General features: G+C 40.1%; 2 protein-coding genes across 2 annotated transcripts; both read right to left on the bottom strand.

Moving 5' to 3' along the window:
- Positions 1 to 14,527: 14,527 nt before the first annotated feature.
- On the bottom strand, positions 14,528 to 51,780 carry LOC119773719 (CD81 antigen-like). Its single transcript, XM_038270839.1, has 8 exons — positions 51,599 to 51,780; positions 35,691 to 35,805; positions 22,165 to 22,262; positions 22,003 to 22,077; positions 20,139 to 20,258; positions 19,959 to 20,057; positions 17,685 to 17,768; positions 14,528 to 15,983 (listed from the first exon to the last, which is right to left on the bottom strand). Exons 1-8 carry the CDS (start codon positions 51,662 to 51,664, stop codon positions 15,921 to 15,923), a joined length of 720 nt encoding a protein of 239 aa, XP_038126767.1. The 5' UTR covers positions 51,665 to 51,780; the 3' UTR covers positions 14,528 to 15,920.
- Positions 51,781 to 71,231: 19,451 nt separating this feature from the next.
- Positions 71,232 to 93,655, bottom strand: LOC119773716 (tryptophan 5-hydroxylase 1-like). Its single transcript, XM_038270836.1, has 11 exons — positions 93,467 to 93,655; positions 90,031 to 90,183; positions 89,712 to 89,895; positions 86,604 to 86,704; positions 86,402 to 86,469; positions 82,393 to 82,589; positions 80,411 to 80,546; positions 79,775 to 79,901; positions 76,747 to 76,842; positions 76,457 to 76,590; positions 71,232 to 71,821 (listed from the first exon to the last, which is right to left on the bottom strand). The coding sequence occupies exons 1-11, from the start codon at positions 93,566 to 93,568 to the stop codon at positions 71,647 to 71,649; spliced, it is 1,473 nt and encodes a 490-aa protein (XP_038126764.1). The 5' UTR covers positions 93,569 to 93,655; the 3' UTR covers positions 71,232 to 71,646.
- Between the last annotated feature and the right edge of the window lie 8,382 nt (positions 93,656 to 102,037).

The raw sequence follows: 102,037 nt of genomic DNA, 5'->3' as shown, positions 1-102,037 counted from the left end.
CTGTATTACTGCAGCAATGCGGCGTGGCATGGAGTCGATCAGTCTGTGGCACTGCTCAGGTGTTATGATAGCCCAGGTTGCTCTAATAGTGGCTTTTAGCTCTTCTGAATTGTTGGGTCTGGTGTATTGCATCTTCTTCTTCACAATACCCCATAGATTTTCTATGGGGTTAAGGTCAGGAGAGTTTGCTGGCCAATTAAGAACAGGGATACCATGGTCCTTCAACCAGGTACTGGTAGCTTTGGCACTGTGTGCAGGTGCCAAGTCCTGTTGGAAAATGAAATCTGCATCTCCAAAAAGTTGGTCAGCTGCAGGAAGCATGAAGTGCTCTAAAACTTCCTGGTATGTGGCTGCGTTGACCCTGGACCTCAGAAAACACAATGGACCAACACCAGCAGATGACATGGCACCCCAAACCATCACTGACTGTGGAAACTTTACACTGGACTTCAAGCAACGTGGATGAAGTGCCTCTCTTCTTTTCCTCCAGACTCTGGGACCTTGATTTCCAAAGGAAATGCAAAATTTACTTTCATCAGAGAACATGACTTTGGACCACTCACCAGCAGTCCAGTCCTGTTTCTCTTTAGCCCAGGCAAGACGCTTCTGATGCTGTCTGTGGTTCAAGAGTGGCTTGACACAAGGAATGCGACAGCAGAAACCCATGTCTTTCATACGTCTGTGTGTGGTGGTTCTTGAAGCACTCACTCCAGCTGCAGTCCACTCTTTGTGAATCTCCCCCACATTTTTGAAGGGGTTTTGTTTCACAATCCTCTCCAGGGTGCGGTTATCTCTCTTGCTTGTACACTTTTTTCGACCACATCTTTTCCTTCCCTTCGCCTCTCTATTAATGTGCTTGGACACTGAGCTCTGTGAACAGCCAGCCTCTTTAGCGATGACCTTTTGTGTCTTGCCCTCCTTGTGCAAGGTGTCGATGGTCGTCTTTTGGACAACTGTCAAGTCAGCAGTCTTCCCCATGATTGTGTAGCCTATAGAACTAGACTGAAAGACCATTTAAAGGCTTTTGCAGGTGGTTTGAGTTAATTAGCTGATTAGAGTGTGGCACCAGGGGCCATCAATTTTGAACCTTTTCACAATATTCTAATTTTCTGATATGATGAATTTGAGATTTTCATTTGTTGTCATTTGTAATCATCAAAATTAAACAAAATAAACATCTGAAATATATGAGTTTGTATGTAATGTATGAATATAATATACAAGTTTCACTTTTTAAATGGAATTACTGAAATCAATCTACTTTTTCATGATATTCTAATTTTATGACCAGCACCTGTATATGATCTGTTTTTAATTTTCATCAGAACTCTGGCTGCAGCATTTTGGATCAGCTGAAGGCTTTTAATTACAGTTTGTGGACTTCCTGATAGTAAAGAATTGTCCAGTCGGAGTAGAGGAGATCCAGACACCCGGCCTTAGTCTCCATTAACATTCCTTTCAGATGCTCCCACTGAGGTGGAAAATCCAGTTTTTATTGCTTTAGCTCTTTTCTTTCTCCGATTCCCACTTAATAACACCTGTTTGAACTGGTATACTGCTCCAGTCATCTCCAGTTATAAGCCTTAGCTGCACTTTCCTCAGGGGTCCCCCAGGGGTCCAATCTTGGTCCTCTCCTGTTCACCCTCTATTTGTTGCTAATTGGGGCTATTTTAAGGAAACAATATGTAATTTCATTGGCCTCCTAATGACTGCCAAATCTACTTTCCTCTGAAACACAATGGTTCTGTTCAACATCTAACCTGAAAAAGGAATGTCCACACCTTTCTTGCAGCGCCCCCCTTTGGTTCACCAGAAATATTTCTGTCCCCCAACCTTTTTTAACTTTGACCACAGAAAAGTCATGCAGCTCCTCAATTTAGCTACATGTCTCTTCACCTGTTTGTTTCTCATTTACCTAAAAACTCTTGTATGGAGGGCGAAAGGGGACAAAATTAAAAATAACATATTTTATAAAAAAGTGTTTGATGCATAATGAAATAAATAAATGTACCAAAAGATGATGAAATATAAAAATAAATAACATGTACAATTAAATAGTTAAATGTACTATTAATTTATTTGAAACATCATTAAACAATTAAAAATGTCAATTAGAATATTACAGACTCCTCCATAGAGGGCTGGTGAAGCTTTAGCATTTTATTAATGTTTTACACTTGATTTACAGCTCTGTCTGGTTACAACATATTTCTGTAAGTCATAATATTATGATACGTATGTGATGCAAAGCATTTCCAAATCTAAACTGGATTTGGAGCCAAGAGAGGAAGCGTGGGTGGAAAATAGAACCAGGGGTGGGGCTGATAAGCTACGCTCACAGCTCTGTTAATGTATTAAAAAAAAGACTTGACATCCTATCAAAAGGACTAAAGTATCATGTTTATTGAAGACCTGATGAGAGAAGATGGACACACATATATATATATATATATATATATATATATATATATATATATATATATATATATATATATATATATATATATATATATATATATAAATGTGTGTATAAACACATATCTTTGGTCTTTATACAAACACAAGGTGACATCAGAGCGGTTTTCCCCATCTTGTCGTTTTCTCTTTTGCTTTCTAACCAAGCATTTTGCAGAATCCTAAATAAGAAAGGAGGGATGATTTCGACATCAGCAGTCTTTCCTGTTCGCTGACCGATTGTTTCAGGGTCCAGGAATGTGGAAATAACTTCACCCGAAGCTGACATGTGAGGAGGAGGAGGGGAGGTCTGGGAAAATGAGTCTGAGGAGAGCTAATATGTCAGGAGCAGGGAGGCCTCGGGGAGGGGACCCTGCAGCCTGTCTCAGAAATGGCACTGAAGCCAAGACGGTTTCACACAAAACCCCACTCAGGGTTTTCTGGTGTAATGTGGAGAGAGTTAAACTGACAATCCTCTTCCCTCACAGAGGTCATGGCCTCTTTTCTTTATAAACTTAGTGTTGAATATCTATAATTTTCTTCTCCTACTCATTCATTTCTGTGCCCTTCTAATCCCCCTCAGAGCTGTGCTGGGAGGGAGCCTAACCCAGAAGAAAACTAACTCCACCCTGAGGAGCTCACAGACCCATCACTGGGCCAACACAATGACACAAAACACAAATAACTATGTGAGTTCACTCTCTAATCTAAGGAAAATATCCAGTCTCTGAGTAGAAACGAATGTTTCTGGACCGGAGGAGGGATTTAAAGACTGTTAATGAATAGTTTGATTTCACACTCTAATGTCAGATTAAGAAAACCTGAAGGATTACAAATGATTTAACTCTGGAACACCAGCAGAACCAACTGGTCCAACGAGACGCAGTCCTTTCCCCTAACCCTAATAACTGCTTACTGCAGCAACGACTGGCATGAAGTCGTTATGATAACCAGCAATCAGTTCATTACATCACTGTGAAACGTTTTTGGCTCCTCTGTTGTTCTAAAGTCACTTTAATTTATCAACATCGGAAGCTTTTTTCAAACATCATCACCTTGTTTAAGGTCTAAATCTGGGGTGTTCAACATTTTCCAGGCTAAGGACCTTCAAACTGATGGCAAGATGGAGCAGGGACCCCCTAATATATATATTGTATGAAATCGTGTTCTATCAAACTGGTCCTATAGTCACTCTATTACAGATGGAGTACTGTAATGAAAGTAATTTCTCCCTGGGATTATTAAAGTATTTCTGATTCTGATTCCTGATTGATGGGAAAGGTGTTATGAATTAGTTTTAGGTATAAATAATGATCTGTTGATATTCCTTGCTGAGCGGACTTGTCCTTTAACAGAGGTATTGAAACAGTGCCATGTGAGAAATCTTGGGCCAAAGGGAAGGCAGGCATGGGGCCCCCTGAAATGAGAATGAAACACATTAAACAGGTCAGTTGTAGACATCTTCAAGGATTATTTGTCTGACTGTTTATCCAGCTCTCTCTGTCCCTTTTTCATGTTTTCTGTCTACCTTTTTTTTTTATTTCTGGTGCTTTGCATTGTCTTCCTCTCCTGTGTTTTCTTCCTGTCTTTTTTTTTTTACTTTCCCCTTTTTTCTCCCTTCCACACATCTTCCTGCCCCTTTTCTTGTTTTCTTCCTCCATGCTTTCTCATATTCCTTTTATCTTCTCCATTTTTCCCTGAAATTGTACTTTGCGAGTCTTTCTCTCAGCTAATTTTATAATGAGAAAATCCATATTGACTGACCTAAGACTTTCCTTAGAGAGAAAACTTTTAATTAATCTGACTGTATGATCTGGTGTGAACTGTAAAGTGCCTTGTGATGAATGTGTTGTGAATTGGCATTATAGAAATAAACGGAATTGAATTGAATCCAAAACACCCCCAATGCCCAATGTCCTTCTGGATACCCCCGACCCCCCCAAAAAAACTCATAGATGATTGATTTCTTGCCATCTGCAGCAAAAATAAATGCAATTTTGAGCTTACTTCATGATTTTCTGTCTTCAATAGGATAAAGAAATAATAAAAAAATACTGGGTAAGAATGTCCTGCAGTAAAGAAGCTGGTCACTCGTAGGAAGCATCTTCCTCTCTTCCTCTTCTTCTTCTTTGCTCTCCTCTGGTCTTGTTTCTTTGCTCCGTTTGTTTTCATTCATTGTTCTGCTGCCTTCCTGGATCCTTCTTGCGATGCTCAGTAGGATGGACCGATCCAGCGCAGTGCCAGAGACGCACATAATACAGCAAGCATTAGGACATTTCAATGAAGGAGTGCTATCAAAGTCATAACCAATGTATGGGGCCCTTGTGGAAACAAGGGCAGAAATGGTTATTCAGGGCGTGTTTTGGTGGCGCAGAGGTTAGTGCTTACAACCCATGTATGGAGGCTTTAGTCCTCTCAGAATCCTAAGCTTAATTCCAAATTCTGAGATTAAAGTCCAGATTCTGAGGTTAATGTCAGAATTCTGAGAAAAAAAAATCTGAATTCTGACTTTTTCCCCACATTAAACTGAAATAAAAATTATATATCAGTTAACTTTTTATTTTTTCAGAGGCCCTAATCCTCTTCCATAGTCCAGGGCTTGTTGTGTGCAGTTTTAGCTTTCTCTGGTCTAAACCACACTCATACATAGAGGATGTGCAGGTAAATTCTGCCGAACGCTCATGGAGTTACTTGAAGCAGTCTCTCCCTCTAACATACCCCCATTCCTGTCAGCCTAATGTCCATAAAACAAGCCACTAGAGCTGTAAAAACTAAAAAAAGAAATCGATTATTAAAATAATCAACTGATTTGGTCATAATAATAATAATTTGATTTCCTCGAGTACACAGACTCTAAAACAGGCTAATTGCTGAAAAGCAACCTGCAATTAGCTTTTATTCAAACTTTTTAAATTTGTATTATTTTGGCTGTTAAAAAAGTCACTATTTTTCCATTTAGGATTGTAAATCTTCATTTTGAAGATATCAATACATATATATGTACGTGTATTTAAATGTGCAATAAATTTGTTTCCTTCATTTCAAATATTTATAAATGTTGATTTGGTAAATGTGTTTCTATTTTATTAGTTAATAAAAAAATAATCAACAGATTAATTGATTCTTAAAAGAATTGTAGGAAAAAGTGGGAAACCCGCCATTAAGGCGAACCTGGGCGCAGAGGACCCTCCCTAACCTAACGACTGTCGCTAAGTTAGCAGCCGTCCTGCTTCTGTTTGATGAAGGATCCACAGCTGAACTGTTAGCTTCTATGAACAGAGGAGTAAGGCAGCTCCTTTTAACCAACATTTACTGGACAGATTGTTGTGAAAAGACGATATTATAGGTTCAATAAACTGAAACATTTCTGATGAAGCAGTTAAAATGTAACACAGCACTGTGTTTGTCCTCTTCACTGCTGCGTGAGCAGGAACGGTTTTCATTAGGAAGGAAGGGAGGAATTTGGAGCATCTGGGTCCAATACAGTCAGCTATTAATCACACAAGCAGACAGCGAGAAACTCTAGGTGGAGATAAAGCAGCAGAACACAGAGGGAGGGGGGCAAACAGATTGACTCGTTGGTTCTGAGACCAAAATTCAATGACCCAGCGGAAGTTTACTCTTCCCAGAACAGACCCGGTCTGGACCCTGGTCTGGTCTGACCCTGAGCCGGAGGCTGATAGGAGGATCGTCCCAGAGAGGCCAGAAGCTCGTCTTCACATACTGAAAGTATCATCCTGCGGTTTCTCTGAGTGATAAGAGTTGCACAACGTGGTGAGAAGTTCAGAAGCTGTTTCAGTTTTTGCATTACGGCCTTGGAGTTTAGAAAGTGTTGCATACGATGATTTTCTGCTGACACTGACTTCAGGAGCTCCCTGAGGAACAGAAATATGTTTGATAGAAGGACGTTTGACACCATCATAACAAGTTAAAAGTCAGCCTTCCATGGGTTTCAAGCTGCCTTCTGCAGAGATCCTGGTTTCCATCAAATATCAGTCAAAATATCCACTGATTCTGAACCAAACATGCAGATAAAAACAGAAGTTCCTCCATGTTTTGGCGCTTAGAATGAACACAAACAAGAGCAGAAGTTCAGAGTCCTGATCTAAAGGTTTGCAGGGTGTGTAGCTTCAAAGGCATTCCTGACACAGGATGCATCTCTGAAGCCTCAGAGAAAAAAAAAAACGGTTTATTTATCAGATCAGGCCAGAAGCTGTAGCATTAAAACCAGCTGGAAGCTGCAGGTGCAAGAATGTGCATAAGTCCTTGGCCAGACTTTATGTATGTTGGGACTAGTTATACATATTCTGCATCATTTCTTTATGCTTTCAGGCGATGTTTTTTTTCTCTTTATTTCCCGTTTTCTTCTATGCCTTTTGTTTCCCTTTGGCTGGTAACAAGCCTCCAGCAGAAGGCGGCGGACACGCATCCTGGTTTGTGCTAAAAGGGAAGCAGGGTCATTGAGAACTCATGTATATCAATTGAATTCAGTTTTTTTCTATTGCGCCAATTCACAACACATGTCATTTCAAGGCACTTTACTGTTCACCAGATCATCCAGTCAATTTGATTCCATGTTTTATATAAAACGAAAACCAGTTGATTGCATCGACTCATTGACTTGAATGCAATCTCTCACATTAAGCATGTTTGAAGCAACAGTGGAGAGGAAAAACTCCCTTTTAACAGGAAGAAACCTCAAGCAGAACCAGGCTCAGTGTGAGCGGCCATCTGCTGAGGCCGACTGGGGTTCAAGGAGACAAAAGCAGAGATAGATAAGGCAACTGCATTCTTCTTCGTCTCTACTTTAGGGGATATGTGTAGAGCGCCCCCTACATGTTTGGTGGGAGACAGTTCAAAAACGTGGCCCCATCCAGGAAACACACAGCCAGGCAAACAAGCTCTGAGCCAGCTCCCATGTCGGAGGATGAAGAGAGCACATCCAGCCCGTCACAGTCAGAGAAACAGGACTACACTGAAAAACAGGCTGATCTCCAACATCTATAAACAAAGGTGTTGATGGCAGCAGCACAGCTGATATTTCTCTCCAGGATGGAGTCACAGCCAAACAGGAACAGACCAGATGAAGCTACTATGAGGAAAAGCAGAGAGAGCAGAACGTTAGAGATTGAACTAACAGATTCTGCAGAGCGGGAGAATAGAGATAGAATGAAGCATTATGAGAAAAAGGGGTCCCATATCCTCCAGCAGTCTAAGCCTATAGCAGCATAACTATAGAGATAGCTTAGGATAACCTGAGCCACTCTAACTATAAGCTTTATCAAAAAGGAAAGTTTTAAGCCTAGCCTTAAAAGTAGACAGGGTGTCTGCCTCACGGACTAAAACTGGTAGTTGGTTCCACAGGAGAGGAGCCTGATAACTAAAAGATCTGCCTCCCATACCATATTTTATGCATTTTACATTTTGTATTTTATTTTTCAGGTTTTATTTAATCAAAAAAATATATATATTTTACAGATTCAATATTTTCTTTTTTTTTTTTGCATTTTGTGTTTGGAGTTTATTTAACTCAGATGGAGTTTTATGAATTTCATTCTTTGCTATTTGTGTTTTCCTGATGACCTTTTAACTTCTGGGGGCGGGAGCAAAGACATGTTTCTATTGATCTGCATGGATGCTATTCTATTGCTCAATGTGTGCTTTTGTCTTATTTCATTTTCAAATCTCTGTTATGTATGTAATTAACATAATAACTGTATATCCTGACAGAGGAACTGTCCTAATTAGATAAACTGCTTGGGAAAACATTAGTTTTGACACATAACAGGCAGCTATCACAAGGGTTTAACAGACTTTCATTATCAATAAAAATAGTCCTAACACATTCAAAGCCAGATAAAGCTAACAGATGAAGTTAGCTAAACCCTTTATAGGGCACTCAGTGAAATACTTTAAAAATCCAACCTTCAAGCCAACAGTACTATTGGAATCCAGGACAAGATCTTATTACCTTTGTAACATAAAAAAATATGGATATTTTGATGGCAAACATTTATGTCAATGCAATTACAAGAAACGCCAACTTGCCCGAATATTTTAAGAAAAACAACAAAAGTGATTCTTTAAGAAATTCATTAAAAACACCCTGAGAGTGAAAAACACACTTTTTCGGTCCAACATAACCTTAGAGGCATTGATGCTGATACTGGTCTTGACATTTTTTTAGTTTATAAACGTAAATATAATTGTTAACTAGGCTTATTAACTTTGACTTTACTTTTTGACTTTTCAATTAGCTTTTTTCTTGACTTGTAACTTTTTTCCCCAATTTAATTAAGTAGGTAATATATCATTCAATCTTTGCTGAATGCTGGATATAGATCAATTGCTTGTAGACCTCACTGAGGGAGGGGGGAGACTCCATTTGTAAGGGGTATGCAAGTGATCAAACACAGTAACTTGCCCTATAAGGGGCTAACCAAGCTAACCTACTACACCCTGAGAATTGTTGACGAGGAGTGATTCCAGAAATAGTACCTACTGAAAATGGCGCTGATTCACCCTCTCTGGTAATGTATGAATCAGTGAATGATTCTTTATGGGCTGTGATGGTTTACTCACTCAGTGTATGAATCAGTGGGTGATTCGCTCACAGTGTGACAGTTAGGAGGGATTCATTGCGTTAAATCCCTTGTTCGCCCAAAGTAGCTATTGTGGCACCCGAGAGGTGCGATCATCTTAAAAAAAAACATAAAACCAAACAGACTGCGGCGATTGTGAGCAGAGCTTTAAAAAGTTTAATCGATTAAAGTCCAATAAAAAAAAAAATAAGATAAGTTAAAAGGAAAAACATTAAAAAGAAAGATAAAAATACAGACGATGAAAAGCAGCAGAGTCAATGGGCCAGTCTGTTAAAAGATGAGCACTTGGCGGGTATAATGGAGGGCACCGTCCACCCCAGCGCTGGATCCTCGTTCCGGCACGCTGTGCGTGTGGGCCTCTCCAGCATAGCTGGCCTGCGAGGTCAGCTTCAACACGCGCCTCTCGCCAGCGTGCCTCTGCGCCTCGCTCCATGACGGGCCTCTGCACCTCGCTCCGGCGTGCGTCTCTGCGCCTCGCTCCATGACGGGCCTCTGCACCTCGCTCCGGCGTGCGTCTCTGCACCTCGCTCCGGCGTGCGTCTCTGCACCTCGCTCCGGCGTGCGTCTCTGCACCTCGCTCCGGCCTGCGTCTCTGCACCTCGCTCCGGCGTGCGTCTCTGCACCTCGCTCCAGCGGGCCTCCGGCCGTCAGTCCCCAAACCTCTCCTGCTGCTTCTCTCTCACCCGCTCCGTCCGGCTCCCTCCAAGATCGGCCTTCCCACGTCCGGTCTGTCTCTCCAACCAAACAGCTGCCTTTTTAATCAGCGTCCCAGTCGCACGCTGTTTGGTTGATGGGGAACACCTGTGCCGTTGCTGTGGGCGTGTCCAGGTGTGAGTGGTAATGTGGCCTCCAAACAAAATCCAAAAAAAAAAACATGCAACACACAAAATTGAAAACAAGCAAACAAGTTCAAAAATAAACATCAAAAATTAGAAAACATGCAACAACTTAACAAAAAGGCCACATTACCACACTATCAGAAGCTGATTGAGTCCCACTCCCACAGACTGCCACTCTGGGTCTCTGAGCAAAGACCCTTAACTCCACACTGCCCCACGATGGCAGCCCACCGCTCCCCAAGAGGATGGGTTCAATTCAGTTTATTTCTATAGCACCAATTCACAACACATGTCATCTCAAGGCACTTTACAGTTCATCCAGATCATACAGTCAGATTGATTAAACTTTTTATCTGCTGGAGGTTTATTCCTGTTAAAAGGGAGTTTTTCCTCTCCCCTGTCACTACAAGCATGCCTAGTGTGATGGATTCCCTTTGAGGCAATGAGTCAATGCAATAAACTGGTTCCCTAAGATATAAAACTTTGAATCAATTTGACTGGATGATCTGGTTAAATTGTAACATGTTTTGAGGTGACGTGTTGTGAATTGGCGCTATGTAAATAATATGATAATAAAATGACTTTGTAAACAAATCGTTCTAATGTTCTGGTTCTAGTGATTCAATTCAGTCAAAGTAATAGTTTTTTTTTCATCATTATCTCAGGTTTCTTTCTTTTTTTAAGTTATACTTATTCAACCTGGTTATAAGCAGTAGCATGAAATGCATATAGTTTTAGTTTCCTTCCTGGTCTGAAACAAAAAGCTGCAGCATTAATGAAGCCTGGCTGTATATCAGGGTAATGGTGTCACTTAGCTAAGAAAACATCAAGAGTTTCCTGGACTTCTGGAGAATTTGGGGAGAGTGGTTTTCCTGCTAAAGAACAGGAGGTTTCCATCTGGGAAGGTCCATTAATGGTCAGAACTGTAACAATCCAAAGGTTGGAAAACTGGACAAAATCCCTGTTGGTTGGGTTTATTTTCTCCTCTGCTCAGCAAAAATAAACATGCCTTGCATGTTTACTCTCAGCTCTAGAGGAGCAGATTAATGGAGCTGTGATATGCTCAGGGGACAGAAAAACTCTGGGATTCAGACATGACGTCTGCTGTATAATAAAATGTTTGTATGTTGCACCTCCTAGTGGAAATGCTTGGTACTGCTTCTCTGACTGAAGGGTGCACATTTTAACTAAACCTTTGAACAATAGTACCAGTTCAGTCCTACAGTATGGAAGAGGATTAGGGCCACTGAAAAAAATAAATAAAAGTTATGATGTTTCTTAAAAAGGATTTCAATTTGATATGGGAAAAAGTCAGAATTCTGACTTTAATCTCAGAATTCAGACATCTAACAAACATGTTAGCATCAAGCTGTAGCCATGTCTGTATTAGAGACTAAACTAGCTCTCCTGTTTTAATCACCTTCTGCTCTTCCATTAAAGAAATAGCATCACCAGGGACCCCTCTGTCATTTTCCACCAATGTATTCCTGACCCTCCCAAACAACTCACACCTTTGTCAGTGAAGCTGAGTTCTTAATGTAGATGGTGCCCATCTACATTAAGATCCACAATTCTGAGATTGAAGTCAGAAATCTGAGGGGAAAAAAGTCTGAATTCTGAGAATAAAGTCAGAATTCTGAGATTAGAGTCAGAATTCTGACTTTTTCCCATATTAAACTGAAACAAAGTTTAAAATTCATTTATTTTTTTTATTTTTTCAGTGGCCCTAATCATCTTCCGTACTCCAGGGCTTGTTATCTACTGTTTTAGATGTGTCTCTGATCCAAAACACTCATATGAAGAGGATGTGCAGGTGAGTTCTGCAGATTGCTCATGGAGTTACCTGAAGCAGAGAACGAGCCTCTCAGCTGCAAATTAAAATCTGAGCTTAGGTGACTCATTCATTTTAGTGTCAAACTGTCTCCTTTGAATTATTGACGTAAAACACACAGAGGTGCGCATAGAATCCAAAAATCCACATTTGTTTTAGTCAGTTAAATGTAAAAAGTGTTCATATGAGAAATTACTTAGTATTAGTATTAGGTAAAGAGGCTACTTCAGTAATTAATATTTGTTGGTTCCTAATGTATAAATAAATAAAAGCAGACAGACTTTTATGGGAATATTCTGTTACTTTAAAGTCGACTCAAATGCATAAAGAATAAAAATAAATGTAATGAATATAAAAAGAACAAATTCATGCAGAACTAATACTTTTTTTCCACATAAAACTTAGAAAACCAATCCTGACATTGAGAACTGTATCCAGTAGTAGCCATTCTAAATTTCCCCACTTTCCTCGATGGGCCTTTTTCTGTCCTCTGTGAGTCAGAGTAGTCATAGATTATACTTAAGTAGAAGTAGCAAACCTTTACAGGGATATTACTGAAGTAAAGGTAAGAAGTACAGCCCAGCAAACTACTCCTAAAAGTACTATTTTTTTTTTCTGCTGCTCTTCTCCCTATGGTGGCGCCTGTTTCCGGATACTCCTGTTTGCCTGCCCCCTTCTACAGTGAGGTGTCTGGGGTTCTCCTACTGGGACTGTAGACACCCTCAGACCCAGAAGGATAGTGTAGGTACAAGAGAAGCCATTCAAAATTTCCCCACTCTCCTTGGCTGGTCTCCTACAATTCCTTTTTAAACATCAATCTTTGTACTAAAATATTCTTTCCGCCATGATTTGTGGACATTTAGATCTAAAGAGAAGCATCATCTCCGAGTAAAACAAATGCTCGTCCAGGAGAAGGCCAGTGGCTGGAAGTTGGAGGGGATTTTGCTGGGAGTGGGCTGCCATTTAGCTGGCGTTTGACTGGGAACGACCATTTTGAATGTGTGCTACAGTATGAGGAGTGTAAGAATATGTTTAGTGTCTGCCTCTGTGTCCCATGTCCGTATGAATGTCCCTTTGGGGGTCAGGCTCTGGGTGCTTCCATATGCCCTTCTCTGACTTAAACAACTTTTATTGTCAGTTTGTATACACAGTGTGTATATAAAAGGAAATTTTGCTTTGTACACCTCTCATGACATTTCCATTTCATAGAAGTGCAGCAGTGATCACATGTAAACAGTGTGGTAGTCTGGCCACACCCAGTTGTCCAACCCTGAAGGCCGCACCCACCAGTCCCTCTGGCGGGTGCAGCCATCCCTAAGTCTGCCCTCTTTGTGTCCCAGTGATCTGGGGTTCCTCTTGATATCTGGGGCTCGAGCTGCCTCTCTATCAGTCCTGTAGGGTGAGTCTGGGGCAACCCACACCTGCTATTGTGCATATTTTCCTTCTGAAGAAGTTTTTTGAATCCTTTATACCCGTTCATGCTCATACATAGAGCAGAGGAGTTGGTTCGAGGTGTTCAGGGACACACTAATACTCAATACTAAACTGCAGATATATTCCACCCTGAATAATAATGTGTAACCACCATAGGTTTTGACTTCGATAAACATGGAAATCTAAGGGATTCCCATTGCCCTTGACACAGTGGTTATCCCTTAGACCCACTGCTCTCCTTAGTTCTTATCCCCTCTTTCTTTGTCATCTCCCTTTCCTTCACTGTTGTACAGGAATTTATTCTCTAAATAATTTTCTATAAAGTTTAATGTACAAGTAAAGGTCTGCTTTTAAAAGCAAAGCCGTTGGGCTGTTATCAAGCTCTGGGATATCTACTCCCAGAGTTTTATTTGCAAAACATAACAAAACAAACAAAAGAAAATGCAAGATTAAACTCACAATATTACCAGAACAAACTTGCAACAGAAAAGGCTGCAGTCTGGTTAATCTTGGTTGAATGTTTTTTTTTTTTAAATGAAAATAAATTTTTTGTCTGATATTACTATTCTAATATTATTACAACTACATTTTCAAGATGATGTGACCTTATTCCCGTTACTAAATAAATATGGCCTTATACTAGGATTATATACTCCGCCGTAGATCCCTGGGATACTTGGAGGATGAAAATATACAATGAAATACAAAAAAAAAAAAAAAAGAAACAAATAAATGTCCCGCGAATTAAGTAAACCTAATATTTATTTATCAAAGATATAATTAAAGTATCAATTGTTGTAACAGTGGTGTAGAATGCAGGAGGGTTGCCGGTTCAAACCCCTGCGGTTGACCTGTTGTTCTGTCCTTAACCCTCATTGCCTACTGATGGTCGTCAGTGTGCCCCAGAGCAGCGGTGGATGCTCTTAACTGACCGCCATCAGTGTGGGAATGAAGCAATGCAGAGTAAAACCTTCCAGGATTTCCTGACATGAACAGGTATTTTATAAGTACATTAAAATAGACAATTAAATGTTTAATGAGTTTATAATAAATAAATAGATTTGAACATGTTACAGATTCATTTTTATTGTGTATCCTCAGACCATGAGACTGTGGAAATAAAATCAATCTGGAAAACCTGAGCCTTTTTTCCTTAAGTGAATTTTTCCTCTATTTGAGCAGGTAAGACAATGTGCCAATGGAATAAGACAATTTATGTTTAACATACCGGTAAGTAAAAAAAAACCTTTGAAAGTGCATTATATTAAATGATCTTATTTGAGGCACTAAAATATTCAGTCCATTGGAGGATCTGAATTCAATTTTAGATCAGCTTTGAAATGTGGAAATGAAGACCAGACCAATCCTTTATTTGGAAAATACATTTAATCCCTTTAAATTTGGGTGAAACCAAGTCTAGGAGTGTGAAAGAGGTGGAGGCTGGTGGCAGTGTGTAAGAAGATACTTCGCCAAACAGAAATTGAAATAAACTGGAGGAACACTGAATATCCTCATTAAGACTCGTATAGACATTTTTTTTCACTTTAGTGTCTTAAAACAATCTGGGAGAGAAAGTCTAACCCTGCCACTGAATCCCCCTCCCTCCCCCTCACCAGACTTGTTTAACGTACCACACAAAGATATTCCAATACAAAGAGAAAAAGGCATACATTGCTCTCTACAACCTTCTCTATAAGGATACATTAGAGCTGTATCACAGATTCCCACCGGTTCTGATAAACAAGGCAAGGCGTATATAGGCTGACCACAGCTAGACACTACATGGAGGTTAGAGAGGTGAGAGCGAACGGATGCGTCTCTCCGACGCGTCTGATATACTTGGCTAGAACGGGTTAGTCCAGGGATGGCGGACAGCAGAACAATGTCAGGAAAGACAAATCCTGCAGCAATTTCCCCGCATGTGAAGTTTTTAAAAACAGAGAAATATTAGTCAGAAAGTCATACTAATAACTACCATGTTAGTTGTGATGATCAGTATGAAAGGAGTGTTTTAAACTCACTACGGCAGCTTGTAAGGAGAGAAAAGGTCCATCGTTTTAGGCGATTAAGTGCAAAAAGAAACTTTTCTTTTTTTTTTTTTATAGATGAGCAAATAGTTGGAAACAGCAGTGTTCCCAGCAGCTTTTTTTAGATTAACTGGATTCATGCAGGAGAAGCCTGTTAACATGGATGTGAATCAACGTGTCTAAATCTGTTATACTGTGTGCATAAGGCCTGTAGTGTCAGGAAGAAACACCGATTCAGCCTGAAGCAAGACAATCGAGCAGAGGTTAGTAAAGAGAAACTACTGCACAGAGGCCTCGTGTAATACAATATCCATGCTCAGGCAGACATAAAGCACGGTTAACATATTTTTATATACAGTTTATACAGAGAACAGTCAAATCAACCCATCAAACAGAATGTATGAGCAAGTTCAGAGGCAGGATAGAAGTAAAAACCGAGACAAACACAAATCTTTAAAGATCTACAGCACCTCGACCGGTGATTGTAACCACGGAGTAATAAAAAAAAATAAAACTACAAATCCTCCAAGGTTAGGGCTGACCGTGTACAGAAGACAGCATGTGTGAATAAAAAAATAAACGTAAAAACAGTGTAATGATGTTTGTTTTTAAGGGCAGCGTTTTAAAGAGCTCACTAATCCAGCAAGCATTATAGGTGATACATTTTATGTAATAAGAAAAAGATGAAAGCGGCTGGGACCCCTGTGGTCATGGCTCCGCCCCCTCAGTCGCTCTAATACACGGGGCTGTTGCGGATCCCGCAGCACAACACCATGCTGAAGATCATCTCAAAGATCTGCAGGGTGAGACAAACAGGAGAATGTTAAGAGACAAGCAGGGAAGCGTGGGTCCCACTGATCTCTATTTATTCACTGGATTGCTGATTGCCTGAAAAAAGTGAAGCCACCGTCCTCCATGTTGGTACTCCCCACCACCACAGAGACACGCAGTAAAAATGCCTGCATGTGTCACATTTGGCTGCAAAAACAAGCAGTTTTCTGGCTGCAAAGAAGCTTTAAAAATATTGGAATCTGCGTTTTCTACCTCTACATGCAGTTTGGTGTTGGAAGCTCCTTCGTTTGTGTCCAACACTGCCCCCTAGAGTGTTGGACACAAACACTATGGTAAAAATGATCATTCCTACCCGAATACTTCAGGGGAAAAGCAGCATGGACCAGAAAATGCAGAGAAATGCAAACATTTTTTTACAGTTGCCTTTTGTATCTCTGCTTATTGCTGTATCTCTGCTTCTGTCTCCTTGAACCCCAGTCGGCCTCAGCAAATGGCAGCTCACACTGAGCCTGGTTCTGCTGGAGGTTTCTTCCTGTTAAAAGGGAGTTTTTCCTCTCCACTGTCACTACAAGCATGCTTAGTGTGAGGGATTGCATTCAAGTCAATGACTCGATGCAATCAACTGGTTTTCCGTAGATAGAAAACTTTGAATCAGTTTGACTGGATGATCTGGTGAACTGTACAGTACCTTGTGTTGTAAATTGGTGCTATAGAAATAACTGACACAGCTTGGGCTTGATGCAGCTTGGTCTGTGTTCTACTCACCCAATTTTCATGTCAATATTCAGAAACTAAAGGGTGTTGGCTTTCAAATAACGTATCACACGTAATTTTGGCTTAAAATTTGGTTATTTTCTTTTCCATTTGGGTAAGCAAAACAGGCGAGAATTTCCCGAAATGAGTTGGATATTAAGGTTATATTAAGGTTAAAGCAATGTCCTTTCAGTTCCTTCCTGCTAAATTTAGTTTAAGATAACTTCTAACACTGAGTCCACAGAGGATTGATTCTCCCCTAAAGCTGGGCACTATACACTGTACGATGTTTGCAATCGTTGCAGGCAGCTACAGCTCAAACTGTATGACGAAACCGCAGACTTTAAAACTTCACAGCTCACAAAAAAAAAAATAATAATCGTACAGTGTAAGCACGGCTTAATACATTATATTTATTCATTGCACACAGACTGATGCATTCAAATGTTTATTTAATTTAATTTTGATGATTTGAAGTGGCAACAAATGAAAATCCAAACTTCTGTGTGTCACAAAATTAGAATATTGTGTAAGGGTTTTACAGCCATGTAGCAGTACCTTTGCTGAATGGCTGGATATAGATCTTGTTCTTCTAGACCTCAGTAAGGGAAAGGGGGGGGGGCTCCATTTGTAAGGGTTATACTTGGGATCAAAAATGGGAACTTGCCCTATAAAGGGTTAAGTTTCAAAGGGAACCAAAGATGCCCGGGTAGCTTTGAGCAGGACTTTAAATCATCAAGACATTGAACAGGTTGCATCTAAAAGCAGCAGCAGGTTTCAACTGTTTTGCAAAGGTTTTAAGTGTCACTATTGAAAAAATAAAAAATAGTAATAATGTTGTCTGAAGATGATGCCATCTATGTCTCCAGTAGATGAACTCTGTTTTATTTTTTAAGGCTTTCAGTAACTGAAAAATGCGAGTTCTGCTCTGCGTCCGTCTTCATGCTCTTACCATAATGACAGCAACCACCAGCGCAACGATTCCCACCAGGTAAATCTTTTCCGAGAAGAGTTCATTAATTTTTTGGTGGCAGCTCTGCAAAAGAAAACAAGTAACAGAAGTTAGAATTAGACTCAGCCTAAATTAGCCTCTTTAAATGTTATTAAAGGCAGTAAAACATGGTTTCTCGTTAAGAGTTACAAGGCAGGGATAGAGAGAAAAGGGCGGAGCGATCCTCCAGTTTTTTTTCACTTTAACTTTTTGGAATGACTATGACCTGGATGACTGAGGCTATGTTCACACTGCAGCCTCTTCTCAAACCATCTATTTTTGACACAGAGGGGCGTGAAGGAAGCCATCTGTGTTAAGAAAGACAAACCAACCTTAAACAGAAGGGGTGGACCCAGATTTCAGCTTTCAAAAACTGACAGTGCTGCAATTGAGTTGATTCCTTCCTGCTTTTATCGCAACTCCAGAGCAGAAGACGTCGCCTATTCAGCCAGGCCAACAAATACGACTACAACTGTTATCCTTTCTCCATGGAGTCAAACTGGGATCAGATCCACCATCATTCTTCACAGGCATCTTCAGGGCCACCAATGTTCTCTCTTACACCACTTTAACAGGTTCTTCCTTAATGCTAAGTTCAGACTGCAAGCAGCAGAAGCAGCTGGTTTACATGCAAAGTCAATGGTTGACGCACATCAAGGCGCAGCAAAAGGTCCTGCAGCGCATCTGAGCAGCAGGAGCAGCGCGTCATAAGCTTCTGAGAAACTGACGTGCGTGACACACTTCAAAAGCAGCAGCTGCTGGAGTTGGAAAAATTTAACTTTTGCTGCTGGATGCGCCACATCAACCAATCAGAGAAGCTGATCTGGGAGCTGACAGGGAGACAGACACAGCACTGCTGATGCAGAGAGCTATGATCACTCCTCTGAAACAGTTTATTAACGTCTAAGTTAACTTCAAATGTTGAAACCTGTCGGCAAAGTATGTTCAATTTTATTATTCTGATACCCCTCAGTTTGGATTATGTATGTGGAAAACCAGCCACCGCTAACAGTAGCAGAAAACCGCGAAGAGGCTACTGGGCCAGATGCTACTTTTCAATTCAATTCAGTTTATTTCTATAGCGCCAATTCACAACACATTTGATCTCAAGGCACTTTACAGTTCCTCAGATCATACAGTCAGATTGATTCAAAGTTTTCTATCTAAAGCCCGGCGTACACTCTGCCATTTTCGGGAGAAAACCAAACATGTTTGACCGTCGTGGGCAAATCGCTCAGGGCGCACAAAAGGATTCTTCTTTTTCTTCTTCCTCTCAGATGTAAACACAGCAGCATGGCAGGGAAGCAATGAGTGAAATGCAGCTCCGTCTGCAAAATTGACAGACTGCAGCAGCCACGCCTGCTCAGCCACGTCCTTTTTCCAAATACGTCTCCCTGTCTTTCTAGGACCCTCAACACAAAATTGCAAATTGCCAAGGCAGCGCGGGTCACCATAATGAGATTAATATTCCTCTTCTACTGGTTTGGCTTCGGGATAGAGAGCTACAGAGCAGCTCCATCTCACCGCGGAGCTGAGTCCGACGTTGTTATTAGTTATCAGAGCGTCGGGCCAAACATGGTGAGCCGAGACTAAACCCTGCGGTTACTCATACAGTGTGAGCAGCTGGTGCCTGCAACGACTCAAAAAAATTGCACAGTGTACGCCGGGCTTTAGGAAAACCAGTTGATTGCATCGACTCATTGACACAAAGGCAATCCCTCACACTAAGCATGCTTGTAGCGACAGTGGAGAGGAAAAACTCCCTTTAACAGGAAGAAACCTCCAGCAGAACCAGACTCAGTGTGAGCGGCCATCTGGTGAGGCCGACTGGGGTTCAAGGAGATTTCCAGTGACAGCGCACTGCCGGTGTACAGGGGTCCGAGTGGCTCCGACAATAAAATAATATTTGAAGGCAGGATCGTAATCTGGATGAAAGTTTTCAGGTGGACTTTCTCACTTAAAAACATATTTAAACTACTTCTCACCCACTGATCACAGCAATATAGCTAAGGATAAGGTAGCTCTGCCCAACGCACATCAGACCTACTTTTTGCCGGGCGTCAGAACTAAACTAGTACAAGCATAAAAAATGAAGCAGCACGTGCGTTTTCGCTGCTTCTGCCGCTTGTGGTCTGAACGTAGCATAACACTGGATTTCTTTCTAGAACTCCTACAGAATTGCTGCTTTTCACCAAGCTAGAAAAAGGAAGTGCTGAATAGGGAAACATCACTTACAACTCCCATCCATTCGGATTTACAGACGTCCTGAAAGCCGACTTTAGATGTTATCACGGAGAAGAACGAGGTGGTCTTGTCCTTACCGCAGCACTGGAGCTGAAACATAAAAGCTTCACACAGTTAAAAGGTTTCCCCATCGCCGGACGTCCAAAGCAGCAACTTGACAGTAGATCCTACCGTCTCATGGAAGACCTTCAGCACTTGTGAAACAGGAGCCTTTTTGTTTTCAGTGTCAAAGGTTTTAGTGGTGGCCTCGTCATAGACGCTGTCATAGAAGTCCCTTATTTCCTTAGAAACCTGGAAAGGAATCAGAAAGGTTGTTCCTGAATAACATGAAAACTGCACAAAAAAAATTGAAATCTAAATATGTCGTTTTCTTATTAAATTGAGGAGGGAAGTGAGACACTTTGCCATTGAAATAAGAACATTTACATTTAAAATAGGAGAAAACATTTTTTCATAGCGATTAATAGATTACTAAATTAGTTTTAATAATTGATTAATCAAAATTAATCCAAATAATTGTTTCAGCCCTAGTATTAAGTAACCATGGGACATGTCAACAGAAAATGAAGGTCGCGCTTAAAACCGGGTTTGCTTCTTATTGAAGTGGCCCAAGATCACAGTTAAAGAAGCGTTTTATACAACTCCAGTCTGCCATATCATTACTGATATGGAGCCCGTCAGAGAGCAGACGTAGCTGAATGTAGCTCTCTCCTTCTGCAGAAGCCGCTAAAAAAAATCCCTCTTCTGTGTGGACTCGGTTTCTCTTTTATGAACCTACATTTTTTAACCTAACAATTACATCATAGATGTTTATAAACAAGGAGACATTACCCTTCGCTCTTAGATCAAGGACATTCTCATTCCATTCTCAAATCTTTGCCATGTGCAGAATGAAGATGATAGCTGTATATCCTGACAGAGGAACTGTCCTGATCAGATCAAGTACTGAGGAAAACATTGCTTCTGACATGCAGCTGTGATGATCTGCCCTGATAGCTTCACCTTAGTTGTTGATTTCACTCACCTGCCTGATTCTGCCCGTTTCCTAATTATCGCTCATCTTTTCCACCTTTATACTTTAAATTAAACTAATTTAAATACTGCTGATACATTAAGCACATTTTCTATTATATTCGAATACTGAGTGGAAATTATTATTTTTCCCAAGCCGCACTGGTCATCAAACGATCGGCCAATGAGGTCACAATCACCCGCAGATGTGAGTGACATCATGCGGTCATGCAACACATCATCTTTCACTTAAAGTAGATCTCTACATGACAGCCAGTTGTTATAATAGTTTTTTCTTTCAAGGTAAATGGTCTTTAATTAACTGTTTTAAACCAGAAATGTTTATTTTCAATTAAAACAGCAAAACCCACCAACCCAATCACCCTGATTAATACATACAAGAAAATATTTACTCTTTATATAATTTAATTTTAAATTACAATTTAAAATATTTAGAAATATATTTATATATATTTTTTAGATTTGCAAGATAAATATTTAATCTTTAATGAGGAGTAAAGCGTCATTCCAATTTTACGTCGAATTGGTGACATATTTCTGCCCAAAGTTTACCCATTGACTCTCGTTAAAAGTTGAACATGGTACATTATTTCTTTCAGTTTGTGATGCAATATTGGACCATGCAAAACCCATATTTGCCTTCACAAATGAAAAGAAAACCTGTACATGAAATTAAGTTTAGTTCTTATAATGTTTTTTGTTGTTGGCATTCATATAAATATACTGGTGTGATAACTTAGTATTCGTTTGATTGGTTTTCTATATACGTCTACTTTGAATTTATAGCGCCCCCTTGGAGAAAATTCCACCAGCCGCCACTGGGCCCCACCCTGGTGAATGTGGTTTGAAACCTCCACTGTGTTTTAATGTCATTTACCTTTGTATTTAATGCATGTATATATGAGGGAAGCACTGTGAGCCCTGATGGGGAACCCTGATTAACTCCTAATAAAACACTAATCTGCTGCTCTGTGGGTGTGAATACTTTTGGTCTTCCACTTACAGCTTCTCTGTTCATGTATCCCCAGATTCCACCGGCAACCTCACAGGCGAACAGGATGACCAGGCAGACGAAGAACTGCAGCAGAGGAAAACGAGAGAAGAGACACTTAGAGGAAATTCACCTTCCACTCCCCTTCACCCACAGAGTGAAGCTGAAACTCACCGTTCCCAGCAAACACTGGGACTCCTGGATGGCGCCGTAGCAGCCGAGGAAGCCGACCACCATCATCACGGCGCCGACTGCGATCAGAATGTGGACAGCTGGACAGACAGACAGACAGATGCAAACACTTAGACGTGAAGCTCAGTTCAACACAAAAGCAGCTCCACTGCAGTAACAGCTGATACCCTGCAGGGGGAGAAGTGGAGGTGTTTTTCAGTGGGAAAAGGTGAGTCATCCATGTCCATACGGCGGCGTCGTTTGGTTTATGAGGCTCTGAAAAATGCTCTGGATTCCAGTTTTTTCCCCCTCAGAGCCTCGCTGCTGACTTTCCCGTCTTTGTTCTGATCTGGGCTGAATTTATTCGACTCAGAGGATCAGAACGACGAGCAGAATGGAAAGAAGGACCTCTGCTTGGTATTCAGGTGGTGACTCCTTCCTTTAAATGCTGCAGACACTTTTAACCTCATTACACCTAAAAAAATTATTCAGCTTTTCTCTCCACATATCTGCAGTTTTTATCCCAGCTGAGACATTTATAGGCGCTTTGTGTCGCACAGCAGGAGACGTTTAATGAGAAAAGGAAAGATGGAGGATCAGTCTGACTAACGGAACAGAACCTTTGTTGTTTCACAGCAACCTTTTTCTAATCCGTCTGAGGAACAAAGAGGACGTTCTGTTATGTCATAGCATAGAGGTGTCCAAACTTTATCAGGCTGAAGGTCCTCTGGGGGCCATAACTTGGAGCCCATGGGCTGTTCCCTGTATCTTTCCACCAAACAGGGAACATTTGCTAGTGTCCAAAATTAAGTTCTTCCTTTAGGTTTTCTAAAACTAAATTTATAAATACGATCAAACTAGACTTAGATCAAAATCTGTAAATTTAACTTTAACAAAGCTTTTAAGATAAAGATGTTTATTTAAATCGTGCTAAAGAAGCTCATCATTTTATTAAATGATTTCATTATTATTCCTGCCTACTACAATCTTTACTTAAATGGAGTAGTTAATAATACCAGTAATGGAGCCAAAGACTCTTCCTAGAGGACCGGTGTTCTGTCAGATGAGCATATTCATAGTCCATGTCCGTTTATCACTTTAGTTTATCCCATTAGTTTTGTACAAAAAATAAGCTTTAAACTAACTCAACAGGCGTGTATCCCTTTAGTGCGACGGAGTATTAGGGCCAGGCTAGAGATTTTTATTCTTCAATTTTGAGAATAAAGGTGTAAAATTATAAAGTCGTAACTTTACAAGAATGTTGTCATAAAATCACGAGAATACATTTGTATTATTATGAGAATAAAGTAACAAAATTACAAGAATAAAGTCGTATTATTATGAGAATAAAGTCGTAACAGTAAGAGAATAAAGTCGTAAAATTACGAGAAACAAGTTGTATTTAATGACAATTCTTACAAGAAACGCTGTCTTCCCTAAAATGAGGGATGTGGAGCATCATGTGAAGTTATACTTTGGCTCAGGTTTGACATATAAGGAAATCTTTTAGCACCAGCATTTAAATTGGGCAGGATGTCAAAGTGGACTCAGGTTGCTGATTGGTGGAGCTGGTTGGCCATCATCTGCTGGTCAGAGCTCGAAGCTTTCTTTCTGAAACGGGTTGCTGTATGATGACTTTATTCTCGTTATTTTACAACTTTATTCTCAAAATAAAAAATAAAAAAAATCTCTAGCCTGGCCCTAATACTCGGTCATACTTTAGTCAAAAACCGATTGAATGACTTACTTTTTGGTGTTTTTTGAAGCGTATGGCGATTTGACCTTAAATAGTTTTTTTTGTTCATAACTAAATCGATACACGCCCGTTGAGGTAGATCAAAGTATATTTTTCGTACAAAACTTAAGGGATAACCGTAAATCTTACATTTTACATATGCGTAATGACTATTGGTATGCTGGTCTGACAGAACACCAGCTGCCAGGGCTATAGACGGTGTGATTTGTCCCGGATTTCTTCTCACGCTAATTCATCACATGAGGCATAAACCAGGCCAAACGATAATTATTTTTTGGTTTTAACTATATTTTCCAGTTTTCATGTCCGTAATGTTTAATGTTTTGCTGATAAAATAACCAATGAATGAATCTGCCGTCTGTCCTACGAGCTCAGCGCCATTTTTAGCCGCGCCACTCCCTCCGTCTGACGGTGGGAGGGCAGCGCCTCTCCTGCACCATTACTCCTGCCTGTCAGCTCTGATATAATTGAATTCTTGACCACTAACTGGTGCCACACTTACATCCCATCTCCCACATCCTCCTTACTCACTGAGCTGGACAAGTGCACGTGATTGAGAAGTCGATAAGTTTGCAAGTGCTCCGTCCATCTCTTCTACTGCTGCGGTGCGTACTGCCTTCATTTGGCATTCAGCCATCGTTTGGCTGTAATTTGCTTCTCATTCAGGCCTGGGCTCTTAAAACATCCGTCCGTTTAAATGCTCTTCCTCAGATTCTCCTCCATTATGCTCTTCGGGTGGAGCTATTTATCACACCCTCTGCATTAGGAGAACAAATGATCATCTCTGGCTGAAGCTACATTAGATTTAAGATTCAAAAGATACTTTTGAATAATTTGTAATTTTCCGATTTTCTTCTGAAATGGGCTCCTTAGATGTTTAAAAAGAGAGGATCCACATCTGTCTGCAGGTCTGCCTTCTCACGGCAACAGAGTAAAACAAAAGCCTGACGAGAGGAAATAAACCTCAACGTTCCGACTGCTTGGGAAAACAAAATGTACTCGGTTCATTATTACTCTGCTTTCCACTCTAATGTATATTTTCACAGCTAAAAGGTTGTTTCCTTTCCTTTTTGTTTTGGTACCGTTTGTTTCACATGTCTGTTATGTTCCTTACGGAACACTTCACTCTCAGTCTGCAGGTTTACTAGTGGTTCCTAGAATTTCTAAAAGTAGAATGGGAGGCAGATCTTTTAGTTATCAGGCTCCTCTCCTGTGGAACCAACTACCAGTTTTAGTCCGTGAGGCAGACACCCTGTCTACTTTTAAGGCTAGGCTTAAAACTTTCCTTTTTGATAAAGCTTATAGTTAGAGTGGCTCAGGTTATCCTGAGCTATCTCTATAGTTATGCTGCTATAGGTTTAGACTGCTGGAGGACATAGGGACCCCTTTTCATCATTCTTCTTCATTTTATCTCTATTCTTCCACTCTGCTGAATTTGTTACTTCCGTTTCTAATGTTTTGCTCTCTCTGCTTTTTCTCATAATGCTTCGCCTCTACTGTTCCCTTTTGGCTGCGACACAATCCTGGAGAGAAATATCAGCTGTGCTGCTGCCATCAAAACCCTTTTTTATAAATGTTGGAGCTTGGCCTGTTTTTCACTGTAGGCCTGTTTCTCTGACTGTGACTGGCTGGATGTGCTCTCTTTTATCCTCCTGACATGGGAGCTGGCTCGGAGCTCGTCTGCCTGGCTGTGTGTTTCCTGGACGAAGCTGCCTGTTGAGCTGGTTAAGAGTTGCCTTTTCTATCTCTGCTTCTGTCTCCTTGAACCCCAGTCGGCCTCAGCAGATGGCCGCTCAAACTGAGCCTGGTTCTGCTGGAGGTTTCTTCCTGTTAAAGGGAGTTTTTCCTCTCCACTGTCGCTACAAGCATGCTTAGTGTGAGGGATTGCCTTTGAGTCAATGAGTCGATGCAATCAGCTGGTTTTCCTTAGATAGAAAACTTTGAATCAGTCTGACTGGATGATGTGGTTGAACTGTAAAGTGCCTTGAGATGACATGTTGTGAATTGGAGCTATAGAAATAAACTGAATTGAATTGTGTGTTAAACAGGGGGATGACTGACGGTGATTAAATATAATCTGAATTTTTTTACATTTCGCTCTGTTTTAGGGAAAATATTCCACTAATATTTTTAAGCAGGACAATGCAGTTTTAGTCATTTTCATCATTTTAAAGTAGTAATATAATCTAAAAGGGACCCAAAATACTAAACAGCAACAATTTAATGTTGCAATATGAGAAATGTAAAAAGTATATTTAATTCTATCAGGTATCTCTTAATGTTTAAATGAATTCCTCCACCTTTCGTGTAGCAAAACAATTGCGGCTTTCCTTGGAACCGTTTCCCTTTCCATGTGACTGCGGCTCCTTATCTGGTCGAACAAGCCGGCCGTGTCACTTCACACTCTGTGAAAACTGTGAAAATGAGCATTCCTGAAGGACATTTACCACTTTACTCGCATACCTAAGTGTGTATTTTTAACTACCCTCTCAAAGTGTTTGCATCAAGCATCAGCTGTTTGCAGTCATGTGTCCTCCAGCACAGAGATAAACTTTAACCCTTCACCCTCCGGTCCCGCCTGGCAGCACCTGAGGCTCATGTATGTTTGAATACTTCTGGGCCTTTTTTCTCACTGAATGCAGTCATTATGAGTGTTAGCTTGGTAAAAGCTTTGTTCAGATATTTTTCAGGAAACAGAGGGTCACTCGTTTCATCATGGTTTCCTTTTTTCTGACTAGTCATAAATAACCTGGCAGAACCATCAGAAAGGAAATGCTCCTCCTGTCATTGTGTCTAGGAATCATTTCTATTATTTATCTTTTCATTTTGGCACCGGTGGCCTTTATTTTAAAGTCAGCTGACAGGATACAGGTTTAAGAGGGCGTGAAGCCTTTAAGGGTTTAACAGCACATCAAACCTGATTCTAATATGGTCAGGGGAAGATTTAGGAAATTTGTTTTTGTTCTAGGTTTTGTCCCTCTCTTCTTGTCCCTTTTCTTGTTGTTTTCCTCTATGTTTTGTACTCAGCTGGCCTTTCATGCAGTCTCAAAAGGAATGAAAGATTTTTTCCAAGCACTAAGCTCACTTAGCTGATTGTTCCTTCCCGTGTTTCATTGGATGAAATAATAGCTGCATGAATCATGACAGCAGACAAGAGAGAGGAGAGCAGGAGGTAGGGTTACCAATCTACTAGCTCTGGAGAGCAGAGTTCGCTGCTTTTAGATGTTGTCACCAAAGTCTCCAGTAGCAGAAAAAAGTCACTGTCAAGTCAAAGTCAAGTCTAGAAGCTTGAGGGGTCTGAAAAGTTGCCAAATATAGCAACAAAAGTTGGCAACACTGCTCTTTGCATCGTTTGTTTTCAATTGGTTTGCTGCTGTCTGTTTGGACCTTTCTGAACATGTGCAGCAAATAGACTGATTCAATATGGTGGACACTGAAGGGGGAGCTGAGACACACTTAATATCATAAGCGTTCTGATGGCATTTTAGTAAAAGTATTTTTATCAAAAACATAATTAATGCGCACAAATAAGGAATAATTGTATTAACCTTACATGTAAACAGAGTTTTATGGGGCCCCCAGGAACTTGGGGCCCTAGTAAATCCCTCCCTGAATACGGCCCTGTAAAAAATTGAAATGATGAGGTCAGTTCCAATAATTCCTACCGTTTTTTCTGTCTTTTCCTCACCAAGTGTGTTTCTGATGCTTACCGTCAGATGCAAACATCTACTGCAGTAACACTAAAGCCTTTCCACTTTGCATTCAATTTGCATGTTAAGTGTGAACCGAAGCACAACTGCAAAATGTGCAAAACGCGTCATTAAAACAACACTTCTGGTTAAAGTCCTTTGAGGTACAAACATTCACACAAAGAGACCAGCATTATGATGCATATATTTACCATGTGCTCTTAAGGGCTAATGCTAACAGATTCAGTGGCGTGTTCAGAAAATGAGAAGATAGAAGTCCTCTCCTCCTCATATGAATCTACTGTTGTGACATAAATAAAAGGTATTATCTAGGCTGTAGAAAACTGCTTTTAACGTTAGCATTTAACGAACCTTCAGCACCTAAATCAAACCAGGAAAGAGATGGTAGATCCAGAGAAAAGAAAAAGTATAAAAAAAGGAAAGCGCATGGTTCAGATCAAGGGGCAAAAGTAGCCTGACTCCTCCTGCTTGTTTATTGCTATCTGGAAAAACCTGGATGTATTTAACAGGTTTTATAAGCTAACAGGAAGGCTGTGATGCAGCAAAGCTCGGCAAACAGTAAACAGCCTTATTACAGCAGCTGGCCGCAAAACAGGCAACAGTCAAGTCTGGGATTGGTTTTTCTTCTGTTACACATTTCACATGAAACAAGTTTTATCAATACGTTCTTGAATTTTACATTCTGGTTCGAACTCGTTGGGGATTCAGAAAGTTTAATCAAATTTGAGTTAAGATCTTTACCCTTTAAATACAAGAACTACATATATTACAAATAGTAACTTCAGTTTGTTAACCAAACAAGCAGCACTTTTATTCCCAGGGAGCGCTAGACTGCGCTGCTGAAAGTGAACCAGGCGTGTTTGGTGTTTCGGAATAACAGAGCACTTTGTCATTGACTTCCTGTTAAAGACGAGGAAACATTCATCCTTACCCTGGGCCCTGCAGGAATGAGAACTCCTTTTTTTATCCCTATCAGTCCCTATTTTAGCTGTTATCTTTCTAACAGCGTCTCGTGGATGGGTCGTCCTGGGAAAAATTTCATTCTGTTCCGTACAATGACAAAAAAGCCATTCTGAGAATAATTTAACTACAGCCAAAAGCATTTTCACTCCACTGTTACCACATGATGCATGAACCAAACCAAGAAAAAAATAAACACGTGAAAATACTTGAAAACATCAAAAGTTCTGAGCATGGAATGAAAAATGATTAAAATCAGCTGTGACTAGTGACACAGCCTCCTAACCAATCAATGAGCCACAGTCCTATGAAATCTTTTCTTCAGTGCAACTTGGAACAGTTGGAACCACAAGAAGGTAGCCATTAAAAATAGTATCTGATCCATATAAAGGATACAAATGTTGTATGGATTCCCCCCCCCAAGAAAAATTAGCTAATCAACCCGTAGTGATTCACTCTGAGTTGGTACTAGTGGAAAAGGGGCAACAGAAACCTCCAAAACCACATAAGGAAAGCCATGGGTGAAGAAACCAACCAATCGCAGGACACAGGGCACTGGCCAATCAAAGGACACGGCGCACTGGCCAATCAGAGGACACTCGGCGCACTGGCCAATCAGAGGACACTCGGCGCACTGGCCAATCAGAGGACACTCGGCGCACTGGCCAATCAAAGGACACTCGGCGCACTGGCCAATCAAATGACACTCGGCGCACTGGCCAATCAAAGGACACTCGGCGCACTGGCCAATCAAAGGACACTCAGCGCACTGGCCAATCAAAGGACACGGCGTACTGGTTAATCAGAGGACACGGCGCACTGGCCAATCAGAGAAAACTTGGCACACTGGCCAATCAGAGGACACTCGGCGCACTGGCCAATCAGAGAAAACTTGGAACACTGGCCAATCAGAGGACACTTGGCACACTGGCCAATCAGAGAAAACTTGGCACACTGGCCAATCAGAGAAAACCTGGCACACTGGCCAATCAGAGGACACTCGGCACACTGGCCAATCAGAGGACAGGGCACAATGGCCAATCAGAGGACAGGGCACAATGGCCAATCAGAGGACACGGCGCACTGGCCAATCAGAGGACACGGCGCACTGGCCAATCAGAGGACACTCGGAGCAATGGCCAATCAGAGCACACTCGGCGCACTGGCCAATCAGAGCACACTTGGCGCACTGGCCAATCAGAGGACACGTCACACTAGCCAATCAGAGGACACGTCACACTAGCCAATCAGAGGACACTGCACACTGGCCAATCAGAGGATACTCGGCGCACTGGCCAATTAGAGGACACGGCGCACTGGCCAATCAGAGGACACGGTGCACTGGCCAATCAGAGGACACGGCACACTGGCCAATCAGAGGACACGGCACACTGGCCAATCAGAGGACACTCGGAGCAATGGCCAATCAGAGGACACGTCACACTGGCCAATGAGAGGACACGGCACAATGGCCAATCAGAGGATACTCGGCGCACTGGCCAATCAGAGGACACGGCGCACTGGCCAATCAGAGGATACTCGGCGCACTGGCCAATCAGAGGACACGGCGCACTGGCCAATCAGAGGATACTCGGCGCACTGGCCAATTAGAGGACACGGCACACTGGCCAATCAGAGGACACTCGGAGCAATGGCCAATCAGAGGAAACGTCACACTGGCCAATCAGAGGACACGTCACACTGGCCAATCAGAGGACACGGCGCACTGGCCAATCAGAGGACACGGCGCACTGGCCAATCAGAGGACACACGGCACACTGGCCAATCAGAGGACACGGCACACTTGTCAATCAGAGGACACGGCACACTTGTCAATCAGAGGACACGGCACACTTGTCAATCAGAGGACACAGCACACTGGCCAATAAGAGGACACTTGGCGCACCCCCTGTTGAAGGCCTCCAATCTAGGGTGTGGGTACAGATCTGTGCATGTGCATTTATTTTTAAGTAGAGAGGGCAGGTCTTTGAAAAAATTGGAGAAAATCCTCCACATTTAATTTCTTCCTTAATTACAAGTTTACACTGAACCGACACACAATTTTCCCCAAATAAGAAAAATGCATTATTAAATAGTCATAAGCTGGTATTTTACTAATACAATTATTCTGCAGTTGTATTTGAATCATGATAATTTGAGGAGAAAAGAAAATTAAATGGAGCTCATTCAGAATGTTTTTCAAACCCCCCCCCCTTTTTTTCTAAGGGTTCGATAAGAATTCAACTTGAGTGTCCAGCTGATGTGAACGTAACGTTAGCAACATTAGCGGTTAGCCATGGTCGGATAACCACTGTTTTCTGGTCTCTGACACAATAAGCGAAGAGTTACACAAAAACTATAAAAAAAAAAAAGCTCTGTATTGACGCTAAATCATTTGGCAACTTCAGATGACCTACTTTGTTGTATAATTATCTGCTAATGAATGTGGAAGGACAGACTGACAAAGTATTTGTTCATTAAACATGACAGGAAGCACCGCCGGCCAGCAGCTCAGGGACCTTACCTAACCTTATCAATTCAAATAAGAAAGCATTTTTGAATAGATTTTAATATAACAGCAACAGCCCACATTGCAGCACCATCACTTTATTTAATTGCTCCAAAAAAGCTACCCACAGCTAAAGTCCATTTCTCTACTGGCTCATCTCAGCATTACTGCTCCAAATTTGACTAATGAAGAGATATGATGGACTTCAGGTTATTAATTCAAATCCAGCAGTGGCTTTGTGTTTCAGCCCGATGGAAGCTGCGGTACACAGACTCTTACAGATCAGGCAATGCTATGGTGCCAGGATGAGGATACCGTCCTGTCCTCACTACCTCCGGCAGAGAAGACATTTTCCTTGGTCAAAGAGGGAGTCAACTAGTGCTGCAACTCTACAGTCAACTGGAAAATAAAGGATCAAAATGAAAGACAAGGACATAAAAAAAATGTATTTCACTTTAGGTCAGTGGTTCCCAAAGTGGGGGGCCCCCTAATGGTAGAAATGAACTGACTTAATGACCCATTTTGAGTTTTTTTATTTTTTTATAAATCAATGTTAATGGTAAATTCTCTTACGTAGTAAAATAAACTATTTTGGTGCTAAAATAATTATTGTTGCGCCGATGCCATTTTTTGGCCCCGACACCGATATCCGATACCTGGTTGTGCAGTATCGGCCGATACCGATACCACCTGTTTGAAATTGATATGCGTGTGTATATATATAAAGAACTGCATACTACTTGGATGTAAAATAATTGCCATCACGGCTTTGTCAAGCTGCTGCCTACCTTTGTGAAGCAGGAAAAAACAAACAAATACAAAGTGAATCCAGTAGAACATTTTATTGCCTACCTGGTATAGGTGACAATAGTTTAATAATCTTTTGGCTCTCAAATCGGTATCTGTGCCCTATTTGTTGATACTTGCCGATACTGATACCACCATTTTAGTGCTGGATCTGGGCCCCGCCCGATATTGGTATCCGTACAACACTAAAAATAATTGAACTTCAATGGTGGCAGTATTTTTTTTATCTTAAGGAGATCATGGTAGTTGTTTTATTGCAATTATTGATTATTAACTTACTGAGGTTGACATTTCTTTGTTGAAAAAGGTCGCAGTGGGGATTATTGGGTAAACCAAAGAGAGGCCCAACGAGAAATGTTTGGGAAACACAGCTTTATGTTATTTGGGGGAGGAGGAACATGGAGCCGCTGTGTTGGCGTGTTGCTGGCAGACTGATCACAGATGCAGACTGCAAATTGTTTTGTGTTATACAGGAAATACGATTAGATTGTCATGAAAAAGTTGATTTATTTCAGCAATTCCACTCAGAAATTGCAATTAGTGTAATATATTACACACAGAGTGATATATTTCAAGTGTTAATTAAAGGTATAGGGGAGAATTTTCATGATTTTTTTGATAGACCCGTCGTCTCCACTTGAAAAAAAAAAAAGCATGCACATCCTTGTACCCGCTCCTGAGACAGAACGCCTATTAAACGCGTGTGAGAGCGTGCACAAGCTCATTTCTCCTCATGCACGCTCTGTTTAAAAGTTGCTGTTTGCATTGTTTATACAAGCTTACTTTCCAAAAGAAGATTTGTAATTTTTCCACTGTGTCAGACTTACCACCGGTAAGTGAAAATGACCAGATTGACAATTGGGAGGACCAATTATTTTGAAGATCCACCCGGAAAAAGAACATCTAACACTATTACTTTAAGTTTACAGTTAAACTTTGTTGTTTCTCAGATTTCATTTTTTTCCAAATTGCTATTTTTTTCAGATGTTATTTTGGAAATTTTAGTCTTTTAAACTCTTTTTCATGTTTTTTTCATATTATTATTTCCAAAATTTGTCCATCCTTTTTAAAAAAAAATTATTTTCCAGATCACATTCTCTTCACTTCTAGGGGCGGGCTTTATTCTGGAGTGAGGAGCGAAGACGCATTTTTATTGGTCAATGTGTGTGTGAAGCATTTGTTTTGGGTGTGAAGTCAAATGTGATTGATTCAGTCTGTAAAACTCAAACTGAAAAAGAGCAACCCCCCCCAAAAAAATATATAAAAAAAAATAATGAAAATTACTATGATAAAATAAAATCAGAGAAAACAGCAAAGTTAACCTAAGTATCTTTTTGTACTAAAGAAGTTCTCTCATTTTACATGTCTGTTTAGTGTGATGTAAACAGGGACTCAGAGTGGCGGTCAGTGGGAGTGGGGCTCCAACCCAGGATTGTAAAAATTCAAAATTGTAAAAAAAAAAAAGACATACTTGTGCTGACAGATCGTCTATGATCCACTAAGGGTTATGCAACTCGTAACGACCTGCTGTTTCAGCTTCATTGTTGATGAAGAAACTGATGTAATTACGCAGAAAATGACCAAACAGGAAGTTGGTGATGAACTCTGAAGTGTGTCCCGTTTTTTAACCTTAGTTCCAGTTATCCAGAAGTTAAGCAAACGTTTGATTAGGAAACAGTTGCTTAGATCCGTCCTGCTGCTGGTTCCTCACAAAGCGCTCAGAGTCAGTTAGGAATGTATGCGTTTTATTGGTCGACAGGGGGGTCGTTAGGGGTTTTGTTTTAGTAGGGGGGGGGGGGCTTAGAGACAAAAGGAGAAAAGCAGATGGAGAAAATGAGAGGGGGGGGGACATAAGGCGACTTTAACAGTAACCACAACCAGACGGGATGTGAGGGAGAGCTCCAGCGCGATGAAACCAACAGAGGAAAGGAGGGAGGGGAGGGGCAAAGGGAGGAGGGGAGTGAGGAATTTTTTCCTATACTGATGAATTTTTTTCCTCCCCCCATCTTAGGAAAGAGGGGGAAGCTTTATGTAATGGTCAGGATGCAATCAGCGAAGGAAAAAAAAAAATCACAAAGTGGCTTTTAAAACCAACCACAGCTATGCTGCCTTAAAGAACAAACGGCCCTGCCTTTCAGGACCCCCCCCCCCTTCCTCTCTTCCTCGTCCTCCCGCCTGACGACGGAGACGCGAACAAACGACAGGGAGGCTGACGGCAAACGGATTCATGTGATCGGTGGCGTGCTGGCTGTTAGTACGGCTCACACCCAGCCGAAGATCAGGGTGAGACCCCCAGCTCAGACCTCCACAGAGGGGTCCTGGAAACACTCCTTAAACGTCAGGCTCCATGTTTGTCTCATCTCATCCCACAATGTCTCATTTGCCAGCAGCACATTTCTGTCGTTCTTCCTGACCACACATTTAGCCAAGGAGTCCCCCGCATCTGGGGGAGGGAGATGGTCACTGAGCCCCACGGTTCAGAAACGACTTAAGTAAGAGTTTTACTTTGTGAAAAAGTGCTGAGAAGTCAGCCGGTAATCTAAGGAGTAAAATGGGGGATGGGGTTCAGGAAAAATATCGTAAAAGTCCTTAAAACCTTAACTGGCTTGGTACTAAAGGCGTCAGAGGGCCAGGAAACCCCCCCAACCTGGGTGACTCAGGAGGAATAATATGTTTCCAATGTTTCGGCTGTTTTCCTCTATCCAACATTGTGCTCAGCTCTTCCTACTTGAGCCGTGAATCTTTGCCAGAGATCAGAGCTGCTACTTTCCTTCAACAAAAAAAGGAAATGCGATCTTCGCGTCCACTATAGACTTTGTATGCAAAGCTGAGGCCCCAGGGGTTTAAAAAGCCTTCAGTAAGAACCCGGCATTACATAATCAGTGAATATAGATAAGTATTGATTTGTTTTTCATTTTATCCATTATAATATTAATTTCAGTTTCTTTCTATAGCGCCAATTCACAACACACATCATCTCAAGGCACTTTACAGTTCACCAGATCATCCAGTCAGATTCATTTATAGTTCTATCTAAGGAAAACCAGCTGATTGCATCGACTCATTGACTGGAAGGCAATCCCTCAAACCAAGCATGCTTGTAGCGACAGTGGAGAGGAAAAACTCCCTTTAACAGGAAGAAACCTCCAGCAGAACCAGGCTCAGTGTGAGCGGCCATCTGCTGAGGCCGACTGGGGTTCAAGGAGACAAAAGCAGAGATTTAAAAGATAGGATAAAGAAGGACCAAAGGGAAAAAAAGCAAGTAGGAAAGTTGTAACTCTTCAAGTTTGCAACCCTTCTTCAAGTTGGCAACCCAACCACGAACCCGTCCGTAGAGGATCATCAATCGGAAAGGTGAAATAACTTTTTTTTTCACTTTTACCCGATGTATTCTAACATCCAGCTGCCATGCACGTGGGCATTTTCAGTTTCACTATAGCTCTGGTGAATTTCAATGGTGAAGTCCTCTGGAAATCTTCAATAATTGTTGTTGATTGCAGATGTGTCTAGTAGTTCCCATTGATTTTGCTTGTAAAGCGGGGAGAATGGCGCTAGGCTTACTGCACCGTGACATCACTGCCGGAAGATGGCAGGAGTGAGAATTGTTTTTATTTTTTACTGAATAATGCGTGAATAACACCGCAAACGTATTAGTTTTAGGTATAAATAATGATCCATTGGTTATTCTTTGCTGAACTGACTTTTCCTTTAAAGCGAATATTTAGCAGCGTTTGATAGAGGAGATGTGGCGTGAGGATGGAAGCAGACATGCAGACGGCATACGTACAGGTGTAGAAGGAGGTGGGGGGCTGAGTTCCATTTAGCTGAACCTCCATCAGGCTGCTGATCTGGTGATCATGTCTCAACCAAAGGGCCACGCCCAAGATCAAACCTCCAACGAGCTGCAAGAGAAAACACAGGAAGCTTAGTGACAAAGCGCCAACTGATGAAATGATGAATGAATAAACAACTTCAGTTCAGACAATCCAGGGAAATGAATAATAATAATTGAACTTTATTGATCTCACACTGGAGAAATACACTCTCTGCATCTAACCCATCCCTTTATATGTAATATTAAGGAGGGATTTTTATTCCACTACCTTTGGAAGATAACATGTTTTAAAACTGGAAATAAATATATAAATAAATAAAAATACATAAATAAAATCTGATAAAAAAAAAAATCATAAAAAAGGAAAATAAAATGATACAATAAAATCTGACAAAACAGCAAAGTTACTTTCAACGCTTTTTTTTTAATTAGGAAGTTTTATTTCTGTATTTTTTCTTATTTTATTTCAAACATGTTCTTCGCTGCAACAATAACAGAAAAAAATAATCACTTCATATATTATTAATATGATATAAGTTTCATGTATTTTATAGGATATATGTGTTAAACTGATTATTGAGATAAGTTAGTAATTAAATCTTTAAACTGAGGATTAAACTGCAACTCAGACTCTAAAACCTTCCATTGGCTGAAAGATTTACCTCCAAACAGCAGTAATTAAAAATACAAACATATTGACGTTCGGACACGCAGAATCAGACGAAATGAGGAAAAAGATCCTGCTGTTGAATCAAAACCTAAACCCGTTCAGAATGAATCCGCCTTAATGGCGCCTTGGAGAGCGTCTATCGTGTCCATCTTTCTCACTAAAGGAAGTCACGAATGGGGGGGTGGTATAAGCATCATGGGAATATTCCCAGCGGGTCCAGACATTAGCCTTGTTAGTGAACAGATCTGAGGACTGGATCTGGCCACAGATGCACCAGACCTAAAAAAAAAACCTTAAAAAAATGCAAGATGGTGTTTTCTTTATAACATGGCGGACCCCAGCCTGCTGAGCATCACTGTCCTTTCAGCCTCTGCCTCAGTAGCTGATTCTTTAAAAGGCAGCTGCTGCTGCTTCCTGCTCCCTCAGCAGAGCTTCAGGTCTCTGTGAAGCTTCAGGTGTCCAGCCTCATGCCTCAGCTCATACAGCATCAGTCCCGGGACTGGTTATCCTCCCGCAGCAGTGAGCTTCTTTATTTTTGATTTATGCCCAATATTAAAGCGCGGTCTGCGCTGTTATTCCACACCACAAAGCAAGAGGGACAATCACAAACTCGCTGTGGGTGTAGATACGGCCGAGGTGGTGAGGAAGTGGAAAAACCCAAGGGGCAAGTTTGTGCGAAAACGGAGGAAGATGAGGGTGAAAAAAAACTGGTCTCCCCAGTCAATCAGCCGAATGGCGGCCCACTTCTCTGCAACTCCCAGCAAAATCCCCTCCAACTTCCAGCCACTGAAGTGACCCCCCCCTCTCGCTTGTTTTTTTACTCTGACTCCACCCTTTCACTAAATTACAGGGTCTGACCAGTAGATGGCGCTTCTCTTAAGATCTTAATGTCCATAAACCATGGCAGAATATTTTAGAAGAGCTGTTTAGTCTCATTCAAAGCTGATTCTTTTATTACAGCTAAAACGTGCAACACGGTAAAAACCATGAAGAGGGACTGGGACATGCACAGTGGCAGTACGCAGGCTTTTAGCTAAAGTAGCAGCCATTCAAAATGGCCCTTCCCAGTCAAAAGCCAGCTCAATGGCAGAAAAATCCACTCCAACTTCCAGCACTGACTCCACCCTTTCACTCAATTACAGGGTCTGACCAGTAGATGGCGCTTCTCTTAAGATCTTAATGTCCATAAATCATGGCAGAAGATTTTAGTACAAATATTGATGTTTAAAAAGGAAATGTATGGGAACAGCCAAGGACCATCCATTTATGATCCTTCAGTAGGTCTTCAGTAGCCTGATAATCCCAAACAACACATTTAAAAAATATAAAAAAGGCTTCTTAGGGACACTCATTACCTAAAGGAGTGAGATTTCTATCACTTAACATCCCATAGTAACTGCATTAAATCACATTCTTTTAATTTGCAATGGAAAAAATGAAAGAAGAAAAATATCCAAAATAAAATATTTCAACCATTTTATGAGTGTTTTATCATCCCTAACTTTAATTGAATTTTTAGACTGTAAATCTACGATTGAGTATTAGGACCTGGCTATGGATTTTTTTCTTCTATTTTGGAAATAAGGTCATAACATTACGAGAATAAAGTCGCAACGAGAACAGTCAAAAAATTTACAAGACTTTAGTCATAATATTACGAGAATAAAGTTGTAATATTATAAGAATAAAGTCGTAGTATTACGAGAATAAAGTCGTAACATTACGAGAATAAACTCGTAGCATTACGAGAATAAACTCGTAGAATTACGAGAACAAAGTCGTAACATTACGAGAACAAAGTCGTAACATTACGAGAATAAAGTCGTAACATTACGAGAATAAAGTCGTAACATTACGAGAACAAAGTCGTAACATTACGAGAATAAAGTCGTAGCATTACGAGAATAAAGTCGTAACATTACGAGAACAAAGTCGTAACATTACGAGAATAAAGTTGTAGCATTACGAGAATAAAGTCGTAACATTACGAGAATAAAGTCGTAACATTACGAGAATAAAGTTGTAGCATTACGAGAATAAAGTCGTACCATTACGAGAATAAAGTCGTAACATTACGAGAATAAAGTTGTAGCATTACGAGAATAAAGTCGTAACATTACGAGAATAAAGTTGTAGCATTACGAGAATAAAGTCGTAGCATTACGAGAATAAAGTCGTAACATTACGAGACTAAAGTCGTATCATTACGAGAATAAAGTTGTAACATTACGAGAATAAAGTCGTAACATTACGAGAACAAAGTCGTAACATTACGAGAATAAAGTCGTAGCATTACGAGAATAAAGTCGTAACATTACGAGAATAAAGTCGTAGCATTACGAGAATAAAGTCGTAACCTTACGAGAATAAAGTCGTAGCATTACCGTAACAACCCGTTTCAGAAAGAACGCTCCACCAATCAGCAACCTGAGTCCACTTTGACATTCTGCCCAATTAAATGCTGGTGCTAAAAGATTTCCTTATTTGTCAAACCAGAGCCAAAGTATAACTTCACATGATGCTCCACATTCCTCATTTTAGGGAAGAAAGTGCTTCTTGTAGGAGTTGTCATAAAATACAACTTGTTTCTTGTAATTTTAGGACTTTTATTATCTTAATAATACGACTTTATTTTCGTAAAGTTACGACTTTATTCTCGAAATAGAAGAAAAAAAATCTCATACTAGTACTGTAATACTCCGTTGTAGTAAATCAAAATTGTTATCATGACTAGAAATATAAGGCAACCATATGATAAATACACTAATAATACTAGTTTGGCTTTGATATGTTGATACTCCAAATATAAAAAAGCTGTTTAATGTAAATCAGTAACCAAAACTGTAGACACTTCCTTTTAAAATTTTATGTTCAGGTTTTATTTTTAGAGAGCTGCTCCTCCACCGACAGCAGAAGTGAGTCACAGCTGTACTTTCACAGCAGAGGTGAACCAAGGGACGACAGGGATGAGTTTGGTCTGTCAGCGAGGATGATGAAACCTTTTCCTTCTTCTAGGCGGCTGACCGCAGTTTCTGAGAATAGAGTTGAACCAAAACAGAAATCCCCTCCCCGTCCTCCGTCTCCATTACTGAGGTCCATTCCACGGCTCCTGCGAATTGCTGCCTAGCAACCAAATAAACAGCGTTCTGCAGGAGCTCCACACACACACCCAGAGCAACAGACACCCCGGTTTGACTCTGGGCTGGGCCGGGACCTTTTAACGCTCCGTTAGAGCGACCGCTTTGGAAGCTGAGGCATTCGCTTCCATTCCTCAACTCCTCGCTGACCGCTCCAACAACACACACACTGAAAAACACGTAGTCTGAGGGCTGATTGGGAAAAGTGGAAGAGAAACTAAGACCAGATGCCTTCAGATCTGTTCTCAGAGGATCCGTCTGGTGGGAACATGGAGACTTGGTTGTGTTGAGTGTGAGCAGATGTGGCGATTATCACCAAACAGAATCTACATTTGTAGAACGACTTAGGCCTGCATGCCACAGCTGAAACCCTTTCTACCCTTTCAGGGTAGGCTGAGGTCTCGAATTAGCTCCTAGAGCAGGGGTCACCAATTAAAAATGACCAGGGTCCAAATAAAGAAAACCAACCTGTAAAGGTCCGGAGAAATTTTTTTATTACAAACTGTTCATTTAAACAGATTTTAACACTTTTTTAAACATTTTAAAATCTAAAGTGTTTTTCTTAAGTAGAGAAAAACAATCTTTCAGTTTGGTTTATAGACAATTTCCTGATTAACTTATTTAATAAAAAACCTGAACTGACCGTTTGTTTTAATTCTTTCTTTTTTCTGTCTTAATGTTCGCAGTGGGCTTTATGCTGCCCTGCAAGGCTTTAAACCTGGTTTGAATGGAGACTAAGCCATTCTAAAGCACATATCAAGGTGCTCATTTTGAGCCTGGATCCATATTTATTTTTGATTCTGTTCATGGTGGAGAATCCTGCTTCACAGCAGCAGGTTGAACCAAACATCCTCTAAATGTTCAGGGTCATATTTGAGCACCATTTCACTTTTCTTTCATCAGTTCACCACAGTTCTTCCAGCAGTCCACACTTTCTCTGCTCTCTTTTTCTCATCATCTTCTCCTTCTTTCCCATCGCCCAGCTTGCCACAGGTTTGCCTGCTGTGTCTAAAAGTAGCAGCAGCAGCAACCCAGACTGATGCAGCTCATTGGATCATTTGGATCGGTTGTAGCCTGGTGACGGATGCTCTGGTGGGCTTTACCGTATTTACAGGAGAAGCGGAGCAAGTGAAATTAGACACTGCCATCAAACAACATGTGGTAATTTATAAATGTTTTAAATCAGGTTGGGTCTGGACCCAGAGAGCCGTCCACTAATCAAAGCCACAGGTTCCTTTGCTTTCCATTTAGAAAGCTGTGGCACAGTTATTTACACGTTCATAACCTTGCACTTATGTAAATTAAGCTTTAATGATTTCAAAGGTATCAATAAAAACCCAAGTTATTAAAACTACAACACTGCAAAAAATAAAATAAAAACAATCTGAAAATAATTCAAATGTTCCTAATATGAATGAATTTACCCCTAGTTAGAGCAGGTAAATAAGACGATCTTCCAAAAAAAGGATAAAGATATACTTGATACAAAATAATGGAGTTTTTACTTAAATAAAATCTAATTCATCTTATTTCTTTAGTACATTGTATTGCTTTCCTTCTCAACTTAAAGGAAATTTACTAATTTTAAGAAAAATAGAGATACTTAAATTTCTTTCTTTTTTTAAATCATGAATCAGTTAAGAGAGCTTAATTATTTCCTCTTTGTCAATGAGAAGTTGACCTACACCACTTTTCAGATAACCAGAACTAAACATGAAGCTTGATTATCAATAACTGGCATTAGAAGCCGAATGATCCCAAAATAGTCTAAAGAATCCAAGTTTAGAAGCCTGCCTTACCGTCTCACTACACCTAAACAGAAGAATATTTCACCTAAACCCGTCGGCTCATTCTGACATGTAAACACAGCGTCTTGTTGGGAACCATTCTGCTTCCTATAGCTGCAGCCTGCAGCTAAAAGTAATCTGCATGAGAGGAAATATAAAGTTTATCTAAAAATTAAGGCTACCTATTGATATTAAGGCTGGGCAATTCATTTTATTTTCAATTCAAATCAATTGAATATAGTGAAAAATAGTGGAAAAGTTAACTGTTTTGAGAGTTTTAAAATCCTGATACTCATCTATGATATATTTGTATGAATTATCTGAAGTTTAAACCGTTATGCTGGTGAAGATTCTGAGTTTCCAGGTTATAGTCTTTCCAAAAAAGTTCAAAAACAATCCAATGGACTTTGTTTCACTTCCCATCTAAGAAGCTTTTTCAATTCAAAATGTCAGAAATAGTGGGGAGTTCAAGGCTTTACAGAGTGGACCAATAAACAAAGCCTTGTTTTGGCTTAGAAAACATGCAAAGTGATCAAATGGGTCCGCCATTTTGGAATGGTGGTCGTTTGGGTTCTTTGTTGCCTGCAATGCCCCCTACCTCTCCATGTCTCTACAGAAGAATTGGCCAACAAAAGCCACAAACAACATTTAGTGACTGTTAGTAGCCTCAAAGATTAACACTTTACCTTCTGCCAACTTTTAATGAATACAGTATTTTCTGTTTACATGCTGCAAAGTATTTTGTTCTTACCAAGATAAAACAAAAAAAAAGGTGTTGGATTATTTATCTTGCTTTAAGACATAATTTCTAATATTAAGTGAAAAACATGATTGTTTCTAGAATTGTAAATCTGCATTTGCAGATATTTTGTCTTGTTCTGAATTGTTTTACAAGGTGGTAGAGGTGGATTTACCATCAGGCAATAGTAGGTAGTTGCCTAGGACCCCGAGTTCCTGGGGGACTAATAGGACTATTCCTTATTTGTGCGAATTAATTATGTTTTTGATAAAAATCTTTTCGCTAAAATGCCATCAGAACGCTTATAATATTAAGTGTGTCTCAGGCCCCCCCCAGTGTCCACCATATTGGATCAGTCTATTTGCTGCACATGTTCAGAAAGGTCCAAACAGACAGCAGATAACTATTTGAAAACAAAGGGTGCAAAGAGCAGTGTTGCCAACTTTTGTTGCTATATTTGGCAACTTTTCAGACCCCCTGGCACCCAGTGGCAAGTCTAGTGACTTTTTTCTCCTACTGGAGACTTTGGTGACAACATCTAAAAGCAGCGAACTCTGCTCTCCAGAGCAAGTAGATTGGTAACCCCGCCTCCTGCTCTCCTCTATCTCGTCTGCTGTCATGATTCATGCAGCTATTATTTCATCCGAATGAAAAATGGAGAACAGATAAGCAGATCATGGCTAGTCTACAGTGAAAAGAAGGACTGGCTTATTTACTCGCCTTTTTGGAAACACAGGAAGGAGCAATCAGCTAAGTGAGGTTAATGACTGGAAAAAAATCTTTTAATCATTTTGAGACAGCATGAAAAGTCAGCTGAGTACAAAACATAGAGAGGAAAACAACAAGAAAAGGGACAAATAATGGATGTCTATTTTATTAAAATTTCTGTATCTGTATAATGTTTATGTTTTATGTGCTTTCTTCCCAATTCAGAGGGCCCCCTGGCTGTCTTTGCCTAGGGCCTCAGATTTCCTAAATCTGGCCCTGGTAGTTGGTTAAAGCCGTTACGTCTACTCAGAACCAAAAAGCTTTCCCACCATTTAAATTCACATTTGAAAATACAATACTGTGAAGACTCTAACACTAAAAAATAATCTAATGTCTTCTCAGCACTCAGACAAATGGTGGTTCTTTCCCTCTCACCAACTAATGGAGCAAAGTCTGTGTTGTGTTGTTTTGTTTTAGTCTTCCTGCATTTGAACATTCTGCACACATTCCCCAGAGCAGACACAGGCGAACTGCAGGGTCGACCCGTAGCCTCTACTTCCTCGGCCACGCCTTATGCCATGCAGAGAAATGTTGTTTAACATCGGACAACAGATTAAGGATGTGGTCTGGACGTGGCATGTCCAACAATATCTGATTACTTAACCTTTTAAAGCCTGGACTGTGAAATATTTGAAAGAAAAATTCTATTTTTATAAATTAGAGTTGACACTTCATTTTCTGAAAAATGAAATAGAAAAAAAATTTTAAACGAGTGAAATTAGAGCATTTATGTGAATCAATTTTGATACATTAAGCATTTCTGTATAATCCTTTACACATTTTCTGTGCACAGCATTGTGTGATTGTGTAAGTCAGGGTTTTTTTTAAGAAGAAAAATGTCAAACTGATGGTGCAGAAGTCTCGAAAACTCAAGTATTAAATACTTGGTTTTAAAGTCGTAGGGAAGTCAAATTTAAATGTCAAATCATTCTGGCTTAAACATGTATATATGTGTACTCTTTATGAGACTATATTGTCCCAAAACTTAGAAAATTTCTATTTAAAAAAAAATTCTGTCTTAAAATCTGTGTTGTTTTTTTTTCGTTATCTTCTGCAGGCCAGTTAGTTTTACATCAGCCTGAACACCTAAATTCGGCCAATCATATATCAACGGTCATATGTCAATCAATTTTTTCAGTCATAGCATCTTGATTCATATGGACGTCTGTGTCTTCAGCAGGCGTAGAGCTAACAGAACTGGCAGCGTTGCGAGGCAAGGGCTCAAACATGTACGGCTGTAAGCCTTCTACACCAAACCGAACTTCTGCCGCCCTGGTGTCCTCTTCCGCAACATCTTCATCCCGTTCTCCTCCTCTAAATAAAAAAATGGATGACGGGGGAGACTCATCCATGACCTCCGACACTAAACTCTCCTCCTCTTGCATGTTTCCTCTGTCCATAGCGTTCTTTGACAGTGTCGTTTCTAAGTCACCATTTTAGTGCTGCTTGGTCCCAATGGAATTTCTCTTTGGGAACCTACTAGCACTAAGTTGCTAACTGGTTAGCAAGACGCTTCCGATGAATCGGCCACAACCAAACTTGATTGCAAACCTTCCGCCAAAACCAATCCCGCCCTCTTGATAAACGACCAATCACATTCACTTTATTCACTCATATAAAGTCGTGCACCACTTGGGAGAATTCGGAAATGCGACGGTTGGAACAACCACTTCCCTACGACTTTAAATGGTTAAAGCAATATCATAGGTGTCCCGGCAGAAAATGGGATTCTTTTTTCTAATGAGAAAAACAAGAAGGAAGCTGGAAATAAGGTACAATAAAAAAAAACTTTCTATAACTGTGCAAAGCACAGCTCATAGTTGAACCCCCAGCAGATCTATTTCTGCCAGCTGCAGAAGTGGGATCTAGAATGTGGAGCACGCTGGGGGGGGCTGGGGTCCTGTTTGCTGTTCCTGTAAGTCTCCTACAAGACCACACAATTCCTCACCACACCACGCATCTAAAAACACTTTCCTCACATCACTTTTCAATCATATTAGAGTGGAAACGTTTTCACATTACCTTCCTGCATCAGAAACATTACTCTTTTTTTATTACTTGATTAAAAAAAAGTGAAAGTGAATTCAGCAAGCTCTTATTTATCTTTAGTTTATTCTCTCTAAATCATCCACCCATTAAACCGAGGGGATGTTATCTGATAAACTGTAGCTGTGATTTGCCTTCAGGTTGAACTAAATACGGCAGACGGGGGGGCCCCCCCGCCATCTGTTGAAAGACTCAGACGTCTTCCTGTAGTCGCTCAGAGTTCTTTGTTACTTGGGTCCATCATGTCTGGGAAACATGAGGGTTAGAAGTGAATCATGCTCTAAATATGTTGGTTAATGTGTGAGGCATCACTGGGTTATGGGCTTCCCGTAAAATAAGACATGTTAGTATCCGCCATGTTGGAGCTTTTCATTAATCTTTAAGCTTATCAAGCAGCAAACAGGTGGCCCATTGACCTCAGTCCTCACATACCAGTAACCTGCAATCACTTTAATAAATGAAAGAGAAAGTAGAGCTGTGGGGGTTTCCCTGGTGACATGGAGCATGCAATGCCACCTTCTGCTGTGCACTGCTTGTCAGCATAAAAAAGGCTGATAGATTTTCTTATAATTACAGAAAATAATAATATATAATAAAATATAACTACAAAAAAAGTATAATTCTTTATAAAATCTTCAGTTATGTCCTGGATTCTCAGGTGGCAAAAGAAACTATGTCACTTTTTTATTTTAAACTGGTCTTAATATTATGATGAGGTGTATAAGCAAAAGAATAGATTCTGACAAATATCACAATATTTGATTAGATAATATTCATATAGATTCAAAATACCAATAATGTGATATTTCACTAAACGATATTTGTATCGCTTCAAAACAGCAATATCCTGATGTTTCATTGGAGGGTATTTGAATCAATTCTAATAGAGTTATATTTCACTAGACATTATTTATATCGATTCAATACACCAATAACATGATTAGGGGTGTGGGAAAAAATCTATTTGGCGATATATCGTGATTTTCGGCTGCCCAATATAATATCGATCTTTCATTTCAGCGCTAAGGAGCCCTGTTGCTGTGCGACGCAGCAACATTTCTGTAGTTGAGTCATAGTAGAAGACTGACTCAAACCACAAACAAAATGGATTCAAATGAAGATATTCAGAACTTGCGTTTTATCTATACATTCCATTTTGATAGCTGCGTAAAATATCGTTATATAGTGATATTAAAATATCGTGATAATATCGCATCGTGACCCAAGTATTGTGACACGTATTGCTTTACAACACACATGCCGATACTCACCCCTATTCGTGATATTACATTAGACGATATTAGTACCAAATAAAATCCAGCTGAATGGATCTTAAATATATATTTTAAGACAAAAATCCATTCCATCGTCTCTAATTTATATAACTGACACTAGTTGGCAGCGCTCCACCTAAGAGCTGCTTTCTGTGCTTCTGCACCAGCTGCAGCAGAGCTAAAACAAGACCTGCCAAGCTTTTTTAGATTATTACAGAAATCCCAATATATCGTCCTTGTTATCATATCTGGCTAAATTGTATTGTGATACATGTATTATCATGATATATATATCGTATCGCTGACATTCTTGCAAATTCACACCCTTGATTATGATATCTTTAAATTAGGGCTGGGAATTGATTCAACTTTTATCATTTTATGTATTTATTCAATTGGTTTACAAATTTCTTTTTTAGATCAGGTTTTAGTAATTGCATTTTTTAGCTCCCAATTTACAGATCGCATTCTCTTTACTTCAGGCCAAATACAAAAGCCCGCTCTAGATGAACACATTGACAAATAAAGAGAAACATATCTGGGAAAAGCAGTCAGAAAAGAATGCAAATCGTAAAAAAACTATAAAAAAAAAAAAAAACAGAAATTTGACGGATAAAATTTGAAAATATAAAATCTGCATAAATGTGATTTAAAAGAGGAAATAATAATAACATGTAATATAAACTTACGTTGAAAAGCTTTTTTTTTAAGTGTTATTTCTGGATTGCCTTTTTTTCTCAAATTGACATTTATAAAACATTTTTGCAACAATAATGGAACAACTTTAACTCCATATCTTAATTTTGCTATTACTCTTTTTTGGGTTTCTTGGTCTCATGTTTGTTTAGTGGGACTTTTTAGGTGCTTTTTGAGTTTGATGTGAAATCATTTATTAGCATCCCTGATGTCAGCATGTCTATTTTTTGAATGGGACAGAGCAGGGACCTCAGCGTGGGGCACTAGAGACCGTCAAAGACGAAGGAAGTGTTGAGGGCAGTAACAGAAGCTTCTATCAGCCCTTCAAAGAAGTTCCATTGATGATGATGATGATGATGATGCCTTGTAGAGGGCCTAGATAGAATTAGCAGCACTCAGTCCAATTTGACCCAAGTGCTGGTAATGCTGTCCATTCCTGTTTGTCTGGTGAAAAATGGAAAACACATTGAAAGTAGCTTACATCTGCCTTTGAGGGAAAATGATTTTCAGCGCCTATAATAGGTCCATAATGTAAAAGTCATCAAAACTTGATTAGTACAAAAGTGCAAACTAAGCTTGATTGTTTCTTTTTCTTCTACTGAAAAAGACGGCCACATAAATCAAAGTGTTTTTTCTCATAAATAATCGAGTGTGAACGTAGTGATTTATTTTCTCTTTGCACAAAGGCGCTGGACTGAATGAAAATGAAAACTTAATTGAGCTCAAAACGTCCAAACAGGATTCCCCATGTTTTTTTTTAGTCGTTCTACAATAGGAGAGGATGACTAAAGGTTTCCCCTCTGGAACGTGGGTCTCCACCCATCCCTCCCCTTCTTTCCAGGCACATGGTCTCATTGCATATCTCAAGTGTAGAATAAGAGCCCGGTTACTCTGAAGTACCGAGCCAAAAACAGCGGTGAACCACTTCCTACATGTGAGTCAGTATTTGGCATTTCTTGTGAAACAGTAGCAACTAAAAGCTGCCACAACAAACACCCATCTCCACCTAAAATATCAGCTTTCACTGGAGAAGTGTAAATGTTACGGCTTCAGTTATCTAACAGGAAACAGAATGTGTTTTATAATATCAGCTTCTCAATGATTAAATCTATTTCCTGTGGAGTTCCCCAAGGCAGCTGCTTTGGGCCCATTTTGTTTTCATTTTTATTTAAAGGAAAAGTCCGGTCAGCAAGGAAGAGATGATTCAATGGATGATTATCTATGCCTAAAACTAATATGTTTGCTGTGATTTAATGAATTTTGAGTTAATCAGTAAAAAAATAAAAACAATAATTTTCGGCGATGACCGAGTCTGGGAGCGGCCATTTTTGCCCAAATATAGTAACACCTCACTCCTGACATCTTCCGGCGCTGACGTCACGGTGCGGTAAGCCTTTCAGAAGTTCGTATTCTGAATGTGACCAGACTTTTCCTTTAATTATTTCCCTTTATATTTGAAAAAAGAAACAGCTGTGATGTATGCAGATGATTCTATAGTGTACGTATCTGACTTTAACCATGGAGAACTCATTAACGCCTACTTCAGGAACTGCAGGCTGTAACTGAATGGGAGAAAAACAGCAAACTCAACGTAAAGTAAAATTAACTTGATTGGATCAAATGTACCCATGGGTTTAAAGTTAACTCGACAAACTGGTAAGCTGAATGAAAGGAAGCCTGGCAGTCATAAAACGCTGCTTATCACTTCTAACCAATATTATCATCAAACTATTGATCATATCTCCTTATTCTTCACCTTTGTGCTCCAGGGCTTCAGCTGTTGACAGAAATAACTACTTGTTTATAATAAGGAAGCTCGGTTTGACCTTAAATAGGTTTTTAGAACAAAAGTCAAAGTGATGCGTGACAGATTATGTTGGCTGAAGGAGGCATATATCTTCCCATGCAAGTCAATTCTTTAGCCTTGATATAAACATTGTTAAAGAAAAAAGGGTAGAAAATGAACACAAATATAAATCTACTTCATATTATTTATGAAAAAATAAGGAGCAAAAAAAAAGAAATAACAGTTCCAGGTAAATTGTGCTGGAATGGATCTCCGATATCAAATGATCGATACCTGATCCAGCTAATTAGTCCATATTGGAGCAGTTATCGGATCGGTGCATCTCTACAGTTTACTGATAAATATATTAAAGCAGGATCAAAATAATCAGTTTATAATGACATTAAAAAGGTTTTAAAAAAACATTTACTGTCTTGGGATTTGTTCTGTTTTCACTCAAGAGTTTTTTTTTTTATGCACAACAGATTCAAGGTCCGCTTTATTTATTGTTTTATGTTGTTTTTTTTTTTTTATGGGCGACATTTTATTGTCATCGTTAAAGTTTCTTTAGAAATGCAGGTTTATTGGTCTTTGGAAGGCTGTACCTGCAGTATACAGTCACTATCCTGCATTAAAAATAAAACATTAAGCAGTGGTGGTCAGGGCCTTCTCTGCTGGCCTAAAATCAATCAGAAACAATAACCGATAACCTAAAATGTAATTTTCTTCTATCCAACTGTATTAATTTATTCCAAACAATCCATTCTTTTAATTTTGTGGCGTTTCTCTTGGTTAATATATTTTTTGTCCAATCAGATTTCAGCCTCTGTGTCGCTATGTCAATCTAATGTGGGCAGGAGCATCTGAAAGTACTTTAAATATGAATTTATTAAATACTGTTCGATAAATTATAAGTGTTTTTAATTAAGAGTAATTTTCATTTGAATTCTTCCAAATTTTGGCTACATATTACACGTTTTTTTTTTTTTTTTTTCCACTTTTACCAGATGTATTCCATGCACGTGGGCATTGTCAGTTTCACTATAGCTCTGGTGAATTTCAATGGTGAAGTCCTCTGGAAATCTTCACTAATTGTTGTTGATTGCAGATGTATCTAGTAGTTCCCATTGATTTTGCTTGTAAAGCGGGGAGAATGGCGCTAGGCTTACCGCACCATGACGCCACTGCATTAACTGCGACACACACAAGCAGACGACCTGGTTTCTGAGTATAAACCAGGGTCTAAATAGTTACTCCATTTATCATTAATCATAACCTTTTTCTGTTGTTGTCATGGCAAAGCCTCCTGCAGCCTGTAACAGACTTAATAAACAACAACCACTTGTGTTTACCACAGTTTGTCCATCAGGTGTCCCGCTTGTAGACCGGGCAACTGAAAACAATTTGGAGTAAAAACTTCAGGAAGTTGAAAAAAAAAAGGGGGGAAAAAAAGCAGCTCAGAAAGTTAAACCGCAGAAAGGCAAGAAAGCGGCGAAGATGTAGCTCCATCACATGTTTCCATGATTCATTTACTGAGCACAAGGCTTTGACTCACCAAGTGGAAACACCCTCCCCCCCCCCTTTCCCCACCAGCACACACCCACACAGACATGTTGTGTTATGCTATCTTTATGAGGATCTTTGTTGACTTACATTCATCTCTATGGCCTAATTCAAACTGAAACTAAACAATGCGAAAACAATCTATAAACAAGTCACAATTTCTTAAATTAAGTGTATTTACTCTTAATTTGAGTAGATAAATAAGGTGATCTGCCAATGGAATGAGTATTTTTACTGTTAAAATAAGATAATTAGATCAAATGCACTTGAAATAAGACAATCCAATTGTTTTTTTTTCTAATTTTAAGTGTACATTGTCCTGTTCCATTGGCAAAATGTCTCTTTTGCCTCCTTAATCTGAGAACAAACGCTATAATTTTAAGAAAAAATGACTTATCTAGATATCAGTTTTTTCCCAGTGAAGTGAAGCAAATCTGGACTAATTACAGTAGGCAGTGTGCCAAGTGAAAATATCATTTTGGCACAATGCCAAAAGAGCAAAAATGCATTTTTCCATTCATAAAAGGGAATCTAGTCAGAAAAATCTGCTGATTAACATTATTGGAGACCTTCTGCATAAGACAAAGCCTTTCCACTGCAAAAACAATCTAGAAATTAGTTAAAAAATCTTTAATTAAGTGTATTTCCCCTTAATTTAAGTAGGCAAATAAGATGATTTGCCAACGGAATGAGTATTTTTACTCTTAAAATAAGATAATTAGATTATATGCACTTGAAATAAGGCAATATAATTGTTTTTTCTTATTTTAGATGTACATTTTCTTGTTCCATTGGCAAAATGTCTCACTTACCTCCTCAATTGAAGTACAAAAGTACTTTAAGAAAAAAAAAAAATCTATTTACCGATTTAACCCCCCCTCCCATGGGGCCACTAATCTGGTCCCCATTTGGCAAATGCTGAGAAAATGTCCCCACAAGGTACTAAAAGCAGAGCAGGCGCTCTCACACATGTTGGGCGGAGGATAAAATCTAAACAAATCTTTTCTCCAGAACCAGCAGGACCTGAAACCTTTAAAAGCAGCAGATTTTAAACACAACCAGCGAGATGTTTGTTTAACTTATAGCGGTGGGTTGGTGACGGCAGCTCTGCAGAAATATATTTACTGAAGCCCCCCACCCCCCCACTACTAATTAAAGAAATAAAAAATCCTCCTGGCTTCTGCTTTAACCAGCAAGCGACTTTAAAAAGCCTGTCTATTCTGCTTTATCCCCACTGACCTAAAAAAAAAAAAAATAGGGCTAAAATAATCCGAGTGAATGTTGAGACGTGGAGGGACGTGACGTGACGTGGGGTCCAGAAGCAGCTTTTATTTCTAAACAGACAGAGAGAGGCAGGCCCTGCATGGCAGCAGCAGCAGCGGCGGGTTACTCACCCAGAATAAGAAATTCAGCAGAAACAGAACATATTTGATGACTTTGGTGCAGCCGTCGACTCCCATGGTGGTCGGATAATACGAGCAGTGCGCAGCGCAGCTGTTTATTAGAGGGAATACGGTCCGAATAACGGGATGAAGCTAGACTGTAGAAAACAGACCCGACTGGAGGGAGGAGGGAGGGAGACAGAGGGAGGCGACACCCTGCTCCTCCTCTTCCTCCTCCTCCTCCTCCTCCTCCTCTCTTTGTAATCTGATTATTGGCTGGGACAGAAAGGAGTGGCCTTTAGCAGCAATGGACTCTGAAATGAAGACAGTGAATCAAATGGAGTTTATTATGTGGGGTTCCAAAGGAGCCAACATCCTTTAGTACATAACTAAACATAAGATTTTAGGAAGGAGTATTAGACATATTACATTTATTTATTTTTTTTGTTCTATTTCGAGAACAAAGTTGTAAAATTAAGAGAATACAGTCATAAAATTACAAGAATAAAGTCGTAACATTTGAGAATAAAGTCATGAAATTACTAGAATAAAGTCGTAAAATTATGAGAATAAAGTCGCAACATTTTAAGAAAAAAGTAATGAAATCATGAGAATTAAGTTGTAAAATTATGAGAATAACGTCATAAAATTACAAGAATAAAGTCGTAACATTTTGAGAATAAAGTCGTGAAATTACGAGAATTAAGTTCAATCTGAAAAACTCACACAGAGAGAAAAGATAATTAGAAGAATTTATTGATAGAAAGTATAGTCTTTGGCGCTCAGACCTCGGCAGGAACATTCGTGCTGAATTATGCTTTAACATGCATGAGTAGATGAGTGAGAATAGGGATGTTCCCCCCCGGCCTGAAACTGGTGGTGGTTTGATCGGAGCTGGTTGACAAGGTGATCTGCTGAGCAGAATTGTGGGACTAGAAGACTGAGGGAGCTGATGCCAGGCTTCACTCAGAGACTCGGGAACTGTCCATGATGAGCAAGCATGAAGCGACAGTGGAGAGGAAAAACTCCCCCTTTGGGAAGAAACCTCTGGCAGAACCGGGCTCAACATGGTGGTCTTCTGCCGGACCAATGCGATGAGACAGGGGATGGTGACAACTGGGATTAATACTCTCTGGTGAGGTTGAGGTGAAGTCGTGTCATGGAGGACGATTCAGCTGCGATGGCGGGGAAGGGGATGGAGGTGGGTGAATTGTCGTCTGAATCGAAATCCGACATGCGATTGCAGGATAGCGGCTGGGGTGAGATTTGAGGGAGTTTATAAAGTGGAGGCAGGACGCTGATTGGCTTCATGGTGGAGTAGTTCGAAGCTGATTGCCTCGCTTCAGAGACGGATCAGCTTCTGATTGATGGAGGTAAGTCAGAGTTTCTTCAATTGAACTTCCGCTAGAGCTTCATTTCAATCTGAAAAACTCACACAGAGAGAAAAGATAATTAGAAGAATTTATTGATAGAAAGTATAGTCTTTGGCACTCAGACCTCGGCAGGAACATTCGTGCTGAATTATGCTTTAACATGCATGAGTAGATGAGTGAGAATAGGGATGTTCCCCCCAAAAACCGAGGTAGAGGCCGGAAGGTCCGTATGCTCGTGGGGCATACGCTAGGGACAGAATAAAGTGTGCGTAGTGAAATGCTGAGAAGGTTTGCGAACAACTTACCGTGCCAGGTTGTTGATGAGGATGGTGACCACGGTTGACGCTGAAACTTACTACTGATGATGACGACGACGACGACGACGACGACGACGAAAACTTACCCATGATGACGATGATGAATCCATGGTGACGATGATGATGATGACGATGAATCCATGGTGACGATGATGATGATGACGATGAACCCATGATGATGATGATGATGACGATGAACCCATGATGATGATGATGATGACGATGAACCCATGATGATGATGACGACGATGCTGATGATGACGACGATGCTGATGATGATGACGACGATGCTGATGATGATGACGACGATGCTGATGATGATGACGACGATGCTGATGATGACGACGATGCTGATGATGACGACGATGCTGATGATGACGACGATGCTGATGATGACGACGATGACGACGATGCTGATGATGATGACGATGAACCCATGATGCTGATGATGATGACGATGAACCCATGATGATGATGACGATGAACCCATGATGATGATGACGACGATGCTGATGATGACGACGATGCTGATGATGACGATGCTGATGATGACGATGCTGATGATGATGACGACGCTGATGATGATGACGACGATGCTGATGATGACGACGACGATGCTGATGATGATGACGATGAACCCATGATGATGATGACGATGAACCTATGATGATGATGACGATGAACCCATGATGATGATGACGATGAACCCATGATGATGATGACGATGAACCCATGATGATGATGACGATGAACCCATGATGATGATGATGATGAACCCATGATGATGATGACGACGATGCTGATGATGACGACGATGCTGATGATGACGATGCTGATGATGACGATGCTGATGATGACGATGCTGATGATGATGACGACGCTGATGATGATGACGACGCTGATGATGATGACGACGATGCTGATGATGACGACGACGATGCTGATGCTGATGATGATGACGATGAACCTATGATGATGATGACGATGAACCCATGATGATGATGACGATGAACCCATGATGATGATGACGATGAACCCATGATGATGATGACGACGATGCTGATGATGACGACGATGCTGATGATGATGACGATGAACCCATGCTGATGATGACGATGAACCCATGATGATGATGACGATGAACCCATGCTGATGATGACGATGAACCCATGATGATGATGATGATGAACCCATGATGATGAACCCACGATGATGAACCCATGATGATGATGATGATGATGATGGTGAACCCATGATGATGAACCCACGATGATGATGATGATGATGATGATCCCATGATGATGAACCCACGATGATGATGATGATGATGATGAACCCATGATGATGAACCCACGATGATGATGACGATGGTGAACCCATGATGATGATGATGAACCCATGATGATCCCATGATGATGATGATGATGGTGAACCCATGATGATGAACCCACGATGATGATGATGATGATCCCATGATGATGAACCCACGATGATGATGATGATTATGATGATGATGATGAACCCATGATGATGAACCCACGATGATGAACCCATGATGATGATGACGATGGTGAACCCATGATGATGATGATGAACCCATGATGATGAACTAATGATGATGAACCCATGATGATGATGACGAACCCATGATGATGATGATGATGAACCCATGATGATGATGATGATGATGATGAACCCATGATGATGATGAACCCATGATGATGATGAACCCATGATGATGATGAACCCATGATGATGAACCCATGATGATGATGGCAATGATGACGGTGACGATGATAATAATGATGATGATTCTTGCGGATGAGTTTGATAATGATCTTGCGGATGAGTTTGATAATGATCTTGCGTATGATTCTTGCGGATGATGACATATATGAACAAAGACATGACGAAATACAGACGCATGATGAGACGCAGACATGGTGCATATTGGTGCATTAGGGAATGCATCAAAATGGCGTAAAGAGCATGACGAGACGCAGACCAGACACGACGAGACACACAAAGGAAGGCATGTTGCTGCCTGACATAAAGGTGGCATTGTTGATGAATCTTGCGGATGAGTTTGATAATGATCTTGCGGATGACATAAAACATATCTTACGGATGATTCTTGCGGATGACATAAAACATATATCTTGCGGATGATTCTTGCGGATGACATAAAACATATATCTTGCGGATGATTCTTGCGGATGACATAAAACATATATCTTGCGGATGATGACATATATAAAAGACATGACGAAATACAGACGCATGACGAGACGCAGACATGGTGCATATTGGTGCATTAGGAAATGCATCAAAATGGCGTAAAGAGCATGACGAGACGCAGACCAGACACGACGAGACACACAAAGGAAGGCATGTTGCTGCCTGACATAAAGGTGGCATTGATGATGAATCTTGCGGATGAGTTTGATAATGATCTTGCGGATGACATAAAACATATCTTACGGATGATTCTTGCGGATGACATAAAACATATATCTTGCGGATGATTCTTGCGGATGACATAAAACATATATCTTGCGGATGATTTTTGCGGATGACATAAAACATATATCTTGCGGATGATGACATATATAAAAGACATGACGAAATACAGACGCATGACGAGACGCAGACATGGTGCATATTGGTGCATTAGGAAATGCATCAAAATGGCGTAAAGAGCATGACGAGACGCAGACCAGACATGACGAGACACACATGGGAAGGCATGTTGCTGCCTGACAAAGGTGAGATTGCACGTATAAGAGCCAGAATAAAGACAGCATGAGTATAGCAAGGAGATAGCACGAAGGCTGCAGAAAGCAAGAATAATGTAGATAACTGATGAGTAGGAGGAGGAGAAGACGAGCTAGGATGGACATGGTTAGGTCAGGTAATGATGAGAAATAGTTCGAACCACCACCAGTATTTGTGTTAGAGTTACCTAGAGGCAGAGAGAGTGCTGCGCTGCGAGAATTGATGAGAGTCTGGGCGGAAAATGAGGTATAGGCCGATGACCATCGGCCCAGTACTGAGGGAAGCCTCAGAAACCCCGTGAGTAGCTGACTACGTAGCTGCTCCAATCGGACGGATGCCCAGGATACCCCCTGGAGGGAAGCCGCATGATTCTAAAGTATCCTGAGGTGATGAAGAACCATCGAGTGACGTGGGGTAACCCTCGGGTGTAATGAAGTGCTTTAGAATGCCTGAACATGGTGCGCTAGATGATGAAATGTTAGTGACTGCTGCCGGGTGATGCTCTGGTGAGGGGCATGAGAAACGGGAGAAGCGACCTAATAATGCTTCTACTACTGCAATATATCGTGGTGGGCGGATATGCGTTTCTTCCCAAACGGCTATGGAACGGGGTAGCCTCCACGGCAGATGATTGGGTGTAGAATAAAGGCCGTGGACCACGAACACCTAACCTGAAGACCCCCCAAAACCTAAGGATGGACCAGCATCCGTAAATTGGAGCATGCAGGAGATTGATAATATCGTCATGAAAGGGTTTTTTATTTTTTAATTATTATTATTATTATTATTATTATTATTAATATTAATATTATTATTATTATCAAACGACAGATTATGAGGAGACAAGACAATAATCAGAAAAATAATAAGGGGTGGAAAGATGACGGGCTGCTAAGACTGAGGTACGATTTATGTGAAGCGTGCACGGCGGGGATAGACTGATATTGAATGGGCCTCCTGCGGAAGCTATGGTCATGCGATAGATGCTGAATGCGGCAGGAAATTGCCAATAGAGGATCTCTGAATAGACGGAGATCGGATGATTAGAGAAAACTGTACGTCACCTGCTGATGCGACCTGCTGATCGACTTCAGGGGAGGGAAGAATAAGAAAGACTAAATTAAAATATTTCCCCTGAATAATTTAGAACGAGGCTAGTGGAAATATCAGCATGCATGTTAATATAAGGTATGCCTGAATAAGAGGCAGACAAAGCATTAAGAGCGAACTCAAATAGATAGAAAATTATGAACGAAAACATGGTTGAATACGTCTTACCTAAGGCCGGCCCAGGGCGGGCGTTCCCTAATGTGAATGAGGGGAGGGGGAGGTCCGTCTGAGCAGACAGCGGCAGGGATGACGTGGCAGTGCAGGGATTTCCACGTTTGGAGCGTGCGGACAGCGTCGAAGGATTGAGTGAGAGAGTCCGGTGGAGCGGAGGGAGGCTGAGAGCTGTTAAACGCCAGAAGGACTAGACGGGAGAGCTGCTATGAATCAGGAAGCTGAGAAGGTCCAAGGCTGCATCGAAACGATGAGAAGGAGCGGGCGTAGCGGTGACTGCTGCTGGGACAGATCCAGGAGGCCTTCTGCGCCTGGCGAGGGGAGCGGAGGACTTGCATGTTTTTTTGCGGCCAGGAATCGGAGCAGATTGAAGAGCGGAAGGTGAGGGAGATGAATCACAAGGAGGTAAGAGGGAGGCTCGTTAAGGCATCTGAGCAGAGTCTAGGTCGGAGCCTGGCAATATACCCTTGGAGTGTAACGCGGAAGAAGGAGATGAGAGCGGCTAGACGGGAGTTTCTCCGAGCAGGGAAAATTGAATTGTCGTCTGAATCGAAATCCGACATGCGATTGCAGGATAGCGGCTGGGGTGAGATTTGAGGGAGATTATAAAGTGGAAGCAGGACGCTGATTGGCTTCATGGTGGAGTAGTTCGAAGCTGATTGGCTCGCTTCAGAGACGGATCAGCTTCTGATTGATGGAGGTAAGTCAGAGTTTCTTCAATTGAACTTCCGCTAGAGCTTCATTTGTAAAATTATGAGAAAAAAGTTATAAAATTATGAGAATAAAGTTGTAAAATTAAAAGAATAAAGTCGTAACATTTTGAGAATAAAGTCGTGAAATTACGAGGATAAAGTCGCAACATTATGAGAAAAAAGTTATAAAATTATGAGAATAAAGTTGTAAAATTGCGAGAATAAATTCATAATATTACCAGACAAAAAGTCACAACAAGAATAGTCATAAAATTACAAGAATAAAGTGGTAACATTATGAGAAGAAAGTGATGAAATTACGATAATAAAATCTTAAAATTACGAGAATAAAGTCGTAATGCGAGAAAAAAATTCATAATGAGAATAGTCATAAAATTACAAGGATAAAGTTGTAAAATTAAGAGAATACAGTCATAAAATTACAAGAATAAAGTCATAACGTTTTGAGAATAAAGTCGTGAAATTACGAAAATTAAGTCGTAAAATTATGAGCATAAAGTTGCCACATTATGAGAAAAAAAGTAATGAATTTATGAGAATAAAGTTGTAAAATTACAAGAATAAAGTCGTAACATTTTGAGAATAAAGTCTTGAAATTACGAGAATAAAATCGCAACATTATGAGAAAAAAGTAATGAAATTATGAGAATAAAGTTGTAAAATTGCGAGAATAAAGTCGTAATATTAACAGAAAAAAGTCACAACAAGAATAGTCATAAAATTACAAGAATAAAGTGGTAACATTATGAGAAAGTAATGAAATTACGATGATAAAATCGTAAAATTATGAGAATAAAGTCGTAATGTGAGAAAAAAATTCATAATGAGAATAGTCATAAAATTACGAGAATAAAGTCAGAAAATTTCGAGAAAAAAGTCATAAAATTACCAGAATAAAGTTGTAAAATTAAGAGAATAAAGTCGCAACATTATGAGAAAAAAGTAATGAAGTTATGAGAATAAAGTTGTAAAATTACAAGAATAAAGTCGTAACATTTTGAGAATAAAGTCGTGAAATTACGAGGATGAAGTCGCAACATTATGCAAGAAAAGTAATGAAATTATGAGAGTAAAGTTGTAAAATTGCGAGAATAAAGTCGTAATATTACCAGAAAAAAGTCACAACAAGAATAGTCATAAAATTACAAGAATAAAGTGGTTACATTATGAGAATAAAGTGATGAAATTACGATGATAAAATCGTAAAATTACAAGAATCAAGTTGTATTATGAGAAAAAAAGTCACAATGAGGATAGTCATAAAATTACGAGAATAAAGTCAGAAAATTTCGAGAAAAAAGTAGTAAAATTACGAGAATAAAGTTGTAAAATTATGAGAATAAAGTCCTAAAATTACAAGAAACAAGTTGTATTTTATAACAACTCCTACAAGAAGTACTGTCTTCCCTCAAACGGAATGGGAAATCTTTTAGCAGCAGCATCAAATTAGTCAGGATGTCAAAGTGGACTCTGGTTGCTGATTGGTGGAGCTGGTCGGTTGTCATCTGCTGGATCAGAGCTTGAAGCTTTCTTTCTGAAACGGGTTTTCGTATGATGACTTCATTCTCGTAATGTAACGACTTTATTCTCAGAATGTTACAACTTTTTTCTCGTAATGTTACGACTTTATTCTCAAAATAAAAAAAACTCTAACTTGTCCCTAAATACAGGTGCTGGTCATAAAATTAGAATATCATGAAAAAGTAGATTGATTTCAGTAATTCCATTTAAAAAGTGAAACTTGTATATTATATTCATACATTACATACAAACTCATATATTTCAGATGTTTATTTTGTTTAATTTTGATGATTACAAATGACAACAAATGAAAATCTCAAATTCATCATATCAGAAAATTAGAATATTACTGAAGACCAATAAAAACAAAGGATTTATAGAAATGTTGGCCAACTGAAAAGTATGAACATGAAAAGTATGAGCATGTACAGCACTCAGTATTTAGTTGGGCCTCCTTTGGCCTGTATTACTGCAGCAATGCGGCGTGGCATGGAGTCGATCAGTCTGTGGCACTGCTCAGGTGTTATGATAGCCCAGGTTGCTCTAATAGTGGCTTTTAGCTCTTCTGAATTGTTGGGTCTGGTGTATTGCATCTTCTTCTTCACAATACCCCATAGATTTTCTATGGGGTTAAGGTCAGGAGAGTTTGCTGGCCAATTAAGAACAGGGATACCATGGTCCTTCAACCAGGTACTGGTAGCTTTGGCACTGTGTGCAGGTGCCAAGTCCTGTTGGAAAATGAAATCTGCATCTCCAAAAAGTTGGTCAGCTGCAGGAAGCATGAAGTGCTCTAAAACTTCCTGGTATGTGGCTGCGTTGACCCTGGACCTCAGAAAACACAATGGATATAGCTGCTCCCAACTTTTTCTAACTGGTTGATGAAAGTGCAATTATCCAACTGATGGTTCCAAACGTTTATTACAGGATTTTCCGTCATACAAACGCCCAAGACCACCGTGAACACTGCAAAATACACGGTGGAAAATATTCATCAGTGAAACCGTCATATTCCCTTATATGAATTATCAACTGAAACTTATTCAACAAAATATAAATTCTCTCAATTGTCCATACCGTATGCCCCTCCAACCAGAAGGTTAGGAGTTGCTAGAAGTCCTTACACGTCCATTTCTTCTATATTTCAGTTCTTTGCCTTTACTCTTGCACACGCCGACCGAGCATAAAACAAAACTCAGAATTTTCCATCCAAGGCATCACGTGATCAAGTGATAACCTAACCAGTGACGTCTCCATCTGACATTATTACAATATTTCCCAAAGTATGTACATATTAATCAAAAAACACAAAAATATGAACTTGATATTAAAAGTAAAACATATTCATATTCACAAAAACAAGAAATAAATTCACACAGAAAAATGCTTGTGTAACTGCGTTCGCTACACTGCCACCAAAATTACAAAAGGTTTACTTTCACCATATTCAAAGAAATAAAACTTGTAATTTTCCAATAACTCCAAACTTAACCTTTACCCATACTTTCGATCAATACTTGTTATATTAGGTGATGGGCTCTTTCAATTTTCATGTTAATGCTGAGCTATTTTGAATAATGTTCAACTAACACAACTAATTTCTGCACTGGACGCTCAAGAAATGAAGGTTGTGTTAAGCGCTCACCTTTTGGTCCTAACTTACTTTGGCCTACTTGTATTTTCACCTTTCGCACGAGACCATCATCATCTTCCTCTGCCTCAACTACTCTAGCTAGTGGCCATTCATTTCTGGGAGTATTTTCATCTTTAACAATGACTACATCTCCAACCTGCACGTTTCGTCTGGTTGTATGCCACTGCTGACGAAGATTGATGTTGGTTAGGTATTCTCGGCGCCACCGGTTCCAAAACTGTTCTGAGAGATACTGCACTTTACGCCATCTTTTTCTTGCGTACAGATCTTCTTGAACAAACTTTCCTGGAGGTGGAAGGGGTGTCATAGTTTTCATCGTAAGCAAGTGATTGGGTGTCAAGGGTTCAGCACTTTTGGGATCAGAGAGGGTGTTTGTTGTCAGTGGTCGACTGTTGACTATGGACATGGCCTCGTAGAAGAACGTTCTTAGTGAAGAGTCATCCAGTCGTCCTTTAGCCTGAGCAAGGACAGAGCTCATCACGCTTCTGGTCGTCCGAATCTGACGCTCCCATATGCCTCCCATGTGACTGGCTTCGGGAACATTCATCAGAAAGTCACATTCCTTTCTTGCGAGATAGGTCGCGATCCTTTCCTTGTCAAGTTCCATCAAGCACTTTCCCAATTCATTCTTTGCTCCTATGAAATTCGTACCTTGGTCAGATCTGATTTGTCTGACTGTTCCTCTTATTGCAATGAAGCATCTTAATGCATTTAGAAATGCATCGGTTGTCAGGTCCTCGAGCATCTCGATATGAATGGCTCTAGAGCTTAGGCATGTTAACAACAGTCCATATCTCTTGTACTCCTTTCTGCCCTGCTTTGTGTAAAAAGGGCCAAAACAGTCGATGCCTGTATACGAGAAAGGAGGAGATGGCTCTATTCGATCAACAGGCAAGTCAGCCATACGCTGTTCTTCAGTTCGACCCCGCACCCTTCTACATGTCACGCAATTCCTGATGTGCTTGGCAACAACCTTACTAGCACCCATTATCCAGTAGCCGTTCGCTCTGAGATCGTTCAGTGTTTGCCCTCTGCCTTGGTGCTGTGTTCTTTTATGGCAATGGTCAAGTATCAGGTGCGTTACCACGCCTTCTTTAGGGAGTATTACAGGATGTTTGAAGTCTAGCGACGCTGATGACCTTCTTAACCTGCCTCCAACTCTGAGTACTCCATCCTCAAGAAACGGGTCGAGCTCATACATTTTGTGAGTTTTCCTGAGTTTCTGTGATTGGCTGAACAGTTTCAGCTCTTCTCCAAATGCTTCCTGTTGTGCCGCCTTGATCAGCACGAGAGCCGCTTTCGTTCGCTCTTCTACAGTAACAGGCCCAGATTTGTCTCTATGAGCCAGCCTCTGAATGCGAGCAATAACGTTAAGGCATGTGACCCAGTCTGAAAACCTTGCTAACCTTTTCAGGAGGTCATCTTCTTGCACAACATCTGTTTTCAGGACTTTGACCTCTGGGTCACCTATGAGAAGCTCTGGGGTTGTTGGGTTGGTCACAATTTTCTTTTCCCACAAGAACTTGGGTCCTCTTAGCCAATCTGAGGCCATTAGATCTGCCACCTTGAGTCCTCTAGATGCATGATCTGCCATGTTTTGACTTGTTTCAATGTAAAACCATTGATTGGGGTCAGTAGCGTCTCTGATTTTTTGGATGTGATTCGCAACAAAAACGTGAAAACGCCGGGCCTCATTCTTAATGTACCCCAGTACCACTTGTGAATCTGTCCAAAAGTACAAAAGTACTCAGCATCGATTTTCAAGTCTAGCTCTTCTCTGAGGAGCTTGCTTACGGCTGCAGAAACTGTGGCAGCGGTGAGCTCTAGACGTGGGATACTGACAATCTTCATGGGTGCTACCCTAGCCTTGGCCATAACTAAAGTACAATGTACTTGTTCTTCAGCCACGATCCTGATATAAGAGCACTGCCCATAGCCGTCATTACTGGCATCAGAAAAGTGATGCAGCTCAATATTCAGGATCGTGCCAAGATTGTTGGGAATAAAGCACCTTGGTATTTGAGTGGTTTGAAGATTGTTCAGATTATTGAGTCATGTCTCCCACTTTGGCTTTAGTTCTGTTGGTACAGGCTCATCCCAGCCTACACCTCGCTTGCACATTTCTTGCAAGATTCTTTTCCCAGTCAAGATGTAGGGGGCCAGAAATCCTAGCGGATCATATATGCTGGCGACTGTGGATAAGATGCCTCGTCGTGTGGCTGTTCTTTCTTGTTGGACCACATTGAATGAGAAGACATCCATTTCGACGTTCCACTTCACTCCTAGCACTCTCTGAGCTGGTAGCTCTGTATAGTTCAGGTCCACGTCCTTGACTTCTGGAGCACGCTCACTCTCTGGAATGCTCTCCAAGACCGCTCTATTATTGCAAACAAACTTGTGCAGTCGCAGCTGTCCCTTCTGACAGACTTTTCTTGCTTCATGGACAAGTTGCTTGGCCTTTTCAACGGTATCCAGACTGACAAGACCATCATCCACATAAAAGTTTCTACGGATGAAGCTTGCCGCCATGGGGTACTCATGCTCATACTTGGTGGCGAGGTATTTCATGCCGTAATTCGCGCATCCTGGTGATGATGCCGCTCCAAATATGTGCACCCTCATGCGGTATTCCTTGGCCTCACTCGTTGTTTTCCCATTTTCCCACCACAGGAACCTCATAAAATCTCGATCTTCTGGAGTAACATGGAAGCGATGGAACATTTTCTCCACGTCACAATTGATCGCAATGGGATACTGTCGGAACCGACACAGCACTCCAGTCAAGGCGTTTGTTAAATCAGGTCCCGTGAGCAGGTGGTCATTCAACGAGGTGCCTTCGTATTTGGCAGAGCAATCGAAGACAACTCTGATCTTCTCTGGCTTTCGCGGGTGGTACACCCCATGATGTGGGATGTACCAGGTGTTACCGTCTTTTGGTGTTGCATGGACTTCCTCTGCATCACCATCTTTGAAAACATTGATCATGAACTGTACATAGTCCTCCTTATATTTGGGATTTCTGTCCATCTTCCCTTTCAGATGTTTCAGCCTAACTGTGGCTAGATGCTTGTTGTTAGGAAGCTGGGGACGCTCTCTAAAAGGAAGAGGCATCTCCAGATGACCATTGTCATTGTGATGAATTCCCTCATTCAGAATTTGTAGAAACTGAATGTCTTCTTGAGAGATTGTTCCATCTGTAGGATTTGTATCCTGAAAATCTCTCTCCAGAGCCTTAATTGCACATGCAGGTGTAATAGGTGGAATTTCCTTTACAGAGATGCGATAGCAGAGTCCAGCATTTGTTCCTCCACCAGTAGTAGGCATTTTGGCACCAACTACGCTCCACCCGAGGTCTGTTTTCACTGCATAAGGCTCATGTTCAGCTCCAGTAACGACTTCTTTCGGTTTTAGAGCTCTTACACAGTCGTAGCCTATTAGCAGTCCAGCAGGACAGTCTAGCAAATCTGGCATCTTGTCAGCTATGCTAAGCAAGTGTGTCCATCCCTTGGCTGTTTCCCGAGTTGGAATGCTGGTCTTCTCCAACGGGATATCTTCTCGAGTGTAAGCTGGAGGTAGTTCTATGCATTCTTCGGAACTGTATCCTCTGACCTTTAACCCACTGGCTCTGTGACAATTCACAATTGACCTGTCAATCATAGTTGACAACTTGAGTTTAACTGGCTCAGTGTGTACTTTCAGTTTTTCGCACACATCTTCAGTGACAAATGTATTGCTACTTTGTGTATCTAACAGAGCATACACTAAGATCTCTGGGCTAGTCTTGACAGAACTAGACAGCCACACCGGGACTATCATTGAAGTGCGGTCAGCATTGGTCATGTTCATACTACATGAAGCAGTAGAAGTACTGTCTCTTTGTTGGCTTACTTCAGGCTTTACCTCTTGAGCCGGTTCATCATGAAGTGGAGTTGGATGGCCTTTTCTACAAACATTGCATGTAGCCCTTTTCCGACAATCTTTTGCAACATGGCCAACTCTCAAGCAGGCGAAACACATATTGTTGGTTTTGACGAATGCTTTCTTCTCCTCAAGAGTCAGAGCAGCAAACTTTTCACATTTGTAAATGAAGTGGTTTTCTTGACAGCATATGCATTTTATTTGCTTCTTAATTTGAGCAGCAGATGAATTGACTGTCGAGCCTGCTGATTCACCTGAATCTTTAGCTGTGTGACCTTTTCCTTGAGCAACCTTTGTTGTTGTCACTAGGGTTCTGGCTTTGATGCGTTTCACTTCAGTGGCTGGTTTCTCATCTGCCCTCTTCAAAGCATGAAGCGAGGAAACCGGGTTGCAGGCAATGCGGGCCTCCTCGGCTAAGAAGTTTGAGAACGCTTCAAAACTTGGGTATGGCTTGCCATCATCCAATTCCTTGGTGACTAGTCGATTCCATCGAGCTGTTGCCCAGTCAGGAAGTTTCTGGAGTAGCTTTTGATTCTCCTCACAATCGTCCAGAACTTTAAGACCTGATATGTGAGGCATTGCATTTTTGCATGACACAAGAAAATCACTGAACTCTCTTAATTTCAGTGGCTCTTTTGGTCCTATCTTGGGCCAGCTACTAAGTTTACCCCTAAAGGCTCTTTGCACTATGAATGGATGGCCATAGCGCTTGTTCAGTGCATCCCAGGCTTGCGTATATGCTTCTTCATCGCTTCGGTAAAAAGTTCCTTCCAACACAGACAGTGCATCTCCGCTAATGTATTTTCTGAGATAAAACAGTCTATGTGCTGGGCTTGTACAGGTAGTCTCTATCAAGGCTTTAAAGCTGGTTCTCCATTCAGTGAATTTGAGAGGATCCCCACTAAACACGGATGGCTCAGGTGCTGGAAGTCTTGTCATCATAAGAGATTCTTTGAAAGCTTGAACTAGTGTCACGTCATTCACTTTTTGCTCTGACTGTTTTTCAGAACAAGGAGGGACTGGTGTGTCATGAAGAGTCTGAGCATATTGAGCTATGTTATGCTGAGTTTGGAACTGACTTGGAGACAGAGTTATGTTTTTCTTTTCTCCTTGGGGCTGACTTGGAGGCAAAATTATTTCTTGCTTCTCTCCTGTTTCAGCGTTCATTTTCATTTCCACCTCTTCATACACATCAAATTCAGCTTGCATAGCTTCCAGATCCCTTTGGTGTTCCAGCATTTTCAACTTCTCTTGCTGAGCAAACACTTCCTTTCTTTGTGCAGCTATTTCACTCTCTCTGTTTATTTCAGCACGTTTTGATGCTAAGCGTGCTGCTACTTCTGCTTTCTTTAATGACACTTGACTTCCTGCCACACTATGTGTGCCAGCTCTTGATACAGTGGACCCGTATATCGATTTCGCATCATCTCTCTGAAGTAATTTAGCGAGTGCTTCCTTCACTGCGACAGCATCAAACTCTTTGCCTGCATCTGAGCAGCGCATTTTTAACAGTGCAACTACTTCTTTGGTTACTGAGGTGCAGCTATCCATTCGCCGTCTTATGTCTTGGCTTGGTGTGGTCAATGCACGTAAGCTTTCGTACTCCTGTTTTAAGTGTGACTCATATTCTTCCAAAGTACTTTCAAGATGCTCTTTGTCACATTCTTCTTTGAGTTTGCTCCTAATGTACTGAACCTCACCTTTAAAGCTTACATAAGTTAACATAAACTTTCTTTCCTTTTTTGCACTCTCTTCTTTTGCATACTCAAGCCACTTTTCAGTTGGTTTTCTTTCTCTTTCTGATCGCCTGAGTTGTTCAGGTTCAGAAGCTGGTGAAGCTGGTTCCTGGCTCTCTATGCTATGTGCTTGCAGAGTGCTGTTAATTTCAGCAATGCGTTCGGTCATTTGGTCTCTTAATGATTCATCTGTTTCAGTTTCCAACTTGGTTTCTAAGTTTATTTTTTCTTCTTCAAGAGCCTGAATTACTCCCTCAAGTACAAGAGCTCTCTCTCTGCCTTTATCCATTTTCTGAATTATTTTGAAATAAAACCAAGTAAAGTAGTAACTACAATCTTAAACCTTAGCAAAACCTATGCTGCAAGTAATCCTCAGTATTAATTTCAAACATCAATCCTACACATGTTAAACCAAACAAAAATCCAAAGTAGAAATGCCAACATCACTTATTAACACAGGCCAGAAATATTCACACAAATATGCACAAAATGGCCTTTTACTCTTAAATTCAAATATTTACAAGTTATAATGTCCTTTTCTTATCAACTGAAAAAACCTGGAATCCTAGGGCTGGTGTTAGGCTGCTACTCACGACCACAGCGCGCTGCTGCTCTCTTGTGGTGACTTGTGGAAACGACACAGTCCTTATCCTGCTTGCAAGCCGACACCCCGCCCTGCAAGGAAATGCAATCGTAACGTCCCCGCAGAGGTGGAAAGACGAGCTGCAGCCCTCCCCAGCCGCAGGCGAGCTGTCACCCTGAGCCGCCGACTAGTTATCTTCAAGCTGCGGCGGTCTTTTCTTCTTCTCCCCCGTCCATCTCGGCATGGCTGGCGAGAAGTTCACAGCTTGCATTCACTGCGCGGCATCCCTCGATGTTCTCGGGCCACGGGCTGCGCTGCACACGGTGCACGTGTTCACTATAGCTGCTCCCAACTTTTTCTAACTGGTTGATGAAAGTGCAATTATCCAACTGATGGTTCCAAACGTTTATTACAGGATTTTCCGTCATACAAACGCCCAAGACCACCGTGAACACTGCAAAATACACGGTGGAAAATATTCATCAGTGAAACCGTCATATTCCCTTATATGAATTATCAACTGAAACTTATTCAACAAAATATAAATTCTCTCAATTGTCCATACCGTATGCCCCTCCAACCAGAAGGTTAGGAGTTGCTAGAAGTCCTTACACGTCCATTTCTTCTATATTTCAGTTCTTTGCCTTTACTCTTGCACACGCCGACCGAGCATAAAACAAAACTCAGAATTTTCCATCCAAGGCATCACGTGATCAAGTGATAACCTAACCAGTGACGTCTCCATCTGACATTATTACAATATTTCCCAAAGTATGTACATATTAATCAAAAAACACAAAAATATGAACTGGATATTAAAAGTAAAACATATTCATATTCACAAAAACAAGAAATAAATTCACACAGAAAAATGCTTGTGTAACTGCGTTCGCTACAATGGACCAACACCAGCAGATGACATGGCACCCCAAACCATCACTGACTGTGGAAACTTTACACTGGACTTCAAGCAACGTGGATGAAGTGCCTCTCTTCTTTTCCTCCAGACTCTGGGACCTTGATTTCCAAAGGAAATGCAAAATTTACTTTCATCAGAGAACATGACTTTGGACCACTCACCAGCAGTCCAGTCCTGTTTCTCTTTAGACGCTTCTGACGCTGTCTGTGGTTCAAGAGTGGCTTGACACAAGGAATGCGACAGCAGAAACCCATGTCTTTCATACGTCTGTGTGTGGTGGTTCTTGAAGCACTCACTCCAGCTGCAGTCCACTCTTTGTGAATCTCCCCCACATTTTTGAATGGGTTTTGTTTCACAATCCTCTCCAGGGTGCGGTTATCTCTCTTGCTTGTAAACTTTTTTCGACCACATCTTTTCCTTCCCTTCGCCTCTCTATTAATGTGCTTGGACACTGAGCTCTGTGAACAGCCAGCCTCTTTAGCGATGACCTTTTGTGTCTTGCCCTCCTTGTGCAAGGTGTCGATGGTCGTCTTTTGGACAACTGTCAAGTCAGCAGTCTTCCCCATGATTGTGTAGCCTATAGAACTAGACTGAAAGACCATTTAAAGGCTTTTGCAGGTGGTTTGAGTTAATTAGCTGATTAGAGTGTGGCACCAGGGGCCATCAATTTTGAACCTTTTCACAATATTCTAATTTTCTGATATGATGAATTTGAGATTTTCATTTGTTGTCATTTGTAATCATCAAAATTAAACAAAATAAACATCTGAAATATATGAGTTTGTATGTAATGTATGAATATAATATACAAGTTTCACTTTTTAAATGGAATTACTGAAATCAATCTACTTTTTCATGATATTCTAATTTTATGACCAGCACCTGTACTCCGTCTTAAGATTTACCATCTGTGAGAATGAGGCCTCTGGAGTGGAAATATTCTGCTTTTTTCTATATGAGAGGTTATTTCACTCTGTGGGTTCATTTTCATTATATTTCTATAATGTTCTATGGAGTTAGATTGGGGCAGAGCTAGAGGGTAACTAGTCTCATTTAGAGGAAAAGTCCGGTCAAATTCAGAATTGGAATTTCTGAAAGTACTTTAAATATGAAATTATTACATACTGTTCAATGAATGAATAAAAGTGTTTTAACTAAGAGTAATTTTCATCTGAATGTGCTTTACTGGAGGCATCCATGTTTGTCAAAGAACACCTATTCCAAATGTTGGCTACATATTACGTTTTGTTGTTTATGTTTTTTCTCTGGCCAGAAGTTCGATGGCAAATCCTCCCTCTTCAAGTTGGCAATCCAACGACGAACCCGTCCGTAGAGGATCAGGAATCGCAATAGGCTTACCGCTCCGTGATGTCACTGCCGGAAGATGTCAGGAGTGAGGTGTTACTATGTTTGGGGAAAAAAAAACAGTCCCGAACTCAGTGATTGCAACAAAAATTATTGTTTTAATTTTTTTTTTACAGATTAACGCTAAATTCATTAAATCACTGCAAAGTGATTAGGTTTAGTTTCAGGCTCCTCTCCTGTGGAACCAGCTGAAGTCTTTGAGGCAGACGCACTATTAAGTACTATTAAGACAATGCTTAAAGCATTACTTTTTGGAAAAAAAATAAATATCAGCTGTGCTGCTGCCATCAAAACCTGTCTTTATAGATGTTGGAGATTGGCCTGTTTTTCAGTGTAGTCCTGTTTCTCTCACTGTGACTGGCTGGGTATGCTATCATCATCCTCTGACATGGGAACTGGCTTGGAGCTTGTCTGCCTGACTGTGTGTTTCCTGGATGGGGCCGCATTTACAGCTGCTTTTTGTATCTCTGCTTCTGTCTCCTTGAACCCCAGCCAGCCTCAGCAGATGGCCGCTCACACTGAGCCTGGTTCTGCTGGAGGTTTCTTCCTGTTGAAAGGGAGTTTTTCCTCTCCACTGTCGCTACAAGCATGCTTACTGTGAGGGATTGCCTTCGAGTCAATGAGTCGATGTAATCAACTGGTTTTCCTCAGATTGAAAACTTTGAATCAATCTGACTGGATGATCTGGTCGAATTGTGCCTTGAGATGACATGTGCTGTTTATCGTTGCTATATAACAATAAACCTTTGTTGTTATACTTTAAATACTGATGGCTTCTGTCGGTGGGGTCTGTTTGGACCCATTTGACATCTTCATATGAACTGTGCCACAGTTCTGTGGTGCCATAAGTTCCACTTTTAAAAGGGTTTCTTGGAATCTGACTCAGATTGTTTCAGCAAACTCCAAAACAAGAAGCCTATATTCTATTGCTCAGAGTTTCCCCTGAAAAGAGTTTAGTAGAATCTCAGTTTAAAATAAAAATAGGGGAGTAAAGTTGTCATCTACACAGGAAAAATGGTCTAGAAAAAAGTACAAATTTATTAGATTAAGTGTATTTACCCTTGATTTGAGTAGGTAAATAAGGTAGTTTGCCAATGGAATGAATATTTTTACTCTTAAAATAAGACAATTAGATAATATGCACCTGAAATAAGACACTGAAATTTTTTTTTTCTTATTTTAAATGTAAATTGTCTTGTTACATTGACAAAATGTCTCTTTTATCTCCTCAATTCAAGAACTAATTAACTTATCTAGTATTCGATTTTTTTTTTTTTCCGTGTAAGCTCTAGTTCCTTGTTTAAGGTACATGTACCTTTGGTGTTTTAATAGTTTACCAGGAAGACTCATTGGTAATGTGGCCTTCAGGTCAGAGCTTAATCATACAGTTAATAAGCCAAGTGAACCGTCTAGTCAGTTTGGTACAGGAATAATCAATTTATGACATAAAAATGATTAAAAACTGAGTAAATAAAGAAAATCTCTATGTTGGATTTTGGAATTGCAACGTTTTCCCACTTTTCTTTCCTACTTTCTAAGTTAAATTCTGACGCCACATGTCTGTTTCAGTTTTTTTTTTCTTTAAATGAACATTTATAACATAAACTTTTCAGTATAAATGAATGGAAGGTAACACTTTTTCTTTTGACTATTCAGCCAGCTGGTGAGAACAAAACGTACGCTAGAAAAAAACAAGTTAAATCCTTTAGTAAGTAGACCCACAAACACCTTCACCCTCAAACTACAGACGTTTCCACTTGTAACACCTCGTATCACATTTTACCAAACACCAAAGGAGCATGTGCATTATGGTATCCACAAGCAAAAAAACAAGAAACAGAGAAAGAGCAGGATCAGTTTTAGATTAGAACAGTTCTGCAGCGTTCCCCATCAGGCTTTGTTGACCATTTAGTCACTCCTGAGTTTTCCGAGACGACGCAGGGCATCTTCAACGATGTCCAGCTCATGTCGGATGTCTTTCACCATGTTGTTGATGTTGGAGGTGTCCCTCAGAACGTCCACGCTCTGGGTGTAGGGGTTGTAGTTCACCGTAAATGGGCGTTTAAGGGTCTTTGCAAACTCCCTGCAGGGCAAGCATAGTTATGCATTTAATCAGTTAGGTTTAAATGGGTCACAGAATGATGCTATAGGGCAGTGGTCTCCAACCCTGGTCCTCAAGATCTACTGTCCTACAGATTTTAGATGCATCCCTGCTTCAACACAGCTGAATCAAATGAATGATTACCTTTTCAAGCCATTCATTTGATTCAGCTGTGTTGAAGCAGGGATGCATCTAAAATCTGTAGGACAGTAGATCTTGAGGACCAGGGTTGGAGACCACTGCTATAGGGTATTTGGTGCTGGTACTTAAGGTCTCTGAATAGGGTGTGTAACATTGGTTGGGCTGAAAATGGCATCTTTGCTGTTCTATGAGCCCTAATTCAAGCCTGGTTAAAAGCCCTAGAATGAAATGACAGGTTTTCTTCCTGTTATAGTATGCTCATGAATATTTAGATGAGCTGTGCGCTGATTGGTTGGTTTACAACGAGCGAAGCTGCTGAGCAAAGATGCATCATAGCAACAAGCACTCACTCACTGAAACATAAAACTGTTGATATGGTAGGGTGACCAGGTATCCTCTTTTTTCCTGGACATGTCCTACTTTTCATTCCTAAAAGAAAGTCGGGGGGGGAATTTCAAAATCGTCCGGGATTTTGGTCGACTACAGTGCAGCAGAACCAAGCCGTGAGCTCTGGGGCTGGTCGGGACCGGATGGAGCGACCAAACCCGACACTGGTGGCCCCGTGTACCGGGTCGAGTTCGGCCGCTCAGTTCCTGTCTGCCGGGGTTCCTGGACCAGTCCAGTTAGAAGGCCCAGCCACCTTCTGGTTCATTTTCAATAGAGAAACTGCCTGCTTTGTGATTCTTTTAGAAGTAAACCCAACTGTAGAATAAACAGCTAAACTGGTGTCTTACATCTACCTCTCTTCATGTTCTTGGTTCGTGAACCAGTGCTCTGTGTGTCAATTTCCTGGCGTGACAAAAGTACATTCCAGAACTAAATAAGGCAACATCCCTGAGTTTACGTCAACTCCGGGCTTCGTTTGGATTCTCCAGTTTTATGATAGAAGTTTAGAATTGTGAGATATGCAGAGAAAGGAGGTGCCGATGGGGTTTGAACTTCATCCATTGTACGTCCATTTCACCCACTGAACTTTCGTTATTCATCTGTGACAATGTAAACTCGGTAAGGTGCATAGTTCCGTTATATATTATAGAAAAAAAGAAAACATATTGTTTTTTAGACTGAAAGGAATTCCAGCACGGGGCACGATGAGCTCATATAAACAGACGTTATACTCTTAACATTAAAAGTAAACATTGTAAGGACACCGAGAGGGCAAAATGGGGGAACTATGGGAGTGATTTTCATATCTTCTGGGAATGTTCTGAGATTGCACCTTACTGGTCAGGAGTGATAAAATAAGTCAATTCTAAAATAAATTAAGATATGCGCTGTGATTTTATTACGGTTTTTCTGGGTAACTTACCCCAAGATCTGAGGAAACCCAATAGATATCTCTTATTAATCAATAGAAGGTGCAAAGAAAGCTACAGGTGCTGGTCATAAAATTAGAATATCATGAAAAAGTAGATTGATTTCAGTAATTCCATTTAAAAAGTGAAACTTGTATATTATATTCATACATTACATACAAACTCATATATTTCAGATGTTTATTTAGTTTAATTTTGATGATTACAAATGACAACAAATGAAAATCTCAAATTCATCATATCAGAAAATTAGAATATTACTGAAGACCAATAAAAACAAAGGATTTATAGAAATGTTGGCCAACTGAAAAGTATGAACATGAAAAGTATGAGCATGTACAGCACTCAGTATTTAGTTGGGCCTCCTTTGGCCTGTATTACTGCAGCAATGCGGCGTGGCATGGAGTCGATCAGTCTGTGGCACTGCTCAGGTGTTATGATAGCCCAGGTTGCTCTAATAGTGGCTTTTAGCTCTTCTGAATTGTTGGGTCTGGTGTATTGCATCTTCTTCTTCACAATACCCCATAGATTTTCTATGGGGTTAAGGTCAGGAGAGTTTGCTGGCCAATTAAGAACAGGGATACCATGGTCCTTCAACCAGGTACTGGTAGCTTTGGCACTGTGTGCAGGTGCCAAGTCCTGTTGGAAAATGAAATCTGCATCTCCAAAAAGTTGGTCAGCTGCAGGAAGCATGAAGTGCTCTAAAACTTCCTGGTATGTGGCTGCGTTGACCCTGGACCTCAGAAAACACAATGGACCAACACCAGCAGATGACATGGCACCCCAAACCATCACTGACTGTGGAAACTTTACACTGGACTTCAAGCAACGTGGATGAAGTGCCTCTCTTCTTTTCCTCCAGACTCTGGGACCTTGATTTCCAAAGGAAATGCAAAATTTACTTTCATCAGAGAACATGACTTTGGACCACTCACCAGCAGTCCAGTCCTGTTTCTCTTTAGACGCTTCTGACGCTGTCTGTGGTTCAAGAGTGGCTTGACACAAGGAATGCGACAGCAGAAACCCATGTCTTTCATACGTCTGTGTGTGGTGGTTCTTGAAGCACTCACTCCAGCTGCAGTCCACTCTTTGTGAATCTCCCCCACATTTTTGAATGGGTTTTGTTTCACAATCCTCTCCAGGGTGCGGTTATCTCTCTTGCTTGTACACTTTTTTCGACCACATCTTTTCCTTCCCTTCGCCTCTCTATTAATGTGCTTGGACACTGAGCTCTGTGAACAGCCAGCCTCTTTAGCGATGACCTTTTGTGTCTTGCCCTCCTTGTGCAAGGTGTCGATGGTCGTCTTTTGGACAACTGTCAAGTCAGCAGTCTTCCCCATGATTGTGTAGCCTATAGAACTAGACTGAAAGACCATTTAAAGGCTTTTGCAGGTGGTTTGAGTTAATTAGCTGATTAGAGTGTGGCACCAGGGGCCATCAATTTTGAACCTTTTCACAATATTCTAATTTTCTGATATGATGAATTTGAGATTTTCATTTGTTGTCATTTGTAATCATCAAAATTAAACAAAATAAACATCTGAAATATATGAGTTTGTATGTAATGTATGAATATAATATACAAGTTTCACTTTTTAAATGGAATTACTGAAATCAATCTACTTTTTCATGATATTCTAATTTTATGACCAGCACCTGTATAACACTCAGATGGCTCGATGTGAAACCACCATCATGTTTTGACTGGAAGGACATCATTTAGGAAATTCACACAATGGAGAGGATGACTTTCTCATTAGGTCTTGCCACTTATAAATACAATAAATAGTGGAAAAAATTGAACGCTCATCAGAACCTGACATCTACTGTACAAGTAATGTAATTACTTTTTTAATTATTATTATGCAACTGCTCCTGTCAAACTAGCAGCTCTGTAATTTTTGTTGGAGGGGGGTAAAACTGTTCATTTGTTCAATGTATGTAAAATGAAAAAATTAAGTATTTAAAAAAAACAGATGTGGCGCCATCTGCTGGCAGCACTGAAGAAATACTAACAAAGTCAGACGGTGACTACTAAATAGAGCAGGGATAACCAATAAAATTCATCAACCAGTAAAGGTCCGGAGACATTTTTAATTATAATCTGTTACTTTAAACAGAATTTAACACTGAAATAAAAAGAGGTGTTTATGCATCCATGTTATACATTGAAATTTTAAATACATTTTTTCCATTTTAATATCTAAAATGTTTTTTGAAGTGGAGAAAAATAATCGTTCAGTTTGGTATATAGACAATTTCCTGATTCACATATTTTATAAAACACCTGAACTGACCTTTTTTTTTTTTTTTCTTCTGTCTTAATGTTGGCAGTGGGCTTTATGCTGCCCTGCAAGGCTTCAAACCTGGGTTTAATGGAGACTAAGCCATTCTAAAGCACATATCAAGGTGCTCATTTTGAGCCTGGATCCATATTTATTTTTGATTCTGTTCATGGTGGAGAATCCTGCTTCACAGCAGCAGGTTGAGCCAAACATACTCCAAAGAAATTAAATAAAAAAAAAGAATAACAAAAAATAAAAATTACACTTTTTGAACAGAATTACTGAAATAAATCCACTTTTCATTCTAATTGTATGACCAGCACCTGTATGGTCATCACCTCTGGAATGAATTTATCTTTTTAACCACTAGATAGCAGAAGATCTGCCATGGGGCTCTACATTGTTTCCACCAAGGTTATGTTTTTAGGAGTTTATGTGTCTGTCTGTCTACGTACAAGATAACTTTAAAGTTATGGACAGATTTTAAACTCATAGGGAAATCATATTTAAATTTCAAATCATTCTGTCTTAAACATTTATATAAATGTACTCTTCGATGCAATCAACTGGTTATCCTTAGATAGAAAACTTTGAATCAATCTGACTGGATGATCTGGTGAACTGTAAAGTGCCTTGAGATGACATGCGTTGTGAATTGGCGCTATAGAAATAAACTGAATTGAAATTGAAACTCGGTTTTGCATTCTATGACCCCTTTAACCCAACTTCAACCTGTAGATGATGGAAGGTGATAAAGAAAAGGCCCCAAAGCTTCCAGCTGTAACTGCAGCTAAATATAAATCAGACAGCACACTTTTCACACGTTCAATGAAACCATGTGGTTTTTTCCTTCCACCCAGTTTTCCCTTACTCACCGCATTTTGTTCTTGGCTTCCTCAAAACTTTCTGCCACAAAGTAGACATCTTGGAACGTGGTTATCATGCACTCCTGGTTGCAGGTCACCACTGGGTCAAAGGGGAGGATGTTGGCCCTGCCTGACAGAGCATGCTGACACAGGGAAGGTTTCATTTTACACTGATGGTGTGATCAGTTATTTAGTAACTGTCTGAAAGTCTTTATGGTATAAAGTACAGGTAAAAAAAGTCTTTATAAGAACCATGTTTTGACAGTAGCATGATATTAAAGGCTAAAGCTGAGTGTTACCTTGAGTTCACTAACAGAGGACAGGAGTCCAGCTCCATAGGCTCTCAGCCCTCCATCCTCCTTACACAGGCCAAACTCCACGGTGAAGAAATAACACTGCAAGACATCGAGACACATCCAGATACTTTGTAAGTTTCAAAACAGAAGTTTTTTAACTTCATGGCTCCAATGGGGTCAAAGATTTTTTCACAAAAACATGTTTTTAATTTGAAACTAAAAAAAAAAAAAAAAAAAAAAAACAGATATTAAGTTTTTTTTTTTCAACCTTTGTACAAAATATTCTTTCTGTCATGATTTGTGGACATTAAGATCTAAAGAGAAGCGCCATCTACTGGTCAGACCCTGTAATTCAGTGAAAGAGTGGAATCAGAGTAAAAAAATATGCACGCCCAGGAGAAAGATGGGGTCACTCCAGTGGCTGAAAGTGGGCTGCCATTCGGCTGGCGTTTGACTGGGAAGGGCCATTTTAAATGGCTGCTAGTGTAACAACATAAAAGTTTGAAAAGATTTTGAACTGAAGGGAAATGTTAGGTTTTATAGTCCCAGTCGAAAATATCCCCATCCTTTGCATTAACAGACTGGAGTAAATTGAAATGTCCCCATTAACCCAGAATAACTGCATCATTGGTATCATTGATATTCTATGTTTATGTGATTGTTTAAAAAAAAATCATCAGGCTATACTGATGTAGCAAAAAAACACATAAGTAGTTGTTTGAGGCTTTGGTATTGCTGAGACCAGGCATATAGCAGGGAATATGTTATGGGATATAGACCTTGGTGTGTCCCATCTTTAGGTTTTGCACGGCGTAGAGGTTTGGGGATAGCCTTACCCGCAAAATTTTTAAAATTTAGACCCTGAAATACTATTTCCTGTATTACCAGGTGGAATACAACTAACTTTTTGTGTTTGTTGATGCCATTTTGCATTTTTTTTTTTGCAATCTAGGTCTGAATTAGCGGAAGCTTTGTGCATGCACAATTAATTTGCAATCTGGATTCAAATAGGTTCTGAGTTTGAAGGATCCTGAGCAAGACCCTTATCCCCACACCGCTGCACAATGGCAGCCAACTGCTCCCCAAGGGGATGTGTTAAATGCACAGAGTTAATTGCGTTGCTCTCTGTACTGTGTCAGTGTAATGAAAATAAAAAACATTGGTCACCACATTCAGGGGCTGTCGCTTTATCATTTAACAATACTTCTAAGGGCTAAATAACATTTATTTTTTGAAATCCAACCAAAAACCCTCTAAAGAGGTGTTGTGTTTTTGTTGCTTTGGTCTATTTGCCATAATTGTTTCCATCTCATTACTGTAGGTGCATCAGTTCCATCACTTTGTATTGCTTCGGTTCTAAACATGGCTCTAAATAGGGATACAGAGTAAATCACTCGCTCTGCCTGCTGGGATCACTTTGAGGGTGAAGGCACCATCAGTGGTGTCTAAAGTACACACATTTGTTACTTAAGTAGAAGTATAGATGCTACAGTTTAAAAACACTCTGGTAAAAGTTGAAGTATCAACTTGACCTCTTTACTCAAGTAAAAGTGACAAAGTATGTGCTCCAAAAACTACTTAAAGTATAAAAGTATAAAGTAATCTTTAAAAAAAAAACATCCAGATGTCACTATATGAATTAAAAGCTCAATTTTTCGACTATTTTGAAAAATTCTTTGAGATAGGGCCAAGGATGAGGGAGGTCTTGTTGGTCTCCATCTCCCAATATGCTCTCGCCTGTGTCCGACCTTTCAGACATTTCAACATCTTTTGCTGAATCCGACATTGTAGCATGGCATAGATACTTCACGTTGGCAGTTTGAAGAACACCTGCTTGCTTCTGATGATTTCCTTTAGCTAACCAATGAGTGTTTGCGTTATATGACTCATCCAATTACACTAGTTTTTACTAGATGTGGATGGAGCAAATGATCTGCATTGGATGACTTGAAATAAATATATTTAAACATTAAACCAGGGGTAACCAAATAAAAATCAGTGGGGTCCGAATAAAGAAAATCATCAACCAGTAAAGGTCCGGATTCATTTTTAATGATCTATTACTTTAAACAGAATTTAACACTGAAATAAAATGAGCTATTTATGCATTCATGTTATACATTGAATTTTTAAATAATAAAAAAAATATATAAAAAAAATAGAAATTGCCGAAAATTGCATCCTGTGCCATCTCAGAGGAGTTGACACTTGTATGACTGTATTCCTGCATATCCAGCAGTAGTTAAAGGACAAGGATCAGCAAATGCTAATTCTTCCCTGTAAAACAATGACATCGTAATTGCCATTGTATGATCTAAAGCCTCATTTGGAGCATTTAAACAGGCTTTTAAAAAACTTTGATAATTTGCTGTAATATTATACATTTTTTTGAATAAAAAGCTAGCAGATGTGCATAATCACAAAATAATATAAATACAATTATAGAGCATTCAGTATTATAAGAAAGCCAACACTGTTTCTGAATAAATACATTATTGTATGAGTTAAGTTCTGTTCCGTTTATGCCTCTTCCCTTGCAAGTGTGAAATGCCCCATGCTCCTGAATGCACCATAGCTATGTGACGCTCGTGAATGCATCACACTGGTCTGTGAACGCTGTGCTGTGTAGATTTGTGTTTGATTTTCTGCTTAAAACAAAGCTTTGCAGTTTCCAAAAACACGTCGGCTATCACTGTTTATTGTTGTGTGTGAATAACAAGAGACTAGAACAAATAAATCAGCCGTACCTCAGAAAAAATATTTGGATTGAATGTTGTTAATAACACCTATACTTTTGTAAATGAATCTGCCAAATAACCACAAATCTTTTCCCACAAGAGGAATATTTAAACGTTTTTATATAATTGATATAACAACAAGCAGCTCCGTTGGTCATATTCTAATCTGTTTTCCTCGTCGATAGTCGCAGTTGTGCAGAGCGAGGCTCGCTCCTGCGACTGGGGGATGCATATCTCTGCAGGCATGCACCTTCGGCATAACACCGGATACAGTCACAATGTTTATTTCTCACCGTTGCAAGTTTCTGCACTTCTTCATCAGATGCTCCAAGAGATGCCAAGCCGAGTTCTTGAGAGAACTGGGCAAAGCTGGGTTCGGCTAGCAGAGGAACATGGCCTAACACCTCATGGCACGTGTCCCTGGATGAAACACAGACAGGCAAGCTTTCAAACACAAACAAGGAGGAATCTAGAACCATAACAGATGAGGTGGGAATCAGAAACTAGTGTTGCACCAATGCCATTTTTTTGGCACCCAACACCGATACCCGATACCTGGCTGTGCAGTATTGGCCGATAACGATAGCATAATGATACCATCTGTTTGAAATCGATGTGTGTGTACATATGAAGAACTGCATACTACTTGGATGTAAAATAATTGCCATCATGGCTTTGTGAAGCTGCTGCCTACCTTTGTGAAGCAGGAAAAAGACAAATAAAAAGTGAATCCAGTAGAACATTTTATTGCCTACCTGGAATGGGTGACAATAGTTGAATAAACTTTTGGCTCTCAAAATGGTATCGGTTCTCTATTTGTTGGTACTCGCCGATACAGATACCACCATTTTAGCGCTGGATCGGGGCCCTGCCCGGCCCTGGTATCGGTGCAACACTATCAGAAACTCATTACTCGGAGGACCACTCACGGTTCAGGTGTGTACAAAGGCTCTGAGGCGTGACGGACATACTGAGTGCAGTGGAACACCCTGAAGGCAAGACCTGCCAGGAAGTCTCTGGGGGAGAGGTACCCTGCTACGGGCCGAACGCTGAAACCGGAGCGCTCTGTTTACAAGATACACAGAGAAAAACAGAGAGTGACCAATATCAAAAGGCAAGCAAGGGAAGAATAGGCATGAAAGTTTTCAAACATACCTACAAATGATATGATCAGCATTAGACATTGACGATCACTGGGAATGCTGTGTGAAGATAACTCCACTATGTTTCACTTTTATTTTAAAACATACTTTTTTTTTTCATACATGTTGGATAAAGGACCAGTTTCTTCCTTCAAGGTTCTTTGTCTCAAAATTATACCAGAGTTTCCTTAGAACCAGTTCCTCTGCGAAACACATGCAATTTTAGCTCCAGCATCTTCGAGGACCACAGCAAAGACCCGCCTTGTTGTATGACTTAAAGTCGTAGGGTAGCGGCTGTTCCAACCGTTGTATTTCCAAATTCTCCCGAGTGGTGCCCGACTTTACACAAATGAATAAAGTGAATGTGATTGGTCGTTTATCAAGGGGGCGGGATTGTTGTGGCGGAAGGTTCAGGTTTGGTTGTGTCCGGTGTCTCAGAAGCATCTTAGCAACTTAGTGCTAGTAGGTTCCCAATTGGAAATTCCATTGGGACCAAGTAGCACCAAATTGGTGACTTAGAAACGACACTGTCAAGGAACGCTATGGACAGCGGACATTCAAAAGTTTTCTATTTAAGGAAAACCTGTCGGCCTCGGCAGATAGCAACTCACACTGAGCCTGGTTCTGCTGGAGGTTTCCTCCTGTTAAAAGGGAGTTTTTCCTCTCTACTGTTGCTACAAGCATGCTTAGTGTGAGGGATTGCCTTTGAGTCAATGAGTCGATGCAATCAATTGGTTTTCCTTAGATAGAAAACTTTGAATCAATTACATTGGATGATCTGGTGAATTCTAAAGTGCCTTGAGATGACCTGTTGTGAATTGGCACTATATAAATGAACTGATTGAATTTAATTGAATTAATTTGCCGCCTTGTTGTGAGTATTCCTGGTTCTCAGTTTTTGTAGATTTTTGCTTCTGTTACCCTTCATGTTTATCAATCTGCAAGAAACTACTTTGGCTTCAGTCCCTTCATTTGGGTCCTTCAAACCTCCACCCAAACCTGACAGAATTAACGTCACCAAATCTAAACACAGAGCTTATTTTGTCGGTATTAACTTTGTATATTCTCACCCTAAAGCATGGGTCTCAAACTCATGCTGTGTTGTGAGTTGGCGTTATAGAAATAAACTAAATTGAATTGAATCATTAAGCTTTCAGGTGTAGTTAAAGTTCTCATAACAGAAAAACACGCTTACTTGATTGAAGAATAACTGAGTTAATACCTTGGTTACTTTTGTAACTTGTAACTACGTCTAGTTACTGTTGAGAATTCATTTAAGAGGGTGTTATGTTAAAAAATGTTCAAATAAGTATTTAAAGTAATTGTTTTCCAGGAGAGCATTTGTTTTATTTTTTAAACTGTCTCATCTGTTTCATTTGAAGGGCAGAGATACCGTCTGGATTTTTCTCGTTTGAGTACAGGAAAAGAGTTCAACACACCCTGCTTAGTTTGTTTTAAAGTAACGTTGGAAAACAGCCCAATCAGTTACATGGAGTCGGGTCCAAGTGACTCTTCTGATGAGTTTTTCTGGAATGTTTTATTCATGGAACTGTTAGACAACTTTTGCTGTCATTTTGTGTACACAGATTTTATACAAAATGAAATTTCGATTCGTATAGCTTTTCAGACAGTTAACTAATATTTCCATTCCATAAAGTGCAGTAGTGATCAAATGTAAACAGTGTTTTGAGTGTATGTATAAATAAAATATATTTATAGTCTGCGTGCAAATCATTTTTGTAGCCCTTGTACTGGTTTATAAGACTCACCCATGAGGAACCGTGACACATCCTCCAACTGAGGGATGTTGTTTTCACTGTATTTACAGTATTTGTTGAGCAGAGGAAGATTCTTCAGATACTCCTTGCAGGCATGGCTTGGATACAGCTTGTTAAGCTCCCTAAACACCACACCCCAGGTACGCACCTCCTCTGCGGTGTAGTCTATGCGAGGAATCTGATCGCCGCTGTGACATATAACCAGCATAATCAGTAGTGCAAAAAGGAAGAATAGCAGATTAGAAATTACACAGGAACACTAAAGCATCCTCAGCATTTTGATATTTCCCATTAAGGTAGTTTTTCATTTGTTTAAAAGGTGATATCTACAAGTTAGTGATAAACATTGATGTAATGTGTGGGAGTGGTGTAATCTCTGGGGTGAATGGGCTCCAATTTTTAGACCCTTATATTCTCTGTGCACGCTCTGGTCACTGTTATACCATTAGATTAAAAAAAACACTGTTCTGTGCGGTGTTCTGCATATGAACACAGAACTGAAACATGTCGTCCTCCAGTCTCAACACACGTAGCCTCTGAACACCTAATGTTGCATACATTAAAAAAAATAAATAAATAAAACTGCTACAAACAGTCAAAGCAGGGAAGTTGAACTAATGTTGATGCCAGTACTTCTATTCTGCCAAACTCTAGACATTTTTGGGATGTAATATTTTAAAAATGTATATATATATATATATATATATATTTTTATAATGTTTATATGTTGTACTTATTATATTTAATTCACTATACAGTACAACATCAATATCAGAGTTCAGTCATTCACTCTTAAAAACATAATCATCATTGTCTCCCTTTTATCTTCTCTTTCTTTCACCTTTTCCCCTTTTTCATGTTTTTCCTTTCTTGTTCTACTCACATTGCAGTGTCCATATAATCTGTAATACTCCCTCTGCATGAATCATAATAAAGCTATTTATATGCATAGAACAAGTGGAACACTATGGCGATAGCCAGGGGCGGATCTAGAAAAATATTTATGGGGCTGCAAGAGGGGGGCAGGAATTTTTGAGGGGTGGCAACATATGGTATTTGTTTACACTGAATTTAATCACAGTTATCACAGTTTGGTGAGAATAGTATGTACAGTACTAGTGTTTCATGTGAAACAGTTCATATTAATAATACATCGTACAATGTGATCTCACCTAATAGGAGATAGAAGAATGATATCACTACTTCTAGAGGGGCATTATCACAGGAAAGGTATTAAGGTAAGACACAGGTGCTGAGTCGCAGATGTGTGAGATTGACTGTCAGAGAGGAAGCTTTGCAGCATTTGCACAAGAAGAAATTATAGAAAGAAAAAGTTACTGATCAGAGATCTATGGACTGAGCTGTACTAAAGTGAGCAGAACTACACAGTAGAAATAAATGGGTCAAGGCACCCGAACAAGGTACTGGACATCTATGTAATGTTTACTCTGAACACACATTTACCCCATTTGTTCCTCAGTAACTTGACATACAGCAGTTAAGGCAACATGAAAGGGACATTTCATGCATGTAGATATGCTGTAGATAGAGCTGTATATGGAGGACCAACTCCGCCATATTTAAAAATAAATACATAAATAAATAAATGCTCAATAAATAAATAAGCATACAATTAATTGCCACCAAAAATACAATCAACAAATAAATGTAATTAGAAATTATATTATAATGGCAGGCAGAAATGTAAAAAGGGCAGGCAGAAAGAAATAGCGGCGAAGAAATAACTAGGGTAAAAAAATACAAAGGAAGAATAAAACAGACAAAAATATGATAACATGCACATAAATAAATACTTAAAAATATAAGTAATTAAAAAATGAAGTTGAAGATAATAAATGACAAAAAAATAAATAAGGTAAATATTAAAAAGGCAAAGAAATAAAGAAGCCAATTAAAAGAGTTATATACCTTTATGACTAGCTGTATAATTTAATTTCTACTTACATTTATTTGTTGTTTGTATTTTTGGTGGCAATTAATTGCATGCTTATTTATTTTAAATATGGCAGAGTTGGTCCTCCATACTGCTGTATCAACAAATCAACAAAAAGGCGGGTTCTGTATGTTACATCAAAATCTCCACAAATCTGAAAAGAAGCAACATAAAAATACATTTTGCTTGTGGGTAGGTTCATACAGGTCATTTCTGGATAGTTTCATATTATATATACAAAAAAAGAAACAACAACACTGCTTCATATTAAGCAGGATTTACACCAGTATCACATTTTTAACTTTTAACACTTTTGGTTTTATTAAAGGAAATATCAAAATGTAGCAGCTCTGTAAAGGTTCACCAGAGAGCATAACATAAAGTTAACATTACTATAACAGCTTAATGCAGTGATTTCCATGTTGCTCAGCAAAACGCTTCACTAATTTATTTAGATCCAATGCCTTTGTGCGTTTTGATTTGAGTACAATCAAACTTGATCGTCTCTTTTCTGTCATAGTTGACCGCAAATATGTCTTTATGAGCCTGAGACGTCAGGCCTAACTAACATCATGGATAGAGGAATATCGTTCTGCAACCTGATTTTTATCATCTCAAAATCAGCATTGCAGCTATGCTAGCAACATTGTGCTTTCATTATAATTTAATTTCTCGATAGATAGTTAATCAGTTTTTACCTGTTTCTTTCCGTGTCTCCTCTCCCCATGACCCCTGGCTCCCTCGCTTTGCCCCGCTCGGTTTTCAAAACAATCAGTCTCAGTCGCTCTCGCGTCATCTCGTGCTGCATTCACTGCAGTCCGACATTGGAAATTAGCGGTCGTAATTCTCAAATGAGCCATAATTTATAAGCCTTGCCACCCCTACCGCCAACTGGGGTGGCATCAGGGGTGGCAAGGCTGTCATTTAGGGTGGCATTTGCCACCCTATGCCACCCCAGTAGATCCGCCTATGGCGATAGCTGTACTGCTCCACTTGTGAAAGTAAAATCTGTTTGGCTCTTTTTTGGCATCTGTTGGGATCCTCAGGCTTGCCCACAAGAGGGCGCCGAGGATCCCCTTCTGCTCTTTATTTTCCCTTAGGGCTGGAGTTACTGTTGGGATCCGGAGATAACCCTCTGTCTCCAGCAGAGTGCGCCGTGGGTCTTCTGGAGCTGGAACCTTCCAGCACACCTGATTTCCATCTACTCATCAGGAGACCTCCCCTTTATAAGCTCCTGCTAGACCTTGCTTCCACGCCGCAGTGTTGATCTTAGTTGGTTAGCTTCCTGAGCCTCTGTTACAGATTGAATCTTGGTTGTCTCTAGTGTGAGATCAGATTCTAATCTCTCCTTTGTCTGTGCCTCACAGGAAACCTGTCTCTGGTCTGAAGCTCAGGAAGAGATGCCTCACTGGAACCCTGTCTCTGGTCTGAAGCTCTGGGAGAGCTGCATCACAGGAAACGAGTCTAAAGCCTGAAGCTCTAGGAGAGCTTAACCTTCTAATCTGCCCTGGTGAGCCAACCTGAAGGTTCCTATGTGGAATCACCCTGAAGAATCCTATGTGGATATTCCCTGTTGTTCTCTGCAATGAGCTGGAAGCTCACCCTGAAGAATCCTATGTGGGTGTTCCCTGTTGTTCTCTGCAATGAGCTGGAAGCTCAGCCTGAGGAATTCTATGTGGATATTCCCTGTTGTTCTCTGCAGTGAGCTGGAAGCTCAAATTTTGGTCTGCCATGCTAAGCCTGAAGCTAGACGCTTAGCTTCCCATGAACTCTGCTAACCAACAGTCTCCGGTCACAGTCAAGACTTTAGTGAACCAACCCTGAACCTGTTCCTGATTTAATTCTTTATCGTGTGCTTGTGAACCACAATAAACTCTGTTGAACTTTTACCCCGTTTCCGTGTGTGTTCTGCATTTTGGGCTTAATTCAGATACCCATCATGACAGCATCAAGACAATTATTCTTATTGTCACATTGCCAGACAGGACACTGTTAAAAAAGAAAAGTAACAGATTGAAGCATATTCGAAAATAAATGAGCACTCACTGTTTGAAGCTCAGGGCCAAATCAGCAAAATACTTTCTTCTTTTACGGTATATTTGGTCCTTAAATCCCTGTAAGAACAATAAAGGGAATTATTTTTATAGAAAAAAAGGTTGATTAACAGCAATTTAACTGTGTTCATCTGTTGGACAAGAAAACAGAAATTTGATAAAAGCAAAAAAAAAAAAAGAAAAGGTACACCTACCGGATGATCTGCATCTAACTCCGAGCCGTACATTAAAACCCTATTGGCGCACAGATCCAAGTCAGAAATCTTTTTAGGAAACCAGGGAACACAATCCAGGCCTGAAAAAAAAACCATTGAAGCTGCAGTAGAGCATGTGAACAGAGCAGAGCGTTGAGCGGTGGAGAACAGTGGAAGAATTACGCTGGAGTGCAGAGCGGTTTTCAATTTAGAGGCCGAAGCAAGGATTTGGTAACCTGACTCCGCCAGATGGATTTTCTCCTTATATCCTTCTGGAAACCTTCTGGTGAAGTAATTTTGGGAAGGGGCGAAAATACTGGTTAGCTGATTGGCCTATGTTGGTGATAGATGGACCAAATATACCAATCAGATCAACGAAACATATGACGTACTAACAGAGCGACGACGAAGAGAAGCCAATTGATAGATCAAACTCTTGCTGAAACCAGTCGGGAGAAGAGCAAAAACATCTTTTCCTCTGAGAAAAGCCTCCAGAGCAGTGTTTTGTTCTTCTTTCAGTGAAGAAATACTCTGTAATTCCGATAAAACTTGCTCGATAGCCACGCTAACGCTAGTTTCATCGGCTGAAGCCGCCATGTTCTTTAGACTGAACTGTCGCGTTTCTCGTTATGTCACACCTCAACCCGCCTCAAAGCCAACGCTGATTGGACGTTCATTTGGTGAACGGCTACAAATTTTCTTTAATAGAGAGTCTCCAGACTGATCTGCGAGTGAAACCTTGAAAGCTTGCGAGATCAGGATGGTCTCACAAGGCTAAGGATTTGGCTCAGTACAACAGAGTATTAGGGCCAGGCTAGAGATATTTTTTTTTCTTCTATTTCGAGAATAAAGTATTAAAATGACAAGAATAAAGTGGTAAAGGTAAGAGAAAAAAATTTGCAAGGAGAATAGTCATAGAATTATGAAAATAAAGTCGTAACGTTACAAGAATAAAGTCCTAATATAATGAGAATAAAGTTATAAAATTACGAGAATAAAGTCATAACATTACGAGAATAAAGTCGTAAAACTCAGAGAATAGAGTCATAACATTATGAGAATAAAGTCGTAAAATTAAGACAATAAGGACGTAACATTATCTGCGATGTACTGGCGACCTGTCCAGGGTGTATACCACCTCTCGCCCATTGACTGATGGAGATAGGCACCAGCACCCCTCGAGACCCCATCGGGACAAGCGTGTCAGATTATGGATGGATGGATGAAGTCGTAACATTATGAGAATAGAGTCGGTAAATTATGAGAATAAAGTGGTAAAATTATGAGAATAAAGTGGTGAAATTATGAGAATAAAGTCGTGACATTACGAGACAAATGTCATGAGAATAGTTATAAAATTACGAGAATAAAGTCCTTAAATTACGAGTTGTATTTTATGACAACTCCTACAAGAAACCCTTTCTTCATTAAATGAGGGATGTGGAGCATAATGTGAAGTTATACTTTGGCTCTGGTTTGACAAATAAAGAAATGTTTTAGCACCAGCTTCAAATTGGGCAGGATGTCAAAGTGGACTCAGGTTACTGATTGTTGGAGATGGTCGGACGTCATCTGCTGGTCGGAGCTCAAAGCTTTCTTTGAGGTTGTGGTATGATGACTTCATTCTCGTAATATCACAAGTTAATTCTCATAATGTTACGACTTTATTTGCAAAATAGGAGAAAAAAATGTCTAGCCTGGCCCTAATACTCTGTTGTAGCTCCGCTCCAGTTCTTTCCGACTTTATTTAAATTCATGTTTGACTTAAAACCTAGGCCAATGCCTATGCTGTAGTCTGTGCCTACATCTGCTTTGTTTTAACTTTACCACGGAATCGCTGAGACGAGGATTGCATATTGTGTTATTGAAAAGTGGGATAAAATATCATAAAAACATACACTATCTAAACTTAATACAGAGTGGGTTTACATAAAGTGATCTTTGTGGTAAGAGCCTGTTTTTGAAAATGGATTGCATACATGCATTATATGCTATTATCTCATTTGCAGTGGGATGCGAAGTGAACTTTTTTAATATAGTCTAGCAAAATAAACTATTTATGAAATAGTAAACAACATGAATGGAGCGAGGTGTTACGTTCATAATTGGGCAACAATGTGATAATTTAACAGCCAGTTAAATAAGACAATACACATGTATTGGTCACATCATTAAATCAAACGTCCCAGAGCCCTGGCATGATAACAGGAGGGGTAAATGTCAGAAATGGCCTTCTCCTGAAAATTTGGGCGAGCGTGGATTGATTTCGCCGGAGCAGCAGGAAAATAAAAATGAGCGCACAACAGATTTTTAGTGGAGCGTCCTGGTGCAACTTTGAGCGGCGGAGCGAATGAGGGAATATCCTCCTGAGCGGGGGGGAGGAATTGCGCGGCACTCCGCTCCATTCACATGCTCCGAGCTGCAGAGTACTTTTCAGAAATAATCATGATAAAGAATTTCCAAAAAAGTAAAAAAAAAAAAACAATCCACTGGACTTGATTTCCAAGTTTCAAGACCTTTCGCTTCCCATCCAGGAAGCTTTTTTTTCAATACAAAATGTCAGAACTAGCGTTGAGTTCGATGCTTTATATAGTAGCCCAAAAACTTGTTTTGGCTTAGAAAACATGTAAATTGAACCAGGGTCCGCCCCTTAGGAATGGGGAGTAATTTTGGGTTCTTTGTTAGCCTGAAATACGCAATACTGGGCTATGCCTCTGAAAGGGGGTTGGGGGGTCGTTAGGGGCAATTATTGGCATGGCTGCCCAGGCAGGATGTTTGGGTATCGGGTATTGCAGGAAAACAAAGAACCCAAAACGACTCCCCTTTCCTAAGGGGCGGGCCCGTTCTTCTGGTTCAATTTGCATGTTTTCTAAGCCAAAACAGCTTTTTGGGGCCACAATATAAAACTTTAGGGTTAATGCTAATTCTGACATTTTGAATTGAAAAAGCTTCCCGGATGGGAAGCAAAACATCTTCCAACTCGGAAACAAAGTCCAGTGGATTGTTTTTTTTTTTTTACTTTTATAGAATGACTATGACCTGGACGAGTGAGAATCTTCACCAGCATGATAAAGAAAAACATTTTATTTGACCTCATCTATGTCTCACCATCATTAGTAGGAGAAGGGTTGTCAAAGGGAGTCATTTCTATAATCTCAGTGTGTCTCCTCAGCAGCTCAGTCAGCTCCTTCAGTTGTTCATGCTCTGAATCGCAGTCAATAAAGATCTCAAAATCCGAATCTCTCCGTTTGGACTTCCGAGACTCGATATGAACCAGATGGACATGTTTTTCCTCCAACGACATGGTCAAAGAACACAAACAAGGGTGGAAGACAATCGAGTTAGATGTTTGCTTTAGCAAAAAGAGAACGGTTTTATCTTAAACTGTTTAAAGTAATGCTTGTAAAAGGTTTAACAAAATATCTACCTGGAAAACCTTCAGAGCCTTGATAAGATCCCCCACTTCATTTTTCAGGGTGAATATAATAGTTGCAGCTCTCTTTCTGGAGTTCCTTGGCACTGCAGTGGTGAGGCTCTGGACGCTCTGATGATCATTAGCTCCATTGATCACTAGCTTGTCCTTTAATGTGGAAATATATTTAACAATATTGTCATCTTCAGATATTGTCATTTAGTTTAATAAACTGTGAATATAAACTAGTTTTGTTTCGTTGGATACATTATGTAAGAGCTTCAGTTATTGACAGATTTTTTAATGACCACAGATAAAACTGTACTCATAACAAAGCTTCTGCCTGAAAGCGAGACATTCTTCCTGTTTTTGCAGAAATTTTCCCACAGAGGAAGAATTTGGGGAATTTGGGGAAAATTGTCATGATCGCAGCCCTGGTAGCTAATCTTATTTCTAATTGCCGTTCCCTCCCCGCTCTCTTATTATCATTTATCTTATTCACCTGCGCCCTCTGCTATGTATACCATTCAGCCCAGCTATCGGGGCCAGATCATTATTCGTCTATTCTTTGTTTATTCGTGTTATGTTTTCGTGTCAGTTATCTATGTTTGTTTTGTGAGATTTAAGTTCCTGGTTCATGTCCTGAGTCTTGGAGGCCAGTGGATTGAGAGTTTGGTATTTGTCTCCTGTCTCCTGGTCGTTTCCCGGCTTTTCTCTGCGAAGCACTCAGGGTTTTGGCTCGGAGTGCGGGAGGAGCTTGGATTCTGTTCCTTCTCCACGGAGCCGTCAGAGTTTTGGCTCGGAACACAGGGTAGGTCCGTTTTAATTTCGTTAAGCCTGGCTCCAAGGTGGAGATCAGTTTAAAGTTCGGCATTTATCTTGGTACCAAATCTTGTCTCTGTCCCCCTGAACCACTTAGACCCCTGTCTCCATCTGAGCGTGTCTGTCTGAGCACGCTGCTGGACTCTTAGAAGCTTGAACCTTACGGAATGCTCAGTGGATTCCTGGAACCCTGGTTCTGTCTCCTCTTGTTTGGATCTGAACCCCTGGTCAGGCTACAGACTCCTAGAGCTCGGAACTGTCCGGTTCTGAACTGGTTCTCCTACCTGGATCGGTCTCCTACCTGCTCACTGGGGGTACTGCATTGGGGACACTTTGGACGGCTCTAAGCCACACCTCGTTTGGCGGTCCATCAGCAGGATCCTGCCTTCCTCAGAGAGGATAGACTGAACTGTTAAACCAGTGTGCCACTGATGGGTTGCGCCCCACCCCTCTGCAGCCACTGCGGTCTACTTATCCTGAGCAGTCCACATTTCTGTTCTCTTCTGTCTTATTATTTCTTTGTCATTAAACGTTTTGAAACTTCCCATTGTCTGACTCGCCTTGAATACTGGGTCCATCTGTCCGAACAATATCAGACCTGCTCTTTCAGCCTGATCAATGATCGTACTGTCCAATTGGGTGGCCACAACCATTTAGTCTGTTTGTGTTTGGAAGTCCCACATGATCTTAGCTCTGTCATTCCTCACCGCCTTGGAAGGTGGCTTCCATTCTGACCTGGAGGTCTCCAGTTTGAATTTTGCACAGCTTTGTCCTCCCACCTGCAGCACAGACATGGGCAGCTCCAGCCCCTCTCCCCCGCTGTGCTGCTTATTCTGCCTGGCAGGCTTCTCTGAGCCACTACTGTCCTCCTTCAGTCTCCCATAGTTAGCCTCTAGAGGCTGGCTATAGCCAGCTGCCATCCGTTGCTCTGTCTGCCCAGTGGACTTCTGCAATCTACTGCTGTCTTGCTTTGACCAACCCCAGTTAGCTTCTATAACTAGCACCGGCCAGCTGTAGCCTCTCTGTATCGCTGGTTGGACTCCTCTGACCTCCTGCTCTGGTCCCTTAGCTACAGAGGGGGGCACAGCTGGCTACCTTGTCCCAGTTCTGATGCCCTCTCTGTCAGTGCCTAACACTGATATCATGCTGCTGCTTAATGAGCTCTAGGTTTCAGTGAATACATGTCTACTGCCCAAAGGTCTCCCCAGGTTCAGTCTGTCAGTTTGGACTGGTTCAGACTTGTCCAGACAATGCACACATGGGGTTTCCCATGGTTTCCCAATACAGCCCTTACTTTCAACCACTAGCCCTCACCCAAAATCCACACACTGAAATTGGAGCCACAACTGTTTCTCTCCCCCAACTGGATCTGTCCCCCATCCAGGGATGTCTGGCTTAAGGCTGCCCTGATCCGTCGCTGTACTACTTCCATCTCCCACAGTCAGATGTAATAATTGCATTTACTCAGTTGCATTTACTTGAAAAACTTTTTTTTTACGTGCATTTAGGAGTAGTTTACATTACTCTTTATGTTTACTTAAAAATTATGATAAAATACCAGTTCTCCTACTTGAGGAGCATTTCTGGCTACTCCATTCATTGCCAGTAACTTCACTTAATGAAAACAAGCTTGATCTAAACAAATATGCACCAAAGAGAGACACACTTTCATAGTTTTATACTCAAGGCTTACCTGTGAAAATTGTTTTTTCCATCTGCTGAGTCTGCCGTGTCATTTAGAGGTTGAGTGATATTACAGTAAACAGCATTCTTTACCTTAACCTGTTCTTACATACTGTAACTATTCATTTTCTAAATTTTATATCTCAAATTTTATTAAATCTGTTGCTATGATCATTTTAAATTTCTTTAAAGCATAAATGTTACTTTTACTTAAAACAAGACAAGCCATATTATAAAAGTACTTTTTAACCAACAATCCAAACAAATATGAATATTATTGCTTAGAGCATGATAAATCAAAAAAACTGGCAGACCTGACCATAAAAACCATAAGACTAAACCGACTGCAAGTTGCTGAATAAACTGAATAAAACCTCTTAGTTCTAGTAAGGAGCAAACTAAGGAATTAGTTTTATATCAAAGTCATCAGGACTAAGAAACAAACTTCAGACACATTCTAAATTTTCTAGAAGCTACTTTTCTGACTTTAGCTCTTACTGTGTTCTCCGTATTCAACTATGTATAATCAAAGCAAGATTTAATGATCCATCATTGAATGATCCCGTTCTTAACCCTTGGTTTTTGGTTGTGGCGCTAAATATGTTCAGTTTTCGTTAATGTTGAAATAATGCAAACTGTCCTTCAGATATCTGATGATTACGGCAGAAGCATCATACAAGATATTTGCATATTTTAGGTATATCTGAAAAAAAACTGAACTTTCAAATAATCTTTTCAGTAAATTTATGGTAATTAAAGATATGTCAAGTCTATAAAAAATATTTAAGTGAGTTAAAAGCTTAAATCAAAAGAAATCCTGAAGTGATCAAGCAGAAAATAAAACAAGTTAAAAAAAAATACAATAAACTTCCACTTCATCATTTTTGATTAGCTTTTCCTAAAAATGTACATTGAGGCGTCAATTACAGTTTTTTTGGATACTTACCGTATCGTCTGCCTTTTTCTCAGAATCAATTGACTTTCCTTTATTTGGCCCCGGTTCTTCTGACTTCTTGGCTTTTACCACAACCTCCAGATCAGTTGACATTTTTATGATGTATCAGGATAGAGCAGTAAAGTTCTTTTAACTCGGCAGAGCTGAGCTGGAAACCCCACACCAGAGACTGGACGTTGAGTAGTAGAGTCAGAAAGAACAAAATGAGGGTTGTATTTATGAGTCTGCAGGGTGGGGAGGGTTCAGGAAAGAGAGATGGAGAGGTTCAATTTGAACATGAGGGAAATTAGAGCAAGCCTGATTAACATGGCCTGCAGACCACCGCTGCTTCAGTAAAGACTGCTGTGCTTCAGATTGAATTTTCTTAAGCTACGACATGTTTCCAAAGTTACAGGCTTTGCCTATAATAAGTGGCACTGTAATAAACTAATGATGAATAATAGAAATAAGAATTTTCATAGTACCAATTCAAACCTAAATCTCGGTCATCCAGACTGAATTAAGTTTTCAATCCGTGAAAAACCAGCTGATTGCATCCAGTCATTGATTTTTTTTTTATCCTCCTGGATGAGGATGTGGAAACAGTGGAAAGGAAAAACTCCCTTTTAACTGGAAGAAACCTCCAGCAGAGCCAGAACCAGGCTCAGTGTGAGAGGTCACCTGCAGACGCCAACTGGAGTTCAATGACAAAGAAGTAGACATAGAAAACAAAAATAGAGGCACTGATCTATAAATACTTTCTATGTTAAAAAAGCTAACAATAAACTAGTTCCACAGGTGGGTCTGTCTGGGGAAGAAGCAGTTACTCAGACGAGCTCTGAGCCAGTTTTCTTGTCAACGGAAGAAAGAAAGAACATCTACTTAGTCACAGTAAAAGCTGAGCCCATATCTATGTCTAGGAAAGAACTAGAACTAAACACTGAAAAACAGCCCCAACTGTATCCTCTGTAATCAAAGGTGTTGATAATGGCAGCAGCGAAGGATGGTATCACAGCCAAACAGGAACAGACCTGATGAAGCTACTATGATGATAAAAAGCAAAGATAGCATAAAGTGAGATGTTGAACGAACAAATACTGCAGAATGAAAAAATCAAGATGGAATTAAGCAGAATATGGAATAGAAGTCCCTACGCCCTCTGGCAGTTTAAGCCTATAGCCGTAACCCTAACCCTAGAACTAGCGTTGCGACAATGCCAATTTTTTGGCCCCAATACGATACCCGATACATGGCTGTGCAGTATTGGCCAATACCGATACCATACCGAAACCATCTGGTTGAAATTGATGTGTGTGTGTGTGTATATGAGGAACTGCACTTGGATGTAAAATAATTGCTATCATGGCTTTGTCAAGCTGCTGCCTACCTTTGTGAAGCAGGAAAAAGACTGATACAAAGTGAATCCAGTAGAACTTTTTATTGCCTACCTGGAATTGGTAACAATAGTTGAATAAACTTTTGGCTCTCAAAATGGTATCGGTGCCCTATTGGTTGGTACTCGCCGATACTGATACCGCCATTTTAGTGCTCGATCGGGGCCCCGCCCGATATTGTATCAGTATTAGTGTAACACTATTATTAGGATTTATTGAGACAGGTAAAAAGGCTTTTATAATTTTGTTTTGCCACCAAAGATATATGCTTTGAAACATTTATTTAATGTTAAAAGCAATCCCTAGTAGCTTTCTAAATGATGCTGAAAGGATAAAGAAATATCAAAAACGAAACCTGTGGTTCATATAGAGGTTTGAAAAGAGGATTCCGGAAAAGTTAGATGTGTCCTAATAGCAAATAAATCTACTGTGGATACTAGAAACTTTGGTCCACCCAGAGAGTGGTGCCTTTGCAGCCATTACCTTAAAGCAGTGTGTATATTAGGAAATAAAAATGACTTGACCCAAAACCAGTCACTGGCCACATCTATAGCCACCAGGCGCGGACTAGTAATCTGTGACACCAGGCATTTGCCTGGTGGGCCAGTCCTAATTTCAGCGTGCGAGGGCCGGCCCTCCTTAAATCACACCGCCAACACTCTCCGGCTGAAGCACCTACCTGTGACAGTAAATAACTCAAGGAACTGAAGAAGTAATACAATGTTAACTACCTTAATTGTGCATGCAGTGTATATAGCCCTTCCTTGTCATGCACATCCCTGTGATGGTTGATCGATATGTTAACATTAATGCTGACAAAAGCAGAATTCTTGCTCTTTTCAGATCTATTTTCTGCGTCTTATGGGGGGGGGGCGTTAAGGTATGCAGCTCTGTAAGTGATTTAGGAGTTTCATATGAAGAACCACTGCTCAAGTAGTTCAATGTGTTTAATTTAGAACATTAACGGAGTTGGACAACATGGATGAATACATATGTGCAGATTTATTAGGAAGGGCTGATTTTGTCTGATTTCACAGGTTTTCATTGAAACTAAAAATGTTTTCTTATTAATTTCCCAGTTGGTGCAGTGTAATAAGAGAAGACTGACCTTAAACTGGTTCTGGCTCATTGTCATCCCTACGATATTGTTCTGGCTTGGCCACTGCTCTACACAATTCACTGTTGGAGTAAAAAAAAAAGTTCATTTTATTTGCATGTTTTCTGGCACAGTGGTTTATTTTACTTAACTAGAAGCAGGCAGAGACCCCAACTGGTTTGGAAATGTGATGCTGGTAAAGACTAGATACTCTTTGAAAGGAGGAGACATAGTTGCGAAGGTGTGGTCATCGTCCACTGGTTTAAATGAAGAGGAGGATAATTGAAAGGGTACAAAATACATTATTATTGTTACATTTTGTGCCCCTGTACCCTGCCTCTAACCCATAGACTGCTGGTGATAGGCACTGGTTCTTGTTTGATCCTGACAGATTAAGCAGGAGTAGATTGATGAATGGATGGATGTTACATTTTGTGTATATACAGATAATTTGTTACCCCTATTTTTTTAGTTAAATATTATGAAACTTCAGATAACGAGACCAGAGTGCACATAAATAATGCAGCTGGTCCTCTCACAGTCTGTCCATCCCTATACACCTGATAAGACTTGAGTCTTTTGTCGAAGATGAGTTATTGCTTTCTTTTAGTGACTTTCATGCAGCTGGAAGTATAGAGATATGTTTCTAGAAACTCTTGTTCAATAGAAGAACTGTTGATTCTATTAAATCTGTGTCTGACTGTCCCATCTGCAGCCATATGATTGCTATCACTGACTCCCTCACAGATACTACCCCCAGCACACCTGTAAACAAACCAATCACTCATTCAGCTTGTGTGCTTGTGTGTGTGAGCACATTTCCACCTCAGACGTACAGTTCATCTTTGATGAGTGATTTTACTCAGATTAGATTTGGAGCAGACCAGAAGTCTGTCTCTGTTTTTTTTTTTTTTTGTTCATTTGCCTGAGACAGCTGGTCGTCTTTAAAAGAATCTGCATGAGACCTTGTACACCTAAACACATTTGCAGCCGGATCTGAGCCTCCCTAACAATCTGGGATGAAACCAGGTGATGCAGTACTGCTGGCTGGTTAACTGCCAGGTTTTCTGGGCGGGGAGTCGGAGCAGTGCGGCCTATTTTAGTAAGCTTAATTAAAAGCAGAGTGATCCATCTAGTCTCTGCTGATACAATTAGAGCCGCCGTGCCTAAGGGTGGTATTGCTTTCTTTTCCTGTGTTGTCTCTGTTCAGGGTCATCCTGGAACCACATGCTTGTTTTCAGAGGTTTATTCTGTTATGCGTTGGTCTTACTAGCCTCACACAGCCATGTAGAAATCAATCATGTGGATAACACATGTTGATTCTAATTACCTCTATGGAGAAATGTATGCTATTGAGTTTTATACTAAGAATAAATGAAGACACAATTTAAAAGAATAAAAAGTAAAAGTCATAAACTTTTTAGTGATGTGGTGATAAAATGTTCATAGGGGTGTCAAGGCACTATAGGGGTGGGTGAAAACTGACAAGGGCCAGACACTTCATAGTCAATCTACACAGTACCAACAAAGAAATTAAAAAGAAATACATGTAAAAACAAAATAATCTTTCTAAAACCTCTGTTAATACATGAAAGCATATTTACACGTCCATGCTTTGAAAATTACAGCTTCTAGTTGCTCTCTTTTAGACATAAGAAACAAGATAATGACAAGTCCATTATGAGAATATCATTAGTGACTTTCACCAGAGTTGTTTCAGTGCTATGATGATCTCTAAAACCAGAAACCTTCAAAAAGTTCACTATGGTGTAAAGGCTGATTTATACTCAGAAACCAGGTCATCTGTGCGTGTGTCGCAGCGAATGCAAATGTGCCCCCGCCCCTTCCATAGACACTCTGGTGCACCTTTCCAAAATTGTAGGTGACCACAGACAGTACTGCAGACAGGAGGCCTCTGATTGGTCAAATCTACATCCGCTCTACTCTATGCGTATTTCCTTTTTGGTACCTTATCGGCTTGTTTTGTTTGTATGACCGCCATTGGGGTAAAAGACTAATGAAGTTGGACCAGCTATAAGAGCGAGGTGCGCAAGAACGCTGAGACCCTTTTCCCGCCTGGATCCCCGCTCTTTTTCCTCCTCATGTCTCTCCGTTATCGCACAAACTTGCCTCCGCTTCCTCACCGCCTCGGCCATATCTAGACCCACAGCTAGTTCCTTATTGTCCCTCTTGCATTGTGGTGTGTAACAACATAGCGCAGACCATGCTTCAATATTGGGCATAAATCAAAAATATCTGTGACAAGCTCACTGCGACACACTGCTGGTGGAGGATAACCAGCCTTTAAGTGGTCACACACTTGATTGGCAACTATTTTCTCAAAAATATTAGATCAGAAAGGAAGATTGGATATAGGTCTATAATTGACCAAGTCATCTGGGCCTAGAGACAGTTTTGTTTGTAATGGATTAATTACAGCACCCTTAAAAGCCTGAGGTACATACCCCTGTAACAGGGATAGATTAATCACATTTAAAATGGAGGAGGAGATCAGAGGGAATACTTCCTTAAAACAACAATAAGTAACTTTTCAACCTTCATAAAATATTTTCACAACTTTTGTGATTATATGTCAACTTACAACTAGTTGAATGACACCTCTGTCTTGGCCCAAGGGGGTCTGTTTCATCTGCACTAAGCAACTGCACTGAGCAACTGCACTATGTGGTGCATTAATACGGGACAAAACTTAAGTTAAACGTTTATTTTCAACATCGTCGTTATTGTTTCACTACAGTTGGATTCATTACCTCAGTACTATTCATCATCCAGAGCCAATCTACCAGACTGGGTAGAGCCAAATTTGATCAAAACTGAAAGTTTGTTATTACAGCTATTAAGAAAATCAGAGATTAGAGCAAAGTTTCAACTTTCAATTTACAAAGCACGTTCTTTGCTTGCAGCAATAATGGATCAAAATTCACTCCAGACTAGTAGGTCCCAAACCACACTGAATTTCTGAAATGTGTCAGTCATTTCTCAGTTTTAATAGGAAGCATTCCTACCATCTAGGTCTCGAACTTACTTAGGTGGTGACTCAGATGTCCGCATATTTAAAAGACATCTCTACACTATGATCATATCATGGGACACAGAGGGTATAATATTTCTACCCATATTGTGCAAAATATTGGAGGAGCCAAATAATTCAATCTCAGAATTTGGATGCAGGTTTACTTTAAATGCATTGGAGTTTTACTTAAAGTTCAAATCCCAGGAATTATGAAACTCACAGTATTATTAAAATTGCTGATAGAATGCAATCTGATCTCTTAAATGTTTCATATACAGGAGAATTTTGGGATCTTATTTGACCTCCGAGTTATATAATCTATGTATGACCTTAAACAGAATTGGTTGTAATCTAGCATTAGACTAGCATTAATCTAGCATGAGCTAGTATGTATCCATGTTTCACTTTCAATCATTCATATCTTTGAATTTAAAAGAAGGATGTGAACGTTTTTTGGAGAAAGCACAAACTGATTTCCTAATCAACGATGATGAAATCTGTAAGAACCTTTACTTAAGAAATGTCTTTTGACCCAGATGTTTTGGTCAATTATAGACCTATATCCAATCTTCCTTTCTTATCTAAAATTTTTGAGGAATCACTTGCTAAACAAGTGTGCGATCACATAAACCATAATGAACTTTTTGAAGAGTTTCAGTCTGGCTTTAGAGCTCATCATAGCACTGAAACAGCTCTGGTGAAAGTCACTAATGATATTCTCATGGCCTCAGATAATGGACTTGTATCTGTACTTGTCCCGTTGGATCTCAGTGCTGCATTTGATACAGTTGACTAGGGTTGGGAATTGAAAAGATTTTCACGATTCCGATTCCCTTTTCGATTCTATGAAACGATTCGATTCTTTATCGATTCTTTTTTCGATTCCAATTTGGGGGAAAAAGGAGAACAAACAGTTTGATTATCAGAATCAACTTTGTTTACTTAACTATTGCACAATCTTACAAACTCAACAAGATCAAGATGTCCACAGGAAATGTGAAACTGGAGTAACATCTGTGTTTAAATGAAAAATGAATACAAGAACAAACTTAATAACCAACAATGTCTAATAACAAATGATGGGATAATAACCTATTTTAAATAAAAAAAAATACTAATTATAAAACAGTAGTATGGAAAATTAACAGTTCTTTTGCAGAAAGATGAGCATATCTGCTTTTTCTGGAAGGATACGGGATCTTTCAGCGCTTAAGGTGTCTCCACACCCCCTCTCAGATGGGGTGGAGGAAGCCTGCACACAGAGGTAGTTTTCAGCCAGTCCAGATAGCAAGGGCAGCGTATCTTGCTTCTTCCACCACCACAGTGTGGCGCTATCCCTGCAGGGGATGGAGGGCAAGCTTTTATAGAGCTGGATTTCCTGATGTACCCTCTGGGCTAAGGAAAGACGGGGCTTTGATTCACAAAGTGACCGCAGCTCGTTGACTTCCTCCTCGAATAGTTCTTCCAACTTGCGTAACTTGCGTAACTTGCGTAACTTACGTAAAAAACGTGACGTAAGTCGTGCTCCCCATAGCCGGCGCTCTAGGCTCTGGTGCTGCGGGAATCGAAAAAAGAATCGTTCAGCGAGCTGCCAAATGATGCCATGGAATCGGAAAATACGGAACCGGTTCTGAACAGGAACCGGTTTTCGATTCCCATCCCTACAGTTGACCATAATATTCTTTTAGAAAGACTTGAATATTTTGTAGGAATTAAAGGTACAGCACTAGACTGGTTTAAATCTTATCTATCTGATCGATTTCAGTTTGTTCATGTTAATGATAGATCTTCAACATGCTCAAAGGTTACCTGTGGAGTACCACAGGGATCAGTGCTAGGACCAATTCTCTTTACTATATATATGCTCCCAATCGGTAGAATTATGGGACAACATGGGATTAATTTTCTCTGTTATGCTGATGATACTCAGCTATATCTGAGAGGTTTCTTCCTGTTAAAAGGGAGTTTTTCCTCTCCACTGTCACTTCAAGCATGCTTGGTAAAAAAATGACACTTTATTAAAAATGTCAACAACTTTCTGTCATGGATATGAATAAAGAAATTATACATTTTATTTTTTTTCAAAAGTTATTAGACATTTAGGGCTGTAAGAGGGTTTTGTGAAATTATAAAAGGTTGCAGTCTCGTTTTGACCAAATAATGGTTTTAAGAATCTTTGTTAAGTTTTCTATTAAAAATGTCTTTTGGTGTATTTTAATCTTTTCCCCGTTTTTTTTTTTCAGAATTATATATATATATATATATATATATATATATATATATATATATATATATATATATATATATATATATATATATATATATATTGCACAGATTTTATATTTTTACATTTAACTACTGTGTAGTCTGCATAATTTTCGCCTATTTATATGGTCAGTACAGTTCTGCACTGCAAGTGCAATAACGCAAGTCAACGTGCTGATGAAGATTCTCAGTCATCCAGGTCATAGTCATTTATTTTCATAATTTTATGACTTCATTCTCGTAATGTTATGCCTTTATTCTTGGAATTTCATGACTATTCTCGCTGCGACTTTATTCTCGTAATTTAACAACTTTATTCTCTTAATGTTACGACTTTATTGTCGTAATTTTATTACTTTTCTCTTAATGTTACGACTTTATTCTCTTAATTTTACGACTTTATGCCCGTAATGTTACAACTTTATTGTCTTAATTTTCTGACTATTCTCATTGTGACTTTTTTCTTGTAATTTTACGACTTAATTCTCGTAATGTTGCGACTTAAGTCTCGTAACTAATGGCTTTATTGACGTAATTTTACGTCTTTATTTCTCTTAAAGCTGAAGTCTGTATGTTTTTAAAAATCTCTTTTTTGTCATATTGGCTAAAACTGTCCCTATGCCCAGACAGCAGTACATGTGATATGTAACCTGTGGAAAAAACTGCTTCAATTGGTACCGCCTACTGCCTGTATTTCAATCTGGAAAGAATAATTCGGGACGAGTCAAAACAACCAATCACAGCCAGAGGAGCGACTGATGGAGTGTCAATCACAGCTCCCCCCCACCCACCGC

The sequence above is a fragment of the Cyprinodon tularosa genome, unplaced genomic scaffold (genome assembly GCF_016077235.1).
Source record: "Cyprinodon tularosa strain WSP-4 unplaced genomic scaffold, ASM1607723v1 ctg78, whole genome shotgun sequence".
Taxonomy (NCBI): domain Eukaryota; kingdom Metazoa; phylum Chordata; class Actinopteri; order Cyprinodontiformes; family Cyprinodontidae; genus Cyprinodon; species Cyprinodon tularosa.
Note: the sequence above shows the minus strand (reverse complement) of the source record. Positions and strands in the feature narration are given on the sequence as shown.

Excerpts from the sequence above, each read along its gene's own strand:
- LOC119773719 (XM_038270839.1), bottom strand. The coding sequence starts at position 51,664 with ATGGGAGTCGACGGCTGCACCAAAGTCATCAAATATGTTCTGTTTCTG. Across the intron at positions 22,078-22,164 it reads CCCAGTGTTTGCTGGGAACG|TTCTTCGTCTGCCTGGTCAT; the intron begins GTGAGTTTCAGC and ends CCTCTGCTGCAG. Across the intron at positions 20,058-20,138 it reads TGAAGGTCTTCCATGAGACG|CTCCAGTGCTGCGGTAAGGA; the intron begins GTAGGATCTACT and ends TTTATGTTTCAG.
- LOC119773716 (XM_038270836.1), bottom strand. The coding sequence starts at position 93,568 with ATGTCAACTGATCTGGAGGTTGTGGTAAAAGCCAAGAAGTCAGAAGAA. Across the intron at positions 79,902-80,410 it reads CCTTTGTACACACCTGAACC|GGACACGTGCCATGAGGTGT; the intron begins GTGAGTGGTCCT and ends TGTTTCATCCAG. Across the intron at positions 71,822-76,456 it reads GAAGCCAAGAACAAAATGCG|GGAGTTTGCAAAGACCCTTA; the intron begins GTGAGTAAGGGA and ends CTTGCCCTGCAG.